Here is a 144,179-nt window from a genome sequence, read left to right as displayed (position 1 = left end):
TGAATCAGTGAACAAAGGTAGGGTTTTGCTCTAATTGCCCAAGATCCTAATCAGGCCCCTGGGACGGAGCCTGGAGCTCTTTCTCTGCTGCCCCTTGTGCCCTGGAAAGGTTCTCCAGGGGAAGTCCCTGAAGGCCTGCATCAGAGGGATTCAGGAATCAGTCTGTGAATAGGGTTTTAAGAGGCTTCGACTCTGCAGGAGGACCTGCTGAGGCCGGAGGGATCAGGGCTCCAGGCCTTACGTTGGTCCCCACAGCCTGAGCTTCCCCCAGACACTCAGGAAATGCTGCACTTCTAGGCCTGGGGTTCACGGTCTCCCTCCCAGGCTTCGTGAAGTTTCCCATTCTGAGTGCTTTTTTAAAAAAGTCCAGATCCATCTGTAAGTGAGAGAATTTCTCTCATGTCCTTTGCCAACTTTTCAAGAAGTGGTTGTTAGTAGAAAAAAAGCAGGAAAGGAGAATTGATTTTAAGTTTTCTAAGCTCCTTCCTTTATCCTGTTCCGGCTTTCTGACGATTTTCTTGAACATGAGAGTTTCGCACTTTCCCTGTGTCTCGCCTGATGGCTCCCCGAGCCCTGGTGACTTTAACGTGCCATTGAGCATTCTCATGTCCCTAAGTGAATAACGGGGGAATCTGTTAAAAGTCATAGAGGGAGGAGAGAAAATCAGACAGACTTCCTAATCCCAGAGTTGTCATCTACCACCGATGTCCCTAGAGCCTTGAGCGAATGAGGCTGAGGGTCAAGGAGTTTCCTATGGCTGTCACCTCCTTCCCCATAACCTGAACCTCGTGCCCGAACATCGCTGCAGCAGGGTTTAGAGTCCGTGCAAGTGTACGGATTTGGACGCACACTTGTGTTTCACACCTGCTCTTCGCAATTACTGCCGACGTGAGTATGACGAGTTTACCCTTTGGAGCCTCACATTCTCCATATATAAAATGAGAATATTTTATTTCCTTGTAGGGTAATTACTAAACTTTAAACTATGTCGCCTGTCTTAATAGGCTGGCATATATTTTGGGGAGCCTGGGTGGCTCAGTGAGTTAAGAGTCCAACTCTTGATTTTGGCTCAGGTCATGACCTCAGGGTCGTGACAGCAAGTCTGGCACTGAGCTCCGCACTGGGCATGGAGTCTGCTTGAGATTATCTCACTCTCCCTCTGCCCCTCTGCCACCCTCCCCTTCTCTTTTTCTCTTGCACACGCACAGTCCCTCCCTAAAGAAAGAAACAGACTGGTATGTATTTTAAACAAATGTTAGTTTCTGCATTTTGGTTTCTAATGACCTCAGACAACTTTCTATCAGCCTCTGAGTCTATACACGGCCTTGACTCCCTTTACTTTTAATGCTTAACCCTGGGTCAGGTTCTTTGCCCTGCTCTCATGTAGCAGTGTAACATGGGGGCACCCAGATCACACCTTCCAGAAAAATGCACTTGGCAGAATCTGTGTGTCTGTGTTTGTGAGAGGAAGAGACGGGGATGTGAACTGGGCTGGAGGTGGGGACTCTAGGGAGAGAGACGCTGTCCTTGCAGCAGGAGAGAGAGCGGGAGCACCAATCCCTCTGAGCCCCACCCCCTCCTCCAGGCATTAGTAGCTACATTAGGAACTAAAAGGAAACTGGCTAATACTGACCAAGTCCGTATTCTTTCACAGAGACATCGAAAACTCAGAACAAAATATAGCGATTTATTCTGATTTTTAATGTCTCCCTAAAGAAGGCTCACCCACTTCCTTGTGTCAGTGTTACACGTATCAGTAGCCCAGCTGGGACAGAAAGGTTCTCCTCCAGTATGAAGGGCTCTTAAGAGCAATGGACCCGGTACAGGGCAAGGAGAGCTGCGCCCCCAGGTTATCTTTGCACGAACTAAATGCGTGTTATCAGGCGTCCTTTATCCTTTTGGGATTAAGTTCCCCCTCTACTACTTCTGAGATGTATTATGACTTCGAAGACTAAAGGAAGCTGTAAAACTTAAAAGAAAACTCATATAAATTTCTACAATCTTTTTTAAGAGCTATCCACCAAAAGTCCAATTGAGGAATGGAAAACTAACCCAAGATTAATGGTCTATGTTGATGGTGATGGTTCGCCAATATTTAGCTCATCCATCCACGTTTTCCTCTTGTTCCTTCACATCTTTTTTCTCTGGAAGTCTCTCAACTTTGCCACTTACTGAGCCTGCAGACTCTATCCCTTCCTGTCTGCCTGGCTGCCACATTTCTGTCTTTTGCTTGAGTGCTTCACCAGCTCCATGTGTCTGAAATGCCCCTGACGGGAGAGCCCATGTCCTCCGCCTCTCTCTCCCTCCAGCTCGGAAATCCTTCAGTACCTTGCTCTGTTTCCACCTGTCCATGTTAGTACTGCTGGATGCATCCAGCACGGCTGTGGGGCTCCTCCATCAGACCGGAAGTACCTCCAGAGTTTTTCTTCACTTATCAGTTCCATTGACACTGTGATCAAAGGCTTGACATACGGCAGAAATTGAGCTAAATTCTGGGGATGCAGAAACGACTCAGTATGAACTGTCATCAAAAAAAGGTACAACCTAGTTGAAAAGTCAGATTATAAATCATTTCAATTGAATGTGACAAGTGTTATCATGTAAGAATGAGAGAGGCTGAGAGAACCAACGTGGGAGAGATGCCTCGATGCAAAGATGGTGAGGAGAACGACCCCAAGGGACGCTTAAAAGAAATTGAGGCTCTCCTCCATCCCACTGCATAATATATATTTATCCTGGACACTGGAAAATTCAGGAGACAGCAAAAATTCACCCATAATTTTACCATGCAGAATCATGCACTACTAACATTTAGATGACTTCCCTTCAGCTTTTTACTATGCACATTGTCATGTAATTGAGGTAATTTTGTACATATCACATCCTGTTTTGTAACTTATTTTCCATTGAATTACATAATTTTCATATGCATCACTTAAAAGCTACACGAAAAGTTTAAAAAATATTGTATTAGTTTCTGTTTACAAATGTCACATATTCATTTATATACTTTCTTTTTTCAAGATTTTTATGTATTTATGTGAGAGACCGCACGTGTGCGCACACACGAGAGGGGGGAGAGGCAGAGGGACAGACTCCCCGCTGAGCAGGGAGCCCAACATGGGGCTCAATCCCAGGACCCTGAGATCATGACCTGAGCTGAAGGCAAACACTTAACTGACTGAACCACCCAAGTGCCCCCATTTATAAATTCTTAGTCTTTTTTGTATACAGACATGTTCACAAATACATGGATATAGATCTTTACTTTCTTTACAATATTGGGTTCATATGATCCTTACTGTTTTGTAGTATTTCTCCCATTTATTAATAGCAATGTTTTTTTTTTTTTTTTAAGATTTTATTTATTTATTTGACACAGATAGAGACAGCCAGCAAGAGAGGGAACACAAGCAGGGGGAGTGGGAGAGGAAGAAGCAGGCTCATAGCAGAAGAGCCTGATGTGGGGCTCGATCCCATAACTCCGGGATCACACCCTGAGCCGAAGGCAGATGCTTAACCGCTGTGCCACCCAGGGGCCCCTTAATAATAGCAATGTTCTTGATGTATAATGTTAAGTTTTTTTTATTGTAAAATAGGGTATGCATTAAAGAGTTTCTAAAACAAACGTACATTTTAAGAAAAATAACAAAACAAACACCTGACTACCCTCTGCCCAGGCTAAGAAACAGAAGATCACTATAAATCTAGAAGCCTCGTAGGTGTTCCGTTCAAATGCTTCCATTTCTCACCAAATAGTCACGATCATGAATTTTAGGTTAAAGTACTTGCACATTTAAAAAAACCAGATTATCCCTAAATACTATATGACTAGCCCTACCTTCTTTTGCACATTAAGTAAATGGAATACACACACATCTGACTGGCTTCTATTACACAACGTTATGATTTTGAGGTTCATGCAAGTTCAAGTGTAAAAACGTAATGCGTGCCTTAGCGATCTTTAACAGGAGTCCGTAGACTTTTCCAGTAAAGGACCAGGTGGTAAACACATTAGTTTTGCGGGTCTTCCAGTCTGTTGGACTACCCAGCGTCACTGTCGCAGTGTGAACGCAATCCACACGTACACAAGTGGGTGGGACTGTGTCCCAGTAAAGCTTTATTTACAAAACAGACTGCCGGCCCGTGGTCCGTAGTTTGCCCACCGCCGCTCTATAATTAATTCATTCCATGCTCTATAATGTATTGTGAGTTTACTTCAATTTATCCTTTCTGCTTTTGAAGAACATTTGGTTCATTTCGGCGCTCCCTTCCCCCATTATAAACAAAGCTGTTTTAACTTTGTGTGTCTCTGTAGTTGTTCTGCATTAAATTTTAATGGTGGAATCACTGGCTCATAGGACCTGTGTTTTCAGCTTGAACAGGTAATGTCAAACTGTTTTCCAAAATGATCCTATCAATTTACTCTCCTCGGGAGCTTCCCCTGCTCTTTATCTGTGAGAGCTTTGATTTTCCGCAGTCTGATGGGTGTGAAATTGTGGTCTGTGGTCTTATTTCCCCCCGGCTACTAATGATGCTAAAATCTGTTCACATGCCATCTGTGCTTCCCTAATATGCAATTCCTACACATTTTTAAAATCTATCATTATATTAAGCTGATCTTTTTTTTCATGTTTAAAGCTCTAAATTTCCTAGATACTAGTGTTTTACCTGTTGTTTTTGTTGTAAATATCTTCACTTGTTCCAGCCTCTTTTTGGAATTTGTTTTGAAAACTGGAAGTTATTAGGTACCAGAATATTCTGTGTTTTTTTACTACCCCAAGCTTTATAAATATTCTCATATATTATCTTCTAAACATTCATAAAGTGTTTTGTTTCTTCTTAGGTTTTTAATACACTTGAAGCTACTGTCTTTATGGTACAATCTGATTTCCCTTTTTCCCCATACAGATAACCAGTTATTTCATCATTAATTGAGTACTCTGTGCTTCCCACCAGCCTACGATGCCAGCTCTGGTGTGAAGAGTCCCCATGTTTCAGAACTCTGTTTCCTCCCATTGGTGTGACTCTCTCTGGGCCAACACCACACCTTCTTAATTACTATACCCTAATAATAAGTACTGATGTCTGAAGGGCAAATCTTCTCTCCCTGTGTTTCCTCAGGAGTGTTCTGGCTTCTCTCAGATTTTTGTACTTTCATATAAATTTTAGTATCAGTTATCAATCTAGCAACCAACCAACCAAAAACAATCCATTGGAGATTCTGACTGAACTGTCTGGAATTCACAAATCATATATCTAGGAATTCATATTTTTTGATTAATTGGAATCTTCACAATCTCAGATCTTCCAACTTATAAGCTGGGTCTGTTGCTCCATTTCTTCAGTCTTTGGTGTCCTTCATTAAAGTTTTGTGATTTTCTTCAGAAAGATCTGTATTCCTAGGTACTTTATATTTTTAAGCTATTGTGCATGATAGTCCTTTTAAATTTATTTTGCTATCAGTTTGTTGAAGTACAGAAATTTGATAGATTTTTATACCTAAATTTTGTACCAGAAATCCAGCGAAACTCAATGTTAATAATCTATCAGCAGTTTAATTTGGATTTTCTACGTACACAATCACATCATCTATAGAGAATTTCTTCCTTCTCAATCCTTATATCTTTAATTTCTTTCTCCTGGCTTACTGGATTGGCCAGAATATTCAGTGCAATGTTGCAGAGAAGTGGATAAAGCCGTCACCCTTATCTTGTTCCTAATCTTAAAGAGAATCCTTCAGTATCTCACCACTAAGTATACGTTGGCTGCAGAATTGCTGTACACATGCTTTACCAGCTTAAAGAAAATCTTTTATTCTTAGTTTATTAAGGATTCTTATAAGTAGACACTGAATTTTAAAAATGCTTTTTTGGGGTAGCTATTGAAATAATCATATGACTTTTTCCCTTTTAACAGTTTATTGGAGGAAATAAATAATTGGATTGTTTTAATGTATAACAAATTTCACATCCTGAAATAAAACCAACTTGGTCGTGTACCCATTTTACACATTTTTGGATGAGGTTTGATGACATATGCTCAAGAATTTTACCTCTAGATCTGTGAGATTGACCTGTTAAATTTGTTGTCAAGATAATTCCAGCTTCGTCAAATGAGGTGAGAAAATTTCCTCTTTATTACCTAAAATATAAATTTGTATCACATTGAAATCGACTTATCCTTGAAAGTTTTATAGCACGTATTGGTAAATTTCTCTTGGCCTAGAGATTTATTTGTAGATTTTTCACTACTGTCTTTATGTCTTAAAATAGTTTTCAGGTTTTCTACTTTTTGATTCAATATTGATAAGTAATTTTTTTTTCTAGAAATGTATCCATTTCGTACTTGAAAACCCTATTGAGGTAAAGTTGTTCATAATGTTACTTTTCATCTTTCTGATCAGAAGCTTCTCTAACTTGTCTGTCCCTATCTGTCCCTTCATTAATTTGTAATCGAGTTTATGTCTTCACTTGTTTTTCTTGGTCAGATTTTCATGACTTTACCTAAGTTTGTAAACTTTACCTTTATGGATCTTCTATATTTTATCATTCACATCTGTTTCATCATTAGTTTTTTCCTTCTACTTTATGTTGTTTTTATAACTTCTTAGAATGGATTCTAATTTTCAGTTTTAGAAAACAGGCATTTCCGGTGATAAACTTCCTTCCAGTAATGATCTGAATGCATGGTACACGTCATGCAACATGATGCTTCTGTTACTGCTCAGTTCAAAGAGTTTGTAATTTCCATTATAAGCTCCTCTTTGAACCATAGGTTAGATTTTCAAACATTTCCCATTTTTCAAGTTTTTGGTGGTAGTTTCTAACTTAATCACATTGTGGCCTGAGAATGTGGACATTTTAGGAAAATCTGGTTTTAGGAAATTTTTGAGACCAATTTCATGAGCCATACGTAGGGTCGGGTGTCCTTGAAAAGAATGCTTTACCTCAAACTTTCCAATAACGTTGCTCGCATTTTCAGTATCTTTACATCAGTTCTAGGACCGAGTCTACCATGTCTCTGGAAAAGGTGGTTGATTGAGGTTTTGAACCAGGTCTTTGTGATACGGAATCTTTGCTCTTGACGGTGTGCTCACTAGGGAACAGGGTGGTCTCTGGTGTGAAGGGATGGTGTTGACCTTCTCTTTTCCTTTCTGATTTGAGATCCTCAATGAAGACAGTCAACCACACAGAAGTGAGACACTTTGTTTTCCAAGGTTTTTCCAACTTCCATGAGCATCAACTCACACTCTTCACTGTGTTTCTGATCGTGTACGTCCTAACTCTGGCTGGCAATGTCATCATTGTGACTATTATCCGTATTGACCACCACCTCCACACCCCCATGTACTTCTTTCTAAGTGTTCTTTCCACATCGGAGACTTTCTACTCCCTGGTCATTATCCCACGCATGCTTTCAGGCCTCGTAGGTCTGAGCCAATCCATCTCCCTGGTGGGCTGTGGGACTCAGCTCTTTTTCTTCCTTGGCTTTGCCATCACCAACTGCTTCCTGCTAGCGGTAATGGGGTTTGATCGCTACGTGGCCATCTGCAACCCACTTCGTTACTCAATCATCATGAACTGGAGGGTCTGTGCCATCCTGGCATCCTCGATCTGTGCCTCAGGGTTCGTGCTCTCTCTGATTCAGGCTGTGGCCATTTTTGGACTGCCATTTTGCAACTCACTGATTGAGCATTTCTTCTGTGATGTTCGACCTGTGCTGGACCTGGCCTGTGCTGCTCCAATCATCAATGATATCCTGACCTTAATTATCACCCTGTTGGCCCTCACAGCCCCTTCCACCTTCCTCTTCATCTCCTACATCCTCATCATCTCCACCATCCTCAAGATCGCCTCAGCGGAGGGCCGGAAGAAGGCCTTCGCCACCTGCACCTCCCACCTCACGGTGGTCATTGTCCACTACGGCTGTGCCTCCATTGCCTACCTCAAGCCCAAGTCCGAGGACACCAGGGATCAGGATCTGTTAATCTCAGTGACCTACACGGTTATAACACCTTTACTGAACCCTGTGGTGTATAGTTTGAGAAACAAAGAAGTCCAGGATGCTCTGAGGAGACTGGTGGGTAGGAAATCCCTTCCCTGAGATGAAATCTTTACCTCATAAACAGGCATGCATGTTTTCCAGATGGAAACCTATAGGTAAAGTTATGGAGCCAGGGTTTCAAGTGATTGGTGAAATCCCCTACGTCACCACCAGGGCCAGAGCAGAAGTGAAGCGACTCTGGGGGCCAGCTTCTGATAATTGATTCTCACTTCCTCAACCTCTTTAACGTAATAAAAACATAAGTCATCCTGCAGACTTGGAAACAGACACCTGGCCCTATTCCAGGAAATAATTACAGGGTCAGAGTGTGAGCTACTGTTCATCTCAAGCTTAAATTTAAAGTGACCAGTCCACTTTGCTCAAGTACAAACCACATTAAAGGCATACATGACCGAATCTTCTTTCAACACAAGTTGGAGGTTTGAACAAGTGGTTACTAGAAACGATACCGTGCCAAAAACTAATCGCCTTGTGTTTTAATAAGATAAGCAAAGCAGAAATAGAGATATCGGTTAGGAAATGGGTTTGGGATGAGCTAAAATTCTTCTAGAGAGAAGATTTTCTAGCAGCCCCCTGCAAGTTTCCTGTTACATGTGGGGCGACAAAGGAAAAAACTAGGGTGGAGGAGAAGGGGAGTTAAGTACAGAGGACTCCTAGCCACACGCGACAGCCGTGGAGCTCTGGCCACGTACCAGAGCGCACAGACCCGGTCTGATCCTTTGCTTCTTCAAGTTGAACATAAGCCACACAAAGGAGTCCTTGTGGGGCTGAAAGCAATGGCTCTCCCACTGACAGGATGACCAGTGGGCTCAGAGGAAGAGCAGACAGACGGCTTGGGGAGCAGATTGCTAAAAAGAACCCTGTGAAATTGACAAAGAAAGAAATCAGAGGCGGATCCAAATGGGAGCTTCCGGTGAGAGGAGCGTAGGAGAAGGCAGAAGGACAGGGGGCAGTGGGTGGGGCAAGAATTCAGGAAAGGTCCGTTGGATTGGGTCTTCTCCTGCCCTTCCTAAGCCAAGTCACAAATGCAAGGAAAGAGGTCGGTGAAAATATGAAAAAAGGCCAAAAAAATTCCTTTCTGAAGAATGCGGTAATATTCCTCCTGAAAAGCTAAAAAAAAATCAACAGTAGAGGATTTTCGACATGAAAACTTCCATGAGGTTAAAGCAACTAAGTTAGAAATGGAATAATAATAGACTATTTACCATTCCTCACCTCAAAAATACAAAAATGAATCAGGGTGAACTTTAGACTCAATTTGTGAGACAAAATAGGTCTTGAATAACATCATGATGATAAGCCGTTGTAATTGCTGAGCAAATCAAAGTTACTATACTGAACTGTTTGTAAAAAGATAATCGATAGGTGAGTACACGGTATTCTCATTGCGGAATATTCTTGATATGCAGACATATCAAAATGTGTACAGTGATTATGAATTTTATAGGCTAAGAATGCAGATACATAAAAACCTTTCAGAAGGTTCTACAATTTAATCATGTTGTCATTCTGAGCTCCTGGTCTGATGGATGGAGGAAGTCACCTGGTCCTTTCCATGCAAACTGGGGCAATTTAGCGAATAGGCCACTTTATGAATAACCATAATTAAATTCAAGGTCCTGCTCCTCCCGCTTCTTCCCCATTCTCCTTGGGGTGAACCAATCAAGTTCTGGTCAAGTCTTCCAGGGATGCATGGGTGGCTCAGTTGGTTAAGCATCTGCCTTTGGCTCAGGTTATGATCCCAGGGTCCTGGGATCGAGTCCCACATCAGGTTCCTTCCTCAGCGGGAAGCCTGCCACTCCCTCTGCCTGCTGCTCCCCCTGCTTGTGCACTCTTTCTCTCTGACAGATAAATAAAATCTTTTTAAAAAAAAAAGTCTTCTAGTTTTCTTGGCACAGAGAAGGAACCTACCTGGTTCATGGTAGGTTCCAACTGCCCCATGTTGGATTCTGTGGAGATACATGACCCCCAGAAGCCATCTTGCGTGGCATCCATCGAGAGGACTCTGGTGTGGTCATGCTCTTTAACCAATGCGGGCCCTGCACCTCATCTTCCTCGTGACTTTTCTAGGGCCACTGCTTACCCTCAGCCACTTCTCATTCAGCTGCACCCCTGACCGTGTAATGAATAGGACTCCGGGGGGTGTCACCATGCCACCCACCCTGATGCATCACTCGCTCAGGTCTGCCCCACCCGGATTCCAACTTTCTCTAAGAGGTTTCTCTGTGAAGTGAGAGCACACCCTTTCTGCTTTCATCAGATACTTCACCCTTCTACCCCACAGCAGGGTTTAGCTGGCAGGTGCAAGACCGGGCTTTCCCTCATATCCAGCTAATTCTAATATTGCCGACTCTACAAAGCTGGATGCTTTTGTTTTTGGCAGAATAACCTGAATTCTTTCTAACTCTACAATTTGCATCATACATTTCGCATATAAACTACCTCAGTCCTTAAGCGTTTGATATTCAAAATTATTTGTATGCCAAAAGAGGCTTTCTTCTCTGGAAAAGTTTACTAAAGTTAAAAACCATTTCAGTTTTTAAGACAAATGTTTTAGTTATGAGTTTTAAAAAATCTTTTTGAAATTCAATGGACTTTTTTTTTTCTGGGTTCTTTTAGGTTTACCCTGGGGCAAATGAAAGTCCTATGAAACAATGAGGAACGTGGAATGTGAAAATAATGTAGAATTTTTATTCTGTTGCATATATATGTGTATATATATATATACACATATATATGTATATATATATATTTATTCTACATATCAACATTAATTATCATGGATTTAATGTTTCATTTGCTCGAGCTAGTTATCTGCTATTATTCTTTAGAAATTTTGGGGGATGTTTTGCTTGTTTAAATATTTCACATAAATTTTAGTGGCAGCTTGTTCAATTTACAACCCCCACCCCCACCCAAAAAAAACACACAGGGCATTCTCAACACAAATACTTATAAGCAAACCACACTCCAGTACTATTTTACTAGAATCTAACAGCATTTAGAATTTATGGAAAATTGACATCTTTAATGATCTTGAATCTCTGTATTCCAAAACAGTGTTATTTTTCCATTGGCTCACGTCTCCTTTTGAATCAGGAACTTTTACATTTTCCTATAACCGTTTTCTAAAAGTTCCATAGTTTAATGTTTTACCTTTAAGTGATCTATTTTGAGTTAGTCTGTTGAAACTGTGACGTTTAGGTCAAAGTTTAATTTTTACTTTCAGATAGCCAATTACTCCAGCCCTATCTCCTTTAAAGGAGATCATCCTCCATTGAACTGAATTTGCACATTCGTCAAAAGTCCGTTGAGCAGATCTCTGTGGATCCGTCTCTGGGTTCCTTTCTGGTCCAGTGATCTGTCTACTGCTCCAATCCCACACCCCCCTGATGAACGCAGCTACACAGCAAGCCTCAGTATTGAGTCCACTGAGCCTTCTCACTTTTTTCTTTGTCAGAATTGTTTTAGTTATTCTGAGTCCTGTGTATTTCCGTACCAATTTTAGAATAGGCTTCTCTAGGTCTACAGAAAACCTTGCTGGGATTTCATAGGAATTGCATCAAATTTATAGATCGATTTAAGGAGAACTGACATCTTTACGATGTGCAGTCTTCTAATCCATGAACACAATAGGTCTCTCCGTTTAAGTCTTCTTTGATTAATCAGCATTTTGTAATTTTCAGCATGCAAATCTTACATTCCATACCTAAGCATTTCATGTTTCTTTAGAGAAACTGTAAATGATATCGTGCTTTTAATTTTGGTTTCCACATGCTCAGTGTTAGTTTACAGAAATAGGATTTTCATGTGTTGATCTTGTATGTTATGACTTTAAGTCACTAGTTCTAGGAATCCGGTGTCTCTAGATAGACAATTACGTCCTCTACTAACTGGGATCAGTTTTATTTCTTCCTTTCTGATCTGTCTGCCTTTTCTTCCTCCTGCCATATCGCACGGACTCGAACTTCCATTACTCTCATCAATAAGAGGGGTGGGAGCAGATTTTTGCCTTGTTCCTGATTTTTTTTGGGGGGGGGGGGTGGGGCAAAGGGAAGGGAGCGTTCAGTCTTTTACCATTAAGGAAGATGATTTCTATAGGTTTTTTGGACACGCTTTTCATGAAATTGAGGTAATCTTCCTCTATTTTTAATTTGCAAAGAATTTTTGTCATGAGTGCTGGATTTCACCAAGCGTTTCTCTGTGTCAGTTGATATAATTATATGACCTTTCTTCTTTAGTCTGTTAATATCGTGGATACCATTGCCTGACTTGTGACTATTGGTCTAACTTTACATTCCTGAAATAAATCCAATTGGTCACGATGTGTAATGCTCTCTATACATTGCTGGATTCGGTTTGCTAATATTTTGCTGAGGATTTCTGCATCTAAGTTCATGAGCGCTGCCGACCTGTAGTTTTGTTCGTACAGCCTTTACATGGGTTAGGAACCAGGATAATAATGGCCTCATAAATTATGGACTCAAAGTGAGTTGATCAGCGTGCTACCCTACTCTGTTTTCTAGAAGAGACTGTTCATTTGATGCTAATTTTTCTTTCACAGTTTGGTAAATTCTCCAGGGAAACCATCTAGGCCTGGAGACTTCCTTCTCAGAAGTTTTAAAATCACGAATTTTTTAATAGTTATAAGGCTACTCATTTATCCAATGTTATAGGATTATCCAGATTATCTGGTTGAGGTTGAGTAGTTTGAGGACTTGACCCTTTTCAAGTTGATGGATTTATAAACAAAGTTGGTCATAGTATTTCCATATTATCCTTCTAATAACTGCAGAATCTGTGGCGATACCCTCATTCCATTACTAATAATGGTGACTTGTGTCTTTTGTCAGTCTTTCTAGAGATTTATCAATCTTACTGATTTTTCAAAAACCCATTTTGTTATATTCATTTTTTTTTCTATTTCCCTATTTTTTATTTCACTGACTTCTGCTCTTTATCATTTCTTCCTGCTTGCTTTGAGATTTTCCAACTCTAGTTTCTTGAGGTAGGAACTTTAGATTAGCAAGTGGAGAGGTTCCCTCCTTTCTAACGTAAGCATTTCATGCCATAAATTACCCCAACAGCGCTGCTAGCCCCATCTGCATGATAAATCGTACAGTCATTTCCATTCTTTCCTACATATTCTCGGGACTTTGTCTTTGACCCACGGATTTGTTAGAAGTACGACGCTTCATTTTTATGTTTCTAGAAGTTTTCCTATTCTCCTGTTAACTTTTGGTTTGTAACCTGAACATTTTGCCGATTGCGTCAGAAGACTCTAGATCCTGTTTAAATCTTCTACTGCAGCAGGTGGTTGCCCAGTTTAGGGTTGGTATGCAGGGCCTGGCCTGCTTTTGTTACATGTGGTCCCAGGGACATTTAATTTTCAGAACATGATCTGTCTTTTGGGTTTGTTCAGCTTACTTGGTGCTGTTGAGATGGCCCTGCTGGTGTTGCCTGAGGGGGTTGCCTACCGGGGGTCTCCCCAAGCTGGGCTGCTGACATGGAGGGGAGTCTCAGCCTGTGGAGATGGAGGTTTCTCTAGGCAGGTGCTTGTTAGGATCACATGCCCCTCATGTGGGGATGGAGATCCTCTCCGACTAGTACACCCCATCCCTAAACTCGTGTCTCTGAAGAATGGAGGGAAGTTGGGGGAAGGAGGGAAGTATCAGGCTCACAGTGTCAAAGTGGCTTCCAGAACTGGGTTTGTTGGTGGGGTCAGTAGCCCTAGTGTTTCGGGTCAGGGAGGGCAGCTACAGGCCCTTCCGGGAGAGAATACACTTTCCCCAGCTACTATTAGTGGGGCTCCGATCAATCCCCTTGCTAGTGGTGCCAGGCTCACCACCACTTGTTTGATCCAGGATAGGAATGAGCCAGGTTGTTGGTCAGGAAACACTGGGGCCAAGGTAACTTTATGTTGAGATGGGGGGAGGTTAAGATTTCCTGCCACTGTGCTATTCCTCCAGGCCTGTGGTCCAAAACAGGTCTAGCTTCCTCTCACCATCTCTTAGAGTTATCCGTTGGTTACCTCTTGGGTTATTTCCAGGGGTTATGATTGTACTTAAGGGGAGAGATGAATCTGGACCATTTTATCTGTACCAGAAATTCATTTTTCTATAAGTTTTGCACATTTCTTAAGTTTATTCTTTGACATTTCTTGTAGTTTTGCAATTGAAAATGGCTTTTCTTCCATTATTAATTGGCTTTTATTTCTGTGTAGCTAGGATAATGATAAATCTGAACCCAGACTCTTTATAGAATAATTTTAATGTAATAATTTTTCAGTGAATCCTCTTGGGTTATTTTCCAAGTATTCTATTCTATCACCTGGGAAAGATTATAATTCTACCTCTTTATAGTTTTTATACCTTTTAATTCTTTCTCTCACAGTAATTATGTTGTTCAGTATACACAGAGTTAAACAATAATGGTTACAGTGATCGTTTTGTTTCATTTTATTTAATGGGAGTGTTTCTCATTCCCCCTATAAAGCCTGATGCTGGATTTTTGGTTGAAATACATACATTTTTATGTTAAGGAATTATTCATCTAATCCTGTTTAATCGGATTTTTTAAATGAAGAAGAGGTTACAGTTTATCATGGATCCTTCTCAGCATCTACAAAGGCATATAATTTTTCTCTATGTATATGGTTCACTAAATTTATTAATAGATTTAAAAATTCAGAACCCTCCTTGTATTACTGGTATGATAGTTAACATGCTGAATACTTACTCCGTGTCAGGCACTTTTCTAAGGATGTATGTTAATCAAATGAATTCATCTTCAAAACAATCCTATGATGTGGATACCATTACTCCCACATAAAGGTATGAATACTATTATATCTACTTGGCAGAAAAGGAAATGGAAGCAGCTAGAAGTTAAATAGCAGGCCGAAAAATCACATAGTTCGTAAATGGTGAAGTGTTTAAACTCTAAGAGGTTTGGATTCAAGAGTTTTCCTATTGGTCACATGCAATATTACCTTACATTTTGCCACGGTATTCTATTATTTTAATCTAGCACTGGGTTCTCTATTTACTTTAGTGAAATTTGTATTTTGTGTCTGCATGTATACAGCAGGCGCCCAAAATGGGCTACTTCGGCATGAACACTATTTTGAGTTAAAGGCAATCAAAATCCAGATTCAGGACCAGCTCTTTACCTCCCCCCTCAACTGCATCTCAGCACCAGGAAGAGTACTATTAACTGAGATTTCATCTTTACTTAAGAAACTTATCTGCATAATAGAGCACCTTTCTTTCCAAACATCCACTCTCACCTTCCCACTAATGGTCTTGCTCCCCTTTGTATCCACAGATCCTACCCCTCCCGCGAGCCCACATAAGTACCACGTTGCTGTCTTTGGAATTCCATGTCTATGTGGATTCCCCATACATTCGCTATTAAACTTGATTTTCTCCTGTTAATCTGTCTCATGTCAATTTCATTCTTAGTCCAGCTAGAAGAACTTTCAAGGGTGGAATAAATTCTTCCTCCCCGACACATGTGTGTCCTGTGTACCCGTGATAAATCAGGCTTTGTTTTCAATACTGTTCACTTCATAAAATCATTTGAAGGATTTCCTTTTTTTCTAGGCTTCCCACCTTTTTAAAGACCACTGTGGTTATTCATTCTTTAAAGTTTCTCTGACTTTACATCATATGATTTTATAGCTTAGAATTCTCTGGAGCTGAGACTCTCGTGGAGGGGAAAGTTTTGACCACTTCTTTTATTACTTTTTCCAAAGAAAAGGTCGCTTTACATTGGTTCTTGTTGCTTTATGCTGACAGCTATAAAGAATAAGGGGAAGTCTCAAATTTATAATTCCAGCTGTGGTCTTTCCCAGATCCAGGCTGGTGTAACTAGCTGCCTGCTTTTGACACTTCCATTTGGAGGTCGAGGATTTTTCCAAACAAAACACATAAGAAAAATTAGTATATGTTCCCCCAACTAGTAAATGGTACCTTCTCTACCCAGCTGCTCAATCCCAAAGCCAGTAAGCCTGTTTTGAATCCTGTCTTTTCCCCCCTCCTCCCCAGTACTGAATCTGTCAGCACATTTTTGTGCAAAAGAAGGCAAAGACGACAACATTCTACTAGCACCGCAGGGTGTTAAGCAAAACAAGGTTATAAGGAGAAAATCTTCAAGAGCGCACACAATCTTCCAAACTCTCGTTAACCTGTAGCTTTGGCTGTGCATAAGTGTGTTGGCTATACCGTGGGAATGGCATACTTATAAAAAGGGAGAAACAGGGACCATCTAGGTGATTGTTTACCAACAGGAGCTCCCAGGTGGAAACATCCCTGTTAGAAAGAAGGGCAGCAGCGAGAACTCAGCAGCTGGTGTCTGCCTCTTCTTCCACCAAAGTTTCTTAGAACTGCAGTGTCAGCTTTTTGCTACTGAAAGGAGAGAGAAAATGAGCCTTTGGGGCCACCTAGATTGGTATCTCCTGACAAGCTTTGTCAGCTCTACTTACAAAACACAACGTGAATTTATCATCCATTTCCTTCCATCTCCACTGAAACTTCTCTTATCCAGAAACAATCTCTCACTATGTACTCTCCTTGTTTACTCTCGTCCTTTTCCAATCAATTCTCTACATAATGGCAAAGTTATCTTCTACAAATAAAAACCAGATGACATCCTTCCCCTAATTACACTAGCCAATGGGTTCCCACTGCACTGGGAATAAAATCCACTTTCCTCATGGTGGCCTATAACGCCCTACCTGTCCTTGCCACCCAAGCCTTTCGGAAGGACCTGGTCTCTTCCCGCTAACCCCTGCTACTCCTGCGTCTACCAACATGGAAGGTTTAGTCCCACTTAGGATCTTTGTATTTGCCATTCCTTCAGTTGAGCGTGTTCTTTCTCCAGATTCTATTCATTCTCTATCATTCAGGCCTCAAGGGAAATGAGCAGCAGTCCTCAGGGATTCCTTCCCTGACCACTTCATTGACCATAATGTCCACCAATGACATTCTCCATTAGCTGTTCTATGGTTTTTATAGTACGTATCACTATCCGAAACAAAATAATAAGGTTGAAAATAAGGGACGGAAAACTGTACACCAGGCAAATACTAAATGGAAGAAAGCAAAAAGCACTAATAAAAACAAACAAGCTGTGACCAAAGCTCCTGCTGCCCGAGTTCATACTCAAGAACATGGATGATCTTCAAAGTATGTAAATAAGATAGGTTATCTTGGTAAGGGATAAGCATCTGAGGATAGAGCAAAAAAGGACAAAAGGATAGTCATTCCTGGTAGCAGGGAACAGATCTTCTAGGTCACGTGGCCAGGAAAGGCCTTTCTGAGGTGACATCTGAGCAGAAAAATGAAGTGAAGGAGTGAGCGAGCCGTTGGAGAACCCAGGGGAAGAGCACTCTGGGCTGAGATCAGAGCACGGGAAGAGCCCGAGGAAGGTTAACCGTGGCATGTGTGAGGAACAGCGACAGGTCATGCAGCTGGACAGAATGAGCAGGACGACTAAAGGGAAGAGTCACATTGCGGTCTTACAAGCTATGGTCTGGACTCTGAATTGTATTCTAAGAGGAATAGACAGTCATGGTAGGAATATCTGAACCAGGGATTACTTGATTTGATTTATATGTTAAAATCTTTACTCCGGCTGCTAACTGCATAGGAAATCAACGCCCAGAGCCAAAAGGGAAACAGGGAGATGCCAGTCAGGACCTTGCTGTTGCCCACGTCATAGACGATAGCAGCTTGGAACACGGTGTGCCTTTGCGTGAAGAACTGGCCAGTTCAGTGGGGGGCACCTTCTATTTGAGATGCCAAGTGAACATCCAAGTGGAGATAATGGACTGTCGAACACATAACTTCACAGTCTGGAAAACAGTATAGATGGGAGATTTCATTGGGAAACAGTTTAAACTCAACAGAGGAAGAGGTCACTAGGACGCAAGGATAAAGACAAGAAATGGCCTGTGGCTGAATCTTGAGGTGCTCCCTATCAAGACGCTGAGGAGAGGGAGACAGAGAAGGGGCAGCAGGAGAAAAAAACAAAACAAAATGAAAAATACAAAAACTCAGGGCATGTCCTGGAAGCTACAGGAAAACAGGTTTCCAAGAAAGAAAAATGACTCATTTGGGTCAAATGCTGCCAATATGCCAAGTGGGGTTAGAACTGACCATTAGATTTGACAAAATGGGGCGATTAGTCTCATTGAAAAAAAATCTGTATTGGTAGAATAATGGTGAAAAGGCCTATTTAGTGTGAATTTAAGAGCACAGAAAGATAAATTAAAGACCATGGAACTCCTTCAAAGAGTTTTCATGGGAAGGGGTGCAAATAAATGGGCCTGTAGCTGGAGAAGGATGTGGGATCAAAGAAAATTGGGTTTTTGTTTTTTTTTAAATTCTTTCAGCACAAGAGGGATTAGAACAAATAAGTCTGTCAATGGAAGTGATCTAGTACAAATCTGATCAATCAAACGAGACAGGGGAGAACGGCTGTAATGAGGTCCTGAGTGAGGAAGACGCACCCAGCGAGGGGTGATGGAACGCTCCCCAGGGGAGGGTGCGCTCGGCTTGGAAGCAGAGCACAGGCCCACACAGTGTGCGAGGGCTCTTCTAATTGCTTTTAATTCTTAATGAAATAGAAAATAAAGTCAGCTGCCGAAAGCAAGGATAAGGAAGTCCCTCTGAAGTTGGAAGACAGGAGAGAAGGTGTGAAAAGATGCCAACCGGGGAGAGAGCACTTGCGGCAGGTAGGAGAGGCAGCAGGTTGCCCGGCAACACCCCTATCCTGCTTATGTTAAATGTCATGAATTTTAAGTGAGACCAGGAAAGGCGTTCTGGCCACCAGTTCTATTTGTGTGGGGGGTGGTCTTCCCATACCACTGAGCAATTTGCCAACACCAGCTGGGTGTCCTCCCATTCAACTCCGTTCTGACCCTGTCTGCCTGGGGACAGCATCGGATGCCACATGTGAAGCGTTCGGTCCTACGAGAGTAGCCCCACCTTCCTTCAGATGCCACTTGCAATCCCAGGTTGTCACTTGACGAGCTATAAATCAGAGGTTCCCACGACCCCTTCCTTGGGTTGGATGAATTTGCTAGAGCGGCTCTCAAAGCTCAGGAAACCAGTTTACTCACTAGAGTAACTACAAATCTATTACAAAGGACGTTAAAGGACATCAGCCAGATGAAGAGACACACAGATCAAGGTCCTGAGCAACGGAGTTTCTGTCTGGTTCCCCAAGCTGGAAGCTCTCGGAACCCCATCATTACACAAGCACAATCGATTAACTCACTGGCCGCTGGCGGTTGTTTCAACCTCCAGCCCCTCTCCCTTCCCGGAGGTCGTGGGGGTGGGACTGAAAAATTCCAACTCTGTAATCACATGATTGGATCCCCAGGGCCTTGATTCAGGCCTGCTGGCCTCACCCTTAGGTATTTTCCAAAAGCCTCCTCATTAACATAAACTCAGCTGTGGTTGAAAGGGGCTTGTGAATGATTAACAAGACACTCATTTCAGGCTTTTGGTCTCTGGCGCCTGAGGACAAGAGACCAGATGCTGCTTGGATACAGGAGAAGATGCTCCCGTTGCTCTAACTGCTCAGAGAATTCCAAGGGTTTGGGGAGCTATGAGCCCGGAAGCCGGGAGGAAGACCAAATATGTTTATACGAGAAATATATTTTGGTGGCCTGAGTGACCAAATATTTCTTATAAACCACAATATCACAACTGGTTATCAGTGTCACCAGCAAGACCCCAAGACCCGACCTTTACTGCACACCTGGCACGCACCCAGTGACCCCTGCCGCACATTCTCCTTAAGCTCTTCTTTCCAGCTTATCTTGTCACTCAGGCAAAAGACCCGATGCGCACAGCATCCTGTGGTGGAAACCAAACCCCCCTCAAGCAGTAACAACTGCTCTGCAGAGGAGCCCGCGGGCCCCAGACCAGTCGGAGCTCAACCCCTACTCACGCCTGTGCAGATGCACCGTGGAGGGACCCAGGTACCCTCACCCCGCTATAACGCTGAGCTCTCCGCCCAAGGAAGAGCATAAGCCTCGTTAGCATAACAAAGAGGCACGGCTCCTTAAGGTGCATTTGTGACCTTATGCCCACCTCTACGTACGTATGGTGACAACGATCCCCTTTCTAATATTCATCCTGGGGCGCCTGGTGGCTCAGCTGGTTAAGCTGCCTTCTATTCAGGTCATGATCCCAGCTTCCCGGGATTGAGCCCTACCTAGGGCTCCCTGCTCAGCAGGGAGTCTGCTCCTCCCTCTTCCTCTCCCCCCTCCCCCCTTGTGCTGGCTCTCTCAAAATCTAAATAAATAAATAAATATTCATCCTAACCCTAAATAAAAGGAACCCATCCAATCACCCTTGCTGGGGGGTAGGGGGTAGTCATGGTTTTGGAAGTTATTCCCCCAAGATCTCTTTATTTGCTTCAAATAAAGTTTCCTTTGTGTGACAACCACACCAGGTGTGTGTCTGTGTGTGACTCACAAGGAGCAAACTCATGCTAATTAGGTTACAACCTTTTTCACCAGTGAGGTTCCGCTGCACGGGTGCTCTGCGCAAGGAATATTTGGTTCACTCAAAGCTGGTGTTATGCCAGGTACGACGGGAGCAAGAAAATTAACGGTAAACGCAAGGCAATAACTAGCCGACGGAGTCTCAGCAGGGCAGGGAGCGAAGTGAGAACGGTGGGGGCGGTAGCCCGAGAGCCTGACGGAAACGCACACGGATGTAGAGTGTAGGACTTTATAAATCGAGAAAGTATCTGGATTAGGGTACCAGTGAGAATGAGCGGGAAAGATAAGCAATAAATCAATAGATCTCTAGAAAATATAATGGAAGTAGCCCGTTTCTAAACGAAACAAAACATAGCAAATACAGGGGAATAGGAAATGGGCATTTTCTACATGGAGAAGATTTTAAAACTCTATGAAACATTAAACGTTTCTTTTTAAATCTCTCTCTGGATGGAAAGCCTCGGTGTTGTGAAGACTAAAGATGTTTATTCTCAAACTTCTATGAATACAAATAAGAAACCAATACAAACACCATTGTTAAAAATGTGAGAATAACTGGAGAAATTCCAAAGAAGAACAATGGCTGGGGGGGGGGTGCATACGGTAGCATCACGTGGTACCAATATAGGATGTTTCCACTATTCAATGTATGACCTAGGGGTAGAAATGTTTTTCCTCTTCTAGGTTCTTTGGTCTAATAATTGATATAAAATGGAGGTAAAACAGGTTAACAGGAGAAAACCAAAGTTTAACAGCACCTGTACCTCCTGCATGCATGGGAGACACCCAGAAAAACTAAGTAACTCCCCCCAAATAAATGCATTACCTTAAATATAAGCCAAAAACAAAGGAACATGTTGGGGGGTAGAGGGGAGAATCATAGAAGGTGACGAGGAAAGCACAGTAAACCAGGGTAAGGCTATGATGCAGATTTGGTAAGACTTTCCACAGCCAGAGTCATCCCCATCTTCCCATACAGAGAGGGAGCCACCCTTACAAATGGAGATTCCCCTTATAGATGCAAATGTCTCTTACAAAACGGTCAATTCTACTCAGTTTTCAGGGCTTCACCTGTGTGTGCTGTTAAAAATAACCAGTTTAAAATAATCCCCATGCCAGAGACACACATTTTGGGATAGCAAACTCTGCTCCCCTTTCAATGGTGTTGAGACAATGCCTAGTTATTGGGGATAATAAAAGGTATATCTGATTTAAGAAATATTTCTAATTTCGTTTCTTACAACCAATTAAATTCCAGATGAATCACATATTGAAACATAAAAGATACAAATGAAAATATGGGTACTTTAAAAAAGTAATCTTGTAGTTAGGAAGGCCCCAATGCACATATAATACAAACAAAATTCCAACCCATAAACTCAGTAAAAGTGATAAATGGAAGAAAGCTATCCGCAACATCTATGATAGAGGGCATATTTCTCCATTATAGAACTCATTACAAGAAAATGACAATACAATTCAAAAAATGAGCAAGATATGTAAATGGACATTCACAGCAAAGGAAGTACAAATGACTAATAAGCATATGAAAAGATACTCAGCCTCATTCATAATTACAGAAATAAAAATTCAAAGAAAAAAAGAAGACACCATTTTTACCTATCAGCTTGCCAAACTGAAAGAACTGGTCAAAGGCCATGGTTGATGGAAATGTGGGTAAAGAAGCATTCGCAGTTACGCCACATGTATCCGTACATCCTATTCCGGCTGCAATCTAGCAATGGTTACTACGTTCTTAAATGTACATATCACCAACCAGGAATTTTACTTTCAGGAATGTATCCTATACATAAGCTCCCAGGAGTGCACAATTCTATACAAAGAGTGATTCTCTGGAATATTCCTAAAAAAACCTCAAAAACCACAAACAGCTTAACTAGCCACTGATACAGGATAGGTTAAATAAATTATGCTGTATTCTCATTCTACAATACACAGTTGTTCAAATGAATGCATAAATCTTCACATACTGATTTGTCAAGACATCTCAAATGTATTGTTACATGAAAAAGTTTATAACAGTACACAGAATACATTTGTATTACAAAAACACATGTGCAGGTGTATGCCTAGAACATTCCTAAATTCTATTTAGTAGGTTGGCTTTTTGACATAGCAGGGCTTAGCAATTTAGAAACAACTTTCTACGTATATTAGATGAGCAAATGTGCAAATATATTGAGAATATGAACCAGGTTTTTAGTGCTGTAGACAGGACTTATAAATATGGAAAGGGGCAACACCAGAGTATACCGTAAGATAGTTTGAATTGCAGATAACATCTACATCTTAAAATCCACAATTTCATAATGGTAATACACAGACGACGATGAGACACACACCACTTTCTAGCTTTTTCACTGCGAGAGTCTAAAAGTAATCACACAGCAAAGGCAGTAAGAATACCTAGCACCCACATCGTGGTTTCTAAGTATATTCCTCCACCAAAAGGTACCAGAGCTCCCTGCAGAAATGACTGATTCCAGGGCCAGTGCCGGGGAAGGAAAGATGAGCCTGGAACATCTGAATGGGCTGGTGTATAAAACAGTTCTTGATGAATAATGGAGACAGGTCTAAAGAACAGAGCAGCCAGACTAAAGCTGTTCCCACTGACCAATTCTGGGATGATCTGTACATCACAATGTTACAGGATCTGCCGTTATCTAATAGTACCTAGGCTATCTAAATCTGGTTGTATCTAAATAGATCGCTTCCTTACGCAGAATGCCAATCTACAGCAGGACAGAGGAGTTAGAAACTCATCAGTGGATCCTAAAACTCTAGGATGAGTGTGAAGACGATCAGGGTATTAATCTCAGATCACCCTAGAGAAGAGAAAATGTTAACTTTACAACAGAGAAGTCTAGTGGATACCACCTTGAACAAGGGATTATAGTGATATGGGAAACAAAGTAAGAAGAAAAAATTACTCAGTGTTCTTACTACTTATAGCCCATTGACAAGTCCTTGAAACAGGCAGAGTGACATTCCCCTAGGGACTCACCTGCCTGGATGTTGACACTTCACTAAGGGCCAAAGGCAATCTTAGCCTGACCTCCAGGACCCTGTGAGTGTACTTTAACATATAAAAATTCCTTTGGACATTTCCTTTATCTCTACCCTGCCCCACCACCACCTGACCACCAAGATGCACAATGGCAATCATCCCCCAAGTATATGACCCACCGATATCCATCCAAAGGGTCTCACTGAGTAAGGGACAGGTGGGGCTAGGTAGGGAAAGATAGGTAAGTGGCCACGGGATCAGGCTCACAGAAATCCCAGAAATGCTGAGGTATAAAGAAACCAGAAATAAAGGAACCAGCCCACCCTGAACTGGGCATCAGAGGTGGGATCTTTTCATGGCAGTCACACTGTGAGCAACAAAGAACGACCAGATCCCAAAGAAGTAAGCCCTTAAAGATGTTATCACCAGTCCTTACTCAAACCAAGACGTCACAAGAATAAGGCCACAAGCTCCCCGATCAGTTCTAAATGAGACAGTCGGTGGAGGCCCACGTCGGCTGTCGGGACCCCTCCCACTCCTGAGGGCTTTTCTGTACCCTTGCTTAATAAAACTCTACCACTTTGCTCACTCTCCTTCGTCTGCGAGATTCATTGACTCTGTGCGACAAGAACCTCACTCTCCCGCTTCAGTAGGTTACATCACTAACATTGGGACAAACTGACATCATGGGACTCCCAGTAGGACACACTGAGAATGATGTGGCATCACTTTTGTGACATTCTTGTTACAAACTCAATCTGAATTTAATCATGAAGGAGATTAAACCAAAGAATAAAAACAGAAGAGAAAGAATTGAAAAAGAATTGGAGATGAATGTGAGGGAAAAACTAGAATTTCTAGCACTCCTCAGGTCAACCCGACCTAAGAGATGTTTTACAAACTCACTTGGCCTGTCATTTTCAAAAGTATCAAGTTGAGAAACACAAAGAAAACTACAGCACGGTTTCAGATGAAAATATACTAAAGAAACAGGACGAGAAACAGCAACGGGTAATCTTGGCTGGGACCCGAGGCTGCAAAGCAGCTTAGCTACAAAGGACGTTATTGAGTCAGCCGGGGCACCTTACCGTGAGTTGTGGGTTAGACAATAGTTTTCCCACGTTGGATACTAACTAATCTACATACGGATCTCTATATATACACGCTGATTCTCAACTGTGCCGCGGTTATGTAAGAGAATACTCCCCTTAGGAAGAACACGCTGAAATATTTAAGGTACAGTGAGACAGTGGCCTCAACTTACTCTCAAGTGCTCTGGAAGAAAATTAGAGAAGCAGAGGAGGAGGGAGGAAGGAAAACCTGATGAAGCAAGCAGGACAAAACATAAATAATCGGTATCTGGGTAAAAGAGGTTTGTAAAGCAATTTTTGTACTATTCTTACAAGTTTTCTCTAAGTCTGAAATTGTGTCTTTAAAAAGTATTTCAAAAAAAAAAACATGACAAAATTATTTTCTTTAAAGACATCTATGCAGAAAAGGGTTAGCTCAGGAGAGCTTGCATTGCTCAGATCCTGCACACTCCTGAAGGCTTATCCTTCAGACTGGCCCTTGGCCAGCTCCTGGGAGAGGAGTCCCAAGCCCCTGAATTATTCTGTTCGATATAAGTTTTATAGGTCGAGGCCTTGAGCCAAATGATACCTGTCTGATCAGATAATATATATGAACCATGCGATTTATGGTGAAGCCATTTTTACTCCAGAAGGCTGGAGCCTGAGTACCTGAGGTCAGTAATGCAGTGTTGTAGGACCATGTGGCTGACCCCTAACAAAAACCCCAACACCAAGGCTCAGGTGAGAGTCCCTGGGTGACACCACTTTGCACTTACTGGCACACGCTGGTGCCAGGAAATTCACACACGTCCCTGTGACGACACTGGGAAAGGACACTGAGGCTGAAGTCGAGTTTCTCCTGGACTTTTTGCCCCGACTCTTTCCCCTTTGCTGATTCTAATCAGCACCTTGCCACTAATAAACCGTAACCATGACTACAACAGTTCTTCTGCATGGGGCGGGTGGGGCGGGAGGTGCTTCCAAGAGAATCATCTAGCTCAGTGGTGATCTTAAGGACCTCCAATAAAAGATTAAAGACCCTTCAATATATGGAGAGATAGCCTAGATCATCAATTTATCCCCCTAATGATGTTTGAATTTAATCCAGTTCCAAACCTGACCTAAAATTTGTATGGAAAAGCAAGGGTCTAACTACTTAATAATAAGGAAGAGTTGATCTCTCTGATAACGAAGATTTACTATAAAGTTATCACTGTTAAGACAGTGTAGTCTTGTCACAGGGAGTCAAACAGACCAGGGGAGCAGAAGAGAGGGTCCCTAAACTAACCCATGTGTGTGCACAATTGTGAGATACGGCAGACAGAATTGTAGGCCAGTGGAGGAAGGCAGCTCTTCACACACATCCGTGTAAAAAACGAAAGATGCATTTAGACATCTATCTTACCACATATACAAAAATCAACAGATTTTAATATGAACAGCATGTTCATATGCTTGGAAGAAAATAAGATTATTGCAACGTGAAGGTACCACCACCAGGAAGACGCAAAGAGAGCTAACTATGAAAGACAAGAACGATACATTCGACTACATTACAATAATTCCGTTCAACAAAAAGCACCGTAAAGAAAATGAAAACAACAAGCCACCAAATGGTAGCAAATACTCCTGTAACATCTTAAGGACAAGAGGGTGGCATCCAGAGTATTAAAAATCTGTTACAAGTGAACAAGGAAAACACAACCCAGAAGGGGGGGGCAGTGACAGTGGGGGTATTCTGTGGGAGACGAATATTCACAGCCAATAAACTTTGAGAAGACAGTCACCTGATTAGGACTCAGGAAACTAAGTTAAAACCACCATTTCGCACCCACGTGTGTGACGGAAATTAGGAAGTCTGCTAAGCATGTGCAAGGATGTCGATGAGCTGGGATTGCCCGTACCCTTTGCCTGTCACAGGGTAGACTGGTACAACCACTTCAAAATGCAATTCGGTAAAATCTTGTAAAATCCAACATATCTGAAATATATCTGAATATTCTTAAGGACGGAAAGTCCGAAACCACAGCTCCCTCTGGATCTTGGAAATGTAACACTGGAGTTTTTAAAAAGCAAATCCCTGAAAACGATATACGGTATATCATTTTTATAAAGCTCCGAAATAGATAGAAATAAACAACATATTGCTTAAACACATATGTCATAAAGGTATGAAATAAGACAAAAATCAACACAAAATTAGAAAGCAGTCACTGCTGGGCGTTGGGGGAGGGGGAGGATGAGAAATGCGTGAGTGCAGCTAGATGGGGTGAGGAGCTCCCAGATGTTTATTTCCTTATGCTTCACAACTTACATCCTTTTAAACATAGTGTTAGGCATAAAGTGTGTTAAAAATGATAAATATCTTTAAATGAAGATCACAGCGTGCCAAGTCTCCACGTGGTCACGAAAACCTATACTACAGGCACGTCGTAACTGCCGGCTGCAGAGGCTTGTCGGCCGAGCCGGAGCGTTCTTTGCGAAGCGGCTTAGAACTTCTGTCTGCCTTTCGTGGTCATCACCAAACACCTCCATGGATCTTACACTTTCTAACACCGATGTCATCCCAAGTTGCTAATGTTAGATTAGGCGGAGATATAAAATCTCCCTTTGGGGGAGGGGCTCACGTTTTCCCTTTGTATTCCAAGAATCCCTAGAACTTCAGCATTTCAAAAAGAACCATCAGGTTTATGTAGGTACCTAAGCAGGAAAATCTGAAATTATTAGTCTGATTTTTATGTTCTCTCCTGTTTCCCTTTGAGGGCAACTCACCTCCACTGGTCGCCGAGGGTACTGGTCATCTGCTCACTTGCCAGGACCACCTGTGTTTCTTAGAAACGGACACAGCAGCGCCCATTCCACAGGCTCTCCTTACAGTGTGCTGTGCCCCACATGGGGGTGAAGGTTGCACCCTGCCCCTGAGACCAGGCCAGCCTTTGTCTGGACCAACACCGCGTGGTGAAGTCTGAGGCAAGGTCACAACGGATCCCTCTGCTTTGGGTGGACTCTCTCTCAGGGGGCTTGCCTTTGGAATACAGAGCACCAGGCTGGGAGGAAGCCCGGGCCACCTGCAGGGGCCACGTGGAGGCATCTCGGGTGACAGCCTGGGATCCATGGACGAGCACGGGAGCAGGTCCCAGCCTGGCCACAAGCACAGGACACCAGCCACCAGGGAGATGGATCTTGGCTGCCCTACAGCCTAAGTCCCCGGTAGTCGGTGATGCTGCAGACTAGAATGTCCAAGTTTCAGTACGAGCCCCCGCAGAGGTGGCCAAGCGCACCTGCCCGAGGCCAGGCTGCAGCAAAGGCACCTCGCGTGTTCCCAGGACTCCCTGGCGCTTACACGGCCACACCGTGAGAAACCTGCGGCCATCAGCAGAGCCCTAACCACGGTCCTCCTTCCTTTTCAGGTTATTCAGAAACTCAGGATTTGGCTGGATTTCCTTTTTCACCCCTCAAAACATAAAAGGACACCTTCTCTACCGGGGAATTAGGTCCCCAAGTCTCCCTGCTCTAACGTGGCCTAATTTGGACCAGAGAGCCCCGACTGTAACAGCAGGACGTTCTCCCTGCCCTGGTGGTGTGTGGACACAGGTGTCCTGCTGGTCACTGGCACTAGGTCACTGGCACTAGAGGCTTTATGATCGCTTCCCATTTGGGGGAGGAGGCTCTGTATGCCTCCAATCGGATACGGGTCCCCAGGGACAACTGGGGTGACAATTTGGCGGTTCTCACTAGAGCAGAGGGAAACACCAGCAAGGTGATGCAGAAGTGAGGGACAAGCCAACCCCACTTTGACCCCAAAGCAGCAAAGGCTGTAACACATATGATGATACCACGCGGCTGCAAATAACAAGGGGAGAGGTTGAGATGCCAACTGTATCAGCGACAATTGAATGAAAAATTTTTGAGTCTCCTACGAAACTCCAGTTTGGCTAGTCTTTCCTCTTAGGTCTCTGAAGTGGATAGGGAGAAGGGCCCGTAGCAATCACCATGTTTGTATTTGCTGTAAACTCTCCATGTTATAATTTTCTAAATTTAAAATGACCAAAAATTCAGTAGAGAAGGAAGTGGGAATAGGGGGAAAAAAAACGGAACAGGGCAGTTTCTTAGGTTTACCAAGATATGAATATAGGCACTTCATTTCTGTGCCCTGCAGAAGGGAGCGGTCAGGAGAGGTGGCTGATAAGGGTACAGACGTTAGATGAATCAAACACCGAGGCCGCAGGGCTGCGCGGCTCGAACGGTACCGTGCCTACTAAAGGAACCCAAATCTAAGCCCGTAAATACCTCAAGGCTGCAAAATCAAAATTCTAAGGACGACCAATCACAGAGAGCCAAGGAGGCTTCAGGCTACCACCAATTGGGTCACCCCCTCGCGTTGTGTCCACCTTGTCTCCAGACAAGTCTCCCCAAGTTCCTGCTGGGAGAGCACTTCCAACCCCTGCCCATTCGATGCTGCGGGACGTGATTTCTGCCCAAATAAACTTAACATTTTTAATATGTCTCCGTTCATCTTTGAACAATATAAAAGAAAAACTAGTGAGACTAAGATACTCTCGGGAAAAGAAGCGTGTGGGGTTGGGGCAGGGCAGCCAGCCTGGTGACGGGCTCTGGAAGCCCAGCCTGATGGCCCCTGAGGAGGAAATCCCAGCTCAGGTTTGTTTGGACCCTCGCAGGGGTCTCCTGGCCTTCTAGAGAGGTCTACTGAGGTTTGCTCTCCCGCTTCAGAATCCCACAGGACAAAAACTAGAGCCAGATTTGACTGTTTCAGTCCAAGGGGGGAAAAAAAACAGCTTCTAATACTGAGCAGGGTTCTTGACTACAGGGAAAACTGCATGGTTTCCTGGAATCCAAGCAGTGGCTCTTAGCGAGAGCTCACTTGGGCTTTGTAACCATGGTTTTCCAAGGCCCAACTGTATAAAAATAGAATATTTATTTAAAAAATAAAACCTGACAAATAAGCCACTGCTGTTTCTACTTGCAGTGAAAGTGCTGCAAGATTCCCGAATCACAGGCCCAGGCAACGTGGGAGATGTGTCCCACACATAACGAGGTCCCCTGGCACTGGCTGTTGGCTTCCTTCCAGGCTCTCAGGTGCTCAGGGAAGGGCTCCCAAAAACCTTGAGAGATGGTCCTCAGAGAGCCCTTTGTGGGCGTTAAAAAGCTCCTCCTCCAACTGGAGAGAGTATCTAGTATTCAAGGAGTCCCCTGTGACTTTCCTTCTAGCTCTGTCCCTGGACTGGCCCAAGGGCAGGTGGAAGGATGGCATTCAGGGGCCTTTTCTTCATGACTATGATTTGTGAATACTTGTGATCAATGGGCCACATTTCTGATCTCTACTTCCATTTCTCTGTTGAACCACAGATTTGCAGGAAGAAAAGTAAGTGAGATTTCAAAAAAGACCTTAGTGATTTACAAAGGGTCACAGGAGGAATAACACGAATAATTGGGTTTTATGGTTGTTAAAGCGTTAAACTGAAAAGGGTGCTGGTGTCTAGAAATATTTGTTTTCCTCCTGGATATGCCACTTTCAAAGACGCCCTGCTGACCCTAAGGAATGCTGACTTCCCAGAATTGAAAAGTATCTTGACTAATAAAGAACGGAGCTCTGGCGCTCATCAGCCAGGATTCCTGGCCCACGTTCTATGAACAAGTCATAATCCAGACACTGCGGACACAGCTTCGCGGAGCAGATCGACGGTTATTTCCTTACCATGGTGCACACCTCAATGCCAAACCACCTTCCTGGTCAAGAAACGGTCCCTGAAACTACACATTAGTTGCTTTTGGTTTTTTTTTTTTTTTTTTTTTTTTTTTTTTTTGCAACATCTCATTTTCCCATAACACGTTCTAAAGAGCCGAAGCATAACTATGCCACTCCCCTATACCTTTTGTAGATTCCCTTTATTAAAAGTGGTGTGTTTCTGAAAAGCAGATTGATTTTAAAAGCACTCAAAAAGCTTACCTTTGCTGTTTACCCACTAGTAAATCATTCTGCAATGTGGGTGATTTGCTTTACTTCTAGCAAAAGGTACTTTTTAGTCAATGCCATTGTTTCTATTATTGAATTTTTTTTTGTACCTAACCTGTTCCATAATTATACGTTGGCTGGTAATTGGTAAAGTCTGTGAGAAGAGCTGCACTATGGTGTGTTTTCCAATGAGACGTTAATAGTGTCATGCTTTCTTCTAGGGTTATAATTTCAATGTTAAAATTCAGCCTGGTTCTGTAGCTGTTGGCTGCTGTCACACGCACAGACAGCAGGGATAAGGACACGGGGTTTAAAAATACCATGCCTCCTCTTTGAAGGAAACCTCACTGTGGTGCCCAGCACTCTGCTTCCTAACGGGCAGTTCGTATGGTGGAGCGCTGACCGGTAAGGACTCTCCAGCAGAGGTTTGTGCCCTACTCTGCTGTGGGCACACTGGGGTCCCTGTTCTCAGAGACCGTATAATCTAGCCCTGGTGGGGGCAGCTCTCCAATGCAGTTTTGGGTAGAGGGACGGACAACGGGCCCAGGATCAGAAGACTTGGGTTCAAGCCAATTTTTGCCCCCAGGCAATTCCCAAAACAGTTTCTATAGTGGAAGACAAGCAGTACTCTGGTTCTTCCTGCTCCACTGGGTGGTAATGACATTAAGTGGGTAGGAATGTGTTTTGTAACCACAAGTACTGTGTAAGGTGCTATCAACACAAAAGAGCCAGCAAGCAGTTCTGTGCTAGCTACCTGTGCGAGGAGGAGGACGCCAGGGGCAGGAGGAGGAGGACGCTATAGGGCATCATGGACTCTGGGTGGCTCTGAGGACTGACCGCTATCTAGGAAGAGGACTGAAGGGTGGGGGTTGAGAGGAACAGGACTGATGGAGCTGGAGAAGCGCAGTGGGGATGCGGGCGGTAGAGCCCCACGGCAGGCACTCCACCCAAACCCTAGCCACCCAGGAATGAGCCGGTGGCTGCAGACCCTGGAGCCCTGCGGGACACAACCCAAATGTATTCAATAATTTGAATTCTGATAGAAACGTCTTAAGCTTAAGTGCGCCTATGAACAACTCTACGACGTCATCATCACAACGTTCACACATAGACAAGGTGACTGGTCTGAGAGCTGTTCATTCCTTACTCAAGACGAGTCAGCACCCTTCGACTCTAAAAGCCACATTCTTTCGCTTAGTGAGAAAACATGTCTCTATTCCCAAAAGAAACAAACATGAATGTGAATATAGAGAAGCAGAGACCCGAGGCAGACTAACCGCAAGAACTTGCCCAGCCTAGTTGACAGAAACCACCCGTCTAGGCTCCTTACAGGATTTTTCTTCTTTCTTAGATACAGCCTGTGATTTAATGGAGAGAGACAATCACACTTGGGTGAGTGAGTTCACTTTCCAGGGTTTCTCCAGCTTCCGTGAGCACCAGCTCATCCTGTTTGTCGTGTTCCTTGCGCTGTACGTCTTCACCCTGGCCGGCAACGTCATCATCGTGACCATCATTAGTGTTGACCGTCACCTTCACACGCCCATGTACTTCTTCCTGAGCATGCTGTCCGCTTCAGAGACCGCGTACACGCTGGTCATTATACCCAAGATGCTCTGTAACCTCCTGGGCCTGAGCCGGCCCATCTCCTTGGCTGGCTGCGCCACCCAGATGTTCTTCTTCCTCACCTTGGCCATCAACAACTGCTTCCTGCTCACGGCCATGGGCTACGACCGCTATGTGGCCATCTGCAACCCCTTGAGGTACACAGTCCTCATGAACAAGACGGCGTGCATCCAGTTGGTGGGGGGGGCCTGCAGCATTGGCCTAATCGTAGCCACGACACAGGTGCTGGCCGTGTTCAGGCTGCCTTTCTGTGCCACAAAGGTGGCCCACTTCTTCTGTGACATCCGACCCGTGATGAAGCTCTCCTGCGTCGACACCACGGCCAATGAGATCCTGACTGTCATCATCAGTGTGCTGTTGATTCTGGTGCCCATGGGGCTGGTCTTCATCTCCTACATTCTCATCATCTCCACCATCCTCAAGATCCCCTCTGCCCAGGGCCGGAAGAAGGCCTTCGCCACCTGCGCCTCCCACCTCACAGTGGTCGTCGTCCACTACGGCTGTGCCTCCATTGCCTACCTCAAGCCCAAGTCCGAGAACAGCAGGGATCAGGATCAGCTGATCTCAGTGACCTACACGGTCATCACCCCCCTGCTGAACCCTGTGGTATACACGCTGAGGAACAAGGAGGTCAAGGAGGCCCTGCTCCGGGCCACTGGCAGGAAGCTCTCCTGACGGGACGGGCCCACTCAATGAGGATCCTGTAAGATTCTCTGGAGCAGGAAAGCAGAGCAGGGTCCACAGTCCCTACAGCTCAAACTCTGGAGCCAACTAAGCCGTGGGTGGATGAGAAGAGAACAAAAGCACTACAGATTCGGCCACTGGAGAAAGGGACGCATTTGCCCAGGGCACAGGCAAGCCTGCACCTCACACGCCAACACGGACGCTGGGGGACTTCCCCCAGAAGGGACTGCTGGGAGGGGGTGGGCTGTGTGGGTGGAACGACATCAGGACAGAAGGGAGGATGAACCGGGGATGGCTACTGTGGGACAGGGCTAACATTTTAAATATGTTCTCTAACACTTGTTCTGGACACGGGTTTCCCTGTACCCATTTGCACGGGTTTAAGTCCTAGCTGAAGTAATTCCTTCACAGACAATTCAAGCTCCCTGCATCCCAGATACCATAAGTAAACGGACAGCAGAGATCAGAGCATCTGTAAAATTCACTAGGTTTGAATGCTGGATCTTTTTCACTTAAGTTCCAGGTTGGCTACAGGGGAAAATAGAACCTGTTTCCGTGATCATGTCAGAGAAACACTTTCAGAAAGTGATTCAAATCCTTTGACTATCTAGTTAAAGCTGTAGTACCAGGTAAATCATATTGGCGTTCCTATTATGAGACTATACGAGATTGGCGGGGATCCAATCTCTGAGTGACTCGTCCGTTAAGGAGACATGGGCTTGCCTGGGGAGAGGCTTTCATGGAGTGGAAAGAAGTAACAAGGGCAGGGGAGTCAAGGAGAGAGTCCGCAGCAGGGATGGGTGGGAGAGGGTTAGGAGGTCGTGCACGGTAAGGACAACACAGCCAGCCATCTGATGACTTAGAAACGACCAAAGACAGACTCCAATCGTCCATCCAACCTACAACCGCTTAAGACCCACCAGTCCCTGAATTAACAGCACATGGGTCACTGGCCACCTCCATTCCCAGGACTCCTGCCCTCTGCATGTCCTCCACTTCACACAGCCTTCCACCCCAACTGCATCAAGGGGCTGGTGGCTTCTCCTTTCCTGTCCTCAGGCCATTCTACCACTTACCACCCCTGGACAGAAACTGCCCACCGCCACTCCGCAGGGTATTCATCTTGAAACCCAAACCAAAGCCGCTCTCCCACGAACCTTCCGATGAAGGCGTCACTCCACGTACTTCCTCACGCCCCACCACGCCACACTCAGGCATTCACACGTCACTTCGGCGACCTTCCGTGTGGTGGCTTCATGGATGCACCTGTGAAAGGGGCAGGGATGTGGTGGCCAGGTGCCCAGCTCCAGCCTCGGATGCGGTCTTCACGGGCGGGGCTCTGTATGCCCATCTTAGAAGGCAGGGCTCTGTCCAGATGGTTCATAACTAGCTCATTAGAGTTCATGCTTACAGATTCAACTATGGGTTTTGGTTTTTGGTTTTGTTTTTTAAAGAAATTCATGGTGAAAGCCAAGAGAACTCAAAAGTACCCTGCATTTGTCAATAGCCACTTTTACTAAGCAAATAAAAATTTTACTTTAGACTAGTTTCAAAAATGCTGCCCTGTTCGACCTTCTCAACAGACAATCTGTATCAGCCAACTTAACTGCTTCAAATGTCAGGTAGCGGTTTTGTAGGTCACCGAGTGAAGGAACTGGAACATAAGCACCGGAAGAAAAAGACTCCAGTTTGAGCCCTGCCGAACTTACGATCTACATTTGAATGAATGATTTAGCTTCCCTAAGACTCAGTTTCCTCATCCAGAACACATACCCAGAGTGTATGACCAACACATGAGACAGGAAGTATGAAAATCCTTTGTAAATGATGAAACAAATACTTATTTTTATTAGAGTAAGAAAACAGCAAAACCACCTCTGTAAACTTTCAATCATATCTACCAAACCCCAAGTTCAACCTCATTCCCTGAGGCGGCCGCTGCCTCCGAGATCTCGGGGATGCCACTCGTCTGCCTGTTTTTTTTTTTTTTTTTAAAGATTTTTATTTATTCGACAGAGATAGAGACAGCCAGCGAGAGAGGGAACACAAGCAGGAGGAGTGGGAGAGGAAGAAGCAGGCTCATAGCGGAGGAGCCTGATGTGGGGCTCGATCCCAGAACTCCGGGATCACACCCTGAGCCGAAGGCAGACGCTTAACCGCTGTGCCACCCAGGCGCCCCTGTTCCTCTTCTTTCTGCACCTGACCTTGGGCTCGCTTTCCCCAGGATGAGGGGAGAGGGAGGAGGAGTGGGAGGGGGAGGAGAGGGAAGGGGGGTAACGTTTGCTTGTGAAGGGTCCTCCCGACACACTGGTCAGGATCTGAAACAGCGCCTCGGGGAGCACCAAGCACCAGAAAGCGTGTGTTGAGCTTGGTTTCCCCAGACCCAGGGCACCACTCTTCTCTTCTCAACTGGTCTCTCTTGCTAAGACCATGAAATCCTAAGATGTCTGAATTTACGACACACCTTTGTTTCCTCCCAGCTGCGGATCCCCAAGGAAGTAACTGAATCCTTCCTTCTCTACAAAATGGGGTTATCCATGCCTGCTCTGCCTTTCCAGCGCGGCCGTCGTGAGAATCACCTACACTGGAATACACGATAGACAGAAGCTGCTAGGAGGACCACCGCAAGGTGTGAAGAAGGGTAGCGTATTATCGTCATGATCCCTATGTTCTTACCTGTCCAATTTCTCCCGGCCATTTCATATTATTTCACCAGTTGTTGACTCTTGCCTTTCTCCCACATACGCTGAAGCTCTAACGCTACTGCAGAAGCTCATGTACGTGCAGTTCCTTGCAAAAAACAAAAAACATCCCCGAACTTGGCACCACTATCTTTTGTTAGCAATTCCAGCGCTTGCTGCCCACCCACCTGCTCTACACCAAGCACCTTCCCTCCTCCTCGTTCCGTGGATTTCAGATTCTTCACATGACCCACGGCCCTCAGTAAGAAACGCATGTTCTGACATGACCCAGTGTGCATGCATCCATCTACAAACCGAAACAAAGAATTCACAGAACAGCATTTATTCTTACTACTTGCAATGCATTCTGATATTTTTCATTCCAGGCTGGTTTTTTTTAATTTTACCAAAGAGAGAGAGAATATGCACCTGCATAGAGGGAGAGGGAGAGGATGCCATCCAGACTCCACACCGAGCACCTGACCCAGGGCTCGATCCCAGGACCCCGAGATCTTGACCGGAGCCAAAACCGAGAGTCGGACACTCAACCAACTGCGCCACCCAGGCTCCCTGAGTCTCTTCTAATTCATTTTAGTCAAATAACGTTAATGAACAGGGGTGCAGATACAACACACTTTGACCAAACACTCAATACTTGAAAGTTGAAATACTCCACCGAAGTTCACGCTGGAGCCCAGTATCATCAGACTGTGTTTCTGGGCTACTGACATTAAAATCTTACTTAAGAACAACACTAGAATTTCATTACTGACATTCGGTATTCATATTTAAACACGGGACATCTCAGAGGAGGGATGCTTACTCTTCCCCGTGGTCACAGGTCCGGGATGCCAGGCGGGCGGCTCACTTCTCACGCGAGAACCAGACTGGCAGAGAAGCAAAATTATCTTGAGGGAAACACCTTATTTTTCTCTAACACGTTCTTTTATTCATCTTCTTCATTAAACATAGATTAAAAATAGTTTATCCTGAAGACTGTCATATACGACTGTGGTGGCAAAATTAAAATCATGCTGTAAATTCAGGACTTAAGAATTAAAAAGCTAAAAATACAGTGCTTCACAATTGTTTTATTTAAAGTTATGAATAGAGAACACCAGACAATTTTGCAAAGATTAGAATTCTGATATTTGTTATTCTGCTTTGTATATTTAAGTTTTATAAGTATTTATTGGCTTTACAACATATAACGTTCTAAAAGTAAAAACCAACACACTCTCTTGATATTTATACGAAATATGATTTTCCTTTTTAAAACTCTTAAATTTGTCCCCCAAATTCACAGCTTTCAATCATCGATTGTTCTTGCACTTTACTTTTGCAGTAATATAAGGTATACCTCAACTGATTGAATTTTAACATGTAAAGCATATAAAGCTATTTCAGTCTAAAGCCACAGAATGATTACCTGTATTTGAAAATGCGTATTTGAATATTTGTAAAAAGCCGGTGGCTAGCTTTGTCCAGATTCCTGATGCCGTCAGCCTGATCGCAGGTCACACTATCGTGTGGTCACTGTTCCCCTACAAGCTTGAGTTGCCCCCAAAAACGACATACAAGATTTTCGGTTATAAACTTTGCAAAGACTAAGGACCAAAGCAGCAACGAAACAGCGGATTCTGACTAAATACCAAGAGGTCCAACTTCAACGTGCTCCTGGGGTGGCCCTCTAAGTTAGGGTAACCCGGGCAGATCTGGACACCGGAAGGGGACGCTGCGCGTGTGAGCACCTCCATGCTGGCCAGAATCTGCATCTGCAAAGGAGGCCACCTGTTTTTGTCTTCTTTTATTCTGAAACAGTGGTATGTTAACTGGCATTTTTCTGATTACAAAACAATACTCTTTGAAGCTTCAGAAAATTATAAAGAAGAAAATGGAACCTCTGTTTCTCTGAGGGTCACTATGGCCCAATGAGTGCATAGGGCATCTCTCCTCTCCACACGCCCCAGCCCCACCCCTTCTCGAACACTAGCAGGGAAACATTTTTAAAGTAGGATCGTATAGCCAGTGCTTAAACACAGAAAGGGAATTTTGAGTGGGCTACAAATTACACGCATGACCTAGAGACTCAGAACAAATGAGGTCGCCCAGAACGCCAAAAGCACTCAGCAAAGGGAGACAGCAAGTCTTTCTGGACCCAGCATGTGATTGGTTTAGTAAAACACCATTGAAAACGTCTGGGAGACATTATACAGCCAGAGCCTCTCCCCTACCTGCACAGAAGGCTGGAGGGCGACTTTCTGGGGACACTTACAGAGAGGAGGTAGGGTGGGGGGTGTGCTACGGTAATTTTGTAAAAGCTGAGGAAGAGGTAAAGGAATGTCAGCAACCCTTCCAGGAGACTGACGATAAGGCTTACAGCTCCCACTCAGGAAACTGAAGGACCTTCCCTGGGGAACTTAGCATTCCATGAACAAAGACCAACAGATATGGAAAGTTCCACATCCTATGTTGAAAAAGTAAGCTTCCTTTAAGAAAGCCAGCTTCAACCACATCACTCAGCTTTATCACCCTGGTAAGTAAAGCCCACCACTGAACATACCCCAGCCCTTCACACGCACACAGTTTCCAAAGAGCTTGTTAGTGCATTAGTCCTATTACAAATGGACTGACAAGGGTCACCAAACACTTGGGAATAACATGGAAACAGACACCATCTAATAAACAGGTAACAACAGAGCATGGAAGAATCCGATACAGTGCAGGGAGGAGATTGAAGTCTTTCTAAAGATACGTACTCAACATTTTCAGAAGGACATGACAAGACACGGTATTGGTGAAATAAAAGCAGTTCTATATAAAAGGCGTGCACTGAGAAGCAGAAAGAACTTTACAGATTAAAAATACATTACCTGAAATAAAAAATTAAATAGGAGAGTTGCAGGAGAAATTTAATGAAATGTCTTGAATACCAGAACAAAATGACAAATAGGAGTGCACTAAGGGGCCGACAAACGAATACTGAAAATAAATAGAGGATGTTTAATATTTGACTAGATAGACTTCAAAAATAAGTAGGAAGGGTTAAATTTTCAAAGAAATAGTAAAAGAGAATTTCAAAGAGGAAAAGGACATGAGCTTCCAGACCAACGGTCTCCCACAACCAAAGCAGTCACGACACATGCAAAAGGCATCTTCATGAAGTTCCTAAAAACCACGTGAACAAGATGACCTTACCAACTTCAAGATAAAAAACCAGATGTAGTAGCGAGCAGTGAATGGATCAAGAATCAAAATGGCCTTCACTTTACACGAGACAAGGAAGTAATGGCTTAAAAATTTTAAGGGAAAATTAGTCCCGTTCACCTTAAAAATAGAAACTGCCCGTTATTTTACCAGTGAAAGATGGGTTTATCTGGGATTAAAAGAGAATCGCGATCGGGACAAAGAAGCTACGGCACAATCATAGGCAAGTCTGGGAACAAAGGAGAAAGGGGGGGTGGGAGGGCTGTTCTGAGCTAAGAAGTTCTTTGGAGGAAACCGGGAGTTCCGAGTGGGGTGGCTTCTCACTGGCTGAGCCGTTGCCCGGGGGACGAGCAGCGTCTCCTCTTCCTCCTGGAGTAGTGGCGTGGTATCCAGGCTCAAGGTTAAGTCTCTCTCTTGCCGCTGGGCCTGAAGTCAATGAGGAGTGGTAGGGCTGACCACACCGCTGCCCAAACCTCTTGAATCCATTTTCATGAGGTTTCCCATTACTAAATTTCAGAGTCACAAACCAGAATTGCAAACTCAGCAAATCATCAATCAAGTGTGAGAGTAAAATAACATTTTCTAACACGTAAGATCACAACATTTTGCTCCATCCTCTTTCTCGGGAAGCCATTAAAATGAGGGTGTACGCCATGAAGAAAGACAAAGGATCCAGGAGATAGTGGATCCAGAAGAGGAAAGAAAGAAGGGGATCCCCAGGCTGGAACTGAAGTGTCACATCTACAGCCCTCGCATCAGTTAAGAAGAAACTGAATAAAACTGGAGAAAGGCAGAGGGCTCTTGGACAACTGGCTCCGTGAAAAGCAAAAGGCAGGAAAATTAACAGATGCCTGACATTATGGACCATAGAGAGGAAAAATAAAAACAAAACCGTTTAGCCTTCTTGTTCAAGAAGTACATAATTATAGTGTATGACATGGCTCAGCTGTGAATATTCATGTAATCATTATTATTGAAACCGGAAATAATGACGACCAAAGTTAGAATATACACATTTTGAGAAAGAGTTAAGAGGGAAGTGTGTGAGTTAGGAACTGAAGATGAGAACAGGTAAAATTATTGAATAGTGTGATGGTTAATGTTATGTGTCAACTTGGCTGGGCCACATTGCCCACATATTTGGTCAAGTATCAATCTAGATGTTCCTGTGCGAGTGTTTTTAATGGAGACTGACATTTAAATCGGTGGGCTTTGAAAATACGGAAAGAACCCAGATGTCCATCAACAGATGAATAAAGAAGATGTGGTGTGTGTGTGTACACACATATACATATAATGGAATATTACTCGGCCATCAAAAAGAATGAAATCTTGCTATTTTCAATGACGTGGATGGAACTGGTGGTATTATGCCAAGCAAAATAGGTCAATCAGAAAAAGACAAATATGATTTCACTCACATGTGGAATTTAAGAAACAAAACAGATGAACACAGAAGGAGGGAAGAAAAAAAATAAGATGAAATCAGAGAGGGAGACAAACCACGAGAGACTCAACTCTAGGAAACAAACTGAGGGTTGCAGAGGTGGGGTAAGCGGGGGATGCGGTAAGTGGGTGATGGGCATTAAGGAGGGCACATGATGTAATGAGCACTGGGTGTTATATACAACTGACGAATCACTAAACTCTACCTCTGAAGCTAATAATATACTATATGTTAATTAATGGATTTTAAATAAATTTTTAAAAAAACTAAAAAAATCAATTGCTTTGAGTAGAGATTTCCTCTGTAATGTGAGTGGGCCAGCTGAAGGTATACATAGAACAAAAGACTGACCTAGCATGAACAGGAAGGAACTTGGCAGCTGATGGTCTTGAGACTTGAGTTACAGTCCCTGCTCTGCCCTGGGCCTCCAGCCTGTTGGGCCACCTTGTAGACTTGGGATTTGGGGAGTCAGCCTGTGAACATAACCCTTCATTTCCTCTCTCCCTCCCTCTCACACAAACATATATATAATTATGTAATTATACTAATTATATATATAAGTATATAGTATAAATATATATTTATATATAATAATATATATTTATATATAACACAGGTATACACATTCAATTAGTTCAGTTTTTCTGAAGACCCCAAATACAGGTAGCCTCTAGAGAAAAGAAAAGGGTAGGGAGGGATGGAGTAGAGAATCACTTCCTTTTATATACACATATACCCTCCCCACACATATATGTATATATCCACACACAACAAACATATGTATACATATATTTAGAAATATTTGCATTTTTATACTGTACCTGCACTATTTCTAAAAAATAAAAATGTTAAAAGTTAAGGGAAATCATTAGGTAAATAGCTAGAGAATGTAGAACTTTCAAACCAGTATAGACCATAGAAAATAGACCATAGAAAAACTGATGAAGTTCTGAGAAAAGGGGGAAATAAGGAGAAACGTGGTAAAAGGAAAACCCAAAATAAGAAAGAATAAGCTTCCTATAATAACTATATAAATATCAGTTGGACTAAAATTTATAGAGGAAAAAAAGACACCAAAAGGAAAAACAAGGCAAACGTAGTTCTGATAAACAGAGCGATTCACTGATAACGTGTAACCACCATCACTGGTATGGACCTAACAGCCAAGCTGCAAAATACGTCAAGCAAACACTAACAAAATCACGAGGCGAAACCAGGGTTGTCAAGACACTGAGGAGACATTAAACATTTTCAAAACACTAGTAAAGCAGACAGAATGTGAGAAAATACAAAAGTTTACAAAGTTTGAGAAAAACACAAACTCAATTTCAAATTATTTTCATACAATTTTTGACAAAAATCCGACCACACTCTTCCCCGCCAAAGAGATCTCCGTGAGTTTCAACACGTCTAAGGCTTTCACAATCCATGCAGGAAATTTTAAAAAGCAGCCACAAAAGTTGGCCACCTTCCCTTGCCAGCCCCTTCCCGAAACCATCCCTACATCTGCAAATATAAAAATATACTTTGGAAAAAAAAAAAAGCATAAGTGAAAGAGGAAATAAAAGTGTTAAAAAGTATAAATTATTTGAAATTAAAAAAAAGCAGACTAGCAAAATCAGAACAGTGAATTAAAAGCAGTCCTAGGGATAAATTCATAATCATAAATCCACTGCTTAGAAAAACAAAAGTGTTTAATTCAAGAATGCAGATAAATACAAAGAAAATTTTTAACATATTTGTAATATATAAATTAATGCAAAGATAAATAAAAATTAATTAGAACTTAAAGAGTTGAGTAAAAAATCACAATATAAATGAGGTCTTGAAAATATTGAAGTTTTGGTAGCTACCATCGAGAACAGATGGGAGAAGGACCACCTAAATAAAATCACAAACAGAATGAGGACATAACTAGGGATACAAATAAAACTGTTACAATTATAACAGCATGAAACACTTTAGATCAATTTGAACAGATCAAATGTACAATTTTAATAAAAATAGTAATTTATAATAATGTCCTGAGAACAATTAGAAAATGAACAGAGCAAAAATGAAAATGACAGTCTAAATGTAGTTATCATCCCTATTCAAGATAAAGATATGAGACCAAACCTTTAAGATATGCACAGTCTTTCAGGTTTTATAAAAATAGGAGAATCTCCCCAACTCAAATCATGAGGCTACTAGCCTCAAAAACTTTGTCAAACCAGAAACAGGCAGTTAAAAATACAAAATTAAATACCAACGTCATGGGGGCAATTATTCAAAATGAAAAAATTTTTTAAAAGAATTCATAGTTAAAAAAACCCAGCATGTCCAAGTTGGGTTTAGATAAGGAACACAAGGATGATTCAACATTAAAAGAATCAACATAATTTACTGTATTAACAAATGAAACAAAAAAATTATGATTTCAAAAGATGAGAAACATAAAACATGATATAAAGCCAATATCCACTGATCATAAACATTCTTACCAAGCTAAGACTAAAAAGGAATTCCCTTTCCTTATGAGCGTCTATCGGAAATCTACAAACATCGTTTCATGACAAGACATTTGAGCATTCTAAAGTCAGGAAAAAAAATGAAACTATATATATATATCAGCAAATACAGAAGACAATACACATGTGTTTTGTTTGCAACTCTCTTCTCCCCCTGACCTAAACTACCTAAAGCGATCGCTACGAAAACGAGTAGCTGGACTTGTGCAAAGCGGTAATATAACAAGAACAGCACAAGGAGAGAGGAGGGACTAATCTACACTGGAGCGAAGTTTTTGCTTCTATGCAAATTAAGTTGATATTACTAAGAACTAGGTTTTTCTAAGGGAAAAAAATGTAATCCTCCTCAGGGCAACCACGAAGAAACTGACTCTAAAAAAATCCAGGAAGGAAGAAGCACTAGGTACACTAGGACATATCTGTTCAACAGAAAAGGCAGCAGTGATGGATGGCCACAGGAACGAGAAATGCGGGACAGACAGAAAACCACAGTAAAACGGCAGACGTAGCTCCCAGCTGCGCAGTAACTACAGTAAACACAAATAACTTAACCAATCCAATCCAGAGACTGAGATTGGTAGAACGGATTAGAAAATATAATCCAGGGGCGCCTGGGTGGCACAGCGGTTAAGCGTCTGCCTTCAGCTCAGGGCGTGATTCCGGCGTTCTGGGATCGAGCCCCACATCAGGCTCCTCCGCTATGAGCCTGCTTCTTCCTCTCCCAATCCCCCTGCTTGTGTTCCCTCTCTCTCTGGCTGTCTGTCAAATAAATAAATAAAATCTTTAAAAAAAAAAAAGAAAAAGAAAATACAATCCAAGTATACAGCATCTACAAAGACTACAGATTCAAACACACGAAGAGGGTAAAATTCAAAAGATGGAGTAAGATACACCAGGCAAACAGTCACCAAAAAGTATGTGGAATGGCTATATTAATATTAGACAAAATTAACTTTAAGACCAAAATTGTTACAAAAGTGGGACATTTTATTAAATAAAATGATAGAAGTTCAATCCATCAGGAAGAAATGACAATTATCAATTGTACATGTACCTCACAGAGCCCCAAAATACACGAAGAAAAACTGACAGATTTGAAGGGAAAAATACACAATTCAATAATAATAGTTGGAGCCTTTAATACTCTGTTTTCAATAATGGGTAAAACAATGAGGCATAAGATCAACACGGGAGGTGTGAACACTATGAACAGATATCCATAAAACATACACCCAAACTACCAACATATACATTCCTGTCCAGTCCACAAGGAACATTCTTCAGGACAGACCGTTAAGAAAGTCAGACCATTAAGAAATCTCAGTAAATTTAGGGGTATTGAAATCAAAGTATGCTCCCTGACAGCAGTGGAATTAGAAATCACTAACAAGGAAATTTGGGAAATTTACAAATATGTGGATATTAACACACTTCTAAATAATTACGGTATCAAAGAAGAAATTTTAAAAAAATAGAAAGTACTTTAAGATGAATAAAAATGAAAACACATCCCCAAACTTACGGAATAGAGCAAAAGCAATGCTTAGAGAGAGATTTATAGATGTCAATGTGTATATTAAAAAAAAGTTCTCAAGTCATTAACCCAAGAATCACCTTGAAAACTTAGAAAAAGAGCAAACCAAATTCAAAGAAAACAGAAGGGGAAAAAATTAAAATTAAAAATTGGAGATGAAATATAAATAATAGGAAAATTAAAAAACCAAAAGTTGGTTCTTTAACATGATCAACAGTTGATAAGTCTTTAGCTACACGGACCAAGAGAAAAAGAGGACACAATTCGCTAAAAGTGAGAATTAAAGAGAAGATATTGCCCTTGACCTTACGGAAATAACCAACCATAAAGCAATAGTATGAACAGCTGTGTGCCAACAAGGTAGGTGACGTACATGAGGTGGCCCAATTCCCAGAAAGTCACAAACTAGCAAAACTGACTTACGGAGAACATCTATCTGAACAGAGTTACAATAAGCACACGTTGCCTCAGTGATGGACAGAAGTCCCACCAAGAATAGCCCAGAACCATGTGGCTTCCCTGAGGAAGTCTACAAAACATTAAAGAACACCAATCCTTCATAGACTCTTCTTGAACATAAAAGAGGAGGAAATGCTTTCCAACTCATTCTATGAGTTATTATCTGATACAAAAACCAGACAATGGCATCACAAAAAGAAAAAAAAAAGGAAAATCTATAGACCAATATTCCTGACGTATTGGGTACAAAAATCCTCAAGATGGAATCTAGCAACAATTCCACTTTGAGGCATATGTTCAAAAGAAATGAAAATGTGTCCACACAAAAATTTATAGATTAATGTTCATAATTGCATTATATTCCTGAGAGCTAAAAAGTAGAAACAGCCCAAATTTCCATCAACTGGTGAAGGGATACATAAATACAGTATATCAATATATTAGAATATTATTCAGCCATAAAAAGGAATAAAATATTGATATATGCTACAACATGGATGAAACACGTACTAAGTCAAAGAAGCTAATCACAAGTCACATAATGTATGATCCTGTTTATAGAAGATGGGCAGAAGAGGCCAACGCACGGAAACTCCGTCAGTGTTTGAGAGTGGTTGGGGGAGGGGAGAAAGGAGGAGCGAACGCTAAGGGCTACAGGCTGTCGATGGGGGTGATGAAAATGTGTTGAAATTAGTGGTGATAGTTGCACAACTCTGATTTTGGCAAAAACCTCTGAGTTGCATACTTTAAAAGGGTGCATTTTACATTCTGAATGCCCTCTCAGTGAAGCCGTTACATATTTTTGTTATGTTTTTGTAAGGTGTTATTACTGTAAATGGATATTTTTATACGCGATCCTTCTGGAGGATATTATGTCCCTTTACTGAAGAACATCAAGGAAGCACCGCATAAATGGGGCCACATTCATCGGTGGGAAGATTCAAGGATGCAAAGACGTCAATTCTTCCCAGATCGATCTACAAATTCAATGCAATCCCAATAAAAAAGCCCCCTGAGATGCTGCGTACACACGGACGGATTCTAAACTTAGTTCAGAAGTGTGAGTTCCTTCCTTTATTTAACAAATATTTATTGAGTGCTTACACTATGTCACTTTTATTAAAGCTACTGGGGTACAACAATTAAAATGATAAACCGCCTCACTGCTTCCGTGGGGCTTATATTTCGTAACGTGCTAAAACAGACAAGGCTATTTCAGAAAAAAAATTACAATGGGTTTTTACTTGATCCAGCAGATACCAAGACACATCATAAATCTATATTAATTAAAGCAGCACAAAATTGGCACAGAGTAGCCAAAACAGATCCACAGAACAGAATCCCAAAACAGAGGCGTACACGTAGACCAGTTTGGCACATGACCAAGAAGGACTATGATGGAATAGATATCGCTTAGAAACATGCAAACATGAAGTTCTCATTAGTTGTTTTTTTTTTTTTTGAATTGCACTTCCTGGCTCTGAACTTCAATGCGTTCAGAGCCAACTACCCAAAAAAAAAAAAAAAAAAAAAAAAAAAAAAAAAAAAATCCGTCAGTTGTTTCTCTCCTGGTTTGATGTTAGCAATCCAAAGACACGGTTGCACTTGAGTTTCAGCGGGTGCTATCAAGCACTACAGACTCTAATTTGCTGGTCAGAGTCAGGAATCAGAGAAAATCAACAGGAAAACAAGTTTTGGGAAGCCCGCCTTTCACCCACATACTAAGCACCAAGGGTGCCGAGCCTCCAGACCTCGGCTCTACATCTCATTTCTCCCCTCTCGTGCCCAGGCACCCCCCCCCTTTTTTTTTTTTTAAGTTTTCATTTATCTGACAGAGAGATTGAGAACCAGAGTGCACAAGTAGGGGGAGCTGCAGGCAGAGGGAGAGGGAGAAGCAGGCTCCCCCCTGAGCAGGGAGCCCCAAGCAGGGCTTGATCCCAGAACCCTGGGGATCATGACTTGAGCTGAAGGAAGAGGCTTCACCAACTGAGCACCCCAGGAGCCCCCTAAGCACGCTTTCTGATGCCTCTTCTAATGGACCAAAAAATGCTCCAAGAGAAGAGAGGCTGGGACCTCCTCAACGGTTCCTTTGCTAACCACCCCCAAGGAGTGGTGCTTCCCCATGCCCATTTCTGGTTCGTTCTTTGATTCTAAAACCAGCGTCATCCGTGAGAGGACAGGTAAGGCTGGCAGGTGTCTGCAGATGAGGGCCCGTGCACGGCTCACGTGCGCCCAGGGTACTCGGGGATCCCTTTCCAAGGGTCTCCCAGGTCAGAACCGTTTTCATGACAAACCTGATGTTCTTTACCTTTCTCACTCACTCTCTCCCGAGACACACGTTTTCCAGAGGCTACATGACCTGTGATACGGTGTCAGATCATATACAGAAGCACACACGAAAACGCAGCTTTCTTTCTATTAAAGCCAGACACTAAAAACAGCAAAAACGTAAGTTAAGTGTCACTCTCCTGAACCTCTTTTGTCTTGGGTGTGGTTATTTTTCATAAGGTTATTGACATTATCAGGTGGATTGTCATTTTTAAATGAGTAAGAAGGGTTTTTCAAAAATTTTCAGTTTTAATTTCTATTATTGGTAAAATAACACAAACAAAGCTCTTGGGTCTTCGATTTTTTTTTTTTTTAAGATTTTATTTATTTATTTGACAGAGATAGAGACAGCCAGTGAGAGAGGGAACACAAGCAGGGGGGAGTGGGAGAGGAAGAAGCAGCCTCATAACGGAGGAGCCTAATGTGGGACTCAATCCCAGAACGCCGGGATCACGCCCTGAGCCGAAGGCAGACGCTTAACCGCTGTGCCACCCAGGCGCCCCCCGATTTTTTTTTTTTTTTAAGCATTTAAAGGACTCTTTGGTCGCCAAGTGTGGGATGGCCCCGCCTTCTCAGAGCCAGCTCTACAGCCTCAGGCAGGTAGTGCAACCCTCAGTAAACACAACTTGGATACATGAGGGAACAAAAGAATCCATATTTTACATTTTGAAGGATACAGCAGGGTTTGAATTGGACAATAAGCATGCAATTTCTAACGCGGTGTTTGTTACCCAGTAGATACTTAATGCATCAGTGTGTTCTCCCTTGACACTGGGCAGGCAGCACTGGGCTGGGAGTTTAACATCACAGCTCCTGTCCACGTAGGAAGATGTCCGTGGACGCTGGCAGGGGGAGTAACCATGGCCTCCACTCCATGCACGTACACTCCTGCCTCTAGCTCCCTTCTCCCCAGTGCGGGCAGGGATCATGCAATCTGTTGAGTGCAAACGGCAGAGGAAGGGCCAGTTCTTTGTGGCTGAGGTGAGCTGTGTCTTCCCTGCCCGCAGACATCAGGGCTCCCGGGTCTTGGGCTGTCAGACTCAGACTGGGATTTACACCATCAGCTTTCCTGGCTCTTCAGCTTGCAGCTGTGAGATCATGGGACCTCTCGGCCTCCCTAAGCACATGAAGCAATTCCTACGGTAAATGTCTTACACACACCAGTAACACCTACTGGTTCTGTTCCTCGGGACAACTTCCGTAAGTACAGGACTGAACCCCACAGGAGTTGCGGGGGTCACACGGTGATCACACTGCATGGCCATGAATGGGAAAAACATGGCTGGCTGTACAGGTGAGACAGAAGTGTGGGTGGCATGGCCTTGAATGGCACTGGTCTGGGGAGGACTCGGGGGCCAGAAAGAATGCCGGGAATGCCAGCCACGCTGGAGCAGTTCATGGATAGCACGCTCAGGAACAAATACAAGGGAGGATAGAGGTGACGGTCCAGACCATCATGACGATGACGATGCCAGGAAGAGTCAGCAGGTACAAAGTTAGAAGGAAAAAAAAAAAAAAAAAAAAAGGACAAGCCTACGCTTCCACCCGAAGCTGGAGAAATCTGCAAGGAGGAGCTTTGTTGCATCAGGAGGTCACCCTCAGGGGCGCCTGGGTGGCACAGTGGTTAAGCATCTGCCTTCGGCTCAGGGCGTGATCCCGGCGATCTGGGATCGAGCCCCACATCAGGCTCTTCTGCTATGAGCCTGCTTCTTCCTCTCCCACTCCCCCTGCTTGTGTTCCCTCTCTCACTGGCTGTCTCTATCTCTGTCGAATAAATAAATAAAATCTTTAAAAAAAAAAAAAAAAAAAGGTCACCCTCAGCTGAGGAAGGTCTGGATCTGAATGAGCTGGACAAAGGGAAGGAAGGGTAAGGCTCTCACTGCCCAACAGGTTACACTGTGCTCTGAGCTGTATTTTTTAAAATTTTATTTGGTAGAGAGCACGCATACACACATACAGAGTGAGCACAAGCAGGGGGAGCGGCAGGCAGAGGCAGATGGAGAAGCAGACTCCCCGCTGAGTAGGGAGCCCAACATGGGGCTCGATCCCAGGACCCTGAGATCATGACCTGAGCTGAAGGCAGATGCTTCACCGACTGAGCCCCCCAGGCGCCCCATCCAAGCTGCACTCTTGAGCAATGCCTCAGCCTGGGGCATCACCAGTGCTCTTCCACTGGCTAGGAACTCAGCAGTCTTGAGAAGAAATCAAGAAGATTCTCATGATTTGCTTCATTTCCAGCAGGGATGAGAGGGAGGAAAAGTTTCAGTGTAACTGAACAGCAGAATTATGAAAACAACTACTATGCTTGGTCATTAAAGAGGGGGGTCCAGGTCAAAGAGGTGGCAGGTGTTGAGTGACTCTGGCACTTCAGCTCCCTCTGTACCACCTGGTACTGATCCAGTCATCTCTACCAACATGCACTGCCACACCAAGTGCCCCGGGAATGTCCCAGAACAGGTGTTCTTCCCAAATATTCTGAGTCCTAAGCTCTCCTCTCCCTAGCCTAGCTCCTTCACGTACAGAAGATGACGAGCACGAGGTCAGGTGGTAGAAGGGCATTCGAGCTACAGTACTCGTCATGTTTCCAGTAATGGAGACCAATGCTCTTTTGAACTAAGTTCTGTCATGTTTCTTACTTTATACAGAATCTTCTCTAGAGAAAAAAGCAATATCCAGTGTTAATAAATGATGTTGACTTTTTCTAAATCTCTTTGTGATGTGAAATTTCTCAGTGAAAAGAAAAAAAGAGAGGGGAGTTATTTTTCAAAGATTTTGTTCTTCCCCTATGCCTACACCTCGTAACAGTGGCAAATAATGGCATCACTGTGACTATCCCTTCTACTCTCCTCCTGTGTTTCTTAATGAGCAGTTTCTTCCAAAAACAGACTACATGGACTTCATCTCACTTTGGCTTTCAAGTCTTGTAGAAGCAAGAATCAGCCCATTTCTCTGTGCATGGATCATCTTTGCTTTCCTGTCACCAACCCATGGCAGTAACAGGGTAATACCTTGATATGGGCAACCCAGTCTTATTGAATTCAAGAACTAGAAGACCTGTGTCCTGCTGGCACGCACAGTGTATACCACAGATTGCTCCTATCACTAAGTTCAGGTCAGGGCCAGAGGTGTTAAAAAAAAAAATCATCTATAGAGTAACAAAGAAACATTACATATCACTTCTCCTCAGCAATCATGCAAGCAGGAAAAGTAGAGTGAAATATTTAGTGGCCAGAAAATAATGGCCATCCTAGAATTCTATACCCGGCAAAATGAACCTTCAAAAGTGAAAGACTTTCTCAGACTAAAACAGAGATTTTACACTGGGTGTTATATGCAAGTAATGAATCATGGAATTTTACATCAAAAACTAGGGATGTACTGTATGGTGACTAATAACAAAAAATATTTTTTAAAAAATGAGTAAACTAATCAACCTTAAAAAAAAAAAAAGATTTTGCTGCCAGATTTGTCTTCCAAGAAATGTAAAATAAATTCTTTAGAAAGGAAAATAATATAAAATCAGAAAAATACCAGGCCCGAATGGGTTCACTAGTAAATTCTTACCAAGCATTTAAGGAAGAAATTATACCAATTCTTTTCCATCTCAGAGAACAGAAGCACAAGGAATACTTCCTAATTCATTCTAAGAGGCCACAATTATCCTAATACCCAAACCAAAGACATTTTAAAGAAAAACACTAAAAGCTAACATGTCTCATGAACATAAATGCAAAAGCCCTCAACAAAATATTAGCAAATTGAACCCAATAATGTGTAAAAAGGATTACACATCTCAACCAAGTGGGATTTATCCCAGGTATGCAATTCTGGTTCAACGTCTGAAAATCAATTAACATAATCCATCACATCAACAGCCTAAAAAAGAAAAATTACATGAGCATATCAATAAATAGAGAAATAATATTTGACAAAGTCGACACCTACTCATGATAAAAACTCTCAGTGAACTAGGAATAAGGGGAAAGTTCCTCAACTCGAACAAGAATATACATAAACAAACTAAAAGAACCCCATATAGGTAACATAATAAAATCTAGAAGCTTTCCCACTAAGAGCAGGCACAGATAAGGATGTTGTGTCTCACCAAGCCTTTTCAACATGGTACTGGAAGTCCTAACTAATGCAGTAAGACAATAAAAGGAAATAAAATGTATATAGATTGGGGAAGAAGAAATAAATCTGTCTATATCAAAATTTTGTTGAAATTTTGTCACAACTGTCAGAATCAATTCCTGGAACCAGCAAGCAATAGCAAGATGGTAGGACACAAGGCTAATACCCAAAAGTAAATTGCTTTCTTATATGCCAGTAATGAACTAGTACAATTTGAAATTAAAAAGAATATCATTTATGTTAGCACCCCACAAAAATGCAATATTTAGGTATAAATCTACCAAAATATAGATAAGAACTGTGTGAGGAAAACTACAAGAACTCTGATAAATGAAAATAAAGAGCTAAACAAATAGAGAGCTATTATGCGCTCACAGACGGGGAGACTCAATATTGTCACGATGTCAGTTCTTTCCAAATGGATTTGTATATACAATGCAATCCCAGACAAAATCCCAGAACACTCCTTTGTGGATATCAACAGACTTATTCTAAATTCATTTGGAGAGGCGAAAGATCAACAATATCTAAAGAGAAGTACAAAGTCAGAGAAGTGATATTACCCAACTCCAGGACTTAACAGTAATTGAGACAGTATGGTGCTGGCAAAAGAAGGTGCACATGGATCAGTGGGAAAGAAAAGAAAGCCCAGAAACAGACCCACATAGAAACTGTCAAGTGATCGTTGATGAAGGAGCAAAGACAATACAATAGAGCAAAGACTGTCTTCAACAAATGGTGCTGGAACAACTGAATATCCCCATGCTAAAAATAAATCTAGACACAGACCTTACACCCTTCCAAAAATGAGCTCAAAATGGATCACAGAACTAAGTGAAAAATGCAAAACTCAAACTCCTAAAAGACAACAGAGAAGAAAACTTCGATGATCTTGGGTATGGGGATGATTGTTCAGATACAACATCAAGGGCACCATCCATAAAAGATAAACATTTCTGCTCTGTGAGAGGTGGCAAGAGAAGAAAAAGACAAGCCACAGACTGGGAGAAAATATTTGCCCTGAGATACATCTGATATACCCAAAATATACAAACAAGTTTCCCCACTCAACAATGAGAAAACAATCTGATTTTGGAAAGTGCCTCTAAGACCTTAACGGACCTCACTGAAGTCGATACACAGGTGGCAAATAAGCGTATGAAAAGATGTTCCACATAAATTACCAGGGAAATGCAAATTAAAACCACTACATACCTATCAGAATGCCCAAAATCCAGGCCACTGATGACACCGAAGGCTGGTGAGGACGTGGAGCAACAGGAACGCTCTCTCGCTGCCGCTGGAAACGCAGAACGGCGCAGCCATGTTGGAAGACGGTTTAGCAGATTCTTACAAAACGAAGCACGCTGATGTGACCCAGCAATTGTGCTCCTTGGTATTTACCCAAAGAATCTGGAAGCTTATGTTCACACGAACACCTGCGTGCCGATGTTTATAGCAGCTTTATTGACAATTGCCAAAGTGGGAGATGCAGCCAAGATGCCGTCACTAGGGGAAGGGTGAAAGAAACTACAGCATATTCAGAGAATGGAATATTGTCCAACACTAAAAACAAGCTATCGAGCCATGAAAAGACAGAGGAGAAACTTAAATGCATATCATGAAGTGAAAGGAGCGAATCTGTAAGGGCTACGTATTGCATGATTCCGAGTAAGTAATATTCTGGAAACAGCAAATCTACAGAGACAGTAAGAAGATCGGTGTTGACTGAGGGCTGAGGAGAAGGGAAGGAAGAGCAGGCAGAGAGGGTTTTCAGGGCAGGGACAATACTCCCTATACTATATCAGATACGCATCATTTTACATTCGTCCAAACCTATACAACACACTTTCTTTCATAATCCAGATACCAATGGTAAGGAGGAAAACTCAAAATTCTTAAGAGTCCCCATGCTACTTTTGTGATCTATTAGCGTGTAATCTCTCCGTCACTGGAAAAGCAGAAATAGATGATCACAGTTGGTATCAAAATGCTTCTGAACGAAACCATATTTGTACAGCATTTCCTGTAATTCGTAGTATCAGTATCGGTGCCCTTCATTCCAGCACAGCCCCGAGTTGCTCTCCAGCGTCCCTTCCTTTCAGCCTGGAGGACCCCCTTCCGCACTCTTGTAAGGCAGGCTTACCGGCAGCAATTACTCTCAGGGCTTTGATTACCTGGGACTGTGTCTCCTTCACCGCCATTTTTGAACAGTAGTTTGCCAAATCTGGAATTCTTGATCTCGAGCCCTTGGGCATTCCTCTCTGAAAGCTTCAGGCTGTACTGAAGAAGCAGCTGGGATCCCCCTTCCTACAGCCGACCTGGGGCTCCCATTTATTTGCATCTCTTTCCCCGAAGCCACGTTTTCTGTTTGGGTACTTAAACATCTCTTTTAAAGCAAAGCTTGCGAACAAACAAAGGTTGATAACATTCTCTTTTCCCCCAGCCATTTAAATGTGTCCTGCATTGACTGCGGACTCCACTGTCCCACAAGTCAGCTGTTAATTTGATTTCAGGTCCCTGGTACGTGAGGAGTCATTTATTTCTTGCTGATTTCATGATTTTTCTTTGTCTTTATCTGTCAATAGTGGCTGTCTTTGTGTTTACCTTTTCTTTGGAGTGGGGGTGGGGGTCTCTTGGATGCACAGATTAATGTTTCTCATCACTGTTTGGGAGGGAGATTGGTCACAGCAGACACCGGAGGAGGAAGATACAACCAAATGTCTTCGGAGAAGGCAACGTGTGTTGGATTTCCAGCTTCATCTCCGGCTCTCCTCTGCGCCTTCTCTCTCTCCAGATGGGGTCCCGACCCCTGGATTTATCGAGGTGGCAGTGGCATGCCAGTGTGGCAAGGTGGCTGTACCCCGTCATGCTGGACTGGTACAGCCGGAACCTCTCCTCCCCTCCAAAGACGGACTCTGGTTTTCTAGGAACAATGAGCTCAATATAGGGGCATTAAAGTTTGCTTACATCTTGCTCCCAGCTGTTCTAGATTCGTGGAACTGAATCACACGTGCAAACATAGAAAGGCACCCTTCCTCTACCCCTTTCTTCCACAAATGACCCTGCTTCTGAGAAATTTTAAGAATTGTTTCTTCCGAACCTATTTTATCACAGAAGCCCTTTCTCAGCTGGTTGCTCCTTCTGACTCTACAAACTGAAATGACAAAGGACTTACACCGGGGTTCTTTACGTTCTTTCCTGAAGTCTTCTACTGAGCACTTCAGGTTCTCCCATTCTGCCCGCCTCCCAGTGGTTTTTGTGGGATGGGTAATACACAACACGTACAAAAACTAAAACAGGCTCTACTAGTCTGCCTTCAACTTCCTTCCCGTCCCTTTTAGAATGCCGACTCTGGAAATACCACCAAAATAACCTGTTTATCAACAAAGCTGAGTTTATTCCTATCTTGATGAAGGAGAGTAGGGCCTTGACAGCCGGGAGTGAAAAGGCTATTCCTGAGGTTTTGGGCTGAGCTATATGATCAGTTTTTCAACTCGGGGGCTTCATCAGGACTGGGGGAGAACCGTGATGTAATACTTCAGGATCTGTGGGCGCAACAAAGTGAGACTTTGGACGTAAGGGTTTCTAGCGCCTTAGGGAGTTAAGTCATTTGATGCCATTAAAAAGCTAAAGAATTCGACAGGCATTGACCTGAGTTTTTCTTGTGAAGTTTCATAAGAACAATAAAGCTCACAACGTTCGTCTTTCTGGGCAAGGATTGCCTGGAACAGTAATGCCATGCTGATGAAAAATAGGAAAGTTGCACTACTGAAAACAGATGAAGAGCAGAGTCATGTGAATATCGCCAGGAAGCACGCGCCCTCCTTTCCGCCTTCCGCCCCGTGTCCAGGAAAGACATAGTATATGATTATGCAGCTATGCCTTCAGTACAGGCTAATACACAAGCATTCATGTGCTCACATACACGTTCATACTCTCCCCACTATATTTAATATTATCATGGGTGCCCTTCCACAGACTGCTTAGAGATTCGTCTGAATTTTTCTTAATGGTGACATAATTTTCCATTTTATAGACAGGTCATTATTAGCTCAGCTGACTGCTGACAGATTTTCCCCCAGCTGTTGCATTATAAACAATTCTATAACAGACAACTATAAACTTTTCATTTCATACGAAAGTGAACACAGGAAAGTGAAATGCAAAGTCAAAGGCTAGGAGCATACTCAACTTTCATAGAGCCTCGCGTTTCTCTCTGTACGATTTCTTACCAAGTGATTTCTCACAAAGAAGGTGTCAAGATGCAATTTCCCGTCATTAGGTCTCGAAGAGGAAAGAGTGCAGTGAGAGGCAAGAGGGCTCAGCAATGGGAAGCGTGGGTCTGCAGCTACGCGCCTGGGACTGAATTGTTTCCTTCTAGTGATGTCCCCACAGGCAAGTCACTTCTGTCTCAGTGTATCTCTGGCTGCAGTAGGCCTGACGACAGCGGCGTCCTCAGAGTTGTGAGGATCAGAGTAGTTAATACGTGCAGGGTTTAAAAAGGATCCAGTACCTGGTAAACGCTATCTAAGTAAACGAAGTCCATATAAGGCTTGAGGCCTCCTGCCTACCGGTGCAGACGCTAAGGGCCCAGTGCTTAACCAGGAAACTGCCGGTGATTTCAGAGTGGGGACTGGAAGCTAAAGACAAAAGCCGATATTCACAGGAAGCTCGTATGAATACGATCAATTCTATAACTTATACAATGGAGCTATGCATTCAACCTTGGTCTTTCTCTGTGAGATTAGCAACGAAATTCGCAGTGGATCTTAAGGGGAGAGGAATCCCCCAAAAGAGCATTTATTTGTTCATTTTCTAGTCCCTGACCATGAGACGGGATCTAGGGTTGCAATGGCTAGTCCATACTAGTTTCTCAATAAACATTTATTGAATGAATAATGAATGAGTGTCTCTGATGTTAAAGAACTCAAAACACCATTAGGGGAAAAAAGTAAATGGGAATGACAGTGCAGAATCACGGGTACTATGATGGGGGTGAGTACAGGATGCTGTAGAAGCGTGGGACAAGGGCACCCAACTCCGACCACGGGTCACAACCCACTAGAAAAGAGGTTATGCAAACTAGTAAGGAAAAGGTGACCAATGCATGGGTCGCAGGGGGCATCTAGTTAGAGGGATCAGCATTTAGAAAGATTTCAGATGAAGCAGCAAGAGAATCACTACAGGTCAGTGGCTAAGGAAAGTTTCCAGAACGAGAAGGTACTACCACTAAATCGTATTTCACCTTGGGCAGAGTCCAATCCTCTTCGTAACACACTGTCCTCATCTATACCATGGGTAACTTTAATATGAGCTCAGAATATTGTAAGGCTCAAAGAGGTTAAAGCATAAGCCATTAAGCAAAGTGACACACACAGTAAGATCTCAACAAAATTTCGGCCATAATTATCATCACTCTTAGGGATAATCTTGTCACGTTTAGGAAATGAAGAGTGGTTCTGAATGGGTCTAGGGCCATGTGGTTTGTAGAAGCTTTAAAGAGGCTGAGTCTTTGGGGTCTACCGTAAGGAAGAGAAACCCAGCTGAGACTTTGGGGTTGAACGGTGCCTCAGTGTGTGGGATTTTCCAAAGTACAAAGGTCGAATTTGAACCGAAAACGTCACTATGCATTTCTACCATTGTGTGAGCTGAAGGAGGCTGCATTAGCTCCGTTCATGCCATCCCTAACAGACTGACATGAATCACATCCCTTCTCTGCTTCTGCCACTGCGGCCCTCAGAGTCTCTGCCTTATCGGGCTACCTGCACCCGGGAGGCCCTGCCACTCTCCTGAGGGCATTTCCCGGCTCTTCTCCGGTGGCGTGGATGGGCTCCCGCACCTTCCTGAAAGAGAACCATAGCTTTGTGAGGGGTCTTTTGTTTTCCCTGCTCCCTGATGAAACCCAGTTTTGTGGGTTTATATACTTTTATATACTTAGAAATTGCCCACAGTGATTTCAAATTCTACTTTCTTTTAAATTAATAGCTCAGAGGACTTTATGCTTTAATCATACTCTGCTCTGTTTTTAAATGTATTATTTTACATTTTCTCACTCCCTCTTCCTGCCAGCTGCAAAGAAATTCCTGCCATCTATTTTCATTGACTTCTTATCTTCATATCTTCGAGTATATACATTTCTATTAAGATAGATAACCATTTATCTTGACCTTTATTACCTGCCTCTAATCTGAACATAATAAAGATTCTTTGTTATTTTAATGGCTCAAATATTAGAGAGCCTTTCCAAATTTTGAAACCCAAAATAGATTATTGTTTTTATTTATACAGCAGATGGTTCATCTAGCCTCTTAAGGATACTTTCCCCGTGTAAAAGCCATGCTGCTTTTCCCTCACAGGTGAGGCTCCGTGCGTCTGCACTTCATTCCAGAAGCCAATATTTACCCCACCTGCCATCACACACATCTTCCCCCTTCCCTTCTAGATGCTCCTGCAGCCCCCTGGAGCACAGGGCTGGCCGGTTGACTGCACATTAAAGCAGATCCAGGCTCTGCAAGCTCAGAGTTCCACTTTTCTAATGCAACTAACTCATCGCATGTTCAAGTACTTCCTGGCCCTCTTTCTGTTCCTGTGTGACAACCGGAGCTCACGGAACCAGGGCCCATGTCAACAGTACAGCTGTGAGGAACGAGGTCTTCTGTCTCAGACCCAGCAGTCTGTGTCTTCTGCCTGCCTCCGTGACAGGGTGTCAGGATAACTTGCCAGCTTGAAACTAAGATAAATCTCAGATCCTTCAGAGCTCTTGACAGAGGCTTTATTCCCATTTTCTTAATTCTCTAAATATGGTTCTTCCAGAATATGCACAGTGGGTGTTCTGTAGGGAGATATCTGCACTCCTGTGTTCACCACTGCATTACCCCCAACAGCCAAGACACGAAACAACCTGAGTGTCCAGCAGCAGATGAATAGATACAGAGGGCGTGGGAGACGAAAGGTGTGCATGCACGTACGCGTGCACACACACTCATATTACCGCCATATAAAGGAGGAAATACTAACCTTTGCAACATGAATGACCCAGAGAACATTACTGTAAGTGAAATAAGCCAAACACAGATAAATACTGTGTGATCTCTGCACGAGCTCACTTCTAGGTGGAATTTAAAAACGTTAAGGTGACAGGAGCAGAGTAGAATGGTGGTTGCCAGGGGATGGGGGAGCTGGGCAGATCTTGGTCAAAAGGTAAAAACTTTCAGTTATAAAATAAGTTCTAGGGATCGACTGTGCAGCATGGTGACTACAGTGAATACTGCTGTACCGTGTACCTGAAATTTGCTAGGGGAGATATTCAGTGTTTTCACCACATACACACACTCACGGTGGTGGATGTGTTAACTAGCTTGATTGTGGTAATCCTTTCACAGGTATGTATCGAATCATCCCATCGAATACCTTAGACATACATAGTAACTATTTGTTAATTTTGCTGTAATAAAGCTGGGGGTCAGGGTGGCGGAGAGAATGCTGGTGAAGGAAAGCTCCAGGGTTAGAGCCCTAGAGCAGTCCCACAAACACCCCAAGCTAGACTGGAGCTGGAGGAAAGGCCTGCAGAACAGTGGTCTTAAGACAAAAAGCAGCAAAGAAGCAAGCTAGACAGATGGACATCCATCCATCCATCCAGACAGAAATGACTAGATACGTCTGACCACATGTAACTAGTTTTGGGAAAAGATTTTACTGTTCTGGTTAAAAAAAAAAAAAAAAAGGTTGGATTATAGATACTTCAAAGCTGACCACTAAAAGGGTTCAATTACTGAAATTTAGGGAGAAAACAGATGTTGCACTGGAAGAGACAGACTCACAGTACAGCTACACGGCTCAGGATAATATTTGCATATCACAATGACGTATGTTCTGAAAACAGATTTAATTTTTAGCGGGAGGATGACAACAGAGGTATGTGGGTATGTTTGTGTTCATGTGTGCGTAGTGTTGTCAGTGAGCTGGGAAGGCAAGAGAGGATGCCTAAAGTCTAGGAATTAAGCAATATCACTATAGGCATTTTACATAAAATAGAAGCAGCAGAAATGAGGTGGACACCATGAGGAGACAGGAGAGCTGACTTTAAGAAGCAAGAATCATGGGTGGATAGAGAACTGTTTTAATAATAAAGTGTCATTTTGTAGTTTTAATTCTGCACTTGGATTATTTATAAAAACTAAATTGTAAAAATTCAGTTTGACTTTTGGATGACTAGACACGGTGCATATATAACCAGAAAATGAATCAGTCAAACAAAAGCCTGGCAAAGAAACAAACAGAGTAAGAAAGCGTCATAAATGGAAAATAGAGGATAACAGTAATACCCAGCAATTTCTCTAATCATCAAAGATGTGAGCGGATGAAGTTAATCAATTGAAACAAAAAGGCTCTCAGACTGAATTTTACTAATCTGATGGTACGCTATTAAAATAAAATGACACAGGTTGAAAATGAAGAGGTTGAAATGGGATCCAGGAAAATGCTGAAAAAAAAAAAAAAAACATGGAGGTAATATTACTGACATCAGACAAAATCTTACACCGAGTGAAAACCAGTAAGGGACCTAGACTGTTGGTAAGCAAAATAATTCACCAGGAAATCATTCCATTCATGAATTTATAAGATCCTAACAGCCTCGCTTCAAATTGTATTATGCAAAAATTGGTAAAACTACTGGAAGAAATTTAATACCCAATCATAGGAGATAGTCACACAGTTCTCTCAGAAACTAATAAAACAATCAATGGGTCAATAGGGCTAAAAAGGGTAGAAGGACAGTTAATAAGCCTGATCTAAAAGCCTAACCTTACCGAAAATGGTCACAATTCTGACCCCAAAGGATGCCTCAACAAATGCTGAAATACTGATGTTATATAACTAATTTTCATCGACCACAATGCATTAAGAAATCAAGCCCCACGCCAAAAAGGCAGCCATACCCTTGATTACCCCTCCTCATAGATGGGAGTATTTACTTCATAAACACTTCCATGCCAGCCATTATGCTAACCATTTCCAAATATTTACTCATTCAATCTTTACAACAGCTGCTTGAGGAAGTACTATCATCCCCCACATCTTACAAACGAGGCAATGGAGACGCGGAGAGAAGGAACAACTCACCCAAAGTCACGGAGAGACAGAAACCTAGCTCCGTGACTCCAGGGTCTGACCTCTTGACTCTTGCCTCACCCTTATTCTGTTCATAAACATCTAAGTAAACGGAATTAAAATGATATAAAAACAAAAATTGTTTAAATACACAGTACTACAACTTAAAACAGAAGCACTACACATCATCAAAATAAATGAGGAATATCCAGAGCAGTTCTCAGAAATTTATAGCTTTATATATATTTACTGTGGGAGGGAAGATAAATAAAAGATTCTAATCCAAAAAGCTTGGAAAAGAATATAAACCCAAGAGAAGTAGAAACAAATAATAATGAAGTAGAATTTAAAATACCAAAGTAAACATGAAACAACAGAAATGTTATTTTTTAAAATTTGGAATCTTTGGAAGGATCAATCTAAAACAACCTGCAACAAATAAGATAAATCAGACAGACTAGAAGTCAGGAGAAAAGGCCACGAGGGCAGGCGCACATAAAATTATTATAAAAACCGAACTGCAACAACTTTAAATATTTGAAAAAGTATATAAAATGGGTAAACTCAGAGGAAGATATATATTACCATAATTATATCAAGAATAAAAAATTTATTAGCATAATAACCCTACAAAAATGGAAAAGCAGTGGGAAAAAAAAAAATCTACCCTTTCAAAAAAAACAACCAAGAAAAAGTACCAGGTTCAGAGCTTAGAGAAGGCGTGAAATTTCCCCAGCATTTAAAAACATTGCTAATTGCAAACGTTTGGTACCAAAAATAGGCAAAGGAGAGAAAGATATTTAAGAGATAATTATTGGCAAATAACGGGTAGGTGAAAAAATAGCTAATTGAATTCAATAGTGTATATTGGTCTTGGTCTTTTGACTAAGGGTTTTCCTTAAAAATGAATGAGTCAACATTAGAAAAATCTATTAATGTAATTCAGCACCCTAAGCAATTAAAGAGTAAAAAGCATACAATTGTATCCACAGATATAGAAAAGGTACCAGCTGAAAATTCAGTAGACTACTTGTGATAAACTTGCAGACGGACCAGGAATAGAAGGGAACTTCCTTCATCTGATAGAGGGCAGGTGCCAGGTATGTTCGGCAAGCATCATGGGGGCTGAAGCATGAGAAGCACTTTATAGACTTGGGGGGGGGGGGCGGGGAGGGAGGGAGAGAGCGAGCGCACACACGAGCGAGCTCAGGAGCGTGGGAGGAAAGGGCAGAGGCGGAGACAGAATCTCGAGCTGACTTCCAGCAGCGGACCACCGAGCCTGATGTGGGGCTTGATCTCAGGACTCCGAGGTCACAACTGAGCCACCCAGGTGCCCCATGAGAAGCATTTTAATTAAACTTTGGGAAAAGGCACAACTGCCCCGATAATGGCTAGCATTTGATCCTGTATTTTAGCTCACCACTGGATGCAAGAGGAGATATAAAAAGTCAGAACGGAAAAGACAAAACTGCCAAAATAGACAGATGATGTAATCAATGTATTTTCTCCCTTCTCAGAAAAAACCTCCATGCACTCCAGATTTTTCACAGTCTTTTTACATCTAAACTCATCTTATGTCAGATAAACATACACTAAGAATCATACATTTTCTAAAAATGTACTCGTTTTCCAGTTCATAATTTCAATATATCAGGGTTTCCTTTTCTTTCTGATGGGTTTCAAATCCCTTGTACTTCTAATTCCAAAGAGCCGCATCAATATTTAAATGGTGCTACTGGGAAAACTGCAAAGAAGGGACACGGACAAATAAGGCCCAAGATTAACTGATTATTTGCAGGTCTTGGTAAAACCTGCCACACCCCCCCCTCCCGCCCCTACCCGTAAGCTTTCCTGTAGCTGCTCTGCGGTTGGTTTCAACGGTTCAACAAGGCTGTGGGGGGGGGGGGGCAGCGGTGGTAAACACACTTCGTACTTCTTGCTCTCAGCTGTGGGGCTCTCTGATCTTAATGGCTTATGAGGCCAAGTGGCTCCGGGTTCTCTCGAATCAACACTTCAAGGCCGCGAGAGATTAATAAACTGCCCTACTTTCAAGTATTCATGCCTCGGTCTGCCGGTTCTTGGAAAGGGAGCCTCTCCTACTTTGACAGGTGTCTAAGACAAAGGCATAAACTGGGCGCCAGAATAGGAAACACCCAGGAGCCAAAGTCCCAGGGAAGCTGGCAGACCCGGGGTCTGATCGGCCTTCAGCCTGTAGGAAGGCCTGGCTTGGGCTCACAGCAGGAAATGCAAACAAGGCTGGGTCTGCTGCCTGCACCAATGCAGGGGGAGACGGGGGAGAGGCAGGAATGGCTCCAGGCAGGCCTCCCTTCTCTGCCTCAGGAGGAGGTTCTCTGCTTTCCCTGGCAACACGCGGTGATGCTCTGGAAGGGGACGGGCGATCAGCGCAGCTGGCACGCGGTATGGACGCCGTGGCCCCGGTTTCCGCTCTGTTCCCTGCACCTGGCACGTGGTATGTGGCACGTGCTCCGTGAGTACTTGCTGGGAGCATCTAGGAGTGAATGAGTCACAGCTCCAGAACATTCCCATTGGAAGACCCGAGGGTGACTGGCTTCCCTAATTAAGCTGCACCCTTAAACACAGCTGCGCGCTGAGGCGCGGGCCCCTCTCCATCTACAGAGCAGAGCAGGACCACGTCCTGACGCAGAGGCTTTGCTCCCGGGGGAAACCCCAGGCTGCCTACAACCTATCCGTGTGATTGGGCTGATGGGCTCCCAGTCTAATGAGATCCCCAGACATCAGGAGATGTGGATCTTGCTACTGTGCCTTGGGGGTAGTCACTGTGGCTTCGGGGAGAGAGCCCCCAGAGTCCAGGAGCAAGGAACACCGTCCTGACAGCTGACAATCCACACCTAAGGGTCAGGGCTACAGGAAGGCCCAGGGGAGCCTGGTGCTTTCTGCGTCTCCCACATCAGACCAATCAGGAGAGGAATTAACCGACAGACCCCAGTGGGTTCTAAGATCTCCTGGGCCTCCCTTCAGAAGATTGTGCGAGCTGCGTCTGCCCCAGCAGAGTGGGAGCACTGCAACCGCGGCTCTACGCTCTCCAGCCTTACTCCCCGAAGCCGGAGCGAGCCTCGGCCCTGCCTGGGAGAGGTAAGTCACCCCCAACGACTCAGTAAAGCAGGGATTCTTGTCTGACTGGGCGGGGCCTCACCAGCGCTGCTCATGGGATGCCACCGTTTCTCTTCTGTCCTGGGAATTCTGTCAAGTAGAAATATGAATGTACAGCTGTGCTATAAAACTTCGGGAATAGAAAGCATTAAAAATACATACACGCAAAAAAACCCAACAAAACCACTCCGAAAGGGTTATCTGGACATTAACCTAAGAAAATCTCACTCAGAACTTCCAAAAGGCTTAACCGGTCCATTTAGCCCAACATATAGCGCTCAGGCATCACACAGGGTGACCCAGGGGCACTGCAACCGTGCAGTCCCAGCCCTCACCCTCCATCACACTCATGGTATACAGGCCTCGCAGTGAGCCACAGAACATCAGACTCTGATGGAGTGAACTTAATAGTCCCCTTTACACCAGAAAAAGCCTATTTCCTGAACATAGCAGTCCCCACCCTTTCATCCTGCTTCCTGCCCCAGATATCACCCAGGGGCCAGGAAGGCGAGGGTCAGGCTCAAACACCAGGATTTTGTGAGTGCAGGAGCCCAAGCAGGAGGTCAGGGACACAGGCACGCCTGCGGAGTCGCTGCCCCGGGAATGGCTTACCCAGCCCTGCACCCATCCCCTCCCCGTGCTGGGGACTCCCTCCCCTGCTGGCATGTTTCCTGCCCTGCCACCTCTCTTCCTGCTGTCTCCAAAAGCTTTTAGAAAAGCACCCTCCCTCGAACCCGCAAGCTGTTATATGTATTCTAGCTGAAGACCAACCACCTTGTAACCTTGACCCAGGCTTGGAAGAGAAGGGAGGATAAAACAATGACTTAATATATTCATATATACTCATTGTTACCCATAGTGACCATTTATTGATGGCCTACTGTATACCGGGCCCTCTGCTAAATGCCTTCCGGCCATCGTCTGGTGTAGTAATTCTTCCACCAGTCCTCTGTCCTGGAGATCAGCAATGCCTTCACCTCACAGGGGCAGACACTGAAGCCCGAAGAGAAATGTTTCTAAGGTCACAATGAAGCAGGTGGAGCTGGGGTTTGTTCATGGGGGCGTCTGGACGCCAGGCCAACACCAGTTCCATCCAGATTTCGGAATCTGAAACTGGACAGGAGGTGGGAAGTGGGGACTGCGTTTCTAAGTCAATAGAGATGAGAGAAATCAAGGACAAGAACCATCCTTGAACATGAGAAAGAGCGTATGTGTCTGGGGGGGTCTGACATAGGAGAACCCAAGAGGGAGTGGGAAGGGCTGGTTGGTGAAGGAGCAGAAGTTTAATGTTCTGTTGGTCTCTTATGTACCAAGAATTATGCTTGTCTTTTTACACATAGTAACTCATATGATCTCCATAGTAACACTGTGAGAATATATTATTCTATTTTATAGATGAGCAAATGCAGACAAATGAAGTGAGCAAAGAAAAGCATCCCTCCACTTACACTGGGGTTAAAGCCAGAGACTTCTATAAACTTAAATGTTTTGTTCTCTTTATCATTGTTTTCTTATAGTGACTGGTACTTCAAACCTTTAGGATGTTTCAGGTGCTTTACTGTGTTTGGAGACTAGGAGACAAGCAGAAACAACCCTCCACACAGAAGGGGACGAGGGTGTTGAAACCAGGGGTGTTTGGGGAACAAAGGAAGCAAGGAGCAGGCTCTGGGTCACAGAATGTCCCGGGTCCACACACGAGACTCTTATCAAGGGGAAAAAGCAGTGCCTCCTCTCATTGCCTCTTCTAGACCTTGGATTTCGAGTTTGCACCACGAGGAAGGCAATGCTCTGTGCTGCGAGCAGAGCGGGAGCTGGCCTCCTCCCTCCCAGAAGCGTGCCTGCAACCGCAGTCTGTCCCTGGCTTGGGTTCTTGCCTCACGCCTGTCCCTTCACAAGTGGCTTTTGCAGGTGCTATGTCACCGCTGGACTGAAGCAGGTGAGCTGGGGCGGACCCAGTGCCGCGCACTTGTTCTAGGGCTTTGTCTGCTCCGCATCCACTCCAGCCAAGCACATACGGTGCTTCCACCATTCTACCTATTTACTCTCTTCCTCGCCACCCCCCCCCCCCCCCGCATCTGTCCCCAGTGCCAGGTCCCAGAGAACCTCAGGAAGCCCTGGAGAAACCAGCCAGCATCTGAAAACGGAGCACTTCGGAAACCCGGAGCGACACCCATTTGGAGTCCCTGCACGTGGCTGATGCGGACCGTGGACCAGCCTGTTCCCAGCCTGCATGTTCCACCTTCCCGTTTCATCTCTTTCAGACCCAGATTCTCCTCGACTTCACTGTTGTGACACAGTTCACCTTTGAAGGCTTTTCCATTTTTGGCTGGCAGTACAGACTCCTCCTCTTCGTGGTCTTTCTGGTCTTGTACCTGTTGACCCTTGCCAGCAACGCCCTCATCCTGACGGTCATCCGCCTCAACCGGCAACTTCACACACCCATGTACTTCTTCCTGAGCGTCCTGTCCATTTCTGAGACCTGTTACACCGTGGCCATCATCCCCCGGATGCTGTCCAGTCTCCTGAGCCCCCAACAAGCCATCTCCATTCCAGGCTGTGCCACTCAGCTCTTCTTCTATCTCGCCTTCGGGATCAGCAACTGCTTCCTGCTCACGGCCATGGGCTACGACCGCTACGTGGCCGTCTGCAACCCCCTACGGTACTCGGTCATCATGGGCAAAAGGACCTGCATACGGCTGGCAAGCGGATCCTGGAGCATTGGCCTGAGCACAGCCATCACGCAGGTGTCTTCTGTGTTCAGCCTGCCCTTCTGCGACTCCAACGTCATCTCCCACTTCTTCTGTGACATCCGGCCCCTAATGAAGCTGGCCTGTGCTGACACCACCATCAAAGAATTGGTCACTTTGCTCATCAGTCTCTGCGTCCTCGTTCTGCCCATGGTGCTGGTCTTCATCTCCTACGTCCTGATTGTCTCCACCATCCTCAAGATGGCATCCGCGGACGGCCGGAAGAAGGCCTTTGCCACCTGCGCCTCCCACCTCACAGTGGTGGTCGTCCACTATGGCTGCACCTCCTTCATCTACCTAAAACCCAAATCCCAAAACTCCCTGCAGGACACTCATCTCGGTGACCTACACGGTCATCACCCCCCTGCTGAACCCTGTTGTGTACAGCCTGAGGAACAAGGAGGTCAAGGAGGCCCTGCTCAGAGCTTTAGGCAAAAAGCCTCTCTCTCAGTTTTAGGGAGACTGACCGGCACCGAAGAGTTTGCCAAGGGAGCCAGTCAGCTAAGAGGCACCAGGTACCTGGTCTGGGCGGCACCTGGGAAGGAGGGGGACAGAGTAAAACAAGGAAGGACAAGATTAATAAGAGATGGAGGGATGTCCTAAGACCAACAGAAGGGCTTACCAGGCTGGATGAAAACCAGGTGAGAGAGAGAATATTCAGGAGCTGTCCTATCAGGTTAGACCTTGTTCCCGTTCCCCTTGGCATAAGGGACTGAGAGCTAGTAGTGAGGATGGGAAGAACAGATAGTATCTATCACAGGAATTTACGGACTCGGAACCTGGCCTCAGCATGAAAATCGGGAGCACTGAAATAACAAGTTCTCCGTTATTTACACGTAACACTTTCTAGGCTATATTTCACAGGACAATAAAAAAATTCACTCCATTCATTTACCTTGTACCTACTCCTACCTGCGAGGACCCTAGACGGCTATGTCAGACACAGGATCTGATAGCCAGTTGACAAACTGGTTGAGAAGCGTAAAGCAAAACCCATAAACACAGCTTCCTGGATATTGAGGGCTGCGGAAGAGCCCCCCTCTTTCACATCCCACCTCCCCCCCCTCATCCCCGGACACCTGGGTGATTTAATAGACTCTGTGGCTGCTCTGCCCGTGTCCTCTGTGGGCTGGCACCCCCACCCCAGCTGACGCAGATGGGGTGTGCAGACTGCTCCTAGCCACCCCCCACTCTGAACAATCACCCTTGGGTGAAAGGAGGCTCTCTCAGGGGGGACCCATACCCCAGTCCCACCCAGGAGGTACTAAAGTCCACCTACCTTGCCTCAAGGTGGGACTAACTCTAGTCTTCTGTCAGATCAGGCTGCAGGGAGACTGTGACCGAGACCACATCCTGGCTGAGCTCCGCCCTGACCCACCTGCTTCCCTCACTCCATTTTGAGTGTACGCCCTCCATCCCCTGCATGGGGGTGGGTGGGGGCTCTGCTTCAGGTCACCTGACCTAGTCAGCGGTGCCCCTATCTGTCGGGCAATCAGGTCCACGGCTTGGGCAGTGTCCCTACATCTGTGGCACTTAGGACAGTGCCTGGTACAGAGCCGCTGCTCAGGAGTTACGAAAAGGAGGAAGGAAAGACACGGCTATGAGCTGCTAAGATACAACCGGCATCCGCAGACAGCTCTCTTCTCCCTCTTTTATTACTAGATGACTTTCAGGCTGTTTGTCCCCCACTTTTGGTACATTTATTGAATGCATCCTAGACAGCCAGCATTAATTTAAGCACTTTATTCATTTAATCCTCACTATTAATCTAGGAGGTAAGTATTTTATTAAACTTATTTTACAGATGAGAAACCCAAAGCCTGAAAAGATTAAGTAAATTCCTTAAGGTCATAGAGCTAGTGGGTGGACCATAATCAGCACCCAAAACAGGCAATCCAACCCCAGAGTCCGTAGTTGCATTATGGGCTCGTGATGATTTTTTTAACCAGCTCTGCTCCTTTAGAATAACTGTAGAAGGAGCTCCATACATTGCGGATTTACACATAGCTCAAATCCTGCTAGAATTGGGTCTTGGAAATCAGTCTGGAAGTTCAGAGATTACATATTGTAACACGCTTTTCCCCTGAAAACCTGGTGCATCCTTTCCCCACTCAGCACAGCCCTAAAGATGTGAAGAGTATAAAGCAGGCCAAAGACCACCGGGGGAAGATGGGGTGATTGGGCTCATGCCCATCAGATTACGAACCCTGTACCCACCCACTTCTCCACCCTCATGACCTGAGGTAGGAGATACTTATGCAGTAATATCATAGATGGACCACGGGCTTTGGGGCCAGAGAGGCACACGTCCCAATCCTAGGTCGGCCATTACAAGCACGTGTTCTAGGAAAGTGACTTAACCTCACTGGTCTTCCTTTCCTATCCATGCATTGGGGCCAGCAAGATCAACCTTCCAAGGTTATTGGGAGGACCAGAAAATCTTAAGGGCATAACATTTCCTGGCTCATGCGAAACAGCTGTGCTGTCAGCACCTCCTCTGCTCCACACCCCCACCAAACACTGCTCTCGGTCACCGTAATATGGACACCCCCCGCTCTGGCAACTGAGTTCTCATTCACAGAATCAGCTCCCTCTTCCCGGGAGGGACTTGGTAATGGGCACCCCTCCCCTTGTCCTTTCCCCCCAGTAGTCTCTGATCCCACAGTTCAGTACACGAAACCTATTCTCCCAGGGTCTTGCAAGAATCACGTCCTGGCTACACCTGCCATGTGTTAATAGACCGCTTCCGCCCTCCGTCAGTTCCTACCCCAGACTCCCTTCCCTGTGCTCTGCCCACTTGCTGGCCTGTCAGCCACTTCTCATGGTGTCACTCCCACTTCTCTCCTGGTTGCCTTGAGTCACTGCAAGAGTCTCAGGATTCATGGGTACAATCTTCAGATGGATGCCAAATATACACTAACAAAAACATGTACAACTACTTTTGTACCATAATACATTTGAAAGCACCAATTACTAAATTCTAAATAGAATACTAAATACTAAATAGAAAAAAATAAATCCTGAGAAAGAACTATCCATAGATACAAACAGTACAGCTATATTGACTATTATCAAGCTGGAGATCCATAAATATTTTTAAATTAAAAAGAAATTTTCACACGTACAAAACTAGAGACTCCAACTCTGGATGAGGATAAGATTAGGGTGAGAGAGAAGATACAACTTCACTGCTATGGACTGAATCAGGTCCCCCAAGTCCATATGTTGAAGCCCTATACGCAATGTGATAGTATTTGGAGATGGAGCCTTTGGGAATTAGGTTTAGATAAGGTCATGAGGGTGGGGTCATGATGGGACTGGGGCCCCTTAACAAGAGACACCAGAGAGTTCTCGCTCTCTCTCCACCATATGAGGACAGAGAGAAACCAGCTCTCTGCAGTCCATAAAGCAAGCCCTCACCAGGAACCGAATCTTCTGGCACCTTGATCTAGGATTCTCAGCCTCCAGAACTGTGAGACATAACTGTCTGGTGGTTAACCACCCAGTTAAGCGACTGGGGTACGACATTCAGGAACAATGATGACCTCAGCTAAATCTGCAGTGAGCCTTCCTCGGGGTTCTGAAACCCCCAAGACAATTCTAACGCATCATTAGTCGGTCTAGACTAAATCCTAAATCAACGAGAACACCACGAAGGAGCCATGGTAAGAGCTACCGGAATCTGACCCCCAGACAACGTGGTCTACAGAGCTGAGGGAGTTTACAGCAGGTGCTCCTGGCTGTCCCCCGGCTGTGTCTCGGGAGCTACCCCACATGCTCGTTTGTCTCACGCTGAAATCCAGTGAGTTCACCATGGACGGTAGAGTGTACCCCTCACCACCTCTGATCTGTGAAATGAGGATACTGCAGACTTCAGAGGTCATTTGAAGGACAGAGGCAAACATGTGTTAAAATGTTCCATAAGTATTACTTGATTCTGAAGCTCGACCTCTTGTTTTCATCACATTTTTATACGATGTACCCAAGTGCCCCACTTCCAAACTATTCCTAATTTGTCCCAAAGCAAAGGCATCATGAAACATTAGGCTCTTTGGTACAACTTTCCTCCCTCCCTGGTGGGATCCCACAGCCACCAATCGCACTCAGTGGCTGACCATTCACAGCGGTCATTTTGGTCAACGTGCCTGTTCTAATGGGAAGCGATGCTGATTTGCGTGTCCCAGAGTTGGCACGAACCAACCTGAGGCCAGCAGCTTATGAAATGATGGGGCCTCTCCTCTCCTTTGACCCACACTCTGTTACAAGGCCTACCACTTCACCTCAAGTGTCTCTCATGTCTGTCCCCCTTCCCTAGACCACTGCCACCCCTCTGGATCAATCCCAATTGATCTCTGGCCTGCCCTGTGCCATCAGCCCCCTAGCTCCTCTGCCCACCTCTTCTCCTAACCCCAGCCCCCCTCCCACAGCTGCCCCATTGATCCTGCAGGGAGGCAAAGTCAGCAGATGGGCAGGAGGAAGGGGCAGAGCAGCTGCTCTCCTTAAGGGCCAGTTACTAAGGGGCTCTGAAACCCCTGAGCAGGAGTAAATCACTCGAGAGGCCCTTAAACGTGGTAAAATCTGACTACGCTCAGACCTTTTGTAGTCTGGTCATTAGCTATGGAATCTTCTCTATCAACCAGAGTCTAATCCAGGACCACCGCCTCCCTGTCCCCCTTATATGCGGTATTCACGGCAGGTTACTATCATTATCTGTCACGAACTACGGGTGCTTCTCAAAGGTGGAAGCAGCATGGCCTCCACTTCCCAGTTCCCAGCAAGCAGCCTGGGGTTAGGCCGTGCTTGGCCCGGGGAAGAATGAACTGACACAGATAAGCATTGGTTAACAGAAGAACATTGCTAATAAGCAAGGGGTAAGTTAACCCATGGGAAGTCGTTGGGAAAACTAAATTTGGCCTTAGGTCTCAACAGACTAGAAGTTTGCCAAATGGAGAAAGGGGTTCGTTCTGGGTAAAGATAGAGTATTCAGGGCTCATCGGTTTCCTGACCCCAAGAGAGGGTCCTCAGATCCAATGAGACAGATTTCTGCTTCCGAATACCCGGGGGCAGAAAGGCAGCATGAACTGCCCCGGCCAAGCCAGGGCCATAGTGGACTACTTTTATTCCAGAGAGATAAACCAGATTCTTAAGCTGAGCAGGGGCCTAAGCTTCCCGACACGCAAACTGATATGGCTCCAAGCTTGAGTTTCCTGTGTCTGTCAACTACGGATTTCCCAGGCACATCTGTGAAAAACCACGATGTACTTACAGAGTCTAACAAGTTAAAATTCTACCAAATAAATCAGCTTTACCTAATGCTGTTTTTACTTGAAGCAAAAACGTGCCCCAAGTTCCCAAACTGCTAACCCTGGGACTGGGTAAATGAGCCCTTCACATAATGAGGCCCCAGGTGCCTACTGTTTGCATCCTCCCAGCCCCGGGATGGGGGGAGGGGACGGGACTCTGGGGATATCTTCAGGGCGGGAGCCCCAGGAGCCCCACTGGCTGCTCCTGGGGGAGCCTCTTCTCCGGCTATGAAGACTTCAGAGGCTGCATCGGGGATGCCTGCAGCACCCCAGCTACCCCCATTCCTGCTGGAGCGTGTGTGTCTGCTGCCTGCTCAGCCGCCCCCCGTGACAGGCCCTCCCTCTCGGTCCCCCTGCTCCTCCCTGCACCTGCTCACCGTGGCGGCCTCCAGCCCGGCACGCCCGTCGCGCTCAGCACTAGGCAGACAGATGTAAGTGCTCCGCAGAAGGGGAAATGAAAAGGGGCTTATTGCCCGCAGGCTGGCTTTCAATTCTTGTAGTGTCACAGCTCTTATCACCATCTCGGTAAGGCTGTGCACGCTCTCCGCTCCCTGGGTTTCCGTGGAAGAATTAGAGGCTCCCAAGGGTAGAGGATACCATCCATGTCAGAGCAGCCATCCTACCGTCTCACGACAGACAGACGTCAGCCAGCTCAGAGGTCACTCTAGTCCAGGGGTTCTCCGGAGGAACCCTGCTGGCGATCTGGAACAGGACAATTCTTCCTCAGGTGGGACGGTCGCACGGAGGGCAGGACACGAGGTGACATTAGCTGTCGGCAGCCCCCGTGTCCATCATTAGAACACTCAGGAGCTGGGACCCAGGGGGCAGGCCTCCCCGTGGCTGGACCACTGCCTAGTCTCTGCCCAGAGGCCTCACAGAAGATCAGTGTCTTTAGCCACATATTTGGGTGTCAAATGATTTTCTTTGGAAATTTCTTCCATTGCAGCTTCACTCTCAGCGTTTTTAGTGTAAATGATTAACAGCTGGTAGCCAATGTCTTTTAAGTAAATTTTTATAAACTTGGAGGTCTCCATGCCTACTAACCTTCATCACTGATGATTTACTTTATGTAAAAAGTCTTTCTGAATATGCATAAGCAAATCAGAATATAATTTAAGTACCCTGCAGGAACTTACTGTCTAATGGGACAAAAACGTGAAATATCACATAAATTGGACGGAGCCCCACCCTTCAACGCAGTGATGTGTCTTCAGTCTAACTCTTTCATATTCGGGGTGGGCTTTAGCTTCAGATGAGACCCCTGAATTGGCCGCAGCTTCCGTGGCACAACTATTCACCTCTGCGGAGGGTGTATGCCTACTACGTTGTGTCAGCTAGAAATTCACCTTTTCGCTTAGGGACGGCGAAGCTGAAGCAAGGTTTACCATGTAGCGTGAGCCCGCGCCGCGAGCCGGCGGCAGCCTTCCGTCGTGCAGACAGCAGCGGGCAGAGGACGGCGGTCGGTGAAGACCTGCCTTTTCTTCCTTGAAAACAAGATGCACCTTTCTGAGTCAGCTTTGCTTCTCCTTCCTAAACGATCAGCAAAGGTATGACTCGATCTTGAAGGAGGGGGTGGAGGTCTCCAGTCAATCCTTAAATTGTTTTCAGTCTCAGGCATAATCCCAAGCAGGTGAGACAGGCAGATGCAGGTGTAAAGTCGCAGGGCGGCCCTGGCGGGGAGACGACCTTCCAGGTCCACCTGACAACATCGCGGCCCCACAGGCGTTGATGTGCCGATGCCCGCCTTGGTCCCCGAGGAACAGGGAAGGATGTAAACAAGAGAAGAAAAGGAGAAAGGGCATTCCAGACATCAAGGAGGAACAATAGGCTGAAGTGGGAATGTATGTAGGGCTGTTGTGGGAATACGACCAAAACAATAAATTAAAAAGGAATCTGGGATGCATAGGAAACGGTGATAGATGGCCACAGAGTAAAAGCATTTTAAATAAACCCAGAGATAAGTTTTAAGACACTGGGAAATGTATCCCTGGGTTTGCAGCTGAGAAAAAGTTCAGTCAATTTCAGAAACGTGCTTCGACAGCCTTGCTGAAATTACGCACCTTCTCTCCATCCACATTTCAGGTTTAGCGGCCACTCAATGGAGAGAGAGAACCGTACTCTCATCACTGAGTTTGTTTTCCAGGGTTTCTCCAGCTTCCATGAGCACCAGCTCATGCTTTTTGCTGTGTTCCTGGCACTATACACCTTCACCCTGGCCGGCAACATCGCCATCGTGACCATTATCCGAACTGACCGTCACCTCCACACACCCATGTACTTCTTCCTGAGCATGCTGTCCACTTCAGAGACCGTGTACACGCTGGTCACCCTCCCAAGGATGCTGTCCAGCCTGGTGGGTATGAACCAGTCCATCTCACGGACAGGCTGTGCCACACAGATGTTCTTCTTTGTAAGCTTTGGCATCACTAACTGCTTCCTGCTCACGGCCATGGGCTACGACCGCTATGTGGCCATCTGCAACCCCCTGAGATATTCAATTATTATGAACAAGAGAGTGTGCGTCCAGCTGGTAGGCGGGGCCTGCAGCATTGGGTTGATTGTAGCTACAACGCAAGTGACATCTGTGTTCAGCTTACCTTTCTGTGCCACAAAGGTGGCCCACTTCTTCTGTGACATCCGACCCGTGATGAAGCTCTCCTGCGTCGACACCACGGCCAATGAGATCCTGACTGTCATCATCAGTGTGCTGGTGCTCGTCGTGCCCATGGGGCTGGTCTTCATCTCCTACGTCCTCATCATCTCCACCATCCTCAAGATCCCCTCTGCCCAGGGCCGGAAGAAGGCCTTCACCACCTGCGCCTCCCACCTCACGGTGGTCGTCGTCCACTACGGCTGCGCCTCCATTGCCTACCTCAAGCCCAAGTCCGAGAACAGCAGGGATCAGGATCAGCTGATCTCGGTGACCTACACGGTCATCACCCCCCTGCTGAACCCTGTGGTATACACGCTGAGGAACAAGGAGGTCAAGGAGGCCCTGCTCCGGGCCACTGGCAGGAAGCTCTCCTGACGGGATGGGGAGCGTTCTCCCGGGGCTCTCAGCATCTCCGCTCAGCAGGGGTAGGAGCAGAGCCATGTGCCATGGACTGCCAGAGACCTGCCCCACAAGGAGGCAGAACAGCAGCGGCATCCAACGGGGAGTCTGAAAACTTTAAAGCCCCCGAACAAACCATTAGCCCCCCGTTTTATGTGTAAATATACTAACAGAGACAGGAATTGCCTGAAGAAAGGTCAGGAAATAGTGTGGGCCCAGGATTTTTCATTGACTTTTTGGTTTCTAATGAAGGCAAAAGAGAAAAAGCAGAATCCACGGTATGCATTTTTTCCCCCTACAATTCCTTCCTACTTAAGAACATGAGGATTTCTCAAACTCGACCCTGTTAGGATCTGTTCATACATGATATGTCAAGTTATAAGTGACCCTGTGGATAGGGAGAGGGGCCATTGGATGAAATAGCAAGGGAAAATAGATTTCCTCCCTTGGCTGCTTTAATTTACTCTAGTTTCTAGCAAAACTGCTTATTAAAAACGGTCATTCACTATAGACAGTTTAATTAGAGATCCTCACAATTCCAGATCTTGTCAGTCTTAGGGCACAAAGATCCTCCTGGGTCGTTTCAGCTGTTGTTAACTCAGACAGCATGTAATGGGTAATAACAATGAAGGGGCCATGTTCTGGAATCTGGGGAAGACCAATGAAAAAACCCTGCTTGTCTGGCTTCAAGAAGCTCAAACTCTAGTGGCAGAAACCAACATTAAAAAGTATCATTCCAATTTTTTTTGTAATAGGTTGTATTATACAAAAGATTGCAGGAGGATGGGAGGAGGGGAGGGAGAGAACATGCTGGTGGTGTCAGGGAAGTCTCGGAGGAGACCTACAACGTGAACTGGCTTTAGGACCTTTGTAGGAAGTGCCCGATGAGCAATATTGTTGGAGGAAAAGAATCCCAAGGAGAAGGAACAGGATACTCCCAGGAGTTGAAAAAGTAGTCCCCGTACCAATGCCAAGGAACGATGGGGGAATGTGGACGGAGATGGGACCAGAAGGGTAGGCTGGGGTCGGACTGTGAGGCCTTTGTGCACCAAACTAAGAAATTTCAGCTTTGACTTTTAAAAACAATGGAAATCACCCAAGATTCGGGAAAACTAGGATTCAGTATAGGAGGCATCTGTGTGAATTGTTGGCATCCTTCTTGTCCTTACACAGCTCCACTGAGACGTGTAAGAAGTTTTAAGGATCTCTCGACTCTAAGCCAAGAAAATTGGGGGAAACGGAATGTGAGTAGAGTATTTGGAGGTAATGCACAGAAATAACTATGCATGTGTGATGAAGTTGAATCAGACAATCAGAGAGCAGGGCAGAGGCCGATCAAGGGGCATCACACAGATTTAGAGTTTGCGGCTCAAGTGAGTACCCAGGGAAGGAGAACAAGGACCTGCTGTTGAGTCAATGAGTAGGCTAGACCTCAGACATGGGGCGCCACGGCCCCAGGACACACCTTCCACTGGAACTCAAGGTGGGTGCCTTACCCAGAAAAGCCTTCAAAACACAAGACAAACCCACACAGCGCATGTATCTGCTCTCCAGACCACAGCAGAACTACCAGGCTCTCTCAGGACTAAGAGAAGCAATGACAAAAATCAAACTGTACATAAGGTTCTCTAGAATCTACAGTGGCTCCAAGTAATTAGGAGAAGTCATCAACCGGCAAAGGGAAGAGCAGAATGAGTAAAAGCAACAGCAGGCAGGCAACGGGCTTGACAGTCATCCAACCACCACTCACGGAGCCATTGCTCTATGCCGCATACCGTGCTAGACGTGGGCCAGGTCAACCGAAGCCTTGCACCTGCCCCGAAGGAGGGAGCCCCCAGTCTTGCAGGACAGATGGACTTACGCAGAACTCACTATAATGCAACGTGATGGAGAAACGGACAAAGTGAGGTTTTTCCGAAACGTTGTCTAAAAGGATCAGCTTTACAATGAGACATCGTGGAGTCAGAAGTTTCAACAGCCCTTCTCAACCCCCAGAGGAACCAGCCGCAGAACTTTCTTTGACCTGCTCAATGGTCCCAGCACTCACAGAATATTTGGCTATGTTCTCCACCCAAGAGGAATCCTTCTGGTTCCCTGGGATTATTGGTCACTGTTCACACTCCGTATCACATGACGGTAAACACCTCTTCCGCAAGGTCTCTTGCCATCAGACACTTTCCCAACCATTATTCTCACTAGGTTCTTAGAACAACCCTAGGAAGGAGGCAGGGATGAGGCTCTCTGCTGTACAAATAAGGCTAAATTTGAAAAAAGGGTGAAAACAGAATTGGAGTTTGTACTAGCTGGCAGACATTTTCTGTTTACCCAGAGTGTAACATCACCCAAGGGCAATTCACAGTACAGACAGGAATGTGCTAGAGAATTCCCTAGAGCCTCAGATTTCCCAAATAAAATGTGACCTTGTCCCTGGAGCTTTTTCCAAAGAACAGAATGTGTGTCCTGTTGGAAGGGCCACAGGGGCCTCACCCTAGCCAACCAGTGGGCACCCCAGAGGAAGGGTATCTCCAGCAGAAGTTTAAGCTGTAACGTCTTCTTCATGAAGAGCCAGCTAAGACTTTAGGCAATGTGGGCATCCACTTTCTCCAACATAAAAGCACATCAGAAAAGCATTTAGAGCTCCAGAAGCCAGCCTGGCACTTAGTTAAGAGGATTAGGTCTGGTGCTAAGCGCTGAGAGTATAGTGGTGAATTATGCTGAATTTCTGACCTCTAGACAGATTTATATGTATATGTAAAAGGCAAAACCATAGAGACTGCACACAAATCAGTGGTTGCCAGAGGTCTGAGAAGGAAGGAAGGTTGCAGAGAGGAAGCGTGGGGAATTTTCTTAGGGCAGTGAAAGTCTTCTAGCATGATACTCTGATGGCGGATATGACACCGTGCATTTGTCAAAACCCACAGAATTCTGCAGCAGAGTGAACCTTAATGCATGCAAATGAAAGAAGAATCATTTTAGGAGATTGAGATCCCAGAATAGAATGCAGGCTGAAGCAGAAGAATGTAACTGTATTACAAACACAAAACAAGCCCACCGGAGGGGGAAAGGGAAAAGGCTGACCTTGAGAACTCCGAAAATGAGCAAAGTCTATGAAGACTAAAAGCCAAAGGAACGATGCGTAAGCACCAGCTTCTAATTTTTAAAGTTGTTACCTACAGGGGTCCAGGTTAACAATCCTTGCAGTGCTATAAAGGTATACTGGAACTGAACCATATGAAAATGGATAGCAGATGGTGGAAACCAGGTTTTCCATGGTTTGTGTGGGACGTTACAGACAAGCAAGAGAAGAAGACTAGAAATGATCTCTGTTGTAATGGATTATAGAAATGCAGATCTTGGTTTCTAATACCGTTCTCCAATAAAAGGATCTAGGAATCTTGGACAAATGGCTCTCCAAAACTAGGGCCAGAAAGCTACAAGACGATCCTGAAGTGTCTTATAGGGCCTGAAAATAAGAACGTGGTTAAATAACTCAACAGTTTAAGGATGCCAACGGGATACACGGTAGCCAATGCTAGGAGAATGTGAGCAACCAAGTAGACCAGATTATATACCAAAAGATAAAATATATACAAGTCCATACTGAGTGATAGAAATACTTGGGGGAGAGTAGACAAATCTTTTGGGGAGAATTCCAAATAATGTTTATACTCGACTCTCGAGGTGGAGCATAACTATATTAAGAGTAACCTGTGGGGCACCTGGGTGGCTCAGTTGGTTAAAAGTCTGCCTTCGGGTCATGATGCCAGGGTCCTGGGATCGAGCCCCACATTGGGCTCCCTGCTTGGTGGGAAGCCTGCTTCTCCCTCTCGCTCTGCCACTCCTCCTGCTTGTGCATGCGCGCTCTCTCAAATAAATAAAATCTTAAGAAACAAAGTCACCTGCACCACACATAGTCACATCCTTCCAAAGGGTAAGGTAGAGAGGTGGGATATAAAGAGTAACTCATTTCAGAAACCTGCAAAACCACCTTATCCAGGTAATCAAGATTAACATTAACAGTGAGAAGTTCTCTTTGTGGTCTTCCTCCCCAAATCTATAATCCCTGGTACTTTTTTCTCTGAAGTCTACTTTACCTGCTATTAACATAGCCAGTCCTACTCTCTTTTGATGTTTACATGATGGTTATTTTCTATCTTTTTATTTCCTACCAGTCAATATCACATTAAAGTTGGTTTCTTGTGGAGAGCGTATAGGTGGGTCATGTTATTAATCTACTCCACCAATCTCTGTTTCAAGGGGACCTATCTAGACTTCTTCACATAATTATTGACATGTCAGGGCACAAGTACACTGTATTTTGTTTTGTTTTTCTATTTCATGCTTTCCTATGGGTTATCTGGACATATTTTAGGATTGCATTTTGGTTTTTCCATCATTTTTTAAGATTTTTTAGAAAGAGGGTCACCTGGGTGGCTCAGTCATTAAGCGTCTGCCTTCGGCTCAGGGCGTGATCCCAGCGTTCTGGGATCGAGCCCCACATCAGGCTCCTCTGCTGGGAGCCTGCTTCTTTCTCTCCCACTCCCCCTGCTTGTGTTCCCTCTCTCACTGGCTGTCTCTCTGTGAAATAAACAAAAAAGTCTTAAAAAAAAAAAAAGATTTTTTAGAAAGAGCACGAGAGAGAGCGCATGGGGGGAGGTACAAAGGGAGGAGGAGTGAATCTCAATCAGACTCCATGCTGAGCTCAGACCCCAACGCGGGGCTCCATCTCAAGACCTGAGCCAAAATCAAGAGTCGGATGCCTCACCGACTGAGCCACCCAGGCCTCCCTTTCCATAGCATTTTGAGATCTCTTAATATAGCTTTTCCAGCGGCTGCTTATTTAGGTCAATAACAAGGAGTGGGGTGCTAGGTCATAGGATAAGTGTGTGTTTAACTTTGTAAGAAATGGTCAAACTGTTTTCCAGAATGGCTCTACTGACGGGTTTTCCCAATATGAAAATCCCTGGGGCTCCGCATCCTTGTAAGCTGTTAATATTACCAGAATGGCGAAGATAAAAAATGCTGACAGGTATACGTTTATACCAGAGTGTTTTGACTTTATATTTATCTAATGGCTAACAAGGTTGAACAGCATTTCAGGTGTTTATCATCCTTCTATCTTTGTGGTGATATGTCTGATCAAATATTGTGCCATTTTTAACTGGATTGTCTTCCTGCTTTTAAACGTTCAGAGTTCTTTATATATTCTGGATACAAGATCGATTGTCAGAAAAGTTACCTGAAAATATTTCATGCCAGTCTGTTGCTTATTTCACAAAGATTTGTAAATTCTGAAGTTCAATTTATCGATTTGGTCTTTAATGATTATGTTTTTGTATCACATCTAAGAACCTGCTGCCTAACTCTAGTTCATGAAGATTTTCTCCTAAAAGTTTCATCGTTTTAGGTTTTACACAGATCTAGGATACATTTAATTTTCGTGTAAGATGGGTGGTTCAGGTCAAGGTTCATTTTTTTTAACATATGGATATCTATTACAATTTCCCCTTTTGAAAAGAGTATCCTTTCTGCACTGAATTGCTTTGGCACCTTTGTCAAAAATCAATTCTACATATTTGTGTACTCTTGACCATTCCCATTCAGGAACAGGACACGCCTCCTAAGGTCTAACCCCCTATACACACAGGCACACACACACTACCAACTTCTGTGTACTGTTTCCTTGTGTCATTTGGTTCAATTATGTCTAGAAATTTTGGCAACAGGGCCTGTGCTGACTTGCACTGTGTCCTCGCGGTCTTGAGAGCAGAGAAACTTCCCCAATCTGCATCACTCCCTATTACCTGACAGCAGAGACAGACTTGCTTATGCATAACGGCGCCCATGAAACCAGCCTGTCCAGCAGCCCCTCTTCCAGACACCACACTAGAAAATAGAAGGCATACCTCTCCACCCTCCTCCCTGTCACCCTCCTCTCTCCCTATACAAATCCCTTCACAGAAGAAGTTCTATCACATACAAAGTATGTTATGTAAATGGATTCCTGTAGGCCTGACCCTGACAGTTAAATCCCAGGGGAAACACAACTTAGCCTTAAATGGAGACGCTTATACCACATTCAGACTATTTTTTCATGTTTTTACAATGTCATCAATAATGAGATGACTGGAACCTGAGCCAAAATGATGAGCACATGAATGGAGGGGAAAAATGTTACATATTATAGGAGTATTACAAAGAATAAATCAGGCTTGGAGCCCAGATTCAATATGGAGCTCGAAGAAGAGGATAGAATGCAAAATCACTCTTCTCATTCTCAGTGGAAAAAGTATGAGGTGGTTCATAAAAAATATAAAATATGGGTGAGTTCAGTTGTAAACACAATGAATTTGAGGTGCTTATGAAGACTAAGTGGAAACCTCAGCAGAAGGTTGGAAATGTAGGTGAGAACCTCTGAGAATAGGGAATGGGGAGCCATCCATAGAAGATGAAGAGTCAAGCTGTGAGACTCTGAGGGCGAGGTCACACAGAGAGAAATGGAAGATTGAGGGCTGAGACTTGAAATTAATGAGCAGCATTCAAGTGGCTGATGAAGACCAGGTGGCGAAAGGGGTCAACTAGAAAAGGGCTCACTGAGAAGGAGCAAAGAGCTTTCCTCTGCTGCACGCATTAATTTTGGTTTTAATGTAAGCAGGATTTCATTTCCTGTTGGTGTTGTTTTGTGGGTTTGCTCTGCTAGCTGATGCTCAGTACCCTGTCTACCTCCCTTGCCTGGCTTTCACCTCTTCAGGAAGAAAGAACCTTCTGGTATCTGTAGCCTGGGAAAGCCAGAAGACTGAAACTCGACATGGACACCAATGATAGGATACCTGTAATAATCATTCCCAACATTCCCCTTTCAGAAAAGATCATCCCTACCTTCAGCATATCGCTACCGGATATTTGTGATTCTCTGCTTCAACACAGAACTGTTCCTTTTAAAACAACCCAGTAGATTCCTTACACATTCAGGAATCCCCCAGATCCCAACACAAGGTTTTCAAGGTATTGAGTTTCCCCATTCTAAAGTAATATATGCCCGTTCTGGAAAAACAAAGTATAAAACACATAAGAATATAGGAGTGATTTTAAAAGTCCAACTGGGCATTCTAATAAAGCACATTTCTTCTAGGCTTTGTTTTTTACATTACTGAGATTTTATTTTATATAAAGAGTCACACTTTTCCACTTAATATAGTAAAAGATTTCCTCCGTACTATTGCAGACTCTTCATAAGGGTAATATTTAAAGGCCTCATAATATACCATCACACAGACGTTCACTACTTTCTTCCGTCATTAGTTTTTAGCATTTGGATTGCCACCTCGTTTTCTTCGGTACAAAAAAAAAGATCTAAGAGAACGTGGCTTCTATTTTTTAAAATAATCCTTTTTGGCTCATCCTCACATGAAACGGATTTAATATGAATACCGATTTCTGTTACATGCAAAAATGCGGTGTTCCTGGACGCCCGACGTGCGGGTCCTCTCTGCACGTGAAATCCCCGCAGTGTGAGCACACAGTCCAATGAGTTTTTTCCAGGTAATGAATGCGAACCTAGAGTTAATCCTTCTCCTTCAGTGCATTAACCCCGAATCTCTCTTCTAATAACTCTATTTCCTTTGTCTTAAAAAAATCATTCTAATTACTTTCAATCATTTTGTGCCTTAACATTCACTGGGCTTCGGTCATGTACAGGTATCCCAGCAAGGAGAAAGAACGTCTATCTTTCTTACAATCAAGTCCAGATCCACATACCAGTTGCTGTACAATACTATCTTAAGGCGTTTCTGCTGTTTTCTCCTGGTCCCGGATTCTCAGGAACTGTGCACAATGGGGCTTGGGTACATGGCAGAGAGTTACAATTAAGGACTAAAAATTTGTTGATAGTTTATGAAAATTTTTCCAACCAAAGTAATTTAAAATATGTAATAGGAGTAGGACATAGTTTCAAAACAGTGCTATAGAGGGCTTTCTCTAGAAACAGCTTCTCCTGTGTCTCCTCATACCCGGTTAGAGTTTCCTTTCCTGCCTCATCCCTTTCCCCTTTGTACCCTCAAAGTTACAGTGCAGATGTGCAGTTTGGCCCTTTTGTGCAATCACCGAGCTAGAAGAGATATGGAAATGATCTAGTTACTTCATTTTACAAATGAGGTAACAGAGTCTGGAAATTTTTAAGGGACTTGTCCAACAACATGAAGCTAGCCAGTCTATGGCTGATTTGAAATTAGTATATTTTCCAAAGCTATCCTGTATCATAAAGATGGATAGTTAAAAGTTAGCTGGCAATATACCTGCCCTGGGAAGGTAAATCACTCAGTGGGAAAATGTGGGATGACTTCAGGCTTTAATTTTAAATTTTGTCGAAAGTACAAATGCAAAAGATGAATAAGACAGGAAGAGTTGGAACAAAGTTTGACTCATGATTCATCTGCCCTGCCCCAGCCATGGTGACGGGGTGGAAGGAGAGATCTTGAATCCTGACCTACCACCTTAATCACTGTGAATGTGTTAAGAATCTTGCTCTTCCCAGCAATCTGCTTGTGCTGCATACTTGCAAGGGTTACAGGTTAAGGCATTTTTGTCAGGCCGTAGAAAATTTATACATATTTTTCTCTTACCCCAGGATATAACTTCTAATATATTTTCAGAATCACTGATTCTTTAAGAGATTCTTCCCAAAACAAATGACATCTTCCCCAAGGTGGCTTCTTCTCCATTATTATTTACATATCTAGAACTTTAAAATGGCAGCTTGTCTTACTAAAGAAATAAAGAGAAAAACAAAAGGGAAAGATCTTAAGGTTTGCTTTTTTGGTCCTACAACTACACAAGCCAGAACATGTTTAAAATCAAGATACCCCGAGGTCTCCCAGTGTAAGTATCAAGTACTATGTTTTGCGCAAACCAGTTCGTCATTAAGTATCGATGGAAGGAAAGAGATATGGAAACGAGGAAAAAAGGAAGGACAGGAGAAAGGAGAAAATATTTGATCTATAGACAAAGATGGGGGAAAGAACCAGTATAATTGAAAGCTAACCATGTGTCGGACATTTGACTTATAGTCTTGTTCTGTCCTAACAAATAAAATAGAGATTTTATCTGTACTCAGCTGTTGAAGGAAATGAAGCTCAAAGTTCATATACGGACAAGGGACCGTGGAGAGCGATTCAAACTGCTACCCCTACACAGTGTTCCCTGTCTTCAAGACCGTATTTTGCTTGGATTCCTCAGCTTCCAAAGACATCTCCTTGCTCACCTCCCATACCATCCAACAGTCACCACTCAGCAACCGGAAACTTCATACAATGCAGATCAGACTGTCACCATCCCCTGATTCAATTATCCTGGCAGCTTCCCTCCGCAGTGAGAATAAAGGGCCAATATCTACCCCAGGTGTGCAAAGACCTACCTGAATATTATCTGTTTCTCCAACCACTAACTCTCACTCCCACCACCATCCCCTCCAGCCAAACCCCTTCCTTCTGTTCCAAGAATACAAAGCATGAACCCAGCTTTGGGTCTTTCAACTTGCTATGCTCCCTGCCTACAATGTTCTTTCCCCTAGATCAGAGGATGGCAAATCATGGCCTATGGCCAAATTCAACTCCTCTACCCTGCCTGTTTTAAAAAAGTTTTATTGGTACACACCACACCCATTTCTCCTATCTACTGCTGCACTCACACTGTAATGGCAGAGTTGAAGATTTAAGACAGACTACACAGGTTGCAAAGACTAAAATATTTACTATCTGATCTTTTTCAGGAAAAAAAAATGTGCCAAATCCCTGCCCTATATTATGGCCTGGTTGGTTCTATCTGGTCACTCAGAAGAGGTTTCCGTCTCAAATGCCACTTCCAAAGAGTGGCCTTTCCTGACCACCCATTCAATGTAAGGCAGCTCCTTGCCACAGATCCTATCATCTGTATTTTGTCCTTATAACACTTCTTTCACTCATTTATTCCTTGTTTCTTACCTTGTTTCTTTCTCTCCTTAGAATATGCATTCCAGCAGAGCTGTGACATTCCAAGTCTTGCTTACAACATTTGCTAGTTACCACATAGAAATCTGATGAATATTTGTAATAAAGGAATACATGACGGAACCCTTGGTTTTTATTATTTCAGAACTAAATATTTTCCACCATCTTATATTTTCTAACAAGAAAAGCATGTTCTGGCCATAGGAAAGAACAATGTCTAATGAAGCACATTTTGCTCAGTTCTGCAGATCTATTTCAGACTCAGTAGAGACAGACATCACACCGCCCTCAGGAAAACCATAACGTCTATGAAATGCGGAGTACAATCTAACTTAATTGGCAGTGCCATACCACAGACCTATCTGCAATAAGCAGCCAAAAACATCTGGAAGATTTCCATGGGGAGAAAAATTTGCTTCAAGAGTCCTAGAAAACACTTCGAAGTAAGCAGTTTGGCTTTGAGCTTAGCAACTTTGTTCTTCTCCTTACAGCATCCCCTCCTTCCAGTGATGCAATCTCAGTCCTCCTGACCAATCCTGGTGCATCCAAGACACCCAGTTCCAAGCCCACAAGCAAGACAGCCACCATGCTCCTAACATTCTTTTCAAGTTTACTCCTTTTGATGCCCATTCAAGACTTTCATCTGCTACTCAAAGTTGATAGTAATACACTGATCATTTAAATAAGGAGCTGGTGGTAAGTCAGCTCATGTGTTGCCCCTCCCTGAGAGGGGCCCTGGTCCTAGAAAGCCATGGTCTTCGTCTTCATTTGGAAGGTCATTAAGGACAAGGTGTTCCAAATCCTTCGGTAAGCTAACTTAGTAACTTTACCTCCAGGGTGTCTCTGAACATGTAATATCAAACAATTCTTGCTTGGGATCCAAATGGCTCTAAGTGGGACATCTGCTACCAATCTACAAATCTCTTAAGTGAGGGTATAGGATTAATGATCTCCAAGTCCGTTAGGTTACATGAACCTAAACTTTGAGGATGCCCATCAGAGACTTCAGGGCAGTGCAGAAGCATATGGTGCATGGGCCCAGAGGTCACATCGATGGGGGTCACGGTGTTGTACAGTTTGTGGAAAACCCCTTCATTTCTCACAGCCTCAGTTGCCTGGGACAATACGGCAATACCAAGGCCCGCCTCCTGTGTGGTTAAGAGAAACAGAACACGCTAAGTGCGTGTAAAGCACCTGCAGCTGCCCCTTGCTAATAAATGAAAACTGTTTTCATTATTTTTCTAATCGGCTCTAGCCTCGATAAATTTATGAAAGATGTTGGTTATATTTGCACGAAATTTTCATCTTAGGAGGTGAGACACGCTAGAATTTCAGGGAACTGGAAAAACTGGGAAGGGCTGATCGTGAGCCAACAAGGACTAGGTCACAGACCAGAGTTCAGGGGGCTGACAGAACACAGCCCCACACGTGACTTATTTTTGACCTTAAATCAAGAAGTCCGTTCTCAGAGAAAGAGTATTAAGGATCCCAGGGGGAGTTTAAGCTAGAAAGAAGAGCCGGCCTTTGTCCCTGAACTGATGGACTCCTGGGTCGGGGTCTCACCAAAACGAGGATTTACAAAGGCGGGCGCAAGCCCAGGCAGCTCTCCCAGCCCGGATGTGGCTCCAGAAAGGCCATTTTACACTAAGGAGACCTGGGACTTGGTAAAGCGCCTTATTATATTTACCAAATTTCTTAGCATTGAAAACCTTTACTTTTAAAACTTATCCAATTTAGTCTGTGTAATGAAATGAAGAAAATCATATTCCCCAAAATTCCTCTTAGGGAGACTTTGTATTTATTCAAAAGAAATTACTTTCTTTGGAGTAGGAGACCCTAAGGAAACGCTGGAGTCACACAATACAGCAATTAAATTGTTCTGCCTAATAAAAGGATGAGAGATTCTAAAGGGGCAGAGTCCTGGGGAGGGAGAAAGGGCAGGAGGAAGATGTGAGGAGTGGGTGCCGGTTGGGGGGTGGGGGGTACCCCTACAGACTGCCAGGGAAGGGACTCAGGAAAAGACTGAAAATGTCTCATGGCGGGGGGGGGGGGGTGTAGGTTGTTTGCTGTGAGTGTGCAGTTCAAACCCCTCCCTCCAATTCCCCTAAGGGATCTGCAAGGATGCCCTGTGAGCGGCTCCCTTCGCTTCTGTGCGTTTCATGGGGCCGAAGCAGCACTGAGTTCTGAGGTCGGGGTAGTCCAGGGAGAACATGTTCCCAGGAATCTTACCCTGGAGCACAGTGGGAACGGGAGAGAAAGAGCTACTCTCTGAGGTGGATGGACAGTTCTATTTCTTTACAGTGTCTCACAATATTTTTAATGAAGTTTTAAAAAATTACCTCATCTGTACTGTTAATATGGCAAATGAAGACCAGAGAGAGAACTCAAGTGTGGTAGGAAGACCCCCCCCCCATCCCCCAGCATGGGGGACAGACACACTCAGAAGACCGACCTACTCTATGATCCAGCAATTGCACTACTATTTACCCCAAAGATACAGACGTAGTGAAGAGAAGGGCCATATGCACCCCAATGTTCATAGCAGCATTGTCCACAATAGCTAAATCGTGGAAGGAGCCGAGATGCCCTTCAACAAATGATTAAGAAGATGTGGTCCATATATACGATGGAATATTACTCAGCCATCAAAAAGAACGATTTCTCAACATTTGCTGCAGCATGGACGGGACTGGAGATAATGCTAAGCAAAATAAGTCAAGCAGAGAAAGAATTATCATATGGTTTCACTCATTTATGGAACATAAGAACCAGGAAGATCGGTAGGGGAAGAAAGGGATAAAGAAAGGGGGGGTAATCAGAAGGGGGAATAAAGCATGAGAGTCTATGGACTCTGGGAAACAAACCGAGGGCTTCAGAGGGGAGGGGGTGGGGGAATGGGATAGGCTGGTGATGGGTAGTAAGGAGGGCACATATTGCATGGTGCACAGGGTGTTATACGCAACTAATGAATCATCAAACTTTACATCAAAAACCAGGGATGTACTGTATGGTGACTAACATAATAAAAAAATATTAAAAAAAAAAAAAAAAAAAAAAGACGACGACCAAGTTCAGGAAGCAAATCTGCCACCTGCAGCCATCCCACCAGAACACGCCTGCAGGGACCTGCCCAGCTCACTCCGGGGAGAATTTACATGTTCTTCATCTGAGGCCCTGCTGTCCAGAAGAAATATGTGAGCCACATACGTAGTTTTAATTTTTCTAATAGCCAAATTAAAAATTGTAAAAATAAAGACCTAATTTTAATATCTTATTTAACCCAAGCTCCCTAAAATATTATGTCACCATGTGATCAGCACAAAAGTTATTAATGAGGTAGTCTACATTTTTTATGCTAAGTCTTTGAAATCTACTGTGTGTTTTATACTCACAACACAGCTCAATCCAGTCTGGCCCTATTTCGGGTCTCAACAGCCACACGTAGCTGGAGGCCACCGTCCTGGACAGCACGGATTTCAGGGGTGAGTCCCATGCGGTTACAATCAGACAAGTAGAGGGAATTCCCAGCTGGACCCACGGACAAACGGACCGTTAATCCACGTGTAGAATATGAATCGTAGAGCACTTGACTATGGGAAACTTACTCTTAAATTACGAGTACGTGGTTTACGCAAGCAGACCCAACAATTATTGAGTATTAGTACACGGAGCTCCCGGAACAGGTACTTCCATAGACTATATCTAATCTTCTCCAAGAAAACATCTAAGGATTATTTTTGAGACAGAAACGGCAGACTTATGCCCAATATCCACTTCACCCTTCTTCTACTTGGTCTTCCTGAGGGACAGGATAAAAAGCTACTGCACTTCCTAGACTTTGAAAGGATTTCTCAATATGAATTATATTCAGCCAATCAGACACACACACGTGAGGCCTGGGAGCCCGGGGGTGAGGCCGAGACAGCCTGCCTGTTTCGCCCTTTCTTCTGGTCCAGGGATGGGTTTTTCAGCAGAACGAGAGGGGTGCTGGTGGCCAGTCTCTACCTGTGGACACGGAGAGCAGGTCCCTGGACACCTGTGCCGCTGGGCCCCATCTGAGCAGATTCTGTGTGGCCTGGAGGCACCGGCAACAGTGCCAGCACTTTATACTTTTGTGGATGTGGACTTCCGAGTGTTGTGGATTCCCAGGGTTGGCCATAATGCTATAGTTTCTACAGCAATCAGTCCTGATGTCCTGATTATCAATGACATGTAAGTTTCCTGTTTGACTCCATCCTGCAGTGTGAATGCAGAATTATTCCTTAATGTCATACTAGATTCTGTCCTTTCATCCCAACGATTCCATAAAGCTGTTCCCACAGACCAGCACACCGACCCATCACGTCAGTGGTATCGTGCTGATCGGGCGGGGTGAGCTCAAGATGGCTTTTATACACTGCAGGGCCTGGAAGACACACGCACTTCAGAGTGAGAAATACGCAACACTGAGAAACCTGCCACTTCAGTTTAGCGGTCCGGTGGTTAGAGGTATGCCAGGACATCCGCTCTGAAGTGAACAACAAATTACTGTATCTTTTACCCCTTACCACAAGATAGGAAGCACTGACACCTGACATGTCCCTTTGGGTTCTGAAGGCAATATAGTCCTTACCGGAGCACAATGCTCTGATCCTTCATATTACTCGAGAAGCTTCCAACTCCAGGCAGGGCTTCGACCAGGACAGCTCTGCAGCAGATCCAGGCTGAGCACATCAGCCCTGTCACTCAGGCCACATAACACTGGCATGCCTCATTGTATGGGACAGGTCAGTGGTAGGAAAAAATGTGGTGCACAGTTTACACCAAACTCCAGGGGGAGGGTCACAACACAGATCTCAGGGTCCGGAGCAAGGTCGTACCATCTAGAGCAGAGAATTACACATATTTGGAAAACCAGCTCCTGGCATGCTACTGAGCCCTAGCAGAGAAAAAATGTTTGATAAGATACCAAGCAGCTATGCCTCTAGAAATATCCTTCCTCATCCTGTTTGACCCTCAAAGTTAGAAAGTCAAGTAGGCCCTGTAATAATCCATTACAGGATCCGATCCACCTGGGATGGAGCACACGCAGGGCCCCAAGGCACAAGCCAGCTGCAGAAGCGTGTAGCCTAGATCCCGCTGTCACCATGGTCGCTTCAGCATCTGCCTCCCTCCACTCCCTAGAGTGGTTGTGGGGGGGGGGGGTCTGCACAGCCAGCTGAGAGAGGGAGAAAAATCACAAGCTTGCTTTATGGACAGCTTGGCTCAATATGTGGGTGCAAGTTAAAAATATGTGGGGACTGCATCATAGATCATCCATCAGGGGTGGCTCTCAAAGACCGTGAAGAAGGAAAACTCTCCCAATCAGTAGAGCTTAAATGGTGTGCCTGGTCATTGCGCTAAATGCAAAAGTTCCCAACATTAGAATATAGGTGGCTTCACGAGCACGCAAATAGCCTGAGTGGCTGGTCAGGTACTTGAAAGAAAAAGGTTGGAGAGGGGCGCCTGGGTGGCACAGCAGTTAAGCGTCTGCCTTCGGCTCAGGGCGTGATCCCAGCGTTCTGGGATCGAGCCCCACATCAGGCTCCTCCGCTATGAGCCTGCTTCTTCCTCTCCCACTCCCCCTGCTTGTGTTCCCTCTCTCGCTGGCTGTCTCTGTCAAATAAATAAATAAAATCTTTAAAAAAAAAAAAAAAAGAAAGAAAGAAAAAGTTTGGAGAGAAAAGTCTGGGGTAGAGCCACGTGGACGGATGCATGGGAGCGGGCACGAAGTGTGGAGATCTTTGCATCAGACGTTTATGCCCACCAGGAAGCATCAACCACAAAACCACCAAGTAGACAAACGACTCACCAGCTGACACTGGCCTAATTCCATCAGTAGCTACGGTAAGTCCTGGCTTGGCAGGCACACCAACACCTGCCGCGGAGGCTGATGCTGACGTTACACATGAGCCCAACCACATGCATGGGCGCTTACCAAGCCTTCCAGAATCACTGTCACCTCGGGTTGTCCCCCTGGCAGTAGTGGGGACCCACAATGAGCCCCCAGTATGGCACTCTCTCTCTCGAAGAGAAATCAGCTATCTAAGTTCTAACTAGATTAGCCCCTAATATTAAACCCCTTCCTTCTGGGAAGGATCAGCCGTTGTTCTCAAAGAACGGATGCTTCCTCTGTGTCAAAGGGCTTGCTTTTCCTGCCTGCAGAGCCTCAACCAGAACCACTACCAGGGGCAGGCAAGCAGGGCTTTTACAAGTACTAGACCCACGAGCTTGGAATCCTGTTGGACATCAACTATGCGACCCTCCTCACAGTGAAGCAGGTGCGGGAACGGGCTCATGACCACGCATTCCCTAACCGTACCACATACTGCACAGTTCAGAAGCAGCCTCGCTGAGAGCGCACTGAGACGGCCTGCCCAAGCATAGCGAAGCGCCAGGTCAGAAATACTCTGCAAGCCTGCTGTGCTTTCCTCCAAAACGCAGCAGGTACACGAGATCTGACTTCTATATGGTGCTGTGTCCCCGGTAGGAAGAACTCAGACACCCAAGAGCAAGGAGTGAAAGCAGGAGAAACCCTCCTTACCATCATTCCCAGAGACACCTCGGGAGAATGCATGCTCCCCATCTGTTTTGCTCTGGGCTGTGCAGGATTGGAAGGCCAGGTCCTCCAGAAAGGCACATTCTGCAGAGACACGCCAAGGGCGCCCCTGAATCACAACCTACAACTACCCCCTGGGCCGCTCGGACTCCTCGTGTCTGGAGAAGAGCAGGTAAGAGGAGCAGTCGTCATCCTGGTAGGGATCATGAAGCCTGGTCAGCAGGAGGTAGGAGCGTTTGACACAGTGGGGCCAGGGTGGGATGTGTGTGGAACAGAACGATCCACTTGGATGCCTCTTGGAACTCCCCTGACTGCGGTCATGAATCGACCAGGGCAGCAGCAAACAGGGAAAGATGTGATCAGCAGGGACTCTCCAGGACACTTCAGCTGTGAAGCTTTGGTGACACCGCAAGTCAACCACGGAGACTTTAGCGAGGACAGCAGAGGATGAGGGGAACTTAGGAGTGAGAGCAGTGGGAAGAAATTTCTTAGTATCAGTTGCGGCCCCAAGACCCACTGCGATGACGAAGGCTGCCATTTTCCCCCCCACCCTCCACCCCGTAGGTTTCCCTTCAGGAAGGGGCTCCACGGAAGCCTCCAGGAGCTACCTCCTGAATGAACAGGGAGAACGGATGGGTACAGCATCAAGGGCGGACTGGGGCAGGCATGGAGACACACGGCTTGGATTCCCCTTTCAAGAAAGGATGTGTTACCCATGTGTAAGATCCACCTGGGCTTTTAAGTCAAGGTCAGACTCCTGGATATCCCCCAGGCTAACAAGTAGCAAGACTGCAGCACAACGGCCCGCCCACTGCCACCAAGCAAGCCCTTTAACAAGCAGTAACTCCTCCCATGGTCTCCACCGGCCTGGCAGGGATTTTGTCAAACATACACCCTGGTCTGATGACCCTCCCTTCCCTGGCCTTGCTTTCCCCTCACTTTTGCACAGGCTTTTCTTTACAGTAAACATTTGCACACCTATCTCCAACTAAGGTTCTGTTCCCTGGAGGATGCAGCTAAAACAAAACAAAACAAAACAAACACCTGTTGCTTTCTTCAAGAGATTTACTTCTTGGTAGGGAGAAACCTAATAAATATGTCACATGATTTCCAATGAAATAATGTACGGCAAGGGGATTGTGAGCGATAGAGTGGTTATTAACGGAGTGGGCCTTTAAAGCATCTCCGAGACGACACACGTGAGTAGAGACCTGAATACAGCAGAGATACAGGAGACGAACATGTGAAGATAGAGTCCTTTCTCTTCTACATTCACCACAGCGCAACTTCCAATCAACCTTAGCCCTGTCCGCTGTACTCTTACCTCATGACCTGGCAATCTACATCATTATGGAATCATTGTATCATAGAATCCTTCTATCATTATACCAAAGATATCAAGACATTTCGACATGGATTCCTCCAAATCTCTTAACCCAAATCTATCTTTATTCTCCCTTTCTTTGCCTGTGACCCTCTGTCTGGGGCAGTGTGTGTCCTCATGGCCAACACTAATCTCTCCATTTGTAACTGAAGACGAGCAACATAGTGGTGCTCCCAACCGCCGAGAAAAAGTCATGCCTTTCTGCCTCCAGGGAACACTGCCATTTTCACAGACTACGAATCAGAAGCTGCTGATGCGTCATAAAATAAGACTAATGAATCTCAGTGCCACACTGAAAAAGGACGTGTTCAGTAAAGTGTTCATTAATTCATCACTTAATGAGCACCTGCTAATAGGCCTGGTTTTAGCAGTGATGATAGAAAAGACAGCCAGCACCCCAAATCTTCGACCAGCTGTCTCCTGCTTTAGATTGTTACTAGAGCATTCTAAGAATTCTTAATAGAGCGCGTTCTTGTAGATTCCTAATAGGGCGTATTTTGCATGGATGACACTCAAGGAAATGTGTACTTGTCCCCAAATAAAGCACAGTGCCCTATTTTTGATGACCTAGGCTGGCTCACATGTGCTGCCCACCATGTCCCTCAGCCAGTCTAACTTAAAGTCAAGGCTTAAAGCCTTAAAATGACCCTTTGGCTTTTCCTACCAGGTCTACTCCAGGAATTGGACCCAATGATTTCACAGAATAGTAAAATGAGGGAAAGACAGATCTTACGGGTAGGAACCCGGCTTCCTAAAGCCCAGACTACAGCAATCCAGGGAGTTGCCTCCAGGCTTCCCTCTGTGCCCATTCCAGCAGGGATGGTGCAGCCTCCCACCCTCACGGTTGCTCCAAAGCCAGGAGTTGTAAATGCTCTTGCTCTCCACCCACTGGCAGTGAGAGAAGCAGCAATAATCCCAACTGACGGGTTCTTGACAAAACAGATCTAATGTCTGTGACCCACCTATTGAAGGAGAGAAAGCTGCTTTTCCCCCAACACCCACAGTAAAGCATAGAGTCCCAAGAAACTGAAGAACTTTTGCTTTATTCTAGGGCTGATAGTCACTTCTGTTGTTGAGTGCTCGTCCTGCTTTTCAGGACCTGTCAAAAATAGCCACAGAATAAGGCACTGAGAAACCAGTCCACAAAGAGCTTAGTGCGTTCCACACGGGACGATGGGAGTCCAGTTCACATCCTCACCACTGCCGTCTGGAAAACTCTGAAGAGCTGCCTCCATGTGCAGACATGATCCACTCAGACCTTGCCTCTCCTGTTTCTTCCCCTCTCCTGCCACTTCATTCCTATTTCCGAAACTGAGATTTCCTGCCATTGCGGAAACAGTGAAGATTTTGAGTGCCATGGCAATGAACTTAAGAAGATCTTTATCCACTTCACAACTGGATGAATCATCGCTTCTCATTAAAAAAAGAAAAAAAAAGTCTACTTGTCCAGAACCCAAATCCAGTGCTATTAACTTTAATACCCTTTGCAGTGTGTTCTTAGGCAATGTCTGCTCTGATCCTCAAACACCTGTGACATGAGAACAGCAGGAACTGTTCTAGAAAAACTGCCTTCATCCCCAATCTGGATGGTCTGATTCTCAGAAGCCATCTTTGTACCATATGACCCCATCTCTGGTACAAAACTGGTTGAATCAGGAGAGATCCCAATAGGATCAGGGTTATCCCATCAGGAATCTGGAACTGGAACAGAAAGAGAAATGTGCAGAAGTGGAGAGAGAAGAAAGAGGAGACAGTGGAAAAAGATGAAAAGCAGTGGTCCGTGGAGACAGAACATTAAGTTGGAGCGCTCCAGTCAGAGAGACAGCTGTCTGGGGGAAAAGAACTAGAGTTTGTAGAGAGAAATAGGCCCCAAAATGAGATATTGTGCTGAAATTTCAGGGCCGTGACCTAACTTCTTCCCAAGGTCTGGCTACATTCTTGTCCTTGAGCTTTTTGGGATGTTGCTATAACTTGCAGTGAATTTTCCTTGTCCTTAAGCTAGGCCTAACTGATTTCTAGATTTGCAACCACCATTAAAAAAAGATTCAAAGTGATTAAATTTATCCAAGATCACATGGTTGGATAATGGATGAAAAATTCAAAATTAAAGTCCAACCCCCTGACTTCCGGTCAATTAATTACAAAGAGACATTCTACCCCAGAGACCTCTACATAGATCAAGAAATAGTGAGTACAGAAAGGTTTGTACATTAAATTCAGAACAGCACAAAAAATGAAAAAGCCAAGATAACTGTAGGTGAAATGGTGTCCCCCAAGAAGATATATCTGCTGGGAACCTGCACCTGTGACTTTATTCTGGATGGTGGGGGGCGGGGGGAGTCTTTGAAGCTATAATTAAGGATCTTGAGATGAGACCATCCTGGATTAGGGCACGCCTGGATTCCAGTGATAAGCGACCTTACAACAAGGAAGAGGACAGAGAAGTTGAGGTAAGGACCAAAACAGAGCCTGTAGTGATATATCTATGAGCCAACAGACACCGAGGACTGCCAGCCTGCAGCCACCAAGCCCCCAGCAGCTAGGAGACAGGCATGGAAGGGGCCAACCCTGGGGGTACCTTGAGTTCCAACTTCTAGCCTCCAGAAGCGTGAAAAAAATAAGCGTAAGTCACCGAGCTTCTGGTCATTGGTTATGGCAGCCGCAGGAAGCTAATACAACGAATAAAGAACTTAATACATTACGATAGCCCGCGATATTCCAACGGTCACGTCGCTGGGAGAAGGCTGGACGTCATCAGTCCCTGGGCTCCGTTCCAGGCACCTAGCCTCTCACAGCTGCTCGGTGCGTGCGGGGCGCTCGCGACGTGTGACCCTGTGTGGGAGGCGGTGGCACCGTGAAGGTCCAGGCTACGCAAGAGCAACTACTCCAAACCTGTTTATGTATTTATTTGGTAAAGGATTGAGGGGTTTTTCCTCCTCTTTTTCCGCTATGGCTTTATCAGGAAAGACGACATCTTTTTCCTTCCTATTAACCCCAACCTACATACTCCCCGCTCCCCACCCCCCCAAATTGCTCCACCACAGAAACGGTCAGTTGTCTCTCACGCTGGAAGCTCGGGACGCAGGACAGAGGTAAACACTGCCTTCTGCATCTTTCTCAGAATGAAAAATGTTTGGGTTTCAAAAATGGAGCCCACCAGGGTGATAAGGATGGTCTGTCCACCAGTGAGGAGGATGGGAGCCGTGGCTTGAAGGGGAGTGGGTGGCACAGGTGGGGGGGGGCTGAATTCCCTAAAACCCGAGAGGATTTGGGGGGCTGAGAGGGTCTGAGGTCATGGAAATCTGCAGGCTCCTCATACACAACACCCCATAAATAGAAAGAGCTCAGAGGAAAAGAGTTGTACAAATACCCATGGAGACTGAACTCTGTGAAAAGAACCAGTTTCATATTTTGAAATTAGAATATCTAAGGGCATCCTTTATTTGTTGCTTGCCAAAAGGAAAGAAAAAAAGCAGGTCAGGGGATGTGAAGGGTTTTCCTCCCCCACCACTTTCTCTTTCATTTAAAAAAAAAAAACTATGCGATTTACAGAGTAATGTGTTAGATTAACATATGGTTGATTAGCTCGCTTGCAATTTTAATGAAAAATTCCGTATTCTGCAGCATAATGTATAATGTATTTTTATACAGAAAATGAAGACAGGTCTTATATGCTCCCCAGTTGATGGTTACATCTCAAGAGGAACTTAAATAACTCACAAGTTAGGTATTTAATGAAAGAATATTCTAGAAGGAATTTGTGACAGCCCCAGAAGAACCCGTGACTACCTCAGGAAGCCAACCAGACACAGAACCTCTGTACGTGTAAATCCCCTTTCCATGCTCTGTGCTCAGAGTTGCTTGACTATGAAAGTTCTGCAGCTTCTCATTGACCTTAAGAAATGACCAGCTCTGTATGCTGAAAATACAAACCACCTGATACAACAGGGATCTTTCTTACTGGGGTTTTTCGTTGTCACATTAAAAAATTTTGACCACGGCTAAGTAAAAGAGTTTAAGATGATAATTTCTACCCACAATCCTAACCAATAGGGGTTCCCACAACCAAGATGGCACAGAAGGGAAGGAGCTTCAAATGGACCCCCAGACAGAGGAACAAAACCGCTTCCTCACCGTCCACAATTCCGCCTGTGCATGTGTCTCTGAACTGCCTCAGAAACAGAGCCCCAGTCCAATCCAGCAGAGGGAAGGAACTCACCAGGGCGACTTCTCCTGGGATCTGATAAATGGGAACGTCTGACAAACCTCATTTGGCTTAGAAATGTGACCTTTATTGTCCCTAAAGATTTGTGCCTTGACTCACATCAACCACTTCACATGTGCAGAATCTATGCTAAGACGCTCATGTTTGTTGCTCAAATAGGATCATTCGAGCAAAGTGGAACAATGTTGACTGAAGACTTATCTTTCATCATTTGTAATGAGTACTTATTAGAGGAAAAAAATTAAGCTTCACGTGATCTGGCATAGCTTCGGAAAATGTGATCTACTACTAGTCTCTAAGTTCTCTTCAGGATCTTGGATCTAGGAGCATAGGTGGAATCCCTCCTTTCCCAGTCACCGAACTTAGGCTGCCCCACTGGGACCCAAACCAATCATAAGAGGCGGAGTCTTCACCCTCGTAACTTCTGCACACGCCCCCCTCCCCAATACCACCCGAGCAGCTCGTCACTTGTGTTGAGGTAGCAGTACTGGTCACTCCGCTCACCAGCTAAGTGTCTCTGGGCCTTGAGCTTGAGTAAAAGTTCTCCTGCCGATTCTCTTCTGCTTGTGGAAAACACACCCCTACAGACTCCACATGGTGAGGTTCTCCCTTCGTGTTCGCTGCTGCTCTCCCCACCAACACAGTGAGCCTCACTCCTAACACTAGGAACGGGCTCTGAAGGGATCCCGGGTCCCCACCCCCAACCCAAGTCCCAGCTCAACCACTTTGGTCAGGCTTAGAAATGCATTTATTGCATAAAATAACATTTGCCTTTAACACAACAAATTCCTGAGAAGTTTCTGCTGCCTAGTCTTTAAAAAAATATTTATCGAGCACCTATTGATCGGTTAGTAAAATAAATTTACTGTGCGTATTTTGTTATGGGCAATGAACAAAATGCACAAAGTCCCTGTTTTTTCTAGTAGGTGGTAACAAATGATTAGGAAATAAATATATAATCCATGAGATGGTAAATGCTAAAGGGAAAAAAACAGTCAAGGGGTGCAGGAGGTGCTCCGGTGGGTGGAGGGTCCTATTTTATAAGGGGTATCTCAGAAAGGCATTATGAATAGATATTTACAGCAGAAACCTGAAGGAGTACAGAAGCCAACAGGCAACTTTTTTGGGGAAAGAGAATTCCAGAAGGAAGAGAATCCTTTCAGAGACCTTGTGGCAGCACTGTGCTGGGTATGTTGGAGGAATAGCAAAGTAGATGAGATGTCATTACCTCAAGGAGTGCAGGAGGGAACGCAGGAGCAGGGCTCTTGGACGTGGCCACACCTTGGAACCAACCTGGGCAGTGTAGAAACAAGCAAGCTGATGCCTGGGTCCACCTTCTGGAACTGGGACTTAATTGCTCTAGGGGCATGGCCTGACATCGGGTTGTTTTTGTTTTGTTTCTTTGGGGTTTGTTTTGGTGTTTGTTTTTTTTTTTTTTTTTTTTTTAACACTTGCCCAGGAGATTCTCCTGTGCATGGAGGTTTGCACCATGAAAATGAGTTAATGTTGCCTGGCAGTCCCTCAGCCCACATAAACAGAAACAGATTGGTCAGAGTGGTTGTGTTTTTCTCCAACTAATTCTGCTGCCTGTAGTAGATGCAAATAGCTGAAAAGTGGATTTCACTAGATTTGAGGCTTACCAGGTGAGTGCAATGAAGAAAATGGAGAGAAGTGCCTGGGTGGCTCAGTTGGTCAAATGTCTGCCTTCGGCTCAGGTCATGATCCCAGGACCCTGGGATCGAGCCCTGCAATGGGTGCCTGCTTCTCCCTCTCCCACTGCCCACCACTTCCCCTGCTTGTGCGTGCTCTTTCTCCGGCTCTGTCAAATAAATGACAGGAAGGCGGGACAGGACGGCGGAGGAGAGAGTTGAGACTACGCAAGAGAGGGACAATAGTGAGGATAGTGAGGGAGCCAGGAGTCTAAGCAGGGTAAGAAGTCAGGACCAGAGAGGAAGGGAGAGGGCTGTGATCAGTGAACCTCTACCCCTGGCTCCCAATTACCAAGTGTGGGTTTCTCTTCACACCACCAAGGTCCTGACACAGCTGGGCAGCCTACAACTCGATGCTGACACTATCTACCCACAGCTGAGGGGCTCAGTCCCACACAACTGCCACCCACCACTCTTCAGATGCCAGTGGCAAGTCCAGGCTGTCACTGTCCCTCTGACCAACTAGCTAAAATAAGAGGTCCCACCACCCGTTCCTCAGGTTTGACTGATTTGCTAGAGTGGATCACAGAACTCACGACGATAGCTTACTTACTAGGGATAGCCGGTTGGAAGAGATGCACAGGGCAAGGTGTGGCGGAAGGGCACTGAGCTTCCATGCTCCCTCCAGACACGCCACTCTCCCCAAACCTCCACGTGTTCATGAACCTGGAAGCTCTCAGAATCCTGTCCTTTTGGGGTTTTATGGAAGCTTCATTACATAGGCATGACTGATTATATCGTCAGCCATTGGTAATTAATTCAACCTCCAGTCCCCCTCCCCTCCCCAGAGGTCAGAGTTGGGGCTGAAAGTTCCAACCCTACAATCGCATGGTTGGCCCTGCTGGCAACCAGCCCCCATCTTTAGGTGCTTTCCAAAAGTCACCTCACTAACCAAAGACATCTTTATGGCTGTCATTACAGGAAATTCCATGGGTTGTAGGAGCTCTGTGCCAGGAACAGGACAAAGACCAAATACATTTTTTTTTCTCCTTTAGAGAGGGGGTTGGGGAGGGGGAGAGGAGAGAGAATATTAAGCAGCTTCCACACCCAGCACAGATTCTGATGCAGGGCACAGTCACTTGACCCTGAGATCATGATTGAGCCAAAATCAAGAGTCAGGTGCTCAACCGAGCCACCCAGGTGCCCCATTTATACATATTTCTTAGAACCACAATACCACAAGTCCTAGTTGGGCTGAAGATTTGTTCTCCGGGTACTAGAGGGAAAAGTGGAAAGGGAGGCAGTTCTGGTTTTACAGATTACACAGGAGAGGTAGTTCTTAGTAACAGAAAGCTCTAGTATAGGACCAGAGAAGCAGGTGATCAAGGTATAGTGGAAAAAATCTCTGGGGGCTAAGACAAAAACCGAGGAGTCAGAATTTTGAAAAGCTAGTCTATGTACAGTTATCAAAATCACATGAATTACAGCAATAGAGATAATAGTCTAGGAGATAAAAATATTCAAGGAAAAGAGTAACCAGGGATATCTCTGAAGTAGTACAACAAAGAGGGGTCCAGACAGTGGAGTCTGATATCAGGAGCTTCAAACCTGCAAGGATCTTAAGGGAGGAGAAGGGAAGTGGACTGGAAGCAGCAGTGAGGAGCAAAGAGCTATCCCATCCCTGGACCCAATCATCCCAAGGAAGGAGGGGAAACACCTGCCATAAGTTAAGGCCACAGAAGCTGCACCTGTCCAGATCCAGGATTCCGCATGAGCAAAAAGGTAAAGGACACATTTGAGAGAGGACATGAGGACATTAAAGATACTGGGGATGTTGCCAGGGAGGGCTGGGTTCCCCACAGGAAACCTTGGGCATCAAGGAGGTGGGAGGGCAAGTTAGGTTGTGAGTGGAGACCTGAGTCATGAGCACGGATCTGGTGTACTTGGCGTGTTCTGACATGCATGGAGCCCTTCAAACAGTGCCTAGTATATAGTAATTTCTGTGTAAATGTCAGCTATTATTAACAGCATGGTGACTAACGGAACAAGGATGTAGATCATGATGGTATTGTCCCTACAGACTTTTAGGAGGACTGTATTGGTGAATCTATAATTTGGGGAGGAAAAGATAGGAATTGGGATCTTTACACAAAGGTATGTGAAGTTGTGGCCTTGTATAAACAGGAACCAAGTACATAAAAGGGGATGCAGGACACTGGATTACCAAAATCCTATGAAATTAGAGAGAAGCTACTAAAAAAAAATCCATAAACCACTGGAGAAGAAAAACACCGTCAGTGGAGCAGAAATTTCTGAAAGTAGGAACAGTGCACCAGTGCACACCGGATGGTCGTGAGGTTCTCACACGTTCCCAGATACTCCTTCCTTCAAAAGATGAAGTTAATTCCTCTCCTCTGGAGAGTGACTTGTACTCAGTGACTTGCTTCTAACGGAGTAGAACATACAAGAGTGATGGCACAGCACTTCCCAGACATGGTCATAAAAGGCACTATGCCCTTATCCTTGTCCCTCTTCTTGGATCACCAGCTCTGGGCCAAACCAACCGCCACATCCTGCAGACACTAAGCTGCTCTATGTCGAAGCGCACGTGGGAGAAACAGAGGCCTTTTTCCAAGCACCAGCTGTGACCCACCAGCCACGTGAGTCAGCCAGCACAGAACAGATCCTCCAGGGCTGGTCCAGTCTTCAGTGCACCCAGGCCAACACCCTGACCTCATGGGAGATGGAGCCAGAACCACCAGTGAAGCCACTCCCAGTGTCCCGACCCACAGAACCCACGAGAATGTCTGCCGCCTTAAGCTGATACAAGTTCTACGGTTATGCATTACAGGGTTTGCACAGCTATAGGGTTATGCATAGCCAATATGCTAGGTTTAAGTTGCGATGTTAGACTAATTTTTTGAGAGAAAGTTTTCCAAATCCCCTCTCCTTTGGGGCATGTCACATCATTCCCCACAACTTTTTTTTTTTTTTTTTTTTTTTTTTTTAAGATTTATTTGACAGCCAGCAAGAGGAAACACGCAGAGTGTGAGCAGAAGAAGCAGGCTCCCAGCAGAGGAGCCTGATGTGGGGCTCGATTCCAGGACTCTGGGATCACACCCGGAGCCAAAGGCAGACGCTTAATGACTGAGCCACCCAGGCGCCCCATCCCCCACGCCCTTCTTAAACAGGATGCGTACCACTGTAAAAACAGAATGGAGAGGAGGTGGGAGGAGAGCGCTTTCCCCTCATTCACTCACTGAGCTTTGACCTCCCGACACCTCACGCTGGTGCGCTATGGACCGAGCTCTGATAGCAGGATGGCTGTTTTAAATAACATCCCTCAGGGGCGCCTGGGTGGCACAGTGGTTAAGCGTCTGCCTTCGGCTCAGGGCGTGATCCCAGCGTTATGGGATCGAGCCCCACATCAGGCTCCTCCGCTATGAGCCTGCTTCTTCCTCTCCCACTCCCCCTGCTTGTGTTCCCTCTCTCGCTGGCTGTCTCTATCTCTGTCGAATAAATAAATAAAATCTTTATAAATAAATAAATAAATAAATAAATAAATAAATAAATAACATCCCTCAAAGCATAGAGAAGAACTGGATTTCTAGGATAGGTATGCTCAGAGTTACACTAAGAGGCCGTCCCTGTGGCCAGCATAAAAGGTCGGACTGTGTATAGATGTCTGACCCTGAGTTCATATTGTCCAGGGCTCCTCCTTGGTTGCCTTTGTTTTATTTCTACTACAATTCATTGGATTTTCCTTTCCGGCTACAAAAGCAGCACTCACTTGCTCCACCACCACCACAACTGCCAATTTAACAAGAAAAAACCAGCTATCTTCCCTCATTCCCAAAGCAATCAATGTTAATGGTTAGTTCAGTATCCTTTCACCCCCCTCCATGTTCATGGACCTATACAAAGATACATATTTTCCTTTCTGTTTACCTGTCTTATACCACACGCATTACTCAATACGCATTTTCTCACTTAAAATGTAAGTGCCATTTCATATAAATACAAACAGAGGTAGCTCACTGTTCTGCACAGATGCATAATATTCCAAAATGGACTGTACATTACACAACTCTTCTACTGATTAAAACTAGTCAAGATTAAAATGTAGAATAACCGGCAGGAAACCACAAATGCTGGAGAGGATGTGGAGAAAGGGGATCCCTCCTACATTGTTGGTGGGAATGCAAGTTGGTACAGCCACTCTGGAAAACAGTGTGGAGGTCGCTTAAAAAGTTAAAAATAGAGCTACCCTATGATCCAGCCATTGCACTACTGGGTGTTTACCCCAAAGATAAAGACGTAGTGAAGAGGAGGGCCATATGCACCCCAATGTTCATAGCAGCATTGTCCACAATAGCTAAATCGTGGAAGGAGCCGAGATGCCCTTCAACAAATGATTAAGAAGATGTGGTCCATATATGCAATGGAATATTACTCAGCCATCAAAAAGAACGATTTCTCAATGTTTGCTGCAGCATGGACAGGACTGGAGGATATAATGCTAAGGAAATAAGTCAAGCAGAGAAAGACAATTATCATATGGTTTCTCTCATTTATGGAACATAAGAAGTAGAAACATTGGTAGGAGAAGAAAGGGAAGAAGAAAGGGGGGGTAAACAGAAGGGGGAATGAACCATGAGGGACTATGGACTCTGGAAAACAAACTGTGGGCTTCGGGGGGGGGGATGGGATAGGCCGGTGATGGGTATTAAGGAAGGCACGTATTGCATGGTGCACTGGGTGTTATATGCAAGTAATGAATCGTGGAACTTTACATCAAAAACTGGGAATGTACTGTATGGTGACTAACATAATAAAAAATAAATAAAATGTAGAATAACCACCTTTTCAAATATAGTTTTAACCTACTGAGACCTGGGTATTTAGACCTCATTTCTCAGTGATCTAGGAGTCAGTGGTTAAATTTTTAGGTTTTATAACAACATTCCAACGAATTGTTACTACGTCTGTAGCCTTTCGCAGCTGTGCCGAGAGCAGACACTAAGCCGTTTCTCCATCTTCTCGACGGGAGCTACGATGTTCTGCAGCCTGGGGTGAGCGGTGCCCGGAGACTCCCGACTTGTGTTTCCACAGTCCTCACCGAGCATCTTCTCCTAGGTTTTGGGACCCTGGCCGTTCTTTTTGTTTTCACAAGGTTTTCTGAAGGAGGGAAGGTGGTATTTTGTTTCTGCATTTTTCAATTAATAGGCTTTAGCTGTGAGAGCAGTTCTAGGTTCACAGCAAAGCTGAGCTGACAACACAAAAAGTTCCCACACCCCCCGGCCCCCCGACACAGCCTCCCTCCCCCACCATCAGCATCTGTTCTAATCCATGAACCAACACAGATAAATCATTATCAGCTAAAGGCAAGAGTTTAGAGTTCTATGTTGTACACAAAATTCTGATGAGTTTTTAATACGATCCACCATTATAAAGAATCCTACAAAGCAGTTTCACTGCCCTAAATAACATCACCTGTACTCCACCTACTGCCCTCTCCTCCTAATCCTTGTGGTGGGGGTGGGGTCGTGGGGACAGTGAAGTCCTCCAACAGTTTTAAAGGAAAGGTTCTTTCTGAAATAGGTACATATGAAGAGCTCAGGCTGAGCTTCCCAATTCGATGCCACTGGCTGGAGTCCATGTTCCAGTGGCTCACAGGCAGGGCCCAGGGTCCTGGACAGCCTCACCCAGAGCTCTGCAATCAGGCAGGGCCAATGGCTGTGCTCCCCTGTTGGCCAAGGTCACTGGCTAGGCTCTCTGGTCAGGCAGGGGCTCCAGCTGGAGCCTGTGATTGGGTAGGGCTGGAGACCGTTCTCCACAGTTGGGCAGGTTGCTGAGTCCCCTGGTTGAGTGGGGAAACAGGTTATTCTCCACCCTAGCTGGGTTCACGGGCTGGACTCCGTGCCCCGGTGAGGCCACAGCTGTGTTCAGCAATCAGGCAGGGCTGCAGGCCGGGCTCCCAGGCTGCCCAGGGTCACGGTTTAGGCTGCCTGGTAAAGCAGGGCCAGAGGCTACGCTTGACAGCTGCACAGGGCTGCTGGCTTCCCTGCCTGAACATGGCTGGAAGACGGGCTCCATGGCTGCCTGCGTTCCCTGGCCAGGCTTCCTGCTCCAGTGGGACTTCGAGCTGTGCACAGCAGTTGGCCAGCACTGCGAATCTGCTTCCCTGCCTGGGTGTGGCCAGTAGAGCCCATTGGCTAGGGACTCAAATCAGGCAAAATTGCCAGTTGAGCTCTCTGGACGACAGGGCCGCTGGCTCTGCTCTCTGCTGCACACAGGAATACAGTCACCCAAGATCTGGGCACCTGGTTGCCAGGAACCCACGGTCCTGTCTCCATCTCTCTCTGATCCCCAGGGCCTGGGCTCCATGGATTCCCCCAGTGATCTGCAGGAGGCAAGACCTGAGCGGGGCTGGGAAGCATCCTCAGGGTGGGGGAGCTAAAGGTCCATCTTGTTCTTTCCCACTGGAGGAACTGCAGGCCCAGAGGCCCCCTCAGTGTGATGCTTTGTCAGCCTGGGATGAGGGACGATTCAGTCACAGTGAAACCTCTCATCTTACTACCCTTCTCATGCACTCCCCCTTCTGGGTCTGTGTTCCGGGGGTGGGGTGGGGGACTTCAGCCTCACCCCCAGGTTTAAGGATTTTTGCAATGGTGTCTTGTCTATGGAGAACTGCTATGTGGTCTTCCTGCGAGGGTGGCTAAAGCTGGGAATGACCTATGTCACCGTTTCGATGAGGTCCCCTCCAGGAGTTCCCCGGTCAGACGAGAGGGGCTGGAGCCGGTTAATAGTTCACTTCCAGGTACACAGCCAGGACTGAGGTCTGTGTGCATACTGGTCAGGCGGGCCTCCCTGGGTCATGGGCCGTACGGTGCTGGTGACAGCACCAAAGCCACATAGGGCTGGAGCCAAGGTCTGAGGGGTACAGAGCTGTTTGCAGATGTGTAACTGGGACCACAGCCAGAGTCAGCCCCGTAAGAGCCTGCCTTCTCCAAACAGGTCTCCCTGTCGTGCACTGGGGTCCTCACTGTGCCCCATCCGGATCCCGGGGCTCCCACGCAGGCACTTCTGCGTGAGGATGGACGGCAGCAGGCCGGGTCTTCCTGAACCATCCTGCTGACACCACCCTCCCCGATGACTCTTATACAGCCGCGACCTGATACCGCAGACCAAGAAGGATAGCAGTAATATTTACAACCGGTAATGCCTGCAAATCATGTTGGCTGTATTCCAGGAATACAAGGTGGGGTTGACACATCCTAATCCATTTATTTCAACAACTGCAGAAGGGAAGACTGTCCTCTCAACGGACACAGAAAAAGCCTTTCACAGAATTGAGCATCCAGTCCTGACGAAGCGCAGACTAGCATCACACGAGAATACTGAACACACATTGCACGGATCATGTGATCGCATTCTGACTGTTCGCAATACATCTGCTTTGCTCCTTAATTCTTTTTTGCTCGGGGCAATAAAGAGCTGATTAATGAAGAGCTTAATAACTACACACGAAAGCCCTCTGTTCAGACCAAAAACACATTTCACAATCTTGACGAAGCATTTAAGAAATTAACAGTTTCATGGGCAACGTAAAACAGTGCAAACGAAGCATTAGAAACACAAGGGAGAGATTCTAGAAACAATGCCCTTCAAATGCCAGTCCTATTTGTTTCCCGGTTTGTGCATGGGTGTTGGTGACACGCAATATTTGACCCTGAGTTCAAAGATAAACTCTTTCCTACTACCCTAGAACACCAGGACTGGAAAGGTACCACCCACACGCACAACACCCAGAATCTCAGATAGTGAAATCCGACTACTTCCACAAAGAACAATCCTTACAGAACCCATCGCTCATAGGAATCCTGCTCCTGTCCCCAGTCTGGGGATGAGCCCTTCATGAGTAACTCTACCAAAGACCCTTCCTCACCGAGGCATTCCCATTGACCCAGAGCCCACTGAGGTCTCCAGAGAACCCTCAACACCAGCACTGATGAGCAATGAGTGGCTAAGTCTCCGATAATTTTGGAGGCACTATTGTACCCCCATTCTACAAACGATTCTCCAATTACAGGCCTAGCAAGAATTAACTCAGTGCCCTTGCTCTGAGTAGAGAAAAGGGGCCTGCCATTAAGGGAGAAGTCTGTGAAGGCTCCACCACAAAGAACATTCTGCAGAAGCTTCTCCAGCTGTATAACCAAGCTCACATAGCACGTAGATTCTCTGGAGAATAAAAACCCTTCCTTACGGTTGTCCATAAAAAAGCAGAGAAATATTTACCTAATAAATTATCAGGTAGGAAAAGACCAGATGGAACTTTTTTTTTTTGTAAGCAATCACTTTCCTCCTGTTAGTGCATGGCCACCCTCCTCCCCCGCCACTACCCCTCCTCCTCGTCTGAGCAAAACCTAGGGCCAACAGCAGTGCATGCCCACACGCACCACCACCACCTCACCGAGCGCCAAGCTCTTCACCAGTCAGCAGGAGCTTCGGGCCCAGAGCTCAGCCCTTCCAGGGCTTATTTACATACACTGAAGGGGGGGGGGCTTTAGGGTATCAATCTGTGAATGATTTTTCACTTCTAAACACAGGCACCCAAAGTCAGAATCTCTGAAAGGGAAGAAAGGAATGACCCTTGGCTGAGAAATCAATGGTAGTTAATTATTAAAAACTCCAGCTAGTGCATTCATCCCAACCTCTGTGGCCCAGATTCCAGGGGGGAAAAAGACCCAGAATCATTTGAAGGCATTTGAGTCCAGGAATTGCCAGAACAGAGGAAGGATGGATACAGCTAACCGCTCAGTGTCCCAGGAGCCCAAGCTTGGAGGTCCTTGTTTCATGCTCAAAGGACAGCTCTTCCCAGGGTCACTGCCAGGTTCTCCTTCATCATAGGAAGCTCTCCCTGGACTCCAGTCTACACACCACACTCCCAGGGCATGAGTGTTTACTTTTCCTATCCTGCTCAGAACAGTCATTCTCCAGAACAAGGCCCTCCATCTTCCTTCCTTCCCAGTGCTTTCTGAGCTAATGCCTGAGCCCAAAGGACCTGCTGTTCTTGGAAGCTGAGCTCAACATGGACTCTTCCCCAGCGCCCAGCCTCTCCAATACTCTGCTGTCTCCCTACTCCTGTCTCTGCGGGGTTGGAACTCCCAGCTTCACAGATCACTCCCCTAGTTATACATACATACATACACATACACACACACACACACACACACAGAGAGACAGACAGACATGGAGACAGGCCCGCTCTTGGTGTCTTGGAAACATCCCCCCCCCCCCCGACATCACTGCTTTGTTATCAATAAAAGGTCAACATTCGGCTGGGCCGAATTGCCATGTAGAGGTGGATACAAAGAAACAAAGAAACAAAACTAACCTCTGGCCTCCAGAAGCTTACAGTTCCCCTGCCACACTGAGTTCACAGACTCCCTGTTCAAGCTCCTGTCATGGCCTCCAACACGCTCCCTCACTTTTCATTAGTCTTTACAGACCTGCAGGAACTTCTTCCCTCCCTTCCTCAGAGCTCAAACATCAGATTCAGAATTCTTTTTCTCTTGGCCTGGCTCATTGGGCAGCACTGGCTGTAAATTCTGATTTACTCACATGGAAAACTGCAAGGCTGAAGATGGGATACCATGGATGCTCAGGGTAGAAATGACGGTCTCTTGTTCCCAGGTCCTGACCCCAGGGAGAGACTGGGACAGCCCTGTCCAGTGTGCTGGATGTCATCATTTGAGTCATTTCTTGTTTGCATACCAGCCCCCCATTGCATCGTCCATGGAGGGGGGATCTCACAGTCTCTTCTGTACTCAAGCCCCCAACCTCATTCAGCACCCTCATGCTCAGACTGTATCGAGTGACCCCTTAGGGAAGATTTAAGGGCTCTTTCCCCTTGGAACCCCAAACCCCATACTTTAACACCCCCCCTCTCTGGCCTAGTTTTCTTTGGAGAAAACCTATCCCTACTGCTGCCCCAAACCCAGAGCTAAGAACAAACAGCCCTACCAATAATTTCTGCTTCATAGTCTGAGGAGGACACACGGAAACTGCTGAGAGTTCATAAATGAGGCTGTGGAGTCAGCAGCATGTCAGAGAAAAATGCACTCAATAAGTTGCTAGTTCTGCAAGTAACATTCCCTATCATCTTAAACTTTTAATAAATTTCTGTTCAAGTTTAAAGTTTTGCCATTACTAAATCAACAAAGACGTATTGGCACCTACTACAAATACGCATATGGTAAATGCTCAGATTTCTTAGGTCATGATTATAATCATAGGATTACATTCACAACGGTTCTTAGACACTTCTTCCTCTTTCTCCGAGTTCCACCCACTACTGTCACGATAATCTAATTTTGGCAAAAACTTCAAAGGTAACGGCAGTGCACTCCTGGGTAATGTTAAAACTCAAAATTCAACAGTGAGAAAAACAATCCAATGGAAAATAGACCCAAAAATGCATCCATATCATGGAATACTACGCAGCAATACCGAAGAATGAGCTACTGATAGGACAACTTGGTTGGATCTACTTACATTGGGTTTAACTATCCTCTGGTGGATAGGTCACTGACTTTAGCCCATTCTAATCTTACATGAAAATTTAATGCTATGATTTCTCCTTAAGGATGGCTTTAGCTGCATCACACACAAATGTTACATACTTTGTTCTCATTTTCATTCAGTTCAGAATATGTTCCAATTTTCCTTGTGATTTCCCCATCAGCCTATGGATTATTTAGGAGTCTGGTGTTTAATTTCCAAATATTCAGGTATTTTCCACATATATTTGTTATTAATTTCTAATTCAACTCCATTATGGTATTAGATGATATTCTGCATCGTTTTAATCCTTTTACAATGTAGTCAGAGTTGTTCTAAATCTCAGCAAATGGGCTGTCTTGGTGAACATCCTATGAACACCTGTAAAGGTGTATTCTGGTTTTAGAAGAAATAGTCAAACAGCAATTAAACCAAATATTAAGCTGAAAGCGTAGGTCTTTATTCGTCAATATATTTTTCTTTTTCATCAATGTTCTTCTCGATCTTTTTCTTCTATATTTGTGTTGATAGTATGTCTGTTACATCAGTTATTGAGAGAGAAGTGGTCAAACTTCTGTTTGTTTTGAACCCCAGTAGTAGGTGCATAGACATTTAAGACTTAGGTCTTCTTGAGAAATTCACTCTTTTATCGTTTTGAGCTGTGCCTGTTTATCAATGGTAACATTGCTTACCCTGAAGTCTCCTTTCCTGGATAGCATATGTCCTCCAAAGCCTATCATGCCTTGTGTTTGTATGGCATGTATTTTCCATTGGTTTACTTTTAACATAAGCTGGTATTTATATTTAAAATGAATTACATATAAAGCTGTAACAGATCCTTTTTTATCCATGTTGATAAGTGGTCTTTTCATTGGGATGTTTAGTCCATTTATATTAAATTGTTTATAGGGTTCAAGTCTCTCATGTGGCTATTTTTTTAAACTATGTGTTGTTCCTTTGTTCCTTCTTTCCTACTTCATTTTGCAATAATCATACATTTTTACAATTCCACTGTATCTGCTATATTAGCCTTTTATTTCGTCTTATTCCTCCTCATTCTTTGCTGTTGCCCTAGAGTTCACAATATGGACATTTAAGTTGCCAGCGTCTACAGTATAATTTCACGTGCTCCTTCCTCTTCTTTGTGCTTTTTGAAATTCATTTTATTTCTACATATATTGTAAACCCCATAACACTGGTTTTGTTTCAAGCATTAGAGTTATCTTTTTTTACAAAAAAAAAAAAATAAAACCAAAATAATCTTGAAAAAGAGCAAAGTTGGAAGACTCACATTTCCCAATTTCAAAAAACTTACTATAAAACTAGCGTAACCAAGACTGTGTGCTGCTGGAATAAAGACACACATAGATCAGTGGAATAGAATTGAGGGTCTAAAAATAAACCCATACACCTTTTGGGCAACCAATTCACAACACGGGTGGGAGACAACTTGATAGGAAGAGTCTAAATCTTTTCATTCAGTGGATCTAGTACAACTGGATAGATCATCCAACGAATAGGAGACGCCACCTCCTTCTCAAGCTCCCACGATCATTCACCAAGACAGACCATATTAAATTGGTCTTATGGCCCAGAAAAGGATAAAATCCATAGTGTCTGCTCTCAGATCACAATGGGATTAGATAACAAATGGATAAAGACGATAACAGGAAAAATCCCAAAACATGTGGAGATTAAACAACTTGCTTCTAAATAACACACAGATCATGGAAGAAATCGAGAAATTAAATTTTTAACTCAATGAAAACATGACTTAATCAGAATTTGTGGATTCAGCAAAAGCAGTGCTTAGAGGGAGAATTATAGCATTGCATACCTATATTTAAAAAGAAGAAAGATCTAAAATCAGTAATGTGAGTTTCCACTAAAGGAAACTAGAAAAAGAGCCAAGATATCCAAAGTAAGAAGGAAAAAGAATAATTAGAGCAGTAACCAATGACAAGAAAAAGCTAATCAATAAAGATAATCAGCAAAACAAAAACCTGTTCTTGGAAAAGATCAATAAAAATCAATAAGCCTCTAGAGCCAGGTTAACCAAGAAAAAGAGGACACATTACAGTATCAGATGCCATGAATACTAAAAGGACAATAAAGGAATACTGTGAACAACTCTACACCCACAAGTTTAATAACACTGATGAAATGGACATGGACCAATTTCTTGAAAGACACACCTGCTAAAATCCACACTGAATGAAATGGACAATCTGAATAGGCCAGTATGTATATAAGAAATAGAATCAATTATTGATAACCTTCTGAACAGAAAGCACGAGGCCCAGATGGTCAGTGTAAATTCATCAAGTGTAACAAGTGTACACTGTGTTAGGGGATGTTGGTAATGGGGGAGGCTATGTGTGGAGGGAGGGGATATATGGGGAATTTTGGTACCTTCCCCTCAATTTTGCTGCAAACCTAAAACTTTCTTTTTAAGATTTTGTCAGAGCGAGCGTAAGCAGAGGGAGCAGCAGGCAGAGAGAGAAGCAGGCTCCCTGCTGAGCAAGGAGCCCGAAGTGGGACTTGATCCCAGGACCCTGGGATCATGACCAGAGCCAAAGGCAGCTGCTTAACCGACTGAGCCACCCAAGCATCCCAAGCTTAGAACTTTTCTAAAAAGTCTTAATAAAAAAATACAGCCCACAGGATGGAAAAAATATTTCCAAGTCATAGAAGAGTCTAGTAGCCAAAATATATAAAGAACTCTTTGACTCAATAAAGAGAATTAAAAACATTGGAAAGTAATTTTATACTAAAAAACATTAGCCTTATTGTTTTTAATTTCCTATATGTGCATAGGATCTATTTCTGTATTCTCCATTCTGTTACTATGATTTACATGTATGTTGTTATCCTGTAGCTATGGTATCTAGATTAATGCAGATTTATGGTAAACCTTGATAGTCTCCTTTTTAAAATATGGTTTTGCTAGTTCTAAGTCTTTTGCATTTACATATAAATTTTAAATTGACTTGTCAATTTCTATTTTTAAAAGCCTTCTGGAATTTTGGTTGAGATTATTTAAATTTATGCACTAACTTAGGGAGAACTGACAACAATTACTCTCCAATCCATGTGCATCTCACGTATCCTCGTGTATTCAGGCCTTTATTCCTTTCAGCAATATTTTAGTTTTCTACACAGAGGTCTTCACCTATTTGTAGAAATTATATTTTGATAAATTATACATTGTTTCCATTTCTAATGATTTGCTAATATTTGAATAAGTTTATACATACTGGTCTTGCATTCTGAAAACTTGCTAAATTTACTTTTAATACTAGCATATTTTCTATTGATTTTTCAGACTTTTCTCCATACACAAGCAGAACATATCTGAATAAAGGCAAGTTATGTTTATTCCTTTACCATCTTAATGCCCTTAATTTCTTTTCCTTGTGGCACAGATTGGAAACGGCAGACCAATGTTGACTAAGTAACAAAAGAAAATACCTTTGTCTTACCCTCACTCTGAGAGACAAAACATTCAGTGTTTCACCATTAATTACAGTTATGCCTGTCAGTTGAAACAATTCCCTTCCATGCTCGGTTGCCAGGTTTGTTTGTTTGTTTCCATAAACTGAGGCCAAATTTTGTCCTTTTTCTTAATTGAGAAAATCACAGGACTTTTCTCCTTTATTACGTATACAGTATATGTGGTGAATTTCATTAATTGTTCTTCAAAGGTTAAATCTTTTACTACTTGAAAAAGACTTTCTCATTATATAGGATACGTTGTGTGTGTGTGTGTACACACACCCTACATCCCCCAGAACTCCTTAAGTTTCCTCACCCTACATCCCCCAGAACTCCTTAGATCTCAAGCCCACCCACCCCAGTTAGGGTGGTGGTGATGGCATCCTCATTTTTATTGAGCCTTTTATATATACATACACAGATATGGAAAAAATATATAAATTTTTTTCAGTAGGCTCCTCACCCAGCATGGAACCCAACACCGGGCTTTAACTCACAACTGAGATCAAGACCTGAGCTAAAACCAAGAGTCAGATGCTTAACTGACTGAGCCACTTGGCACCCGCAATTTGTGTAATTCCTAGCATTTTCTTAATGAGTTTTGCACGTACGTTGAGGAGGGATATTTTTGTTTTCTTGTATGTTATGTAGAAAGATGGTCTGATTTTGGCTGGCCTTAAAGTGGAAAATACTCATTTCCTCTCTCATCTACAAGTTTGTGAAGAATTTATACGAGTGATTCATTAACTGATAGGATTTACCAATGATGCCGTTGAGAGCTGTGCAGTATTCTTTGTGGGGAAAAATCTTTGATACAGGGCTATTCGGATTTTACAGTTTTTCTTGGGCCAGATTTGATCATCTGAATTTCAAAGGTGTTTATCAACTTCATGTGAGTGGTTAAATTGGCTGACACGGTTTTTCACAACCCTCCGGCCTGAACCTTATTTATGCAGCCTGTGGTGTCGTCTCTGCTGTAGCCTTTCCTTGTTAGTCAGACTACAAGCTCGCCAAGGATTTTTTTTTTAAAGCTTTTGGTCTCGATTTGGTTTCCTATTCCATCCATTTCATCTTTCATCTTATTTTCTTTTATTCAATTTGGCTCTAATTTCCTTTTTAGCTTCTTAAAGTGGAGGCTTAGATCGTTGAATTCGGACTTTTCTTCAGCAATATAAGCATTCAAAGCTATACAATTCCAAGAACGGCTTTAGCTCCATCACATAAGTTTCTATATCTTGCATTTTCATTCGATTCAAAATATGTCCCAATTATCCCGGTGATATCGTCTCCGACCTCTGAAATATTCAAAAGCATGTGGTTTACTTTGTGGATTTTATGATATAGACTTCATATGTATCTTCACGTGCATATCTGGTACTTATTTCTAATAGACTTCCATTATGATCACAGAAGAAACCAGGATTTTAATTCTTTTAAATTTGAGCCTTGTTTTAAAGCCCAGAAAATGGTCTTGGTGAATGTTTCATGAACACTCGACCGTGTATTCTGCTCTTCTTAGATGAAGTGTTCTATAAGTAGCAATGAGGTCAAATTGGTTGGTTCAAGTGTCCCATATTTCTACTGATTTTGTGCCTACTTGTTAACAATTGAGAGAATTGTTGAGATCTCCAAGGATAACTGCGGCTCTATTCTACTTTCAGTTCTGTCCGTTTTTCTATCATGGGTTTTGAAGTTCTGCTGTTACACGCACGTGTAAGGCTGTTGTTACGGCTTCCTGATGGCTTGTCTCATTGTGAAACCTCCCTCTTATGTCTGATAATGGATCTCATAAACGCAATCACTGTACTTTGTTTAATGTTTGCACGGTACATAATTTTTCAAATATAAAGAAAAATATTAAATGAGGTATATTTCATATAGCAAGCACGCAGTTTTTTTCCTCAAACCCCATTTTAACTGGAGTGTTCATAGCAATTAGGTTTAATGTAATTATCAATACAGTTGGGTCAAATAGAACAAACAAAATGGTAGCCTATCTCCTCTTTGGTCCATTTTTTCCTCTGATTTGAGTTAATCAAGTATGTTTTAGGATTCCATCTTACCTGCAATATTGGCTTAACTCTATGAGTTTCACATTTTGGTGGTTGCTCAGAGTTGATACAATGCACCCTCGTCAGTACACCTGCATAAGCATTATGCGTAATGCCTACACAGAACATAAGATCTCAAGTGTCCTCCCTCTCCTGTCCTCTTTGCTGTTTTCTAGAACTCTGCATGTTTTAAACCCCACATCTTTTAAAGAAAACTTAGTGTATCCTAATTTTTCTTATATATCCACATTTCCATTTCAAATGATTTTCCTTCTGTCTAAAGAATTCACTGTGTCTTGTGGTGCAGGTCTGTTGGTAATAAATTCTTCACTTTGGTTTGAAAAATCATTTAGCCTCATTTTTAGTCCTATTTTCTCTGAATATATAATTAAGCTTACAGACCATCATTTAGCACTTTAAGGATATCGTTCCATTGTCTTCTGACTTGCATTGTTTTTGACAAGAAATCAGTTTTTTCTATATTCCCATGTACAGAATTTCTCTTTCCTCTGGCTTTTTTCCTTTTCCAAATTTTTATTGAAATTCTAGTTAGCACAGTGTAATATTGGTTTCAGGAGAATTTAGTGACTCATCGCTTACATAGAACACCCAGTGCCCATAACTGCCTGCCCTAAGTACCCATCCCCCTCCCTCCTTCCTCCATCAACCCTCAGTTCATTCTCTATCATTAAAAGTCTTATGGTTTCCCTTTTTCCTTCCCATATGTTCATCTGTTTTGTTTCTTAAATTCCACATGAGTGAAATCATGGTATTTGTCTTTTTCTGATTTATTTGGTTTAGAATACACTCTAACCCCATCCACGTTGTTGCAAACGGCAAGATTTCATTCTTTAAGGCTGAGTAATTCCATTGCATATACGTACACATCTTTATCCATTCATCGGTCAGTGGACATTTGGGCTCTGTCCATAGTTTGGCTAGTGTTGATAATGCTGCTATAAAGCCTTCGAATCTGTATTTTTGTGTCCTTTGGGTAAATAGCTAGTAGTACAAAGATAACTACCCTACGAACCAGCAGTTACAACTTTTACCGTTTCATCACCAGTCTCAGCAATGTGATTTGGATGTGCCCTGGGGTGGCTGGGGGGAGGGGTTGGTGTATTCCTTACTTGTAATTCCTTGATATGCGGGTTTGTAATTTTTTATCCAATTTTAAAATGGTATTGCTGTTATGTATCCAGATATTTTTACTGTCCTCTTCGCTATTCTTTCCTTCTAGGATTCTAACTGCCTTTACATGGGGGTGCTAGACTTTCCACAGGTTACTGGTTTCCAACCTCTTATCTATATCTCTTTTAGCAATTTCTATTGCTCTTTCTTCACGTTCAGTGATCTTCTATGGTTCCCCATCTATTGACCTTGTCCAGTGAAATTCATTGCAGATCACGAATTTCCTTTTACATCTAGAAGGTACATCTGGTTCTTTTCGATCTTCCATCCTTCTCATTACATCTGTCTTCTTTCAGTCCTTGGATGTACCCACAGTATTTGTGATTGCTTTAACACCCTTGTCTGCTCATTCCATCCTATTTTTCATTTCTGATTTTTTCTGACTTTCCCCACTTCATGTATCTTCTACTAGCATTTTAGTGAATGCTAAAGATTTTGAATTTTAGGTGTAGAATGGTTAGTTTTTCTGGTTTACCTTTGAAGAGCATTGAACTTTTTTCTGTTATATAAATAGGTTATTTGTGGACCCTGTTAAGCTCTGATAGTCAGGTCTCCTTAGCCTTTAGTTTAAGGTTAGAGTAGCCCTATTCCTAAGATATGCTACTACTGGGGTCTCAGCAGAGGACCCAGGATGTGAAACTTCTCTACTTGGTCAGACACCAAGTTCTCACAGCGAAGTGCAAACTTCACAATCCATTTAGCTCCCATTCCCCCCCATGGTTGTTTCATATCAGCCTTACAGAGCCTGGTCCCCCATACGCATGGCTTGGTATTCAGCTCACGACCGAGAGATGCTTACGCACCTTGCCGGGTCTCCTATTTTGTGCGGCTTCCCCCTTCCACACACTGCCCCACAATTCCCAACCACACTGTCAGCTCTTAATTCCTACTTTTAATCTCCTCAGCTCAGTGAGACCCCGTCTTCTGCTTAGACTGCACTTCCCTATCTTTGGCCAAGTACCTTCAGGCAAAAGGCCAGGATAATCACAGAGCTTAACCCACTGTCCAAAATCTGAAAATACTTTTCTACTTTATGATTTTTTATGCTGCAATCAAGTAATAGTTACTCCCTCCTGCCTGACTGGAAGCAGCGATATATAATTGATTGTACACCTTTTTGTGCCGTTTTTAAAATTTATTGCCCTTCAATTTCCAATTGCCCTTCATTGCTTGCTCTGAAGAAACTGAACTGGGCTCCTGACAAGTGGCACGTTAAGCTTTGTCTGGGACAGGGCCCTGCAGACATATTGCAGGAGGAAGGGACTTCCCTTCCTGGGCCCAATGTGCTGCACTTGGCCGGCTGCTTTAGCATGGGCTGGCCTCACCAGCGGCTTCTCTAGCATCCAGCTCCTGTGGGTCATGGCAAATCAGGAGCACCCAGAAACAAGCAGTTTCCCTCAGCTTCCCTCTTTGCAGAGTGAAGTGCTTCCAGAAAGACACCATCCTTGAAACAACTTTCCCCAGCATGCTGGAGGGCAGATTTCTGGCAAATTCCAAAGTGACTCACAGTAAGTCAATATTGTGCCCTCGCCAATAAGGTCCAGATCTTAACCCTCATACAGGAAGGGTTGCCTCTTCCTCGGGTGCTTACTGGGTTTTTAATATTCATCTTTATTAAATTTTCCTGAATGCACACATAAGGTTTCTGAATCAGAGCAGATTTCTTATTATGTTCCCTGCACAATCAACAGTCAGAATGACATTGGAGCATTAGTCTCCCCACATTTGCAATCCTGCAGAATGATGTGATAAGAGCCAGATGGAAAATAAACCCTACACGAGTGGCACACTTACTCTGGATTCAAGAGGTGAAGAAATAGCAATGTCCTCCATTCATAACAGGGAAAGGCTATTCTTCCTCTGGAGTGTCTCCTTGGAAACAGGATGCAAAGGATCTTTAATCCTTTGTTATGTAAATAAATCTCTCCAGGAAGAATATAAACCCAGTGTCCATGGCTTTTTACAACTTAGAAAATGTCTTCCTGGCTCCAAGCTCCTCCCCTTTTGAAGTGTAAACAAACAGGGAGATAATACTCTAATTTAGGTGCCTAACCAAAAACAAAAACAACAAACAAACAAACAAAAAAAAACCCGCACCACTGGCTCTGGGGAAGGTAAGAGCAGCTTTATTGTATAGAAGCCATTAGCTCCACCATTAGAGAAACAAATCTAATCCTCACTGTATGTAAAAAGGAAAAGGTTTCTAGGGGAAGTAAAAGCAAACCCTCTCCTCTTAATGTAGACCTTTCATGGCTCAAGAACACTAAAATTTCTGAGAAAATCTGTCTTCCCACTCCACCCTATCTTAGGCCTGGGAGAGCTGCAGCTCCTTTCATCCGCCATTCATACGGTCTTCAGGATGATTTTCACTAATTGCTATCAATATCTCATCGCTCCAGTTCCTTGAAGATAATAATTCTTTATATTAAACTCCCTATTCTAATTACTGTGTGACAGGTCTTTGAATTAGACCCTGACAGAGAATTAGGATTTACCCTCCCATCCACGTCTTGCTAAACACCTGTAGTAATTACTACTTTCCGTTCAACAGATCCCACTTGTACAATCTCATCAATATAGTTGATAAGTGTGAGGTCTTACGAAATGTTATGACGAGCAGGATTTCTGTGGTCTGTATAATCACAGGGAGCAGGGTGGTCCTAGCCTTACAGCAAGATAATGAAAATACACCGTTGTCCCTTCCAAATAAAAGCAACTGCTTCTGGTTATCTTTAAACTTGGTGTATACAAAAATTCTTTATCCAGGTCAATAGTTACATACCAAATGACATATCAATTCACTCCAGCAAAGATAGGGCATCTGGGGGCAAGAACTGCAATTGATGTCAGAAGGTGATTAGGGTTAGGACAGCCCACCCTCGTTCTCTAACATACATCTGCCTTCTTCACAGGCAGAACAGGAAGAACTAAATGGAGATGGGATGGGTACTACCTTCCCTGTTTCTTTCAAGTCTTTTACAGGCCACGAATCTCTACAATTCCCACGGTAATACAATATTGCTTCTCATTTACTATCTCGGTGGGAAGAAGAACACTTGCTAGTAGAAGGATATATCAGGGAGCCACTGTGGGGACTGCCAATTGCTAAGTGTTCTACTCTCACTTTACTTTCAAGAAATGAGAAAATAAGCACAGGGTGAGACCTGGAACCAAATGGCCCACTGTAGGTCAGATCTGAACTAACACTACGCCTGTCACCTGACTTCAGTCACCACAGTAGAGTTGACCAGTCCAGTCTCTCCCCCAGTTTCCAAACCTATATCAATCCACAGACCCAGAGCCTCTTGATTGAAAGGGAGGCCAAGCCTCCTTGAGAATATATTCTGCATCATAATGTAAACACACATGCTAAATCTTCCAGCAAACCTTCCCCCAAAGGGGACCTGAGCTCATAAATTAGAGTGACCTCACTGAGGAATAGAAAATACCTGGGCTTTTTAAGGACTACTTGATGTGAACCCTGAGTTGATGCCAATACTCAGGACCCAAAATCTCATCATGGCCCACAAATCAAAATGGGGGCTCACAATCGTCACATGGACAAAATAGCATGCTCTAAAGACATCAATCAGCCTCTTTCCCTGGCTACCTAAGCATTTGTTCAAAGGCCATGAACAAAGTGGCCATATTGGCAGGGGCGGCCTCAACAATATGGACGCCCCCTTACCAACACTGACCTAACACTACTGTTGAGCATCTAATCTGCCAGGAACACAGACCGATCAGCAGCCCTAAGTGTGGCACCACTCCTTGAGGGGGGGGGGAAACAAAACCAGCCCAGTGGCAAGATAATTATATTGAACCTCTTCCATTATGGAAGTGGCAGAAAATTGTCTTTGCCAAGATAGGCACATATTCTGGAAACGGATTTGCTTTCCCTGCCCATAATGTTTCTGCCAGCATCCCATCTGTGGACACTCAGAATACCTTAACCACATCACAGCATTCCCCAGCATTACAGCTGATCAAGAAACTCATTTTACAGTTAAGGAAGTGCAGCACTAGACTCATGTTCATGAAACTAGTCTTACCACATACTCCATCCTCCAGAAATAGCCGATGTATTGGAAAGACGAATAGCCTAATGACAGGGTTACATCACCAGTTGAGAAATATCTTGAAATGACAGAGTTCCGTTCTAAAGCAAGCAGAGTACATTTTGAATCAGACAATTCTATAGCCAGAATTCATGGGTCTAGAAGTTAATACGAATAAAAGAAGCCACTCCTTCTTTTATCTATTATACCCAATAACTCACTTGAAGAACTTTTCTTCCTGTCCCAGCATCCTTGAGCTCCACTGGTCTTCGTTCCCATGGGGAAGATATTCCCACCAGGGAATAAAAAGATGGGGCTGTCACCTGGCCATTTGCAGCCCCATGTTGCCTGAACCAACAGGCAAGGTCATTACAACTCATTCATTACATTAAATTCGCACGTTCAAAGTACTCTGATTTCTGTCTCTTGAATGGACCACAACGGATACTCCTCTACGCTTATTCCATCCATAACCTTCTATGCACAGCTGAATCTCACACGTTTTAGTATCTTACATTTTAATATCTTATGCATCTCAAAATATTTTCCAATTTCTATTATTCCTTAACCCACCAAGTTACCAGGCTGTGTTAATTTCTAAATGTTTATTTTTTCCTGATTTTTTTTTACTTATAATTGAATTCCATTATGGACAGAGAACATTGTTTGCAGGATGTTAATCCTTATAAATTGGTTTTACAACATATTGTGTGCTCTTGGTTCCATGTGCACTTGAAAGCGTATTGTTATTAGTTGGAATGTTCTAAAAATATCAAGAGATTCCGTTGATTAAAACTGAAACAGCTTTAATGCTTATTTTCTGTCTACTCAATTGCTAAGAGAAAAGTATTAAAACCTCCAACCAGAACTGTAGAGTTCTCTACCTAGTTTTTATTTTGGAGGTCCAGTATTAGAAGCATGCACATTTAAGATTGTTGGGTCATATGGATGTCCTTTATCTTAATAAAATTTCCCTCTTTATAGTATTTTTGATACCTACTTTATCTGATATTAACTTTAAAGTGCAAATGAAATAATGAAACTTTTACATAAAATTGAAATAATTTCTACACTACCAGAAATGCTATAGGAAGTTCTGGAAGGTATAACCACTCCAGCATAGAGTTCATATGGTGTATCCTTACCCCTTTATTTTTTCAATGTATGTATTTCAAGTATCTCTCTTATAAATAGCATAGAGTTGTCTTGCTGGTTTTTATCCATTCTGACAATGTCTGCCTTTTTCTTTGACATGGTTAGTGTATTTAAGTTGAACATAATTATTGTTGGGTTTAAGTCTACTGTTTTGCTATGTTTTTAATTTGTCCCATTTGTTATTTGCTTCTCTGTCCCTCCCTTTATTCCTTCTTTTGTATTAAATATTTTGTATTCTAGTTTTCTCTACTACCTTCTTAGCTATACCTCATTGCTCTATTCACACGTGTGTTTTAAAATTTTTTTTAAAGATTTTACTCATTCATTTGAGAGAGAACGAGCATGCGTGTGCATTGGTGGGCACAAGTAGGGTGCAGAGGGAGCGGAAGCAGCAGACCTCCACTGAGCAGGGAGCCCAATGCAGGGCTCGATCCTAGGACCCCAAGATCATGGCCAGAGCCGAAGGCAGACGCTTAACCAACTGAGCCATCCAGGTGCCCCTTAACACATACATTCTTAACCTATCACAATCTAAGAGTTAAAATTGTACCACTTCTTGTTAAAGTCGTCTCAAGAGCATAGTCACATTTACCTTTAAGCTACAGTTGTATGTATGACATGTGCATACATTATAAGCCTCATATTTTTCTTTACATATATTCCTTAAAAATCATTCAGAGAAGGGGCGCCTGGGTGGCACAGCGGTTAAGTGTCTGCCTTCGGCTCAGGGCGTGATCCCGGCGTTATAGGATCGAGCCCCACATCAGGCTCCTCCGCTATGAGCCTGCTGCTTCCTCTCCCACTCCCCCTGCTTGTGTTCCCTCTCTCGCTGGCTGTCTCTGTCTCTGTCAAATAAATAAAGTCTTAAAAAAAAAAACAGAGAAAAACAAGATATCATTTTATATTGACTCACTAATGGCCATTCCTAGTCCTCTCCATTCCTAGCTTGCATCTAGCGTCCTCTCCAACCTGGAGAACTCCTTTGAGCATGCTTGTACTACATTATCTCAATGTTCACTTACATGAAAATATTTCACCTTTGTCTTTGAATGATACTTTTACTGGATATAGAATTCTGGCTTAACACTAAAAGTCTAATTGTTCACTGGTCTCCATTATTTTTAATTAGAAGTTATTGTTATTCCCGGATATGTAATAGGTTACTTCAATCTGATGACTTTCAAAAATTTTCCTTTATCTTTGGTTTTAGACATTTGACTCCTAAATACATAGATTTGATATTCTTTTCATTTATCCTGCTTGAGATTCATGGGGATTCTTGGATCTGTAAAAGTTTCTATTTCTAATTCGGGAAATTTTTTGCCAAAAGGTCTTCAAGTATTTGACACATTCTATTCTTCTTGAGGCTCCAAGTACATGGACGTTAGACACTTATACTGTTACTGAAACCTCATGTTGTCCGTTTTGTCTTCCTCATATTCTCGAATTTGTTGATCCATCTCCAATTTAATTGACTCTTCTACCAACTCCAATCTGCTATTGTGCAGATTAGTCAATATTTCATTTCAAATAATTTTCACTATGAATTCAATTTCTCCTTTATTACACCTAATTTCTTGACTGGCATTCCACATAGGTTTGTTCATTATGAACATTTTCCTTGAAGTCATTGAACCTATATATACTAGCTGTCTTTAGGTCCCTGACCATTAATCTGGGTCATCTTAAATTTATATAGATTGCTTTTCTGTTGACGATGGGTCATATTTTTTTTGTTCCCATGTTGAGCATTTTGTAACTGTAATAGACATGGTGGATGATCCATTATAGAAAATCTGGATTCATTAATCCTGGTGCACTTGCTATCTCTGAGTAGACGCAATGCTGGGAAGTCTCCCTAGGACAGTATTTGAACTCACCAAACTCACTCACTGTGACATGTTCCTACCAGGACATACAAAAATGAAGGTCACCAACTAGGTCATACCATTTTCTACTCTGTGGTTCCATGGCATTCTTGTACAGCCATTCTTGTACTAATCATTCTTTATCGAAATGGGTTGCAATTATTAGCTACTCAACGGCAAACCTCGGGTCTCATTTCTGTATCCCTCGCGCCTAACCCAGTGCCTGATACTTAGAGCAGACAGGCATATCTGCTGATGTAACACACTGAATCTAAAAATTCAGAAATCCTACAATGCTCACACAAAACTCAAAATCCTGGAATATGTGGGTCATCCAATTCAGAAGCAAATGCTCTGTTATGAGCTTTGTTCTAAGTAAAGACGTCAGTGAACCATGAGATAAATTTAAGGGCCTCATAGTAAACATTTAAGGAAATATAGTCATGATCTTCAATAGGCTTTGTTGGCAAAAGGCAGAGAAAGAAATAGGACATTTCAGAAAGAGTCCATCGTGACTGAGTGAAATGAAGTTTTAGCACTTAAACATAAGGTTTACTCCTCATACCTTACTCCCTGGTAAGAATAAATTGTGTATGTGTACAGGGAGCAAGACCGTGACATTCAGAATTAACAGATCTGCGAGGCTTACTTCAGCGTTCGTCCTCCAATGGTGTATGCAACCTCGGGAAAGTCACTTCGTTTACCCCCACTGTATTCATCTGAAAAATGGGGCAGTACTCTGTCCCTTACAGGAGTGCTGGGAAATTCGGATGAGGTCATGAATGGGAAAGACTGTCGTGAACTGTAAAGAGCTACGTAAGTATTAGGGATAGTTATTATGTAATACAAATAAGGCATTGCTGCTTATCACGGCATTCATCACATCTAAAACTCCCAAATATTCTCTCCCCCCAAAACACACACGTGCATGCTCATACACACATGATCTCACATACTCACATGTAGACACTTCAGCAAGAGCACTAAACTGATGTGGAAACGTGCCCTTTTAAATGTCTTTGTACACGTTAAAGCAACGTGTGTCACCTGCTCCCTGGCCACCTTGTGGCATCGTTTTTCTCTCCTGCTGACCCTCCTCCTCTCTCTCCTGAGACATTTGTACTAAGAATATGTTGGTTGTATTTACTGTTGGGAGAGCTGCAACTGTTTTCTCCTCTAATCCATCATGCACTGTAAGCAGGGAACGTGGCAGGATCTCAGGTGAAACTAGTTTTTCTCTAGGAGAAGCTACCAAGTCAACACTGAAAATTTCTGAAGTTTGAAGACTCATAATAGCTGGTTTCATTTTTTTTTCTAAAAAGTTTTAATACACCTTAACTCCTGGTTTTGTGTCAAGCTCTCCATCACTTTTATGTCTGTTATTAACCTGGTTATAGCTAAGCCACACTAACCTAGTGCTAATCCAATTTCCTTCAAAAGGAGGATTTTTCTCTAGTCGAGTTTTAAGTGACTAACAACATCTATTAACGTCAATAGTTTATGAAACAAGAACCACTTGTAGGCAATCCCACCGTGGGGAAAAATAATTCCAAGTATGCTGTGCTGTTCTTTTCTCTGTTGGTTTACTTTAGGTGAGGGAAGTCTGTAAAGCAGATGGGGAATATGATAGATCTATCCCCAAAACCTGCAAATCCCTGGACAGGACCTTTATTTCATGGGTGTTCACACGGTCATCTATCCAAAGATCCGTGGAGCACCTACTCCTCGCGGCCACTCTGACACAGCAGTGGGCATGCAGAGCTGGGTACCCACTGTCCGGACACTTGCCGCCTTTGCAGGCGCTCTCGGCTCAGGCTCCTCCCCTTCCCTCGATTGCCTCCCGGACTTCAACTGACCCACTGCCACAGAAAGTGAATCAAACATCTATGAATTCTTTCCTGGCCTTGACAGAGCTGATCGGTTCTTTGTGCACAACACCCCCGACCCCACACAAGAATCCTGCGCGCGTGCCGATAGCACGTTTTTGCACTTCATGCTATTTTGTCTTCCCCACTGAACTGTGAACAACATGAGACATGGTCCCTGCATTCCTCACGGTTGTGAACCTTGAACTAGTCAATGGCCTGACACAGTGCTTGAAAAAAATATAGATTGAATTAGTTATGGGTATTTTTCTGATGAGCGAAAGAGCTGAACAAAAAACTGAAAGAATAGAGGTATTTGCAGCACGCAAGAGAAAACAGCGGGAGTAGAGCGATGCTGTAGAATGATGGTAAGGACGATGAAAAGAGCTGGCTGGCTGACATGGCGCTGAGCGTTACAATTACGGGTGCCTGCAATAAAAGGAGTCACTGCTCGAGTCATCCTACCGGGCGGCCCTGTGGCCACCCAGGCCTACGCACCCTTGTACTGTTCGCCGCACATCCCTTGTAAGGGCGGCTTCCTCCCTTGAACCGGAAGTCATGCCAAGTAGGAGGAGAGGAGCGCTCACCTGTCTGTGAGGTGGGAGGGGAGCGGCAGGACGGATGTGTAAAAACTTAGGGATTTGGAGGGAAGGGATGGAAAAAGGCAAGAAAACTCAGTAAAGATGACCCCATGGGCCTCGTGTTAGCCATCCACCATCCTCTTCCCTCAGCCTCCCAGCTAAGCTGCTCTGACTCCATTTCCCCAACTTCAGTAGCAGTGCCAACACGGGCAAAAATGGACAGGGTCAAAGAGTGCTTTTTTTGGGGAGAGTTTAAGAAAATCGCGGAAGCAAAGGATCTATAAAAAAGGGACGTTAGATCTTGTGTCATTTCTGCTAGGATTTCAGGGAAGAAGTGGTTACACCAGAGAAAATTTTCTGTAAGAGTATGAAGGAAAAGGCACATTCACCTTTGTGCTCCTGATATAATAATTTCAGAAAGTTCACACGCCCTCTGAGGTCGATCCAAGCACTCCTTACAGGACGAGGCCACCTCTTCTAGAGGGAGAGCTGGTGCTGCTGGTCAGCTGACATCAGCTATTACAGCACCCGACTGTGACCACCTGCCACAGGGGACACTGGACAAAGACCCCCCCGGCCTTCGGCTGGTGACCCCCTCACAGAGGGATCTGTAGAACAGAAAATCACAGCTCACCTAGAAGAGGCTTCGGCGCCATTTCTGTGGTACAGAGCAGAAAAACACAAGTGGAAATTAAGGGACAGGAGCCGACCCGGGGACGGAATAGCTAGGAGGAGCAGGACTGTGTGAAAACAAAGGTTTCCGTGTCTGTGTCAGCGTCCTCCAGCTCAGTCTCAGGAGAGAGAAATTCTGACGGGAAGGTCTATACAAATATTCCAACGACCCGCTCACGGAGGGTATACAAGAGTGTAGCGTGGTTACGCTTGCTTTGATATAAACCCAGGAGAAGTATGAAGGCTTCACCGTTTACTGAGAAGGGAGTTCAACGGCTTCTGCTTCAGACGCTAGAATCGGTACAGCCAATACCTGCCTACCAACCTCAGATCCACTGCAGCTGCGACAGATTGGAAATCTAAAAAGCCTCCGGAGGTTGGAAAACCATCTTTATGAAAAACGTAGCCGGATAAAACACAGTGACAGAAATGCCGCCAGTACGTTCTCTCCCTGCCTAGCTTCTAGGGAATAAGGGTTTCCGCCTTGATTGCACAGAAGGAGGGATACACATAGAAATGAACACGATTGAAGGAGCTCACACAGGTGGATAATGAAGTGAGTTTTGTTAAAGCTGTTCATTTTTCAATCGGCAAGAATTAAGGAAGTCCTTTCGGAAATGATCACTACGGGGCAAGTGACTGAACTCCTGAGGGTGAAAGCCATCACGGGCTGTCTCTGCTGCTTGTTTTCCTAAGACCCTGCCCACATCTGTCCCGACGGCCGCCTCTTCACATCTTACCAGACAGGTCAAGGACTTGACTGACAGGAGCCAGGTGAAGTGGGGGCCAGAAGAGGTTCCCAAACCCAAGTCCCGAGGCAAACAAACGAGTAATCCTCATCTGGCTTGGAAGGATTCCTGTATCTAAGGAACGATATTCCCTAGAGCATAAAGCTGCTTTCTGCCTTATCCCTAGAGCATGAAAAAGAAAAGCGTTTCTACTCTTTGACCTTACTCTCGAGAAGCGCTGTGTTTGATGAACTTGTGTGTTGGGGCACGTTTGTGAGCAGACACACATTACACTGGGCCAAAGGTCTCCTGACAAAGTGATTCAATCTGTTGAGAAATGTTTTTTGCCCACAGCTCTGCGTAGGGCATCCTTGACCTCCTTGTTCCTCAGACTGTAAACAACAGGGTTCAGCAAGGGAGTGATGATGGTGTAAGTCCCAGAGAGAAGAAGGTCTTTTTCAATGGAGTTCTCGGACTTGGGCTTGAGGTAGGCAATGGAGGCGCAGCCATAGTGGACGATGACCACCGTGAGGTGGGAGGCGCAGGTGGCGAAGGCCTTCTTCCGGCCCTCAGTGGAGGCAATTTTGAGAATGGTGGAGATGATGAAGACATAGGAGATGAAGATCAAGCTCACAGGGATCAGGATCACAAATGAACTGACACCATAGTTGATCATCTCATTGATAGTGGTGTCAGTGCAAGAGAGTTTCATGACTGGGTAAATGTCACAGAAGAAGTGCTCCACCACAGTGCCACAGAAGGGCAAACTGAACATGGCTGCCACATGGAGAACTGCCATAACCAGGCCAGTGCCGAAGGACCCACTTACCAACATGACGCACACGCCTTTGCTCATGAGGACTGTGTACCTCAGGGGGTTGCAGATGGCCACGTAGCGGTCATAGCCCATTGCTGTGAGCAAGAAACAATTATTGGTGGCCAAAAGGACAAAAAAGAACATCTGACTTGCACAGCCTGCCAAGGAGATGGGCTGGTTATGGAAAAGGAGACCGGAAAGCATTCGTGGGACACTGACCAGTGTGTACACAGTCTCAGAACTGGCCAGCATGCTCAGGAAGAAGTACATGGGAGTGTGCAGATGATGGTCAACACGGATGATGGTCACAATGACGACATTACCAGCTAGAGTTAAAATGTAGATGGTAAGGAAAACCACAAAGAGCGTTATCTGGTGCTTTCCAAAGACAGAGAATCCCAGGAAGATGAATTCCGTCACTTCTGTGAAGTTCTTTCTCTGCATTCTCCTAGATCAGTGTCTGAAAGCAATAAAGGAAGTCATCAAGGAGGACATTTCCATCAGCAACTGGACTTTACAAGAAGGGACAAGGATAGACAAAGTGAGAGATGGGTGCAATCCCTTTATGACCAGCCAGCTCAGGCTCGGGGTCCTTGCACATGAAGAGAACTACCAATGCCTCCACGGGGCTCACCCATGTGTACGTTATCACCACGGAGCCAACCGTTCCCCGTGCGTGGACAAGACTTCGGAATGAACGCTTACCTCACACGCATCATACTGTTGTGAGGGGAAGCAAACCGCAGGAGGAAGTCCTGCTCTGCGTCCCTGCCGGTAATGACACCCACCACCTAGAACAAACTGTTAACAAGGTGAGGTACAGGTCACGAAACCAGAGAGAGGAGTGTTCCAGCAGGAATGCTATGGCGGAATGGAGGAGTCTAGAAAGAGGAACTTCGAGAAGTGGTTACCGGATTTGGTGAGAGTCACCAAGGCCTTTTACATGGTATTTCATTCCGTTGAGTTCTGAACCTAGAAACCTCATTTCAGAGAGCTAATATGGTCCAAACAGGTCATCGGACCCTCAAAGCGGACCTTCTGCCACAATCACTCCACTGTTTACTCAAGTGCCACTGAAGGGCTCTCCTTTGCTGACTCCAGTCATCCTTTTCTAAGAGGTGGAGTCAGGAAGAGAGAATTGTGATGAGAAGACATTGCTTTGTGTCCACTGCAACAGAGAAGTGTTAGAATAAGTCAAGGCACAGATAAGATATGTAGGCACCAGAGTTGGGACAAGAGGAAGGAGTCTGCTAGCTGCTTCCAGCTAAACTTTTTTTTTTTAATCTGGTGCACACTGGATTTGAAATAATGTCGAGAAACAGTTCACTAGTCCCCTTTATCAAAAGGAACACCCATCCTATGCAGAGAGCATGCAGCTGATCCCATGGGTCTCACGGTGACCATTCCACTGTTCTCCCGCTTTTCATTTTCATACTTACTGAAACAGACTTCCTCTCCCACCCTCCCCAATTCCCCCAAAATCTGTCTTCATCATGTTCACTTCCATCAAACTGTTCTCTCAAATGTCACCAGTCTCCATGGCTAAAACTGTCAGACTTCGCTTTTCGTCTTTTGACATTTCTAAACACTCTACCTCCTGGAAACCTTCTGTGACCTTGGTTTCCATGACACTACGCTAGCTCTCTTAGTGCTTCGTTATCATCCTCCATGAGTCTGCTCACTTCATCCACAGCATGATTGTAAACACTCTTCTATGCTTAATACGTGGTCCCTGCTTTTCTCTCCACACTGTCCCACAATGTTCTTCTGTTTTTATTTCCATGTTGATTGCTCCCAAATCTCTCTTTCCATCAATCTTCCCCCGCCCCCAAGTCTACAACCTCCCCTGGACTTTTCTGTGGGTCTTGCAAACAATTTTTGTAATATCAAAAGCAAATGAAACATCTACCCTTCCGATATTCAGAAAAAGTTCTCCATCTCTATTTTTCCAACTTCCTCAGTGACCACACCATCATTCCAGTCTATTAGGGTCAGCATTTTAGGTCTAGATCTATTCAACATGACATTCAGTGAAACTCTTCCATAAACAAGGTCTCAAGTCTGTCCCCGTTTCTGGATTCACAATGATTCAACATAAGATTAGGATACCAAAATCCTCTAGCTGGGATAATAAAAAACATTCCTATTCCAAAATTCATATGGAAATGCACAGAACCAAGAATGCCAAAACAACGTCAAAAAAGAACAAAGGACTTGTACTACTTCATTTGGAGACCACAGTAATAAAGGCGGCGAGGTATTTATATCAGACATAGCTCAACGGAACAAAAACAGTCCAAAAAAGAATCGCACGTATACAGTCGATTGATTTTTGATGAAGTTCTAAGAGATCTCAATGATAGTATTTTCAACAAACGTTGCTGCAACTGGATATATGGGGGGGGGGGCCCAAACCTTACCTCAGGCCATACACACAAAATCGTTCGAAATGAGCCAAAGACCTACATATAAAAGCTGAAACTAAAAATTATGGACAAAACTGATAAAATCTTCACAACCTTGGAATGATCGAGAATATTAGATATAAAAAAAAGCATACACCCTAAGTCATAAATTTAACTTCATCAAAACTAAAGTTCCTATTCTTCAAAAGATATTGTTAGAAAAATGAGGAAAGCCACAGATTGGGAGAAAATATTCACAATAGATATGTCTAAGCTTGTATTCAGAATATATACAGAATTCTTACAGTACTATGACGGTTTTTAAGTTGGAAAAATATTTGGACATTTCACAAAAGATATACAAATGGTTGAAAAGCACATGAAAGATGTTTAATATCATATCATTAGCCATGAGAGAAATGAAAAATAAAACCGTAAGATACCACTACATACTCACTCATGTGGCTAAAATTTAAAGTTTAACACCTAATGTTGGCAAGGAGGTAAAGGAACTGGAACCGCTAAGCATTGGGAGTGGTGATGCAGAATGGTATAACCAACTTGTACAACAGTTTGGCAAGTTTTCAGAAAGGTCATTATATACTAATCTCATGACTCAATGATTTTCCTAAATATTTACACAAGAATTAAAACGTGTGTCCACACAATGTCCACATCTGTGTACAGACATGTTCATGGAATGTCCTTAGCAACGTCATTCCTAGAAGCCCAAAGCTGGAAACGCAAATGCTTAGGGTAGATCCAGATGATGAAATACTCAAGCATAAAGGGCACAGATTACCAATACGAACAAAACAGGGCTGGATCTTAACAGTGAATCACAGAAGGCGGAGAGAAAAGTGTACATTCAGTACAATCCCATTTATATGAAACTCTAGAAAATGTTAATCTATAGAGCAAGGAAACAATTCAGTGGTTGCCAGAATTGTTAGGGAATTGACCGCGAAAGAACACCAGGGAAATATTTGGAATAAAGGAAATACTGATCATGGTGCTAGTTATAAGATGTATAAATTCATCAACACTCAAAATGTATACTTAAAATTGTTGTATTTTATTACATTATATTGTGTAGCATGGTATTGTATCATATTAGGTAATACTGTAATGTTTTATACCTCAAAGTTCATTCTTAAAAAGATTCTCAGACACAACTTAGACTCTATCCCTGCTGATCTGTCACCGCTAGACCCACAATTCTTTAGGGGCTCATTAGAACCTAAGAAACATGGGAATTGTCTGGGGCTTGGGATCTCCGGAAACTGATCTGGAATCTCTCAACATCAAAACATGCAGTTTTGGGCAAATCACTTAAAATTATCCTTGGGATCAGCTCTGTGGTAAGCCGCGGCCACCCAATAATTTAAAAAAAAAAAAAAAAAGTCAACACAGTGAAGAAAGCACTGAGATGATGAAAGATGAGACACACAGAAATCTATTTGCAGATCATCCTCTTGGGAAAATAAAAACAACACGACAGGCTAATATAATGAAGAGTTAGTGTAGCCGATGTTGTAGTCATGAAGATTATACTCCAAATAAAAGAGAAAACAGTTCAAAGTTGCAAAGAGAATTGTATTTGTAAGGAAAGAAATTACTACAGAATTTGATACTTAACAACAAATCATCTGTTATTTAAATCTCAGTGAACCTGTTAGGGAAAGAGAAAGAATTTTAGATCTGCAAGTTAGGCCTATAACCTGAAAATTGATACTGCATGTAAATTACTCTTGCAAAAAACAAACAAAACCCTATGGTCTCTTCTCCGGAGACCCTGAAACAAAAATTCTAAGATGCCAGGGATGGATAAAGGGACCTCTTTAAAAATCTGAGGCAGTGGAAGAAACACATTTGATCATAGGATGAGAGGAAAGAATCTACAAGGCTGAGCTTTTAGGACATGAGCCCAATTGGCCTAACTTTGTGGTTTCCCATCCCGGAACACCAGATCCCAGCCCCGGACAGATGCAGAAGCAAGTGGGACTAGAGCCTGCTCAAGGAGGACACACCGGCCTCCCCAACACCTCTCAAATCGAATCCGACAGCATCTCCAACAAAAAACCTGGTGTCTTTTCAAGAATGTGTTATCTTATAATTACCTCTCTCTCTCCAAGTGGGACTGTAGCTTAGAACACGTGGCGCATGACCTGCACACTGGCCCCCCCGGCTCTGAAGCTGTCTACATGAGAAGCAACGCCTATAAACTCGGCCGTCAGGAGAGGAATCTCCAAGGAAAAGCCTTGTTGACTAGCCCTGCTTTCCTGAATCTCTTGCTCAGAACTTAAGTATCTCGAGGGAACCAGTAGACTTAGACTCCAGACAGGTATCAAGGGATCTTATTAAACATGGAGAGTCTTTATTTTTTCCAAGTGGTTGGTGCTTTGTAGTTTCTGGAGCCATCTTCTCAAATGGTTTCTTTCCCTTATCCTGGACTTCACTGAGGGGTGTCACGGCCAGGCATGTGTGCTGCAGGAACGGTCATCTTTAGAAGACAGGGGACTAGACTGCGGAGCATCTCCAAGACAGGGCACTTAAGTAAACTTCAGTATCTCCCAACGATGCTCATGTGTTCATAGGTTCCATTTCATCAGCATCAATGATCTTAGTAAATTACAGCCTGAGGAGCTGGATTCCTAGTGGGAGACTTTCTGACAGCTAGGTCACGTTCCTGGCAGCCAGAGTTGCCTATCTTTGCCCAATGCACACTTATCTTGACAGGCACAAGCCCTTTCCCCTCTCTCTCTCTCTCTCTCAGTCTTCTGAGGCTGCAGCAAAAGTTTTTGTTTTTCCATTTGATCTATGCTTAACTCCTCTCTTACCTGCATAGAAGTTATAGACTCATAATGTTTTAGGGTACCTTTTACCTCTTCCTTTATACCGTGAGACCATTCCTGCAGCCTAGGCTTGTGCATTTAATACACACATGCACGCACATCAGGATCAGGCAGCGACAGTGCTGGGGCCATCTGCTACAGTTAGATGTCCTCAAGCCTCCAAGGCTTCTCCATGTAAGTCACGATAAGGAACTAAGTAGCCCCCAAATCCTGCTTGACCAGTTTCAACCCCAGTAACTTCTTGATTCAGTCTTTCCCCAACTGTACAGTGACCTTGCTATCTTGCATAACCCAGACTTTGGAAGTTACCTGAAGCACATTCCATACATCCCTTAATCTGCACTTATCTCAAACATCTCTGCCCACCTCCTGTTCCAGCCCTCCCCTAGCCCTGACAGAGGCCGTGCCATCATGGATGCCTAGTCCCCCAACGTTCCGTTGACATTTTAACAAGCTTTCGGGCTCACAAAAAAAGTGGCAAATCTAATGCAAGGAACTCCTGCATACCCTTTCCCTAGATTCACCTGTTGTATTTGCCCCATTTTCCTCATCATCTCTAACTCCCAATTAGTTGAAAGTCAGAGACATCAGGCCTCTTTGCTCTTAAATACTTCAGTGAGCATTTGCTTAAAAAGGAAATCCTATTACATAACCATAAAATGACAAAGACACTGAATCAGGAACCATGGTGTCTCACCTAAACACAGACTGGCAGAGAAAAATTAAGACCCAGAGTTCAGTTTTCCACCATTCCAATGCTTCCCCTTCTTAAACTGGAGAGTACCCTATCCCTCCTTGGAGTCTTCCTGATCCTATAAATGCTTCACCCCAAAGCCCTAAGAATGACTTATTCTAAAGTAGGGGAATTAAACCTCTCCCTTGCCTTACCTCTCCCCTTTCACCTGATCGAGGACATTACTTTCCAAAGAGGCCGGTGGTCTCTGCAGGGAAACTGACCACCCAATATATGGATCTAGAAAATCTGTAAAAGTCATCGTCATTTTCCATGACCCAAATCATTCGTCTTACTTTCCCTTCGACCATGGCTCAGTCATCGTCCCAGGCAAGACAGAGTGCCACTTTCTCCAAATTCTTCATACTTTTTTCCCCCTCAAATTCGCAGAGTTGAAGGTGCAGCACAGAGACCTGGAACCATCAGAAAGCAGGCTGTTGATAGAGGGCTTACCGCCTACAATTACTCCAGCACTCCTTGGAAACAACGGCAGTCACCCACGAAACCACAAAGCAAGCACCCACATCAGGAAATGAAACGGATTCACTACCACCTAATTCTCAGATCCCAGTCAATGTTTCGCCAAGTGTCCCGATCACGTTCTTAGAGCAATGCCCTGCAGACTCAAGCTTCACGCTCACCGGCGTGGGTCATTACCCTTCTTCCAAAGGTTACAGGCCACTTATTTTGTTGAAGATCCCAAAAGTGTTTTGTCTAATGTTTTTCTCACGACTAGACTCAGGTCATGTCTCTGGCAAGATGGAGTACGCTATGCTCCCTCACCACGTGCATTCTGAATGATCCCATTTCCAATGATGCCCCGTGGGACTGCTTAAGGGGGTGTAAATCGTGGTTCTCTATTTTGAAGTCACTCTCTTTCAAATTAGTATTTTGCAAAGATGGAGTTTGAAACTATATAAATATCCTATTCTTCAAGCTTATTATTCTATATCATTTTCAATTGTTTACTCTTTTAGTCAATGAACTATAATTACTTCCATTATTTATAGATTCTCAAATTACTCCCAGTGTGGTCCAGTCAGATCCCCTTCACTCTGGCTCTGGTGTCCGTCTGATAGGTCTCCACTATTCTTTGATTATTCCCTTCCTTTCCAGCACAAAATATTAGTCCAGGTTCATCTTCTACTTTCCCCACCTCGGACCTGGAATTAGGCACTTCTGCAAGGATCCCTGGTTCATCTTAGTGAAATACAGTGTCTAGTAGGCAAGGAATTCACAGCAAAACCATGGGATGGGTACTACCTTTGCTGTTTCTTCCAAGTCTTTTACAGGGCCATGAATCTCTACAATTCCCACGGTAATACAATATTGCTTCTCATTTACTCTCTCGGTGGGAAGAAGAACACTTGCTACTAGAAGGATATATCAGGGATATATCACTTAACACCGCAGGGTAACTGAGTTTCTCCACTTCCTTATCAATCTCCTTTTCAACAGTGAGAAGCAGATACAATAAGAAAATATATTAAGGATAATGGGTATCAATTCCCTTGCAGGTAACCAACTTCCCTTTCTGCCTACCCACCCCACCTCCTCCCCTGCCCCCCCCCCAGCTCTAGAACTGGCTCCTACTACCCCCCCAAGCCCCTCCTCTGCCCTCTCCATCACTCTGAGTCACCCCACTTCCCTCAGCATTCCCTCCCCCAAGTGTGTCTTCTTTGTCTGGTCCCATCTAATGCTGTAATTCTAAGGCTTTCAGTAAGGAAAAGGAAAAAAGAAAAGAACCTTATTTCCTTGGGGTGCTTTCTCACAAACTACATGGTAATTTGATTCACGATGAGGATTCCTAAGTATTAGGCATTCACATTATTCTGGTAAGAATCTTTAATCCATGGGAAAGAGTATAGCAAAGTGCTTGGACTCAAAGTATTCTCCCTTCTTTTCCCTTGTCTCTTCACTTTTTAAAAATTCTACACAAGTTTTCATCACTGTTTAATCCAACAATATTTCCTGTGTCACTAGCATATGTGAAGCAAAATATTAAGCAACGGGTGGGACCCAGGGAAAGAAAATAGAATCTTGTATAGGTTTTGTCTGGGTGTTTGGATGAATACACAAATATCTATAACAAGACAGAGTACTGTAATACCGTAAAATGTCATAATAACAATGATTTTCAAATACTCCCTGTGAAGCACGGTGCTAAGTGCTTTAGTGGGCATTTACTAGCCGCTAAAGCCCCAGGGATGTGAGTGGTTATGTCACCGTTTCACACAGGAGGAACTACGGATGCATGAAGCTCGAATGCTTAAGTTTTCAGCCTTTAGAAAAAGAGCACTGGATTTAGAATTCTCATTTGTCTGATTCCAAAATCTTTGCCGTTCTTCGCTGTGGCATTTAGAAGATGGAAACACCGGCTCTTATCGGGGTCAGGAGAGACTTCATGAAGCAGACAGCACAAGGGATAGACTCGGCCCCTGGAGGTTTGAGAAGCAGAGATCATCTGAAAGGTACTTCAAGTCACAGAAAGTGAATTGGGATTTGAAGGAGACACTCAGGCAAGTGTCCACACAAGTAGAGTCCGAGGCTGCAATAAGATTTGTGGAGGGAGGAAGACCAGTAGATTGGGAAAGAATCGTGGCTGGTACTAGATCCCAGGACAATAAGTCTGCATTCAAGAAGCAGAAGGTAACTAGGCCCAGTTCCCACCGTAAGCCTCACTCAGGTGGTCAGAAGATGACAGCGTGGGGAACTGCTTCCAGGAAGTGGCACTTAGGGTCTCACCAGCTCTGAGGATTAGAGAAGACGACACAAGACCCTGGATGGCAGGTACCGAGTCCAGACAATCCAGCCCAGGAGGTTGGGAAGGAAGATGAAGGGGGTGAAGTGCCGACCAAAACGAAAAAGGGGGATGGGTCAGGAGGACTGTGATCAGAGTAACGTGGAAAGCAGCTTAATAGGATTAAGGAAATGGAATACATGGAAAAATTTAAGGAATTTGTTTAAAACCTGAAGAAAAGAACAAGATGGAGTCACCGCAACTCCAATACGTGAGGTTTAACTTCAAACAGCCGGAGGTCACTGGACACAGCCCACCGGAAGAGTCCCTCTCATCTGCAAAGCCTACATACCGCATGGCACAGGGGACACCCACAAAAACCGCATGTAGGGAGCACGTACCTGAGTGAAGGCCAAGGCAGCAGCACCACAGGGATACCGAAGCTCACCGCGGGCAGCCAGAGACAGGAGAAAGCAACACGGTCAGTCAGAGGCTGACATTGGGGGACCCTGAAGGAGGGTCTAGGAGGTCAAGTCACAAAGGGAAAAGGAGGAGAGGCACCTGAGAAGTCAGAACATTTCTCCAGAAACCAGAGGTGGTGTCTACCATTTGCCTGAATCTCCACAGCAAAGTGCTGGCATGTTTTGAATTGACAGGGAAGGGGAGAATTTTCAGGGTCTTCAGCAAAAAGCAGAATCCTAGAATGTCCTACCAACAGAAGCCTACTTCAAAGAAAGACGGAAGGAAGGAGAGCCTTGCAAGCACAGAGGCCAGAGCTCAGGAGGGCTGCCAGAGGCCCTTAGAGGGGTGAGGCTCCCACTTTCATGGGCTGACTAGACCCCTCCTGTCACCCTCAGCTCCACCTCCGCTCTCCCAGCCCAGAACGAGGTCACAGGGGTGGCACCCTAGCAGCCCCCTGTTGCTAATAAATAACCCCCAGTAGTTTCCCTGGCCAGGGCCCACCCTCCTTCCTTCAGCACCTCTGACCCCGGGGACTGGGGACGGGCTGGCAAATCCCTCACACATCCCTGGTGCTCGCCATCCCCCCTCCCCCACAGCTGCATATAAACCCCGGGGAGCCTGAGGTCTAAGAGCATGAGCCTCAGAAGCTGGGGGACAACCACGGTGCTCCCTGTACCCTCACCCGGCTCACCCCGCTGCCAGCACAGCCCCAGGCTGAGAGCATAGACAAGCCGCTGCTTTGGGTCTCTGCCCTTGCCAGTCTCCTGGGAGCCTTTGCTCACACAGGCTGGAAGATCAGGGCTGGGTGGGTGGGTGTGGGGGGTGTGGCAGGGGAGGTGGGGACCCGAGGGACGGGCCACAGGAAGGAAAGACGAGTAGTTGCTGAATACAAGACCAAATTTGTGATTTTCTTTCCTGTTCACATTTTAGGCAAAGGTCATTTTATGCCTTTCCTTCTGCAGCTGACGCGAGTAGGAACGGGTTTTCCTAAGGTAATGCTCACGTTGAACTTGATCACGCAGCTGGAGAGCCTCTGCAGCAACTCCCCCTACGCACCCCTGCTTCCGCTGACCCCTCCCGTGCCTACGGCCTCTTCTACAGCGTCCAGAGCAAGAGTAATGAGAGGATCATTTTTTAAGCCTGGGATGAGAGTACAACATCATCAATGGGTGGGGGGGCCCACAGGATTTTCTCCAAGGTCAATGAGGACTTCCCTGTCCCAGTGCACACCTACCTCTGCCAGTTGGGTGGGAATCCCTCGTGGGCACTGCTGAGCTCCGGGTCACCCAAAGCCTTGGTGAGAAAGCGGCTGAGGCAGGGTTCCCCTGAGGGAGCTCACCCCCAGACTGTCCTGGGGCAGGAGCAGGATTCCCATGGAGGGAAGTGTGAGGAGAGACCATCCTTCGTGAGACAGACTGGATTTGTACAGGTGGGACTTTGCTCCGTCCTCAAAAGGAATCCAGTTTGTGTACTGGGGTGTCCACCCCAAAGCCCGTACCCCAGACCAGCAGGCCCTGAGCCAGGAGACTCAGGGGAACACGCTCACCGAGCTCTGGAAGTGGAGCTGAAGTTCTGCTCCAAGAGGACAAAGTTACTGGAAAGGAAAGTCACTGACAGGAAAGACCAGCTCTCTGGGGCTACTCCTGTTTTCTTTGAGTTTCCTATCTCGTGAACAGCTTCATTTATAACAGAAGGACAATGACCCCCAGAATTTGCTCGCAGCTTTCACGGCCCCAAGTATCTACTATTCAGGAGTCACATTTTTGAGTTTTCCTGTTATTCAAAAAACATTGCTTATAGCTTGTACAGGGATGTAATAAAAACAAAATTCTGTGGTAAGAGAAAAAAAATAATAAAGGGCTTGATTACTGAGAGCGGCTTCTCTACTTCCCACTCAGTGGAGTCTATTCTTACTCAACCATTGATTTCTCGGGAACTTAGTTGAAGACGTGCTAAGTTGGACTTCCAGGTCACAGCTGAAACAGAAAGGTCTAACAGGTCTGGGGTGCTCTATTCAATAAAAGCTACTGCTCCTTTCTGTGGCACAACCCCACACATAATAAAATACAAGCCTAAGTAGTATGGGAGCTATCTGGGCCCACATGGTCCAACACTCCCGGAACACTCTCAAACACCTGTTGATCCTGCCAGTGTTACTAGGTCATCCAAAAATATCACAAGACTCATGGCACCCTTGCTTAAAATCCTTGGAAGATCCCCAGGCCCTTAGGATAGAAGCCAAACACCTCAGCATGGAGTACAGGATCTTACAGGATGTGACTACCTGACCAAAGGCCGTGCTTCTAGGATGTTCAGCCACTGACCAGTACACGATACATTATCTATTATACATTATATTAGTATATTACTTGTATTACTGTAGTTGCAGTTTTCACGTAAAGCACATGGCACATTATCGTGTTGTTGGTGCTCGGTGAGAGTGGGTTTCATCTGTTAACTCCTTTCCCAAATGGAAGAGAGCAAAAGACGCCGGACTTAGGAGGGAGTCCCAGATAAGTACAGCAGACACATTGGTCCTGGTGTGCATAGAATCGAGCCAATGAAGAAAGAAATATGGATAAACCCAGGGTTTTCACAAGAAACCTGCTAGAACAAGCAAAGAGACCACTTATACCTGCAGGTGAAAGGCCCAGCGCAAGGTAATGAGAGCAGACTCCAGAAACAGATGAGCATCGTTGGAGCCTACGAAGATCTCCCAGGTGCCAAGGAAGAGCTGCTACATGGTTCTCGTAAGTCAGGTCCCATGAGCCTCCCCACCGAGTGGTAAGAGAAGGGGTAAGTGGACCAAGACAGGCAGTTGTTTTGTTGACAGCAAAGGAAGGCTATCTCTTGACTTAACGATGTATTTTCCATTTATGATACGTTTCCATAATTTTATATTTTGAATACTAAAAAAACCCCGGTATGATCCTACTCTATTTAACAAATGTAATAGGGATAATTTTTGTAAACATCATGCATTTTAGTTTCTCCTTTAGATTCTTCCCTCTGCAGCCTCCGTCCTTTGGGACTAAGCCACATGAGAGATTGTTCCAGAGCAAGTAGGCTCTAGTAAGATGAATTTAGTGGGCAAAAGCTTTCCTCTAATAAGACTATCATGGATAATACTGATGCTTGCTTACAGCTTGTACTCTTCTTCAAAGAATATACTTCTAAGCCCTCTTGCCAGAAATCAGGGCCCTGTTACTAGTTCGTTGACTATGAGAAGTGTTGTGTCACACCTCCTTGCTGACCTGTTTCAGAGTCGGTGCGAGATCCCCAGGAGTTGTCTCCCACTCACATGGGAAAGTCTGTAAGATCCATTCTGGTGCACCTACAAGATGGCACCCCAATCAGCCTGGATCCCTGAGTGATGACAACAGAGCCCCCAACAGTTTGTAGTAAATACGTACCACGTTATGCAGAACCCGAGATTCCTTGTAGGACGATAGAGACCAACTGAAAAGAAAGCAGAAGATATCAGGTGTGTGTCCTGATCACTCATTCTGGGCTGCCTACATCATCACTGGAATTTGCCTATCACAATGAATTTGGTGGCCAACTTGGTTAAGAAGATGGACCTAGAAATTCAGCTTAACTTGTGATCTTTGTTTCAAAAAGAGAGATAAGACACAGAAGCTCCCTCTGTCAAGGAAAAACCAGAGCCTGACAGTCAAAGCAGAAAATAGAGCTTATTCAGAACAACTGGAACAGGGGAAAGAGACCTCAGTCTAGAACTGGGCTCAATTCTGAATACAGCAGGGACAGATGGCAAGGTAGGAGTCAGGGGAAGGAAAATTACTATGCAGAAAACCTCAGACAGGGGAGATGCTGGTTCAACAGACTTGACGGGAATCTTGCTGAAGGCAAACCAGGGTGGTCAAATACCAACGAAGGAGGGTGAGGATTCTTTCTAAAATTGGGTGAACTGCAGGCTCTACAAGGACAGACACAAGGTCGAAGCCTAGTGGAGAAGAGGGCTCAAAAGAGCCTGACTCAAGTCTGGTCAAGGAGAGGGTCACAGTCCCTCCCTCCTAGTCAAGAAGAGCAGAGCCATCTCTTTTCCACTGAACAACACGAGGCCATTCTTGTTCAGTTGCCTTTTGTTCATGAAGGACCAGCTAGGCCATCTTCAAGGGACTTGGTAGAAAACATCTGCTGAATGATACAAGTCCTACATCTAATGCAGGGAGTTCTTATGAAAAGAGAAGAAACCCAGTTCATAAGTGTGGGCGGCCATTGGAGAAGACTGCAACATTGGGCGTGATGCATCACAAGAGGTGAGGTGAGGATGGAAGGGACAATCCAGTAGACTTGCTGGTTTGTAGCCTGAGTGTCTCTAGTGACACACGGACATCAGCATCACAGGCATGGTCTTCTCAGAGCAGAGCACAGCAGCGCCCAGTTTCAGCTCATAGGACTTCCCTACATAGCCCCAAGAAGGATCTCAGCAGTCAGGCTCCGGTTCTCAGAGGAGCCAAGCCAGGAGAGTACAAGAAAAAATGGAAACATCAGTTTGGAGAATTGAAGGCAGATACTGGAGAAAACCAGAAGAACTGAGAATTTGGTGAGGGCTGGAAAAATGACCAAAATGACAGGATCCAATCCCTTTTACAGATGAAGCCTCAAACACCATGAACAGAGCTAAAATCTAATAACCCACAGAGCAGGTTATGGTTTCTTCTATGAAACAAAGTTTCTCTATAGTTACCTCCCTTTTGGATTTCCTGTTTATAAAGTAAGTCTGGTTTCATTAGATTTGGTCTGATTATTTACGTAAATTCAACAAGAATGGACATTGACTGAATAAGCCATTTTGAGCTGTTTTGCTGGAACTTCTCATAAGGACTCTCAGACTCTCAAACGCCTCAAGTCTTGGTACCCAAGCCGAGAACTCGCCACCCGAGTTTACCTTCAGTACCTAGAGATGTGGATAGATTCCTCTCTTCAAAATATCCTAAGCTTGCTGGGAAGTGACCTTAACTCACCTGGTAGGGCTAGAAACCCTATTACAAGCCACACACCAAGCTGACTTCCCCCAGAGGACTCTAACCACTAGCTCCATAAGGTCAACCTTAGTTCCTTAACACTGTGTGGCCAGATCTGCTTTTATGTATCATTTTCAACTAGGACATTCTAGTCCAAGCCTAAATATAACCAGTGTCTCCAATTATGTCCTGTTTTACGGAGAACAGATTCTTATTGAATTTAAGCAAATAACATTGCCACAAAAATAAGAATGCTCAAGGTTTTCCAAATTCTGGAGGGAACAGGGAGATACAAACGATAAAGGTTTCATTTTTTACTACAAAAGTATAATCTGTTACAGGTAACTTTGGAGAAGAGAGAAAGGGAGTTCTTACATCCAGAAAATGGGACATGAACAGTCTAGCAAAGTTCCAAACGAAACCTACCAGCGTCCTTTCATTAGTCCACTCAGTCCCTTATAATTAATTCTTCTTCTGCTCTTCTTTGGGCTGCCAGTTTTAGGAACCCATCAGTTTCTCTATTAGAGTTCTGGAACTCCTTAGTCCAGTAGTGCGGTCTCAAGGGTATTTATGCAATGCCATCAGAAGCCTGTAAGCCCAGAGCACCTGTCACAGTCCTTTCCGTGGGTCTGAGAAGACCAAGCTTTCTGACCTGCAGCTAACTGCAAATGTTTCCAGGGAAAAACCAGAGTAAAATAAAAGCTATCTGTGAATGACATGGACTTAAAATATCCATGGTTAAGACCTGATAAGGGTTCACTCTATAAGAATATCTGGTTTAACAGACATTTTAAGGTAATTACTAGAATTATGGCTGATACCACACTGGACATAGCATGGATAGAGAATACCGACCAATTTCTAGTAACCTCACATAATTTCTGAACTATTTATATTAATATTTATACAAATACAACCTATGAAAAGCTAGTAACTTTCTTATTTGACAAAGCCTTTCCATGCCATCTAACATATCAAATAAACCAAATTATTTTAACATCTCTTTTTACAAGGGAAGAGAACAAATCCTTTGAGATTTTCAAAGGTACTTCTGGGAAATCTCAAAGCCAGTTTGAAGCCAAGAAGATTTCATTTAGGATTTGATTTGGGGGAGGCACAATTTTCAAGTGTAAAAAACTTCAGCTGTTTAGAAAGTGATAAGACTTGGTTCTCTTAAATAGTCAAGAACGGGTCCCATGAGGCCAACAAAGCACAGGGACTTATTCTGATAACACAGAATCTTGGTCTCCAACGTGCATGACTTAAAAAAGAAAAACCTCTCACAATCTATTAAGAACAGACCAATAATGCAAGAAAACTTTGTCATTTCAACAGAGAAAACTAAACTCTAGTTTTGTATCGGTATGCTTTTGAACTCTTTATAACCCTCTAGATAAATCCATCCAGTCTTCCCCAGCTTAACTCCACGTAAAATTACTTTTCCTCAAAATCTTCTACAGCATGTCCTATTCAGGAGTTCTCTATTTTTTTTTTTTTCTCATTCTGAACAAGTTGTTTTACCCCGGCACAAAATTAGTCTCATTTTCCTTTAATGAAAACACATCTTTGTACCTTGCCTATTTCCCTTATCAAAGACATACACTATTTTTCTTTATACTTTGCTTAAAAAGTTATTTCCCTTATTTTTGGTAGATTTTCATATACTGATTACAATACTTTAGCCATTAGCAACTTTTTAGAGAGAAAACTAGGAAGTGGACAACCATGAATTGTCACATACCAGCATTAGAGCATATTTCATGGATATACCATCTCAATTTTTATAGGTACATGCTTCCTCATTTCTCAATGTGGGGGAAAAATGCTTAATAGTCCCCAATGTTTTGCTTCTCTATACCACAAAATTAAGGAGCCCACAGTATATAAACTTAAACTTGTGTTCAGTAAATATTTCAGCAGTTTATCTTAGAAATGATTAACACATACTGAGGGCTTTTGGCGGGGGGATGGGATAGGCAGGTGATGGGTAGTAAGGAGGGCACGTATTGCATGGTGCACTGGGTGTTGTATGCAAGTAATGAATCCTGGAACTTTACATCAAAAAAAAAACAAAGAGGATTATAGTAATCGAAAAAAGATATTTAGTATTACTTAGCATATTTCTAAGGTTGTAAGTTACCAAAAAGGTTTTAGAAACGATTTTTAGAAGACATATACCAGTAAACAAAGATAGCCATCTCAAGTTATTTCCCTCTTCACTATTTTTACAGTACATTTATGTTCGGGAAGTATCACAAAAGCAAAGCGGAACAAAACCACTGAAAAGAGCCAAATACTGGTTCTAACGGTGCGTTTGATAAAGTAATGAATACCACGCAATTCATTTTTATTGCATCTTTACCCGTACACTTGGTTTTAGGTTGAATTTTTAATTTTTATCATCTTGCACATCCAGTAAATATCACCTTATTTGACTGATAAATCCATGTAGAATAAAAATATGCCCATATGATACTTACTGCTGATAACTCAGATGTAGCTGTTTTTATTAAATCAATA

General features: G+C 44.1%; 4 protein-coding genes across 4 annotated transcripts; 3 read left to right on the top strand and 1 right to left on the bottom strand.

Moving 5' to 3' along the window:
• The first annotated feature begins 7,173 nt into the window (after window positions 1–7,173).
• LOC113246732 (olfactory receptor 10J1-like) lies at window positions 7,174–32,957 on the top strand. The gene is made up of 2 exons (XM_026487415.4): window positions 7,174–7,673; window positions 32,027–32,957. The coding sequence occupies exons 1-2, from the start codon at window positions 7,174–7,176 to the stop codon at window positions 32,955–32,957; spliced, it is 1,431 nt and encodes a 476-aa protein (XP_026343200.3).
• A 31,482-nt stretch (window positions 32,958–64,439) lies between these two features.
• LOC113246656 (olfactory receptor 10J4) lies at window positions 64,440–66,766 on the top strand. The gene is given in 2 exon segments (XM_048224846.2): window positions 64,440–66,588; window positions 66,590–66,766. Coding segments are annotated over 2 exon segments (762 nt in total). The 5' UTR covers window positions 64,440–65,953; the 3' UTR covers window positions 66,717–66,766.
• On the top strand, window positions 66,766–79,229 carry LOC113246731 (olfactory receptor 10J1). Its single transcript, XM_057314786.1, has one exon. The coding sequence runs from the start codon at window positions 73,661–73,663 to the stop codon at window positions 74,588–74,590; it is 930 nt and encodes a 309-aa protein (XP_057170769.1). The 5' UTR covers window positions 66,766–73,660; the 3' UTR covers window positions 74,591–79,229.
• LOC123000406 (olfactory receptor 16) lies at window positions 78,931–128,915 on the bottom strand. Its single transcript, XM_044379835.3, has 2 exons — window positions 126,672–128,915; window positions 78,931–95,390 (listed from the first exon to the last, which is right to left on the bottom strand). The coding sequence occupies exon 1, from the start codon at window positions 127,918–127,920 to the stop codon at window positions 126,982–126,984; it is 939 nt and encodes a 312-aa protein (XP_044235770.2). The 5' UTR covers window positions 127,921–128,915; the 3' UTR covers window positions 78,931–95,390; window positions 126,672–126,981.
• Window positions 128,916–144,179: the final 15,264 nt, after the last annotated feature.

This window comes from Ursus arctos, unplaced genomic scaffold (genome assembly GCF_023065955.2).
Source record: "Ursus arctos isolate Adak ecotype North America unplaced genomic scaffold, UrsArc2.0 scaffold_2, whole genome shotgun sequence".
Lineage (NCBI taxonomy): Eukaryota > Metazoa > Chordata > Mammalia > Carnivora > Ursidae > Ursus > Ursus arctos.
This window is presented reverse-complemented; position numbering and strand designations above follow the sequence as displayed.

Excerpts from the sequence above, each read along its gene's own strand:
- LOC113246732 (XM_026487415.4), top strand. The coding sequence starts at position 7,174 with ATGAAGACAGTCAACCACACAGAAGTGAGACACTTTGTTTTCCAAGGT. Across the intron at positions 7,674-32,026 it reads GTGGCCATTTTTGGACTGCC|AATGGAGAGAGACAATCACA; the intron begins ATTTTGCAACTC and ends AGCCTGTGATTT.
- LOC113246731 (XM_057314786.1), top strand. The coding sequence starts at position 73,661 with ATGGAGAGAGAGAACCGTACTCTCATCACTGAGTTTGTTTTCCAGGGT.
- LOC123000406 (XM_044379835.3), bottom strand. The coding sequence starts at position 127,920 with ATGCAGAGAAAGAACTTCACAGAAGTGACGGAATTCATCTTCCTGGGA.